The 123062-nt window shown below is 33.1% G+C and overlaps 8 protein-coding genes and 1 pseudogene across 9 annotated transcripts; 6 read left to right on the top strand and 3 right to left on the bottom strand.

Moving 5' to 3' along the window:
- Positions 1-10780: 10780 nt before the first annotated feature.
- On the top strand, positions 10781-13408 carry LOC129315497 (uncharacterized). The gene is made up of 3 exons (XM_054959232.1): positions 10781-10919; positions 11645-11708; positions 12632-13408. Exons 1-3 carry the CDS (start codon positions 10857-10859, stop codon positions 12853-12855), a joined length of 351 nt encoding a protein of 116 aa, XP_054815207.1. The 5' UTR covers positions 10781-10856; the 3' UTR covers positions 12856-13408.
- Positions 13409-21391: 7983 nt separating this feature from the next.
- LOC129290646 (nuclear transcription factor Y subunit B-like) lies at positions 21392-33240 on the bottom strand. The gene is made up of 5 exons (XM_054927484.1): positions 32916-33240; positions 31983-32058; positions 24066-24189; positions 22626-23134; positions 21392-21842 (listed from the first exon to the last, which is right to left on the bottom strand). The coding sequence occupies exons 1-4, from the start codon at positions 32972-32974 to the stop codon at positions 22662-22664; spliced, it is 732 nt and encodes a 243-aa protein (XP_054783459.1). The 5' UTR covers positions 32975-33240; the 3' UTR covers positions 21392-21842; positions 22626-22661.
- An 8660-nt stretch (positions 33241-41900) lies between these two features.
- LOC129295657 (zinc finger protein GAI-ASSOCIATED FACTOR 1-like) lies at positions 41901-45339 on the top strand (annotated as a pseudogene).
- Positions 45340-56457: 11118 nt separating this feature from the next.
- LOC129318946 (acyl-CoA-binding domain-containing protein 4-like) lies at positions 56458-65715 on the top strand. Its single transcript, XM_054963959.1, has 18 exons — positions 56458-56748; positions 57622-57692; positions 57993-58056; positions 58195-58266; positions 58787-58981; positions 59089-59166; positions 59462-59572; positions 59674-59740; positions 60265-60326; positions 60624-60763; positions 61116-61242; positions 61318-61432; positions 62326-62414; positions 62506-62589; positions 62701-62889; positions 63570-63710; positions 64079-64138; positions 65189-65715. Exons 1-18 carry the CDS (start codon positions 56590-56592, stop codon positions 65393-65395), a joined length of 2031 nt encoding a protein of 676 aa, XP_054819934.1. The 5' UTR covers positions 56458-56589; the 3' UTR covers positions 65396-65715.
- A 4639-nt stretch (positions 65716-70354) lies between these two features.
- On the top strand, positions 70355-74538 carry LOC129296361 (autophagy-related protein 18a-like). The gene is made up of 4 exons (XM_054934966.1): positions 70355-71296; positions 72500-72707; positions 72907-73033; positions 74146-74538. Exons 1-4 carry the CDS (start codon positions 70514-70516, stop codon positions 74237-74239), a joined length of 1212 nt encoding a protein of 403 aa, XP_054790941.1. The 5' UTR covers positions 70355-70513; the 3' UTR covers positions 74240-74538.
- A 520-nt stretch (positions 74539-75058) lies between these two features.
- Positions 75059-76098, bottom strand: LOC129296368 (histone H2A.1-like). Of its 2 annotated transcripts, XM_054934981.1 has the most exons (3): positions 75786-76098; positions 75320-75590; positions 75059-75178 (listed from the first exon to the last, which is right to left on the bottom strand). In XM_054934981.1, exons 1-2 carry the CDS (start codon positions 75987-75989, stop codon positions 75366-75368), a joined length of 429 nt encoding a protein of 142 aa, XP_054790956.1. In that variant the 5' UTR covers positions 75990-76098; the 3' UTR covers positions 75059-75178; positions 75320-75365. The 2 variants fall into 2 exon arrangements, with proteins under 2 accessions (XP_054790956.1, XP_054790950.1); XM_054934975.1 differs by lacking the exon at positions 75059-75178 and having other exon boundaries at positions 75249-75590.
- A 1158-nt stretch (positions 76099-77256) lies between these two features.
- LOC129284630 (luminal-binding protein 5-like) lies at positions 77257-80257 on the bottom strand. The gene is made up of 7 exons (XM_054920158.1): positions 80143-80257; positions 79673-79940; positions 79366-79577; positions 78519-79241; positions 78246-78400; positions 78077-78159; positions 77257-77945 (listed from the first exon to the last, which is right to left on the bottom strand). Exons 1-7 carry the CDS (start codon positions 80192-80194, stop codon positions 77450-77452), a joined length of 1989 nt encoding a protein of 662 aa, XP_054776133.1. The 5' UTR covers positions 80195-80257; the 3' UTR covers positions 77257-77449.
- A 23730-nt stretch (positions 80258-103987) lies between these two features.
- On the top strand, positions 103988-109323 carry LOC129292816 (respiratory burst oxidase homolog protein B-like). Its single transcript, XM_054930471.1, has 12 exons — positions 103988-104633; positions 104738-104897; positions 105952-106000; positions 106117-106230; positions 106640-107068; positions 107171-107557; positions 107640-107735; positions 107837-107952; positions 108044-108146; positions 108251-108324; positions 108425-108942; positions 109040-109323. Exons 1-12 carry the CDS (start codon positions 104126-104128, stop codon positions 109147-109149), a joined length of 2664 nt encoding a protein of 887 aa, XP_054786446.1. The 5' UTR covers positions 103988-104125; the 3' UTR covers positions 109150-109323.
- Positions 109324-110364: 1041 nt separating this feature from the next.
- On the top strand, positions 110365-112463 carry LOC129321938 (heavy metal-associated isoprenylated plant protein 35-like). The gene is made up of 3 exons (XM_054967945.1): positions 110365-110578; positions 110682-110757; positions 111234-112463. Exons 1-3 carry the CDS (start codon positions 110510-110512, stop codon positions 112133-112135), a joined length of 1047 nt encoding a protein of 348 aa, XP_054823920.1. The 5' UTR covers positions 110365-110509; the 3' UTR covers positions 112136-112463.
- The last annotated feature ends 10599 nt before the right edge of the window (positions 112464-123062 follow it).

The following is a 123062-nucleotide window of genomic DNA, read 5'->3' as shown; positions in this document are numbered from 1 at the left end:
GAGTATCTTATTGAGTTATAAATAAGAAAGATGTTGAATATCTACATATATTACAAGTTTTAGATCTAAAAGAAATGTGTCGTAAAGAAATTATCCACATTTTTTTCTAGTTTGTATTATACAAATATTAGTATGGTTGAAATAAATGCAATAGTAAATAAGAAGTTTACTAATTAAAATACATTTATCATTTAGCATGACTTGTTAGGCCATCCTAGATCAATTATGATGTAAAGAATTATTAAAAATTCATATAGACATTCATTGAAAAAGTAAAAGATTAATCAATATGGGGGTTTTTTTTCTCATGTGGTGCTTGCTCCGAAGGAAAATTAAATAAATGATCTTCAATTGCAAAAGTTAAAATTGAATCCCCTTACTTTTCTAGAATATATCCAAGGGGATATATGTGAATCTATTCATCCTCCATGTGCCATTTAGATATTTTATTGTTTTAATATATGCATCTACAAGATGATCACATGTGTGTTTGTTATCAACATTAAATTTAACATTTGCTAGATTACTTTCTCAAATAATTTCATTAAGAACATAGTTTCTAAAATGTGTGTAACATTCAAAAAAATTTAACCCTAAATTAGCTAAATTAAATTAGGGGTAATTAAGTAAACTAATGTGGTGTGTGGTTATAGAAAGCTAATGAACTAATGTTTATTAGTTTGTGATTTCAACATTATAATTAAGTCCGAAGCAAAGTTGGGATACTCTGACATTAAAAAGTGAGAAAAATAAAGGGAAATGACTCTGTACCATATGCCACAATGCGTGTATGGCATGCTACAGCACACGAATCATCAGAAAGTGAAATGTGCTTCTTTATACGGCATGGTTGCGTGTAGTAAAGACTTTGTGATGTGTGGTCAAATTTTTAAGCTTATCAGACATGATTTAATGCAAAAAAACAAAGGAAAAAGAAAGATAGTTAAGCAAGAAGGAAAGAGTAAATGAAGGAAATGTGAGGAGCTCTCTAGGGCTTGGGATTTGGAAGTATTAGGAGTGTTTTGAAACTTCTAAACATTAAAGGTAAGTTCTTTGAGTTTCAATCTCTCTTCTCTTCCATTTTCTTGAATATAAAAGTTAGGGTTTGTTAGAAAATATAATTTTTGATCTACAAAGACTATTGGTTTGAACGCACTGACTTAAATAAAGTCAATGAAAGTTGTTTATGTTAGTTAAATTTAAAATTTATGGCATTGTGAGTTTTGATATTTGTGGGGTAACAAATACCTAAAAATTTACTATAAATGAGATGGTTAAAGCAATATGAAGCCATTAATGGCTAGTTGGGAGTTTAACAATGTTAATGTGGCCTAATGAGAATTAATAAACCTAATTGGTATGGTTAGAAAAGAGGGAGTAGTGATTTTAAAAATTTAAAAGTGTTAAGTGGGTGTTGGAAATTATCTTAAAAAGGATACTAATAATGGTTAATGTGATTAATTGTAGATTAATTATAATTTAGTACCATTTAAGCTCAGCGAAGCTTTAAAAGTGTACATTTGAGGGGTAAACCTTTAACCGTTTAAAAGTTTGAGATAATTGGAGAAAATTTTTCTTATACTTTTATGTGTTAATTGATTTATTAAGTTATATGTTATAATTGAAGTGTGTGAAATTATTTGAAATGCAAGTGTGGCATAAAATATTTAAAAATCAAATATTATGATTCATGTGAGGTTCAATGAATTAGTATTTGTAAAGTTCAATGACATGATTTGTGTGAAGTTCTATGAAATAACATTTGTGGAGTTTAATGAATGTTTGTAAGTAGGGTTCAACGAGATGTTATGTGTTTATGTGATAATCGTGTGTGATGTGAGTGCTACAATAATAATGAACATGCTCATAAATTGAGTATTTTGCAAGCTAAAAAAATGTTGCATTTTATGTATTATGTGATCATGAGAGGCAAGAGTTCGCTTAAGAAGAGAACTAATGGGTTAAAATTCACATGATAAGGCTATTATTGGAGCTTGATGGTTTACCTAGATTTATTTTTTTTTCTCACTTAGACGACAAGGGACTAACCCATTATGTAATAAATGACTTGAACCTAATTTAGTTTTCACTTGTTGGAGGAAGCTAGTTTACAAAAAATGACACTTCATAGTATGAGATTTAGGGGACCGTGACCTATAAGTAAGTGAGGCAACTTTAGCCGGCTAGCTCCTCGTGCATGAATAACTAGGGTAATCTCATCTCATAGATGATCATAGTGTGTAATAGCCTATAGTTTTGTGTTGGAGGTATAACGAGGATATGAGGGAGGTGAGATCATGCATATTGTGATAAAAGAAACGTGGTTGTCTATATTGTGTCCTTTGTTTTGAGAACATCCGATAATATGAGTTTAAAATCATTATTGTGAAATTTATATTGCCATTAGTAGAAATGAATATTGCGAATTTTAAAAGAATAATATTATATCTCATGAAAATGTAATTTGATTAAAGATGACATGTATGAAATGATAGATTGCCTCTTGCATTTAACTTGATTGACATGTATTACTATAAGTTAAGCATACCTTACTTATTAAGTGGTTGTACTCACTTTTCTCTTTTCAATATTATAGGAGCTAGTTCATCAAGACAAGATCAAGAAAAACAATCTAAGGGATAGGATTACTATCTTATCTGTGGGCCTCATTTTTATTTTGATTATTATGTATATAATTTGTATGATATTGTCAACTAGGAAAGTACCTGTTTTTGATTTACTTGCATTATGAGAATGTTAAATTTAATTATATATTTTGGGACCTAGGATTTATATGTATTGCTTGTGAAATCTAGATTAATGCTAAAATACTAGTGCAAGTAAGGAGTAAGTAAGAAAATATGATTATTGTTGAATGGTACGATGATTTATTAATTTTATGGCTCCCCCTTCTGTTTTTGCAATTAAAGAGTTGAGCATTATAAATGTGTTAGATATGTTATTTGTAAGATATGGTATATTGTACATATTCGTTATAGTCTATAGAGTATGGTTTAAGGTGTAATTTGGGCTTTTGACACTTGAAATGAAATTAGAACACCCAAGTTATATTTGAATTGTGAAAATGAGTGAATTGAGAAATGGGTGTTCAATTTTAATTGAGAAATAAATTAATTGTGAAACTAGTGTCATTAACTAGAGTTAGAAGAAAGCTCTCAGTATACACCTAAATTGCCTCAATGGACATTAGACGGAGAAATCGAATGCATCAAAAGTCTACTCTAGTTGTTGTAAAGAAAGTGCAATGCGCTGCAATGCATAGCATAGAGGCAAACATGTTGTGATGCACGTACAACAAGCTACGACCCGCCTCTGTTTTTCCTGTTATATTGTTTTTTGTTATTCAACTTATTCTAAATGCTTTGACTTATTTAAGATCCCATACTTTCAGCACACACTTTCTACTTTCATTAATGAATTAATGAAGGTATATTGAAGTATTTTAAAATGTTAATAACTAGGGATCTTGTTTGTAAAATTACAAACTTAGTAATTATTTTAAGGTTAGTCCCTTAATTACCTTATTTTTTTAACTAAGTGAAGATTAGTAAGGGAGACCTTGCAGTGTTAATAAATTTTCATCTCAAACTTTTAATGATTATTGCATATCAATTGAAATAATAGTTGAAAAATTTATTATTGATGTCCACACTCAAAATGGTATTCCATAATCATTCATTAAATGCCTTAAATTAATAGCTAGACTAATGCTTTTAACTTCCTATTTTAGCATGGGGACATATGATTAGTAGCACTTGTGTGTATTAGGCCAATGAGTTACAATAAGTTCTCCTTGTTACAGTTGACTTTTAGTTAAGACTAATATATTTTCCATCTTAAAATTTTTGGATGTGTGGTAGTTGTTTCTATTGCTTCACATAACATACAAAGATGAGACCTCAAATAAGGTTGTGAATATATTTTAGTTTTAAATCTTCTTTATAATCAAGTATCTAGAGCCATTAAGTGAAGATTTATTTATGACACATTTTGATGATTGTCATTTTGATAAGACAGTTTTTTCAATATTAGGGAAAGAAAATAAGCAGTTAGATAAAGAAATTATATGAAATGTGTTATCAGTATCTCATTTAGATTCTTGTACAAAGCAAAGTAAACTTGAAGTTCAAAAAGATAATTCATTTGTAAAATATTGCAAATCAATTACCATATACATTTACCGACCTAAAGAGAATTACTAAATCTCACATTCCAGTTGAAAATGCTCCAATTAGAATTGATGTTTTAGTAAGCTAGTTGGTTTTGAAGATAAAATTCTTAAAAAGAAGAAAAGAGTCAAAAATAATAAAGATGGCATAGTTAAGGTTAGTACTCTAGAAGAGTACAAAGGCATAACTAATTAAAAGACCCTAGAAGAGGTTTAGGTACCTAAAGATAAGAAAGAGATCTTGATAAGTTGTGTCATTATGGGAAAAAGATGGATCAAAAAAATATAGTTGTCGATAACATATTTTCATATAATGTTGTTGTGGAAATAGTGAGTCAAAATGAATATCTTGAACTAAAATTGGTTAAAGGCTATAAATATAGAAATGATTGATTAAAATGAAAAGATGCAATTCAAGCAGAATTAAATTTACTTTCAAAACGTGAAGTTAGACTTATAGTCTGAATACGTAATGGTGTAGAGTTAGTTAGATAAAAATGAGTGTTTGTACAAAAAAAAAATGAGAAAAATGAAGTCGTTAGATATAAGGCATGACTAAAAGCACAAGATTTTCACAAAGACATGGTATTGATTATGAAGAGACATATTCTCTTATAGTGGATGCAATTATTTTAATATATATAATTAATCTAGCAGTTAATAGAAAACTTAATATGTATGTAATGAATGTTGTTACGGCTTATTTATATAGCTTTTTAAATATAAAAATTTATATGAAAATTCTTGAAAGATTCAAATTGCTAAAAGTGTAACCAAGGACAGATGTAGAAACAATGGTGTAGGGGGCCACAATGAAAATTACATAATAGCAAGGGGCCAAAATTAATTTTAGTATTTTTTTTACAAGTAAAAACCAAATAAATTTTGCAAAAATTTTGTCATATGAGGCCAGGACCCTCCTAAATAGTGTAACATCCCACAAATTTAAATTACAACGTCAAAATAAATTAATTGAGATTAAAATGGGATTAAATTTTGAGAACTTTCTTCTAAGTTATAGTTTTTAGAAAAGGAAGAAAATAAATGAGGTTAGGTGGAATTAAATTAAATTATTTAATATATTATTTCAATTTAACTTATTATAAATATTGTAATGTTATGAAAATTTATTTGAAAGTTGGTTGAACCTTTTGAATTTTAGGAGGAAATAATAAAAATAAGCAAACAAACAAACATAAAAATGAAATAACAAAGATAATATATAATATTTTTTTTTAAAAAAGATAGGGCCACAGATTTTTGCAACCATTGTTTTTTTAATAAGGAAGGGGTAAGGGGAAAAGTTAATTTATTATGCATATTTGAATGTTTTATTATGATTTAATATTATAATTTACCTGTTTTACATGCCTTAAATTCTTGTGTCTGTGTATGTTAAAAGTTAGGATTTCTTAGTTACTAAAATATTTATCTCACCTTATGATTAATACTTACAGAAGACTGCTTAAGTTGCACCTTTTATAGCCTCCTTCTATTTTGTGCAATAGAATATAGCTTATTGCTAATTTAGTGACATATATTACAGTTACGTTTGTAACATATGTTCATGACTATGGATTGTTGTCCGCCTAACTTTTTTGAGAACCAAGTTCATGAGAGCTTGTATTTAGGATTAGTTATACTATTGTGAATAAGCTTTGAAATATTGTTAAATGTGAGATATTTAGCCATTTTTGTTAATCCGAGTTTAAGGAACTTGTGATATAGCTAGCAATATTACAATTGACATTATGTGAATTTGAATATTGTTATCCTTGGGTGAATTATAAATTAAATGTCTTTGACTCCCAGAAATTTATATATTGAATTGTTGAGGTCAATTGTAGTTATTTTAATAGGTTATAGAAATGATCGTTTTGTCTCTATGATATTGGATAATCATATTTTATGATTATCCATTGCTTTTGTTTGTGTAATTGCTTTGATTTTATGTTGGTTGAGCTCAATGAATTTGAAAATTATTGCTTTATCTTAAGGATCCTAGTTTTAAAGAATTATCTTTTGATATTGTTTCTTTTATAACCATGGTTAAGCCTATTCTATTATGATAATAGTTAACTAAGGACATTAGCTTTAATTACTTTGATAGTGTGGTTTAATTAGTGAATTAGTTATTGTGGGTATTACAAAAAACATGTAAAGGTTCTCTAGAAAAATATGCAATTTATTTGCATAAATCTTCTTATGGACTAAAATAATATAAAAGAATGTAGTACAACCATCTTAGTAAATATTTGTTAAAAGAATGATCCAATCTCTCCATGTGTTTTTATAAAAAGAAATGGGTCAAATTTCATTATAGTTGCTATCTATTTGGATGATTTGAATATAATTAGAACTCTTGAAGAATTTCAAAAGGTAGTTGATTATTTAAAGAAAGATTTTAAAATGAAAAATCTTGGAAGAATAAAGCTTTGCCTTAGTTTACAAATCGAGTACTTAGTAAATGAAAATTTTCTTCATCAATTAACTTACATTGAAAGAATATTGAAGCTATTTTACATAACAAAGCACATTCATTAACTATTTTGATGGTTGTAAGATCTCTTGATAAGAGAAAATATTGCCCTTTAGAAAAAGATAAAGAACTTCTTGATTCTGAAGTACTATATATCAATGCTATAGGTGCACTAATATGTCTCATTAATTCAACAAGATATGATATTGTATTTGTTGTAAGTTTATTAGCAAGAGTTAGTTCTTTTCTAAAAAAAAGCATTGGAATGGAGTTATACACATATTTCAATATCTCCCAAGGATAATTGACATGCGATTATTTTATTCTAATGAATTTGAATCACAACTCATTGATTACGCAAATGCAAGATTTTGATCAAATTCACATAAAGGTATATCACAAATTGGATATTTGTTTACTTGTAAGTGTACATCACTATCTTAGCATTCAATAAAACAAACTTTATTTGTTACCTCATCAAATCATATAAAAATAATTGCAATTCATGAGACAAGCAGAGAATGTGTTTAGCTAAAGTCAATGATTCATCATATCTAAAAAATGTGTGGTTTGTTGTTGTAAAAGAGGATTTCAACAATATTATATGAAGATAATACAGCATGTATAGTTTAATTGAAAGGAGAATGCATCAAGTAAGATAGAACAAAATATATTTTTCCAAAATTCTTTTTCACTTATGATCTTTTAAAGAGGTATGATATAAATGTTCAACAAATTCGCTCATGCAACAATCTTGTAGATTTGTTTACTAAGAGGCTGTCAACTTTAATATTTGAGAAATTAATGTATGGTATTAGAATACACATATTCAAAGATATAAAGTGATAGTGTCATTATGAGGAATAAATATCATGTTGTACTTTTTTTTACCTTTCAAGTTTCCAAGGTTTTGTCTTAGTAAGTTTTTTGGTAAAAGTTTTTAATGAGGCAACTTTAACAAGTGTTTAAAGTTACTGTGTACTCTTTTTCCTTCACTAGGCTTTTATCTCACTAGTTTTTTTCTAGTAGGATTTTAATGAGGCAAAAAAATGGGAGTATTATCAATATTATGATATGGATGTCCGTAACCTATACCTCTTAGGATTCATCTATCTTTAATGTCTTAATGAATGACTTAAAAGGAGTTTTTTTTATAGTTGATACCATATAACCTTCAAAGGCTACATAATACACCATTATATGCGTTGGAAATTGTGTCATCGGGCCAATCATTGTATTATGAACATTATTATTTAATGAATTTCTCTTTTATTATTATATGTTCACTATGATGATTATATCTTTGGACAAACTATAGTGATTATTCTAGATGTCCCTAATCGATCATCTATGAGGATCATAGATGAAACAAGATTATTATGAATTTAATTAATAATAGAGATATAAATAAAAGTCGTAAGCAGTTGAAAGGGTTTTAGGTGCTGGACCGACATGCTATGAGAGAGTTGCATGATACGAATCATAAGCTTATCTCATATGTAACTATGTCACTAAATTCTTTGACTTGAGATTATCATGGATTCCTACATGATAACTATTAAACTTTGACCTAGTCAAAAGTCACCTTTAACTGGGTGATCATAAAGACTATGATTGAGTTTAGTAATATTTATGCAGAAGAATGTGAGTAGTCAAGATGAAATTTGTCTTTCACATTAATTGAAAGATATTATCAGGCCGTTCGATAAGTAAGACTAAAAAATATATAGCCATATTACAATGAAAATAAATTTTTCATTACTATAATCAGTCCACTCATAAATCGAAAAAGTAATAGTTTGGTGAAGGAGAATGATAATTTCATGTCTTACATTTAACTAAAATATCGTGTGACAAATGAGATGTGATGTGGTTATATGATATGTTACATTGAATCATTGATCCCTATATAAATTGGATAGTCACAATGTCTTGTTAGAGGTCACTTATAACTTGTGGGCTAATAACGTTATTAACCTACTGTTAATTTTATATGGGCCTACAGGGTCGTATGTAAAAACAGCCAAACTTGAGCCGTAATATCTAAATTCATTGAATAAAAAATGTGTCTAGATTTAATGAATATAATGTTTATCTAGGGTAAATGAATTATATATATATATATATATGTGTCTGTGTGTGTATGTGTATTTGAATATTTATCTGATATATATATTTATATGTATAAAATATAAAATTCAAAATATAATATTATATATATATTTGAAATATATATATATATATATATATGCATGTATGTATTTATGAATCTATATATATATATGATATATTATATATTATATATTATATTATATTATGCTATTTTAAATTTAATTTTATATGATAGATTAATTTTAATAACTAACATGATATGAGAGGATATCATATGAGTTCTATAATTTAAATTTATAAGATAAATTTAAATAAGATATGATATCATAAATTTAATTTATGAAAAAAATTAAATTTTATTTTTGCTGGCTCAAGATATAATTTTTAAAATAATTATGATTATTTTTTAAAAAGTCATAAAGGAAGAGCAAAACCCTAATTTATATAAGAGAAAGAAGGGTCGAGCTTCTAAATTAAAAGTCTCTTAACGGCAAAAATTTTTAAACTACAAAAATACCCTAAAAAGAGAAGGAGTGTCTAACTAAGGTCAAAAGATTGGGTCTTCTAAAGCTTTTGCACATATGAATGTTAGATATTAGGAGCGCTATTATGCTGTTTATATTGGTAAGTTGTCCATGTGGATGTCGGTAGAGAAAGCAGATTTGCGTTGTCAGCTCTTAAGGTTCAAAAGAATCTAGAAAGTTTGACATTTAAAATGTAACTCTTCTATTTACCTTGATTTAAATGAATTAGATCAGTCTGTAATTGTGATTGGGATTTTGTTTTTTAATTTTTTGATGTGCCTCCCAATCCAACAATATGTCTCTTTATGTCTTTGTAACACTAGGATGGAACTTTAATGATTAAAAGTCTATTGTCCAAAACATATGTACCTGAATGAATAAGAAATTCTTCTCCATTTTTCATGAATCATTTCCTATCTTATCTTATTCTTCTCTACTATTTATAGGTGTTATATTTTATCACATGAAAAATGTTTTGGTTTTTTTTTTTAGTTTTTTGGAACAACTTTTTACTTTTTTATTTTTTGTGTAAGACAACAAAAAATACATTTTCGAGCATATTTTTCTTCCTGTTTTTCTAAACTATTGTTCTAAAAGCATGTAATCAAATAATCCCATTAAACAATGCAAAAATTTAACTTTGCACCCTTGGAGATAACTATATGAGAGAATTCTAATTAAGGACTAGGTAAGAAAGGTAATTATTGATGGGTCTTAAAAAATTTTAAAACTTCAATTTAGTCTAAAGGAGAAAAGTCAAAATAATTTTAATAATAAAAAAATTAAAATACCATTAACTTATTATGTAGAATTACTAATTGTTAATTTTCTTACTTCACTTGTTAATTTACCGACATCACTTATAACTTACATTCGTTTGTCAGGCAATCAGTAACATTAGTTGTTAATTTGCTAACTTTACTTGTTAAATTATTAACATTAGTTATAAATTATAAAACCTGTTAGTAATTTTGCAACTAATATTATTAAATTACCAAGTAAAGTTAACAATGTAACAATTAATATTGTTGCTTATGACTGAACAACTGATATCAAGTTTTATATAATTATTAACATATTAACCCATATAACTTGCAATTCATATTAGTAAATTAATAAGTAAAATAAAAAAATTAATAATTAATAATTATGTATAAGGATATTTTGATATTTTTACCATTAAAATTTTAACTTTTTTTTCCTGAATTGAATTAAAGTTTTAAAATTTCTTGAGACCCACCCGTAATTAAGTCTCTTCTTTAATCCTTAACTGAAATTTTTTCTAATTATATTTTAGAATTTAATATTTATTTATCTTACTTTTCACACTATATGCTAATTATTATTTTTTATTTCATCAAATTTTTTTCAATTTTTCTTTTTCTGTTGTTTTTTGTTTTGTTTTTTGTTTTTTTGTTTTTTTTTGTTTTTGTTTTTTTGGCTAAGTAGTCACGCTGCGTTGTATTGTGCCATTATCAGGGGAAAGAGAGAACCAGGGTAGAATGTCAGTTGCCCTTCCCGCTTTCGAAGCGGCAAAAGCGGAGGCCGCAAAATGGCGAGCCTAGTTCCCATCTGCTTCGTTGGTCCTCTGCGCTCTTCACATACTCTAACCAAGGTACTTGTTTTTTGTATTACCTTTGTTTCTGATCCTAAACTAGTCATGGATGTTTGGGGCTTCATTTTTAATTTTTCACATCTATTAGCTTGTATTGTACGCGGGTGACTGTTTTCCAAGGAATTACTCGCAGTGAATGTTCGTTTTGTGGATGAGTTCTCTTTGTATGAGAAAACTTTGTTACGAGGGCGAAATATGGTAATAGCCTATTTTATATCGGAATACATAAAAGTTTAGCCGCGAATTTCACGTTTTCTTGAAAACACTAAAGGAGTTCATTTTCAATGAAGTAAAATAAAGTATCCTATGGAATCCAAATGCAGAAAAGCTGTTGATGCTTTATAGCGGAAATTTGCCCTGTCTGGGATTTCCCTTTCTCTCTGGTTGCGTACTGATTAATACGAAAGGGCTAACTTAGGAAGTCAAGTTTGGTCTGGTAGCATTACTGCATAAGTTAAAAACGTCCACTACCTCACCCCCCCTCCCAGCCCAACAGCAACGAAAAAGAAAATCAAAGAAGTGCGCCGCCTTATCCCTGTGACTTGTACAGTTTATGGAATCATGATCCACTTCTTTCATAAAAATGCTGGAATCTTCTAAGTGATGACATTTTGTGCTCATTGCTGCAACCTTGCTTCGCTTATGCAATGCTCACCTTATTACGAGAACTTTGTTCATGTTTACGTTGCAATAATGCAAGCTTGTTTTTTGTGACTAACTTGCAGAGAAGGCATCAATTAGATTTTGCTTTGGGTAGACTTGCGAGTATGGTAACAAGTTGTCAATCAGGTATTTTTCCTTAACATCTATTGCTCGATTACCATAGGTTCAGAACTAGAAACACCTCTTTTCTTCTTTTTTCAATTGCATAAAAATTTAGATTTGTTGAACATCATGGGCTCACAATGCAAAAAGTGCTTGTGATTTATTTATACATTACTCACTAGTCACTAACAATATGGTTACATTGGTAGCAGAACGTTTTTACAGAATATAGGCCAAGCACATACCAACTCAACCAAACTTTATTGATCAAAAGTAAAAACACCGTCGATAGATCTGAGTGATTTTCTTTTTCCTTAATTTAAGATAATAAGTACTTACCTACAGCTAGCTGTTCACACCTATTTTCCTGGTTGCTTATTCTATTAACAATAGATCGTAGCTAGGATATTACCCCAAAAAATAAAAAATAGCACATAGCCATGATCTTGGAAATTTTGTAGTAGTATTCTGCGGCCTGCGCCAATTAACACCAGATTTTAGAACCTAGTTGATGTAATTGTTTTCGGAATCTTCAAACGCTTTTGAATGTGAATAATCTGCTTTTGAATGGAGATTATTAACCATTTTTCTACATTTATTTTATTATTTAATTAGAGATTATCTAAATTTTAATTTGGCAAATGCCATATAATGCATGATGGATATAATTATTTATGTGTATAAGATTTCCATTAAACGAAGAAATTTTCCAATATTCAAGAAGGCTAAATGAAATAAAATGATCTAAAGAAAAAAAGTTCAATCTTGTGAATAATACAGCTCAAATCGCCAATGCCTCCTAAAGATCAATGGCAGAAACATGTGTAGTGAGATGTTTTGATGAATATGGGAAACTATGAAGCAAAAACAAGGAATAGTCTTGCCTTTTAGTAATTGACGCCTTATTTGTACTTTTGGATTTGAAGCAATATTTGTGTGCTTTGCAGTTCAAAAGGTTATCGTCTCCTTCGGTTCAAAAAAAGGCTTATCTTCTGTGAATCAATGCTGCCATCATCACTTAGCAGCACGACCAAGTTTTATATCAGATACTCGGTACCTTGATTTGATTGTTGATTATTGCACTGATATAGTAATATCAGGATATTGGGTAGGACCTGATATTGATGATGGGTGGGGATTTGTGGAAGCTATTATTAATCAAGTGACCTGATTTTGTTTGGTCCCAACAAAGAGATCATTTTTGCTTGCTTCAAATAAAAGATGCAAGTTCCACTTACCATTTGGTTAGTTGACCACAGTTTCTGTTTCAAAGGCTCTAGTAAGTGAACGATATTAACTATTGAAGGGTATGTTGTGAAAACTAACAGGGCAAGAGCATTCATAACATTGGAAGAGAGAGAGAGAAAAAAGGGTGGGGGTTGTTGAACGCTTGCTATCTGAAAAATGATCAATCGTCTCCTATTCCGCTTCTGAATTCTGAAGATGCATGTCTGGTGGCTCGCATCATACAGCAAAAAGCAAAGGCAAAGAAGAAAAGAAAAGAACTTACCTCCGAAAATCAATGTGCTTATGAGTTCTGAGATTGGACTCGTGAAATACAGGTCGCTGTCATCTGCTCGACCCGAGCTTCGTTTCTGCTTTAATGTTACAAGCTTTCAATCAGCATTATAATGAACAGGCGTTATTTCCAGCTTTTTTGGCCCTCCCCAAAGAAGCTAGGACCTTGTGACCAAATATGTATTTAAGTATTTTCTCCATTATCAGTCTGAAAGAAGCATCCCTCCCTGTGTTTTCCTCCTCCTTGATCTGCTAATATCATATTGTTTATTCGGATGTTGCTGGTAGCCGAATAGTCAAAGCAGATTTTTTTCATTTCAAGGGAAATAAATTTTCCTTGCCGTTATAAGGCTACGGTGAATCCCTAAGTTTTCACGGAGACTAGTTATTTGGCGTCAGTAAACAGCATTAAATCATTCAACTGGAGGAAAATTAAACCCTAAAACGGGAGGGTCTTTCCCAACTCCATTGCAAAGTTGCAGCGAAAGGACGCAAAATTTTATGTTGGAAGCTGATCAAAGGAAACGACTGTTCGTTGTCCGCTTTTACTGCCATCTCTTTGTACCTTCTCTCCATCTTTCCATTCGATGAAAATAGATGCTTCTACGCTTCCCCAGTCATGCCTTTTTGTAAGCCCCTTTTGAGTAATGATATCATTTTTACTCAAAAGAAAAAATAACGATGCTTCTACATATCCTTGTTATGTGAAAAATGGCCACTCCTGAGTCCCGTCATGTAAAGAGGGTTTAAAAAAAGGGTAATCTCACGATTCTTTCGCCATTAATTCGTTGTAAGCGAAGGAGCCTTGCCCGGCTTAAACTTCCAAATTGTTTAACTGAGAAATGGTGATGGATATGAAATTCTCTCTTTTTCGCGTTGCAATTGAATGTTGAACCTCATCATTATGTGCACGTCAGTAGCAGAAGAAGCTGAATTCATGTAGATTGATATATATATATATATATATGTATATATATATATTATGATGATCTTGATTCTTCAAAACTTTCTGCATTGAGAAAGCCACCACTGTCATTCATAAAATTGAGTGTAACAAGGCATTTGAAGGAGCATCGAAATCAAAACAAGAAGATTGTATCTTGGGAACGAGATCCAGGGCAAATTGCAATTTTCATCGAATAAAAATGTAATTTACAGCAATTAAGAGGCCAACTTAATTATTTATGGACCACATTTTTTCACCAATGGATATCTGGATATAATGTTGGAGATGAGAACACAAATTTAAAAAGCATCTGAGGATAAGCTAAAATAAGAGTACTTAATTAGATGGATTCCAGAGAGGATACATATGTAAGAATGATATTAAACGAGGTCACGTCCTCTTTTAACAGTTAGTTTGGCCTTGATATGCCACCATATTCACAATGAGTTACGTCCATTCTAATACCATGCCTACGTGGAACTATGTTAATAATGCCACGAGTTATCATCATTGGCTTAAAAAGAACTAACCAGATGGAGCTCTACGTACGGTTAGTAGTACTATTAAGCTTTCAGCTTGACAAATATATCTTTATTTTGCGTTAAAGTGCACTTTTATCTTTAATTTTTTTTTAATGAGCAATGGGCATTTTATACTAATAAATGAAGCAATTTTTCTCTTGAACTAATTTACTAAAGAGCAAATGTAAGATTGCCCTTACTAATCCATCATTAACTCTAAAATTAAGGTAATTACAAGATTAATTCAAAAGGATTACCAAGTTTGTAAAATGAAATAAATGGGATCCTAAATTTTTTAATTAAATATCATTTCATCAACTTAAATTAGAGTAAAATATAATTATGAAAATATGAGATACCAAATTGTATCAAAGCATTTGCATTAAGGGTCAAAAAAATTATTAGTGCAGGAAACACAAGGTGCACCGCGACATGCACTATGAAAAAAAATAATTTTCAACAGCAACTCTAAAATGCCGTCATTGAAAATGAACGTTCTAAGATAACAACAAAAGTCATTGTTGAACATTTGACTTCTACAATAATAATATATAGTCATCACTGATTATCAAATTTTTAATGGTAACAAGTGTATGGCACCACCAAAGGTCTAAATTTTAGTGGCATCATAGAAGTCGCTACTAAAAATTCACAATCGATTAGCAGCAATTTTAAATGTTGTCATTAAAATTTTGACTTTCATAATAACTAATAGTAACTAGATATCATCATCATAATTTTTCATATTTTGTTTAATCCAATATTTAACATTTTAAGACATTAAATTTGTTGTATTATTGTAATTTTATAATGAATATATAAAATAACATAATAATTTTTTATTTAATATATTTTATGGCTACATTGTAACTTTAAAATAATAAAATTATTTTAAGATAAAGTTAAGATATTATTTAATGTTAATAAGCCAGACTAAAGAATTAAGCCAAACCATATTATTTTATGTCAATTTTTGTTATCAAGTAATGTTTGATTTGATTCGGTCCAACTATTTAGGCCAATTTGATTCATTAGTTTTAGTCAATTAACATCTAATCTAACTGAATTGATCAATGCATACTCCTATGTGAAGTGATAAATTTATTGAAAAACCTAATGTCTAATATTTTAATTTGGAGTATTAAATTGATATTTTAAACAATAACATTACTCATTTATAATAATTAGACATAGGATAGTTAAATTTATTCATTCATATAAAGATATTTCATCTAATTTAATTTTTCAATTCAAATTCTATATTTAATGCCGGTAAACTTAAAGTTTGATGTTGGTTTAGATGTTCCTAATTCGATGGTTGATGATAGGAAAGAAGATGAAAATAAGAGAAATGAAATATTCTAAAAGTTTATTTTTAACTTTTACAATATGTGAAATATATCTATATATGTGATGACATATGATTTTTATTTGTTTGATGCTATCTTGTGACATAAATATAAAAAAATAGATAATATAGTGTATATTTTTCTTATAAAATTATGATTTAAAAATAAAAATTAATTAAAAAAGTAAAATGTAGTATAAAAATAAGCCAGTTACATTACTTAATAGTTATTATTAATTAAAATTAAAAATAAAATTTTAAATAAAACTAGCAAGAAAAATAAATAATTATGATTTAATGTATAATCATCTATATTTTTATCATTTATTCTTAGATATTTTTATATTATAATTATAAATATGAATATTAAAATAAATAATACATTAATCTCAATAATTATATTTATAGTTTACTTTAGAAAAAATAAATAATATAATTTTCAATTTTAATATATTAAAATAATTAAAATTAAAGTATTTAATTATAGTAATGGTATTTTATAATATTTAATATTTAATCATTGGTTCATTCCCAACTTAGTGGTAAAATGGTGAGACATAAAAGAGGGAGGTTATGAGTTCAAATCTTGGAGGAGGAGGCAATTTGTGATATGAAAATATAAATTAGTAATATGATGACACATAAAGGATAACCCGAGTGACATGTGGCAGGTGATGTGGCATCATATGAGAGTGGAAGGGTGATATGGCACCATGTGGCTAGAAAAACTAGCATTATTTTTCAGCGGTGATAAAAAATTTGCTGCTGATTGGTAATTTCTACAACGACTAAATAGTTACCATTGATGTGTGGTTTTTGCGGTGACATTTATTACGCCAATTATAAACTTTCAACAATGACTATCTTTTTTAGATGAGAAATTTTTCTAATTGAATATTTTCAATGGTGACTTTTTTATCATCACAAATAGAATCAGTGACGAGCTCTTGTAGTAACATTGTGGCTTCAGCCACAACATTTTAACTTTTAAAAGTCAATTTTTTTGTAGTGATGTCACCACCATGCCATACATGTCCCTTGCTGTACCATATGCTGTAGCACATTACACAGCTTTTGATAACATGTTGTCACAGGGCCATTCTCTCTTCCAAAAAACTAGCTCATTGAAGTGTGCTGCACGCCCACTTATATAGCCAAGACCCTCCTCAAGTCCCTCCAACGTGAGACCTAACAACTCTCCTGACCAATCTGTGACTCCCCCACCACGGGTGGCCCACCGACTGGGCAAACTCGGGTCTGGCTCTAATATCACTTTGTCACGGGACCATTACTCTCTCCTCAAAAAGCTAACTCATTGAGGTATGCAGTGCACCTATTTATATAGTCAGGACCCTCCCCAAGTCCCTCCGATGTGGGACCTGACAGTGTGCTGTCAAATAGCAGCTTTCAAAGCTGCTTTTTAATGCATCCCATTTCTTTGTTCGATGTCCAATTGAAGTGATCTATGTGTCTATAGAAAGCTTATTCAGAACCCTAGCTAATGACACTAGTTTCACTATCATATCATTTTTTATTTAAAAGTTGAACGCTCATTCACAAAGTCATTCCTTTTAACATTTAAATTTTCACTAGAGTGTCCAAACTCCCTACCAAGTGCCAATAGCCCACAATCACCCCTAAATCATAGTCAATAGACTAAAAATAACTTGTACAATACTACCATGACTTTCCAACAGCACAAATCACAATTTTAGTACAAAATTCCTTAATCATACAAACAGAAAGGGGAGCCAAATTTATGATAAATTAGCTTATAATTCATCACATACATGCATATACAATTTTCCTTATTTGCATCATTATTTTAATCTCATTTAAAGTTTATAGACATGTATAACTCAGGGCTCAAAATATACATTTAAATCAAACAACTATAGTGCAAGTAAGTCAAAACAACATGATTTCCTAGTTGGCAAATTATCAAACCAAAATGCACATAATTAAATTTATAAAAGGCCTACAATTAGGATTTAGTAAATGCTAAACCTCTAGCACTTTTTCTCTATCATAACTTGAGCTAACACCTGTACATAATGAAGAGAGAGTGTGAGTATAATCATTCAATAACTAAAATTAATCTAATCTATGCAAATGACATTCATATAACTTTCAAAAGTTTATGCTTTTCATTTAAATTACTAGTCATAACTATAATACTAACAATCATGAGGTATCGTACACCTAAACTAGTTTCCTTAAAAACCAGCAGAGACTAATTAAGTTCTTAATAAATAAGTGGGCCAGTCTTTTAAAGAATAAGTAGAACAATAAATAAATAGAGGCAAGCCATCTATTAAGGTTTGAATGGCAACTTTACCATGTTGATTTCAAATCTGTACTTCTCTTTCTAGGAAGACTCCTAACATGAGTGATCATGCAATGCATAATTGTTTAACTTATAGCATGCATCTAATCCTCATGAATAGCATGTAATATATATCTTCATCAACCATCATATCACAACTCATTTCACACAAATACCTTCTCACTCGACATCTAATAACTACCGTATTAGAACCAACATTCATAGCTTATTCTTTATCACATAACTAAACCAAACAATGCATTTGTTCACGTTCTCAACCCATCGAGGTCATTGTACCAAATACCATTCAAAACATCAATTTTAAGCTATACTTGTATTCTTTATGAACATTTTAAATCATACCCATAATTTCAACACATCATAACATGCTTGCATCTCACACATTTCAAGCATTTCAATTCGGTTTATAAAACTATATAATCAATTAACATACAAATATACAAATAAAATTTTTCCTGGTTACCATAAACTCTTAAGAAGTCAAAAGTTTACCTGTTAATAATAAAAATTTCCAAAGATTCAATTTGCTCAAGTAGTGCCAAGCAGGTTAAATCTACAATTTAATCATACTAAAGATCATTAATATCTTATTAACCAAAATTTCAACTCCCTACTCAACACTTAATAATTCTCAAAGCTCTAATTTCTCAAATATAGGTATATCCATTAATTGTATTAGCTCTCTTTAGCTCACATTAGTTTTATTAAGCTTTTACGCTACAATTGATGGCATTTATCACTATCAACTACCACATTAAGTGCTTATTTTTGGACATTTATGGCACCCATACACAAAAAATGAGTAAAGTCATAAATGTTAGGTCTAAATAACTAAAACAGCTTCTATTAACTCCATTTAAGTTAATGGATTTGGATCCATAACCTTTATGGATCAGAAAACATCCCCCAAAGCAAACCTTAAATTGAAAACCTATGTAGAGTGGAAGAGAAGAGGTGGATGAAGATGTACCAAGATGCAATCAAGCTCAAATCATCTAAAACCCTTTAGAAATAGCTTGCCTTAGCAGCCCCAACATGAGCTTCACATTCCCTCTCTCTCAAGCTCTATTTCTCCTTCTATTTTTAAATGTAAATTTGTGGCTACTATGCATACTGTTTACCATGTGTTATAGCGCTTGCAACATGTATTGCGGCACATGGCATAAAGAGTCCCTCCTTCAAGAATTACCATTGATGCGCCGCAACGGATCTTGTGCACATCGTGACAAGTGGCACAAAATCAAATTCCTTTGATTTTCTCCCTTTTATGGTTCGAATGACCCGACTTCACTCTGAACCTAAATTTAGGGCTGAAACTACACCTTAAGACATTTGTTAGAATCCTTTTAGCACACACCACATTAATTTTTTTGAGATGTTATAGCAAAAATTCCTTCTATTAGTCAATCATTATATTTGCTATTTTTTGTTGACGTGACATTTGCGTATTGCCCACACGCAGTGATTAGTAAAACTCTGACTATATTCTTTTGTGCTAATTTGACTTTGAACTCTATTTTTACTAGCCCTGTGCACCTTAAAATTTTTTTTAGGAGCACTAAGTACTTTGAAGTTTTGTTAAGATAAAATTGAATAAATGTTAATAAAATATTAGATATTTTTCATATTCAATAAATTAAATATTATTATTTATAAATATTCATCCAAAATTTATAAATTTTTTAAATATTAATAGCTCAAACTATTTTTTATAAATTTATAGATGACTTATTATCTTTAACCATGTTAAAAAAATTAATAAATTTAATATGAATATTTATTAAAAACACTATAAGGTGTTCAACGCTTATAGAAAAAGAGTTATTTTAATATTAACACCAAAAAACATTGTCGAAGTCTTACTTGTCATTATGTGGGGGCCCCACGCGCATGCTATGTCAGTAAAAAATGATAAAGTTAACAGCAGCCTAATAGAAAGAGTTTTTTACTCCTCAAAAAAAAAATTAGGAGTAAAATTATTTTGCTTATTATAGGGTGCCCAATGTTCTTTGAAAAAAAATTCAAGGCTAAAAATATATCTTAACCTTTTTTCTCTTAGAGATGCAAATTTGAATGTTATATATGTATGTATGTATTTGAAGATAGTTTCTTTTACTTCAGATTAAACATGTATGCGAAGACAGTTTCTTTAACTTCAGATTAAACGTGTAAATAATTGTCAAATATTATCCAACTAGGAGCTTAAAGTGCATCAAGATCTGCAATAATATTAGCTATAAGAAACTGTCAAGGATCCATATTTAACAGCTAGTTAAACGATATTATTCCAATGAAATATATTTAACGTGCATATGGGGCGGTTGAATGCCGGTTTGCCACAAGTAAAGAGATTAAAAGAAATGGTAAAGATGGAGGCAATTTATGAATCTCGATGCCGCAATTTCATGCATGGTCGGACCCAATGGGAACACTGTTCATTTGTGGAAACCATCCCCTCATTGCATGCTTCATGGTCACCAACAAACTTTTAGAAATCCAGAAATTTAACCACATGTACAGGATTAACTTAGTGCTACTAACATGTATTTTCAGCTTTTCAATGTGACGCTCTCCATGATTGCACTGGTACATGCCAGTTCGATCGCTGCTTATAAAGTATTGAACTCTCGTAACCTTATAACTAATGTCAATGCTTTCTTTTTTAGGATTTAAATCTCGCATAAGCTTAGTTTTAGTTTTAAATTTTAAATATCACTGTCACGATGAGGTTATAGGTAACATCAAATCTGATCAGAGCAACGAGCACATATATATATATATATATGTATGTATGAGTTTTTTTTTTTTTTTAGTATTTGCGTGTGTCAGAGAGAGAGAGAGAGAGAGATGTACAGTTGAAAAGTGGTCCCAAAGAGGCAAGGGTTTATGGGTTTATTCCTAGCTGTGAATGCTGAAACCCTAAATTCTAACGCAAGTTCAAATTAAATGGATAGGGCGTTGCAATTGCTAAGAACCCTAGCTAAAGGTACGGTGGAAGATTGCGATGTATTAACCTAATTAATGGGTTCGAATACAGTAAAAGCGAAGCATGCCTGAGATATGATTCGATTTTCACGATTTATCAAGCACATGTAAAGCATCGAAACGAAGTGGTCCCTGGTTCTAGGGTTAGGAAACCAAAACGACAAAACCTATTACATTGATATGCCAGTTTTCCATACCCTGACATTCACTTCTTGGGTGGATTTGGAATTCACCATTATTTTGTTCCCCAGGACAACCTGATACCTTATCTGTGGCTAAATCCCCGCACTGGAAACCATTTCATCGTATTCATATAGAATTTCCATCGAAGCTGCATTTTGTTCAGTAAGTTTCGGTCGGGAGGGATTTGAGGGAGAAAGACACTTCAGGAACTACTCAGCTTCCTAATTAACCACACGCTCTAGAAACAGTCTCACACTATTACAGTACCAAGCATAATTGCTTCAAGAAAGATGGCCTTGCTCTGCAACTTCTGTGGAAAACTTGTTGAGTATGTTTTAGTTCTCACACCCATGCATACATTCATATATGTATGCTCCACATTTAAATACTGGGAACCGCGCACTATATAAGATCATCTTGATAATATACAGGAATTCGGATTGGTCAAACGTAGATCGAACACTTAATACAGTCATACAATTTATTTTGAAACTTCAAAATACGAGGCTTGTATTTCTGCAGCAAAAGATACGAGAAGCTACTTTTTAAGGATCAAGTTGAGAGTGATTTTCTTCCCCGTTGATTCAGAACAAAGAGAAAAGTAGGAAGAAAAAAAAACAAGAAGCTAATAATCAAAAGATAGCAAGACTTATATCATTCGCTTAAAGAATTGCAAGACTCGGATTATCTTAACTAGCTGAATATAGAGGATCGGTCATCAATCTCTATAAAGAATTCTCCTGCTGCTTCAAATCATCTGTAATTGGGCTAATTAATAGCAATTCAAGAAATCAAATTCTCCGATGAAAATTAAGATACCTCCTGCAAAAATCATCCTTCTGCTGACCTTACCTGGCTTTGATCTTCTAGACGATACTCGAGGTCAGATCTAAATTTATAGCAAGTATTAAGCTACTGGATAGCAGCTCGCTTTTAATTAATAACGCCCAAACTACAAGAATATCTCTTGAACAAAATGGATGTAAAAGTAACAGTGATACAGTAGAAATTAAGGGTAAAGAAAAGGAACAAGAGATGAAGAAAATTCAAGAACCTGATTGAACAGATTATCAGCAAACAGTTTCAAAATTACCTTTCAAATATCGGAGCAGAAATTAATTAGACGATATCAAGTAAGTTCATCGAGATTGATTTGTCCAGGAGGCTTGTCTTCGGGAACCCTATTCTCTGATGCAGCAGAAATTTCAGGCCGTTGCTTCTCGGCTTGGGAGCTTGATTTTCTTGCCGAAGAGTCTTCAAGCACGTGTTGTGTTAGTGGGGCATGAGCTTTACTTTTGTGATTATTGATTATTTTGTCCCTCTCAGCTTGCCTGTATTTATGTAAATACCTGGCAATAGCCTCGGCGTAGTTATCAAACCCTAAGGCACTGAGAGCCCAACAGATGTCATCCCCATTGACGGTCTTGCGATTCTCTCTGTGACACTTGTCAGAAGCTTCCTCTGTCACAAAGCTTATGAACTCAGTCGCACATTCTTGCATTGTCTGCTTCCCTTCTTTTGAGATCTTGGCGCTCGCAGGAAGTATTTGCCTCATGATCCTACCCACATTTGCAATCGGTAACAGTCTCTCGTCCTCCATTCCTGAAAGCACCAAACAAACTCTTTTAACATCACTTTCAATCAATGCTAGTACCGCTTATATATAAAATGTGTTTCTTCGTCGTGAAAGCAACTGATTGTTCTTGGTACTGCGCTTACTTAATTATATAAAGTTTGTATGTTTATGAAAGCAACAGTTCGTGAAATACGATATGAATGTTGCATGTTAAGACATCAATATTTTCATCGTCTGAAGATATTAATTGATTTATAATTACTAAATTCAAATTAGTCATGATTGAATAGCAACAAATTGTTCCTTTTTATTTGAAAATTTTATTTCTGTTTTGTGAATGCAATGCATTCTCATAAATAAAATAACACTACTACTAGGCGCCCCTTCAGGATATTTAATTAACTTCCGTTCTTTCTTCTTTACTGCTAGCTAAAATATGATATGTTTCAATGACAAAACAATCACTGCATTACTAAAACTACAATTACAACCTGTGGGAAAGCGTTAAAACAAACTAATTGGGTTCCGGAAGTTAGAGAATACAAGAATGATTTGTTAGCTTTAATGACAGTATATGAACAGTGTTAGCCTACTGTACATATATAGTGTGCGCGCGTGTTTGCATATATAATTTGAAGATGGAATCAAATTTTATGGAAGTCTGCTGGTTTTCTATTTTGGGTTGTCATGAAGCTGAAAAGGCACATGAATCAAAAACAACATCAAGGACAAGAGATAACCTTGAAAATTTTCAGTTCTGGAATCAAATACGCTTACTATAGTTACCACTTACCAGCTTTAGTCCATCCACGGTCCCCACCGCCATTCCACTGATATCCATATAATTTATATTTAAGTTGAGACAATAATTAATCTGTTATTCGTACTAACTAGTCTCATTAGTGGAGCTAGCACATTTATGCGTTGTCAGGTTCTGATGGGACGTACATATCCTACCTAATGTTCCTAAGCACATACTCCATAGTGGTTCACATTCATCTCGCCTTGACAGTCTATGGTGGGAATAGCATTTCCTTCCTTTATAAATGAATCTGAGTTTCTTCAGGTTTTTGGTCCAGATCTGCAATTGGTAAAATGCAAATAGTGTCTACATTCTCAGCAATAATCTATATATTTTGATATAAGTATATATATATATATATATAGTATACTTCAAAGTTTATACAAGTACCAGGTCAAAAAAAAAATTATAAAAGCACAGATGTAAGCTATAAGAGCAAGAAGAAGAGAAGAATACATATAATTAGGAGGGAGAGGGGGGGAGGGAATATGCAAGTGCCTGTACTTTGTGATTAATGAATATATGGAGAGTCCAATTAATTAAAGATTTAACGTGTGAATTTCTGGGAAAGCATCAGCTTCAGAGGGAAGCTTTTGGACGTTGGAACAAAGAATGGGTGGGTTACGTTATTCCATTATTCAGTCCCTTCCTATGTGCTTTCCCGTCAGTTCAGAAGTGCTTAGGTCAGAGGCTCAAATCAATTCCATTAGCTAGAGTCTATAGCTAGTTCAATTCATCATATGGATCCAAAGACCCAGAGTTTATTTTTTTTTCAGAATTACATCTCGATTTCATTCAATGTAATTAATTGCCTTTTAAGTTTATTAACAATTGAGTTTATAAAAAATAATAAAAAATAAATTTGAGAGTAATTAATTATATTAAGTGAGACCTTAAAATATTTTTTTTTATGTTTTTGATGAAGTTTTAGGATGGCATTCTGAGCTTTACTGTTTAGCATTAGCATACATTCAAAAATAAACTTGAAAGCTCTATTTATTTAGAGTTCAAAAACTTCAAACTTTGATTCATCTTGTACGTAGTTGCTTGTGACAAAGTCAAAATTTTTACGAGGTTAAAATACTCTAAAAGCTTCCGAAACGATCTGGAAAAGATTAGAGAGATCTAGAATAATCAATCAAGAAGGGACTGGAGACTTCTGGAATACATTGGTATGACCTCAAAAGATCTAAATATCTTTAGAATAGTGTAAAGAGCACTTGAAGTATGTAGATTATTTTAGAGATATCCTCATCTTGTACATTCTAGAATTCTCCTTATAAATATTAAAATATTTCTTGTAGATATTTCTATAGAATATTCTAGAGATAAAATATACACCGTTGAATCGAATCAATCCCAACCGTCCATTAAGGAAGTGGGAACTTTTTGAAAGAAGGGGGGAGCAAATAGATACCCATCAACCCTCATTTATAACCATTCAAGCAAATTAATAAAACTCTCAATTTTATTTACTCAAGTTCTCTACTCTCTACTTGTGTGACTAGTCCTCTTAAGTCTCTTTGCCTACTTTGTAGATTCAGCTAACTTAGTCAAGATCAAGAGGTTGATCAAGCTAAGGCTGACACAATTTAAGGAAAGAGAAGTTCTAAGGCCATGACAATGTGATATCAGAGCTAAGGTTTTGAGGGAGCCATGGTTCGAGTTAATATTTATAGGCAAGGATGTCGGAGTAATTGAGAAGACTCTTGCCTACACAGAGAAGAGAAGAATGGAATCCCAGCCTCCATGTTAAAATGGCAAGAAGGCACGAGGCATAGTAAGGTATACTGAGAAGACCTTACTTTACTCTCTATAAAAATTGATGCTTTAAAGAAAGGCATAAAAGAAATAATGAGTAGAGTAGAGAAGGTTGAGGGTGATATGAGTATATTGGAGGACCACACTCTCAAAGAACTTGAAGAGTTAAAGAGTAGTATGGATATCTTACAAAACTCTGAGGATCAACAGGAGGATGCCATGAGATCCTTAAAGACAAAGGTGATAAATGCCATCACCACGATGCAATAACAGCTTAACACTCTCAAGACTTTCTTAAAAGAAAGAGGAAGGAATCCACTAATACTTGGAAGGATTTCAAGAAAGAATTGAAGAGGCAATTCTACCCAAAGAACGTAGTTTATGAGGCCTGAAAGAAACTGAGGGATCTCAAAATAAGACCAGACTTCACCTTTTTAATGCTTCAGATTCCTAATCTAAGTAGTGAAGAAGCCCTCTTATATTTCATTGATGATCTTCAAAATTAGGCCAAGCATGAATTACAACGGCATGATGTAATGACTATTGATGAGGCAATCACGGTAGTTGAAAGTCTCATAAAGTATCATAAAAAGGTGAGTCCTCTAAATCTAAGTCTTTCAAACCTAACCTTGGAAAAAGTAGGAGAGACAAAGGCAAGGGGACATCCAAGGGAGTGATAGCAAGTTTTAACAAAAGAAACAACCTAAAAAACAGAAGAAGACCTTCGAGGACTAGACGGGATGCTTTATGTGCAAAGGTCCTCATCAAATGAAAGAATGTTCAAAGTTAGGTACGTTGGCAGACATTATGGAGAAAGCTGAAGAAGAAGAGCCTAATATGGAGATGGGGTCTTTACGACTCCTCAATGCTTTAAAGGCCAAACCTTTGCCAAAGAATCTTCAAGGTAAAGGTTTATTGTATGGAGATGGGAAGCTGAATGGATTACCTGTCACCATAATGTGTGACACTAGAGCTACACATAATTTTATCACTCTAGAAGAGGCTAAAAGAATAAGTCTCAAGGTGGTGCAAGAGGGAGGAACTTTAAAGGTAGTTAACTCACTTCCTAAGCAACTATATGGCATAGCACAAGGGGTTGAGTTGTGTTTAGAAAGCTGGAGTAGTAAAATAGACTTCTCCATAGCTCCTATGGATGACTTCAAGGTCGTGCTAAGATTAAAGTTCTTTAGGCAGGTAAACGCTTATCTTATGCCTTACTATAATTTACTTTGCATACTGGATAAGGAAAACCCTTGCTTTGTACCTACAAGAAGGGTGGTGGTGGACACCAACTCTCGACCTTACAAGTCAAGAAGGGATCTGGGGACAAGGTTAAGGAAGAAGTCCTTCTCATAATTGCTTGCATCCTAGTAGAGAACCAAGACATTATATCTACTGAGTTGCCCAAAAAGCTTCTATCATGTAGAAAGGTGGATCATGAAATTGAGTTAGAACCTAAAACTCGACCACCGGTTATGGCGCCACATCGTATGGCACTACCTGAGTTAGAGGAATTAAGGAAGCAACTAAAGGAGTTAATTAATGCAAGTTTCATCCGGCCATCAAAAGCACCTTTTGTAGCACCAGTCTTATTTCAAAAGAAGCAGGATAGGTCTTTGTGCCTATGCATTGATTATTGGGCTCTTAACAAGGTAAATTTAAAAACAAATATCCTATTCCTTTGACAGTTGACTTGTTTGATCGGTACTTCTTCAAACTAGATCTAAGGTTTGGGTATCATCAAGTTCGAATTACAAAAGGAGATGAACCTAAGACCACTTATGTGACATGATATAGGTTCTTTGAATGATTAGTCATGCCTTTTAGACTAACTAATGCACCTACCACATTCTTCACCCTAATAAATAAGATTTATCACCCCTATCTTGATCAATTCATGATAATATACTTAGACAACATTGTTGTCTATAGCAACACACTGGAGGAACATGCTGAAACATCTCCAAACTGTGTGATCCTACGTGAAAATGAGCTTTATGTGAAGAAGGAAAAGTGCTCCTTTGCTATGGAGGAAGTCTCTTTCTTGGGACATGTTATCTCACATGGTTGCCTTAAGATAGATGAGAAAAAGGTACAAGCTATAAAGGAATGGGAGCCTCCAACTTGTGTGGCGGAGCTACGGTCCTTCTTGGAATTGGTAAACTATTATCGATGATTTATCAAAGAATATTTAACAAGAGCTACCCCTCTCACAGAGTTGTTAAAAAAGAATAAGTATTAGGCTTGGATAGAGGAGTGCCAATAAGCCTTTAAGGACTTAAAGGCGGCTGTTATGGAAGAACTAGTATTGACATGTCCTAACTTCTCCAAACCTTTTGAGGTATATATTGATGCCTCTGACTTTACTATAGGAGGTGTCCTAATGCAAGAGAGGCATCTTATTGCCTTTGAAAGTTGTAAGCTAAATGATACTGAAAAGTGGTACATGGTCCAGGAAAAAGAGATGATAGCCGTAGTCCATTACTTGCCTACTTGGAGATAATACTTGTTGGGGGCAAAGTTTATCATTAAGACAAACAATGTAGCCACTGGTTACTTACAGACTCAAAAGAAATTAACGCCAAAACAAGCAAGATGGTAAGACTTCTTAGCTAAGTTTGACTATATAATGAAGTATAAACCAAGAACAGCTAACGTCATTATAGATGTTCTAAGTAGAAAGGCAGAATTAGCAACCTTGACCTAAGTTAGTAGGGACTTAGTTGAGAAGAAAAAGGGATGGCCCAAGATCCCATAGCCCTACAGTTAGTGGAACTAGCAAAAGAGGTAAAGATTAAGAGGTTTTAGGTTGAAGATGAAATCCTCTACACTCTAGGAAGGAAAATGTATATTCCTAAATGGGCAAACCTAAAGAAAGAGCTGATCAAAGAGTGTCATGACTCTAAATGGACAGGTCACCTAAGTTAAAAGTAGAGTTTAGCTTTGCTAAAAACAGCCTATTATTATCCTCACATGAGGGAGGATGTGGAACTATATGTGAAGGCTTGTCTTGTATGCTAATAAAATAAGGTGGATAACCAATTAACTGGAAGACTGCTTGAGCCCTTACCTACGTCGAGCCAACCATGGGAAAGCATTTCCTTGGACTTTATCTCAACATTACTTTAGCCAGAAGGATTCAAATCTATCATGGTGGTAATAGATAAATTCTCTAAATATATAACTTTCATAGCTACCTCAATGAACTGCACAGCTAAAGAAGCAGCTTGAATGTTTTTCAAAAATGTGGTGAAGTATTAGGGCCTTCTTAGAACTATCATCAGTGATAGAGACCTATAGTTTACAGGAAAGCTATGGATGAAACTATTCAAATTATTGGGGATAGAGCTACACTTCTCAACTAGCTTTCATCCTCAAATAGACAGGCAAATTGAGAGGGTAAATGCTTTACTTAAGTGTTATCTGTGGCATTTTGTTAGCGCCAATCAAAAAGACTGGGCTAAGTTACTTGATGTGGCTCAATTCTCCTACAACTTACAAAGGAGTAAGGTGAGAGGAAAGAGCCCATTTAAGATTGTGATAGGACAACAACCGATCACCCCACATGCCCTCACAACCTCCTAAAAAGGTAAGAGCCCTAAAGCTTTTCACATGGTTAAGTCCCGGCAGGAATGGGCAGATGAAACAAGATCCTTCCTTATTAAAGCTGCTAAGAAGATAAAGAATTTTGCAGATAAATAAAGGCGTGCAATAGAATTCCAAGTAGGAGACATGGTAATGGTGAAACTTCTTTCACAACAATTCAAAGCCTTTAGAAAGGTATACAAGGGCCTCATTCATAAATATAAAGGTCCCTATAAGATAATCAAGAAGGTAAGGAAAGTCTCATATAAATTAGATCTTCCTACTAACTTAAAAATTCATCATGTCTTTCACATTAGCATGTTAAAATCTTATCATGAAGATCATGATGACTTAACTCAAGGAAAGTCATCATGTGCCCCACCAATCATCACCAAGGTATATGATCAAAGAGTTGAAGAAATATTTAGTCATCGAGTTATGCAGAAAAGAGATGTGCTACCAGACATACAATACTTGATCAAATAGAAGGGACTACCAAAGAGCGAAGAAGCATAGGAATCTCAAAGAGATCTTTAGCAATTTAAAGATCAACTTCATTCCTACAAAGATGATACAGTGAAGAGGACGTCACTCAAATAGGTGGGGGAGAATGTGATAAAATTAGAATTTTCACGAGGTTAAAATATTCTAGAAGCTTCCACAGTAATCCAAAAAAGACTAGAGAGATTCAGAACAATCAAGAAAGCACCAGAGACTTCTGGAATACACTAGTATGACCTCTAAAGACCTAGATATCTCTAGAATAGTATAGAGAGCACTTGAAGTATCTAGATTATTTTAGAGATATCTTCCTCTTGTACATTCTAGAATTCTCCTTGTAAATATCAAGATATTCCTTATAGATATTTCTATAGAATATTCTAGAGATAGAATGTACACCATTGGATCAAATCAATCCCAACCGTCCATTAAAGAGGTGGGAACTTTTTGGAAGAAGGGGGAGCCTATAAATACCCCTTCACCCCTAAGTTGTAATTACTCAAGCAAATCAATAAAGCTCTCAAGTTCATTTACTCAAGCTCTCTACTCTCTACTTGTGTGACTAATTCTCTTAAGTCTCTTTGCCTACTTTATGAATTCAGCTGACCTAGTTAAGATCAAGAGGTTGATCAAACTAAGGCCAACACGGTTTAAGAAAAGGGAAGTTTCAATGCCGTGATATGCTACTACTTTTTTTTGTCCTGCTCTTTTTCTTGATGATGGTCAACCTAGCTCAATCAAGTCCCGTTACTTAAATTGGGCTTGTAATCCCCTTTAGTTTACGAGCATGCGTCAAGAGTGTCTTTCAAAAATTAAAACAAGGGAAAACTATATAAAGGTCTTAATGCATCAAATTTATTTACAAGTAAATTCTATAAAATTTAGAAACCAAGTAAAACTTCCCTCTAAATCAATCATGCGTTACCATTAAACTTGTAATGTATGATCACTTTAACTATTGTAAATTTATGTACAACTAGTATTAAACTTATAATGCATGATCAGTTTAACTATTAAATATGTGAAATTATAATTAATATCAAATTAGATGCGGGTTTCTTATACTTACGCTCCTCAATCTTAATCAAAGAATAGAGTTAAATAATTTCATGAATTTTAAAAAAATTGTTACATTTTTTAACTTCAAAAAAGGTTTGATTTTCTAATTTTATTGTTTACTAAAATTAATGATTGCAATAAAATGTGTTTAAGAGTTAAAAATTTACCGACCATTTGGTGCAATATATTGAAAAGTAAAATTAATTATTACATTTTTGTTCTGCATTTAAATGGAATAAAATTTTAAAATTTTTGAGACCTATTTAGATTTTTTTTAATTGGGTGATTTAAGTTTGAATTTTGTTTTTGAGATAATTTTCACAATCAACACACACACTCTTAAACTATTATGCTATCATTGAAACATGTGATCATAAAATTTAAAAAATTATTATAAATAATTTTGGGCAACTTTTAATAATTGTAACATGAAACAAAAAAAAAATGAAACGAACCAGCTGGTCTTGTCAAATAAAAAACGAAATCAAAATTTATTTATAATCAATTTTGATTGTTTCATGTTAGTTTGTCAGTTTGGTTTCGTTTCAACGCAATCGATTTGGATTGGTTCTAAATACCATTAACTTGAATATAGTGCGCATAAGCTAATAGACGTGTATTGCAGGCGTGATATTATCGGTAAGCATTTTACTTCCCAGTAATATAATAACATATACTGTTGCAAAGCTCCTTCCAGAGACCAAAAAAAATATATTAGTTAAATTAGAATACTAATGGTTATAAAACCTGAACATATATATATATATATATATATATCCTATATACGATGCTTTTACATGTGTTGCTCAGTAAAATAGCTAGTGAGTAACTAGTGCGGAACCCTGCGTTGTATATTTAGATGGAAATTTTGTCTAAATTATGTCCTTGATTACATTATCTTCATATTCTTCATAATCTTGTAGCTATTCGAATTTGACACGAATTAATTAAGTCCCAGCCCAATTAAAGGGAGTTCTCTAAGAATGTTTCTCACAAACAACAACAATCTATAAGTATTTTATCAAAAAAGGAAAAACAATCTATAAGTAAACTCAAATCTCGCTTGAGATGTGTTAACTTGTATACTACTCAACCAAAGCAATGTATTTATTAAAAGTAATGAATCAGGGATGTTTTCACAGATGTGAGAAGTAGCTCAGCTTTACCGGAGATCCGAGACATATTGAGAGTGCACGCAGAAAGATTTCCAAACAAGTTTCATTCCAAGATATGGCAATTGTGCTGCTGACATGACAAAGAATGGATTCAATGAATCCTGAGTTTTTACAATGGCCCCTGCCTTCACAAGGGCTCTGATGCAGAATGTGCATTTAGATTTAATTTCCACCCTTTTTAAATTTTGTTGTAATTTTTGGCTAGCTCCCTCTTTTTATTTTTGTTAAAAAAAGTAATGAATTTTATTAAATAAAGTTATACTCCTTCCGTTAAAAAATATAAAACATTTTTAATTAAACCTCACTCTCCAATAAATTAATTAATTATCTTTAAACCAACATCATTTTTTCACATGTACTTTTATTTAATAGGACATTTTACTTAAAAATAAATATAAAATGATTCATTTGTTAAGGGCATTTAAAAAACATCTTAATTACACATTAAAATATTAAAAATATCTTACATTTTTTAGTTCTCAACTCTTTAAAAAATATCTTATATTTTTTAGCAAGAGAAGTATTAAATAAAAAAATCAATACAATTAAAGTTAATGTAAGTAATAAGAGTTCTCATTGCTTAAATAAGTAATTGAATTGAAGATTTAAATCTCATCTTTTATATAACAATTTCCTTAAATACAGGGTCATTGATAACCATGCAAAATTAGTTCAAATCAAGACATATAAGAGTACAACACTCAAATAAAGAATTGTTAAAAATTAAGATATTAATATTGTCATTCAAAGCTTGATAAACAAAATACATAGTTGAAGTTGATAACTCGATCCTTTATAATAAAATCTCTAACTTTCTTTATAATTTTATTGGAGAGATGGTTTGAGTTGTGATGATGCTGAATGATTGACAAAATTTCAAAGGGATCAAGGTAAAATGAAAAAAAAAAAAAAAAAGAGATTTACCTTTTGCCTTCGGTTTGTTGGGCGTGCTCATAAAAGAGAGAAATGAAAGGAACTGACATAAAAGTAAATGGGTCAATCTAAAAGCTTCGCTAGAATGGGCTGCCTCGTTATTGGTTGTTGGGTTAGATTCTCCCAAGCCAGTTTCCCAATTCATTTTCCAAATCAGCACGACGCCGACAAATTATTGGACACCATATGGGCCTTCCTGCATAGCTTGGTATTTACTCATTTTTAGTACCCTTTTTTTACTTAATAATTACAAACTGGACTTGAATCAGCATGACTGAACGTTGGTGTGACTGTGACGAGGATAACATAACAGGAGAAAGTGAAACGGAGTCAGAGAAGGGAAAAACGGGGAAATAGTTTTAAAATCGTCATCATAAGAAATTTGAATTTGATGCTCTTGCAACATGAAGGACTTGCTTATAAGGGGCAGCGGAAATCAAAACCATGTACCTGATAATTATATTTCATAAAGCGTATGAATTTTGTATTCACTCAATTTTTTTGGTCGAATAATTCCGGGCACTTGACCAAATATCGCTCCAGACAAGAAATTCAAACACTAAGGAGTGAGGAAAATTTGAGATGAAGCAAAGAGAGAAATCATCTTCCCGCTCTTCTGCTCTTTTGCATGGTGGGCTCCACTAGGCAATTTCGTCCAGGGCCCATGTCCTGCACTCACTGACCATCACGGGTCCAGTTTCTATGTCCCTTTCGGCTCTCTCCTGTCTCGCTCTCTCTCTCTCTCTCTCTCTCTCACCCATTTCTTGAGAAGATTCAAATTTTCATTTCAAGTCTTAACATGTCAATTTTTCAAATTTGTTCAAATGTCGCTACATTATAAATTCAGATTTAGAATGAGGATGGAGGAAGGTATTATTCAGAACTCTTATCCCGCTTTTCATATGGTTTCTTTTAAACAGTCATCTAGCCCTTGTAATTTTAACTTGATCACAACTTAGCTCGTAAAATTTAATTCATCCTGCTAACAGTCTCTCGGGTTTCATTCGTTCAATTTGTCAGTACCCTTGTTTTCAGAAATCATCTTGTTCTTTAGGAATTGCATTGTAACAGAGTGATAAAGTGTGAAGACCAAAAAAATAAAATATTTAAAATATTGAGGGATTTGATTGCACTAAATTAAATTTTAAAAATTAAGTTGTAATCGAATCAAAATCGTATAAACTAAATCAACTGATTTTCCCTTTTCTTTTTATTGTTCGCAGTCATGGAGGATTAAGCTCGCGCAAGAGATGGCCCTACGTAATAATAACATGACTCTCTAAATCCATGGTTCCTATTTGGCAGCACCTTACGTTAACTGGACCCACCATTTTCAAACGCTTTTAAGAAACAACATTTACGAATAAACAAGGAAAAAAACCACGGATAAACATATTTAAACAATAAAAAAGGGAAAAAAAACTTGCCAAGTTGAGGAGTCTATCGATTTTATAGCTTAAGATGTCACCGATTAATTGCGAGCCTTTTTGATCGACCCGTTTCACGGACAGTGATATAATAAAATAGGATAGTGAGATTTAAATGGCCTGGAAACCAAGTGATGGATGGTGCAAAGTGAGCAATAATTGTAAGTATAAATGATGAATGACATGAAGAGGATATAACTTTTGAAGTCAGTGATGCATGGTCCCGAATTATTCATTCTATGGGGAGGAGACAGGAGAATCTAGGGGACGTGTCTCAAGACTAAAAGTATATCTCCTTTACTTATTTATTCCTTCTTTTTCAGTTAATAATTAGAGCATCAAGGAAGGACGGCACAGCAATTAAAACTTTATTTTTCCACGAAAAGGAGAGATATCAGAGCAAGAGGCTTGAGCTTTAACCGTAATGATGATTATGTATCGGGAGATTCTTTTTATCATTATTTACCAAACCCAACAGAAAAAGAACCCAAAATCCCCAAGAGGATCTAACCCTGTCATTTTAGTTCGAAAAGACCAGAACATGATAAACGCCGAAAAAAGGTATAATAACAAAATTATGTAAAAATTAAAGGGGGGAAAAAAGCGAGGGGAAAAGCTTGGACGTAAAGCGATGGGCATTTTCAAGTGATGATGAGGGAGAAAGAAAGCGTCACGAGGCAGCTGGTTCTTGTCACTCGCAACCACGTTACGTCGGCTCTTTATCAATCCGTCGAAATCAAACTTAATTAAAACGGCTTTAATGTTCGCACGCAACGGCTAGCACCGCCAACGCCAACGCCGGTACTCCCTTGAGCACGTAGTGTATCAATTTAACAAGACTTTATCTAGTACATATATATATATATATATATATTTTATTTTAAATATTTAAGAAATTATAGAAATTAGTTGGTTAAACATGAAAAACTATGGCACATTTGACACTGGCAACACGCGTTTAAAAGTGTTTGATCGATGATATGTATATAGGCTGTATGGAAAGGGAAGGGGGAAAAAATGAAGAAAAAGCTGTCAGCCATATTCTCTGGCGAATGATGCGATATGCCTTTTCCTTTCTTAAGGTGCATGTTACGAGTTCTTCTTTTTCATGGCATTTTCTTTTTCTCCTGTATTGGTAAAATAGATTTCTCTCCCGGCCTTACAGCTGGCCCTGATGGCAAGGGTTGAATATTGTTTAATTGTTTTCGTTAGTCCTCATTCAAAAGAAAATAATTAATGGGATATAGCTATAATTGACTAGTTACCCAATAATCCCTCTCTAAATCAAGTTTAAATTTGTTCACCCAAATTTCCTTTAAAAAGATAAAATAAACCTTCGGATACAAGACAAGTGTTAGATGGAGAACACGTCGAAAGGGAGAGAGAGAGAGAGAGAGAGAGATAGAGAATAGTAGCTAGTACAGTGCGGTGGCTTTCCATATGAATAAAGTTGCCGTGCATGCTTAAAAGGGAAATGGCCAGTTTGCCACTATGTCTACCACGCACAATGGTATAGCCCCGGAAGGTCCCACTCATGCAACTTCCTAGTTCCTCAATATGTTAAAATCTCCATCATCACTCGACCTTTTCTTTAAATCATTGAGCTAGCAGTATCCCTCGCCCTTAACACTCTGTCCGCCATGAATTTTCTTAATTTTTATAATTAATAACATAGTTCATAGAAAACTTTAAAAACGGTAATAAAAAAGAAACTCATTTATTTATGCACTAATGCATACAAGACTTGTACAATTTACCAACAATAAGAGGATGTTATCTCTTTAATTTACATACACCTTGATGGCTTGATGTGGAAGGCCCTACGCCGTAGCTCTTAATTGCCAAAAGAGAGGATAGAAATGAGTTTAATTTAATAGGAGGAGAGGACAATAATGATGTCAAAATTAGCCAACTTTTTGCCGGTGAAGATTTGATTGCCCAACAGCAGAGAGAAAACAAGGCTATGTACTGGGCCTTAGGAAAGACGCAAGCTCCTGCAAGGGCAAAGGAGAGGGAGATAAAGAGAGGGAGGGGGGGATAGGGGGGGAGAGAGTAGAACAAACAAGTAAAGGTTGTGGATTATGTTATGTATGAGTACAAACTGGGTGCCCTTTTTTGTATCATTCCCTGAACTCAGTGAATAAGAAGTTTCCTTTTGGTCGTTTTTCAAATGCGTATCATTGTTTAAAGTTGGACTCTCCATGTCTGCTTCTTCACCATACGTCAATAATCATCGATGATAACAAAGTAATCATTCCAACATAATGACAAAACATGCTTGCAACGACGCTACAAACATGCCGTTGCGTTGGTCGTTTTGCTCTCTCTATCCGTGTGTGTGGATATATATATATATATAGAAAGAGAGGGAGGGAGGGAGGGCGGGAACCTTTATAGGGCCTGGCTTAGCCATTTCTCATCGTTTTGCTCTCTGTGCGGGCATGTGCTGTGTGTGGGAAAATAGTTTACTTTGAAAATCAAGTATATACTGTATGGAAACGACACAAACGTCGGCTACAGCCTGATGAGAAGCATGTTGAGTGGACGACGTTGCATTTTTAACATATTGGGGGTATCGAAGCCCAGGAAGTGTGGGGACCAAACTCTAAAACAAATTGTCGATACTATCAACGGAAGAGGAAGGAAGAAATTTAATTTAAGTGAAACGAATAGGGACCGATTAGCTTATATTTTGTCAACTCATCTCGATTAATCAATGACTTGGTGAAAAACCGATATCCCTCGCCTTTCCATTGACTGGTAGGAATATTATTTGACATGATCCACCGTCTATTTCCATGTTAAATCATATTTAAAAAAAAATCGGCATGATATTAAGTTTTATAAAATTGTTAAATGGCAAAAGGCGAAGGCATCATTGAATTGGAGCCATCGGATCTTCCAAATGGAGGAAGAGACACCGTCGAAATGCAAGCCTAACAATCAGCCATGGGAGCGCGCACGCGTATATTATGTATGCATGACTATTCAGCACTACATTCATCATATCATTTGATAATTGTACGGGAACCAAAAAGGTGTAATCATGGTTGTTAAGACCATACTTTAAAGTTAAGAAACCAATGTTAATTAATTAGTGTCTCACTCATTCAATTTTTCCCATCAGTGTCTCACTCTTGCATTTATTCATCTATACATTTTTTTTGGGGGGGGGGTGGGGGAACCACATCTGCGAATGTACGAGTCCTCGTGCATTTGCAGTCAAAATTTTAAATTTAAGATTACTAGCTGCTTTAAAGTATTCACTTTCTTAATCATTACTGCTCTGTGACTAGCGGTGGCAGGCATATATAAAAAATATTTTTCATCATAAAAGAGAGATAAAAAATTAATGTGTGCGTGTGACTAGTTGTAATTAAATTCATAAGTAAAAAGAAGTGTAGATAAAGATAAAGTAGAATATGCTCGGAAGTCGCATATGCACAAGTCAATCGATATCAAGTACAGTTTGTATATTCATTTATTTAGAGACAATCACGATTAGATTTTAAAATATTAAATTAATAATAGTTAAATTTTTAATAATTTTTTTAAAAATTAGTTAAAAATATCAATCCAAATAATTATGAATTCAAAAATTTTAATTATAAATAAGCATTTAAATATTAAATATAACTCTTAAATCATAATAGAAATTTTCGTTAGTAATTATTTAAATTAATATTTATTTATTTTATAAAAATTTTTGTGAAAAACTTAACTGTCATTAATGACCTAACTCTCATTCTCCTTTTTTTCAATCTAATACTGGACCCATGCATTATAGAAGAGTATCTTTCAGTTTACATCATTGTTAAAACACTGGTCTACTCTGACGTGCTGGGGCACGATGAAGACGTTAAAGCGTTTAATTTTAACATGCAAGAATAAAATAAGTTATGCACTTATATGATTTCTCATGTGATAATTATAGTCATTTAATACTTATTTTAGTTTATTTTTTATTTTTACTTTATTTTATCCCATTAGATATGTGTATTCAAAAATTCGTTAGTCGTCCATACGGGCACGCAAAATACCCAAAAAAAAAAACACGTGTACTATATTTTAGCTTATTTTTTATTTTTACTTTATTTTATCCCATTAGATATGTGTATTCAACAATTCGTTAGTTGTCCATACGGGCACGCAAAATACCAAAAAAAAAAAAAAGGAGGAGCGTAACGAACACGAGGGTAAGTTGAATACAACAGTTTTTTTTTTTATATTTTACAAAAAAATGATAATAAAATCTCTCTAAATTATATAAATAATAATTTAATCTCTCAAAATACTGTAATATCAATAAAATCTTTAAGAATCTCTTTGTCAATAATTTTAAAAAAAAAATTATTTTACTCTTATTGATAAATCGTAATTTCTTGTTCAATTTTTATAATTCTTTAAAAAAAATTTATAATTATTTAAATAAAAATTTTGAGTGGAGTTTATTATTTTGATAACTTATTTTTTAATAATAAAAATTATACTTAATAAATTGTGATTTCTTATTCAACTCTTGCTATTTTTAAAATAAAAGTTGTTATTCTTTAAATAAAATTGTAATTAGGTTTTGTTATTTTCAATAAGAGTAAAATAATCTTTTTTTAAAAAAAAATTATTGGCAAAGAGGTCCCTAAAAAATTCATTAGTATCATGACATTTTGAGGGGCCAAAGTATCATTTATTTAATATGAAGGGATTTTATTGTTATTTTTCATATTTTGAACATTCGCATTAACTTATTTCTCCAGAAAGAGCAGCGCCGGGCGAACAATCCCAACAAATAAAAGTTACCTGTTTAACCGTCATTACGGGTGATATATTCTTTCAATTTAATTAATAAATAATTACTGCATGTTGTGTGAGAATATTTAAGTTTAATTAAGAGTGACAATTAATAATTAGCAATACTAATATCAATTATAAGCACAACATAAATCATAAGTTTGTATTTAAATAATAAAAGAGATTAGGTGGGAATGGGGGATACATGAACCTGTTGTATTTTTTTTTTTAACAGGCACGACCTGTTATATTTATAAATAAACTTAGCTTTACCGAACAAAAAGCCCATTAATTTAGTTCAAAAAGCTAATTAGTTTGCCTTCTTTTACTGTTTTTCTCTTAAAAGATACCTCGCATTGCCTGCTTTCATGCAGGGTTTGAATTTTAAACACCCTGGAAATAATTAATTTGTCGACACTAAAAGTGTGAGTTAGTAAAGTTAAGTATATATCATGTATAAGTCAGTATTAATACTTAAATGAATTGTTTTTGTTTTGATTTATGAATGACGAGTTTTTTAAAAAATTAAGAATGGAATATTAATACTAGTGGGATTAGATCTAGTAGAAGGGCTAGTTGATTACTCATAATATGGCGAATCAATATTTAAATTTTTGCCTGAAAATGTACTTACATTTATGCAGTACTTAATAAATTTGAATAAAAATATTTTCTATGAAGAAAAAGAGAAGTTTTCTATGTACCGACAAAACATGCAATTACTGTTGAAACATGTCTTGAACATGATTATCTCAAAGGATACACATGTACAATAAAAAGAGCAAAACAATATAATTTATGGAAATACTTATTGTCCCTTTAGGTTACGTGCAATCTAAAAAGTTCATCGGAGTACAATTTATCTATCGCACAATAACTACATTTAGGATTTAGAAATTAGAAAATGGTGTTATCTGTAATATTTTAATGTCATTTGCTCAGTCGAGCAAGTCCCTGTGGAGCAGAACCAATTATCAGTTAAAAATGTTATCAATATAAGTTCTCAATGACTTTCAGAAAGTTTTTTTTTTTTTTGGGAAAAAGTAACGCGTTAAACCATAACATGAGAAAAATTGTTAGTACTCCGAATTTATAATTGAACAATACAAAAAGTTAATTAAGAAAAAAGAAAAAACTCTTTTGATATATGATAGGTTCTCTTGACATAGAGCAGAGGTCAGTAGATTGCTATCTGTCTCTCTTTTTTTCTTTCTTTTTTTTTTTTTCACTACTTAATGTATTAGTATATCGCTCGTGAGCAATACTTTAGTTGCCGGATGCGTAGTTTCCAACTTTCAATCTCATAACTAAACTGATATGAAATATATTATAAAACTATGTTTAATTACCGTCATGATTGAAATACTTATTATTCTATTATTATTTGATGTTGAATAATGAATGAATGAATTGACATGCATGACCCCACATTTAATCATCATAAAATCAATATCAATATATAAAATATAAAAATATGAAACCTCCTACTGTTTACAAATTATAAGTAACATATTTTATTTTAAATATTCCATGTCTAATTATATGATATTGCCCAAGTTCTGTGAGAAACCAGATCGAAACCCTTGGCCAAAGGAAAGAAAGAGAAAATAAACACATTAGAGGAGACCGCTTACGACACGCCATTGCTATTCGCTCATTTTATTCGCGGTTGCGCAAAAATGACGAAGAGCCCGGCTTGGAATATGTTATATCAGAATTGCCCCTCAGTTCCGTCGCCGCACGTGAATTGAAGAATTTTTGTATTATCTAAGGTGGAATCCATCCGATATTATTGAACCATTCTCGAGAAGGATTTTTTGGATCAGAGATCACTCACCTATCAATCTATCATGGTAGTGGCTAAGGCTAATTTAGTAATTACACGCTCAAGGCGGCTGACCTTAGTGGCAATACTGTGATTTTTATAGAAAGCAGTGGCAGCTACGGAAAAAGATTCTCCCCTTTAAAATATCATCAGAAACAGCCAAAATCTCCAATTTGAAGCCCTCGTCTGCCAGCAATGTCTCAGATAAATTAAACTCTCAAAAACTGGCCCACCGAAATACCCCCAATGCCCTTCTCAAAGCATCATCACAAATTCTCCTTTCTTAGTCTAAAATTAAACGTATTTTCTGAATTCAGTTTTTAGATGTTTGATATCAACATCCTTATTCACGAGAATTCTAAAAGCGAAGATACTTAACACAATTTTGAAAGTGGGATACTAAATTGTAAAATACTTCAAATTACACTCGACATAAAAACATAGGTAATTATTTTCTTATTTCTATAAAAAATGATATGTCTTTCTTTATTTTTAACCTTTTTATTGTGAAGAGTGAGAAGAAATATTTAGTTATATCATAATTTTTCATGCTTGGATTAATTAATACAAAGATAAATTTTAAAAAAATTAATAGATAGTAATTAAGTGTTTTATATTTTGAATCGAATTTAACTAAAAAAAATATCTTAGACAAGAGGGATCAGGGAGTAAGTGATAAGAGACCACTGATCTCCGTTCTTTTGACCTTGGTTCCGAACATTTTCCAGAAATATTTAAGAATAATAAATTGGCGTTTGATTAATTAGTACTCAATGCAACAATACTGAAGCGAGGTACGAATGGCCAATAGAGAGGACTAGAGGAGAATAATTAATGGACAAGTCTTTAATATCCTAAGAATGCCAGGGGCATAAATGTAGCCGCAGCCCACAAGCAACAGTATCTTCAAGAAATAATATAAATTAAATCCAGAGCCGGGTTTCTTGTATTCTTCTGCCAGTAACGACTCTGGTCTCCCACACCATAAACGGAGGAGAGTTTCCTGGGTTTTGTCTTCCTCTAGTTACTCAAATCCCATCCTTTCTGTGTCGCCCCGGAGTCTTTCTGATGAAATTCTTCCTTCACAGAGAAGCAAGAAGCTAGAAAAAGGGAAAACAATTCTTTCAATTCATAGAACAATAGATTCGCCGACCCTTATCTTCGCCTGCCTTCAATTCAATGTCGAACAACACAAGCGGCGACAGTGGAAGCTTCTCTACGGAGAACGCCGGAGAAGGAGCCGCCAAACGGCCATCGGAGGTACTCGGTCAGTTTCACAGCCCGAATTCTCTCACTTCAACGACAACGAATAGCAACGGTTCCAACACGCCTCCACCTCCTAAGAAGAAGAGAAACCTACCAGGAAATCCAGGTATTTTTCACACCCATCATCTCATGAGTTCAACTTTAATTTTCTCCCCTTAAAGAACTGATTATTTGTTTGTTTGTCCTCCACCCCCAATCTCAAAGCGTTATTCTTGCTAGTTCGAACTTTTTCTTATTAATTAATGAACTAGCGAGTTTAAAAAGGTTTTGTTTGTTGAATGTTCCAGGCCTGGGAATGCAAGATTAAAGTAACTGAGTAAAATATCATACATTAATATCAATTCCAAGAGGGATTCTGGGTGTATATATAGCAGAAGTCGTTGAATTTGTATAATGGCGAGTGGTCGGTACGTAATTTGAAGTTGTAGAAGAAGCTCAATTATTGTCTGGGGTTATTTACTATCGTCTATCTTTCCTGTTGACCTGGCTTGACTCCTCTCCTCTTTGTTATTTCCTTTTTGTTTTCACGTGCCACTGTACCTTCTATGAATATTGCCTCTTCTCCTCCACTCCCCACCCCCCCGGGGCGGCCTCCCGCCCTTTTTTCCTTTTTCCTCTCTCTGACACAGACGCTCACACTAACAGGCACACCGCAGGCCCACGCACGGCCACACGAGAGAGAGAATTTTCTGGGTTTCGTTATGTTCAGTATCTTTGGTTTATTCACGCGTGAAGTGAACAAAAGAATCATATGTTACATGCACATCCATATCTTCACAAAGGACAGGGATCTGGACATCTGATTTCTCAACTTTTCAAAATTCGATCACTTTCGGTTTTACAATGACGACAAGTCATATTTGTAAAGTAACGTGATGTTTTTTTCTTGTCAGTTTGCTCGGCTTATGATATCTCGTTGTAATAACCTCCCTTTTCAAAATGTTTGCCTTCGGTGCAATGCAAATGTATAAATATTAATTTAACTAATAAATCCTTCATTTATACATATATATGATTGTGGCAGATCCAAGCGCTGAGGTGATAGCTCTATCACCAAACACCCTAATGGCCACAAACCGATTCATCTGTGAGATTTGCAACAAAGGGTTTTCAGAGGGATCAAAACCTCCAATTGCACCGCCGAGGCCATAACCTGCCATGGAAGCTCAAACAAAGAACCACCACAGAAGTGCGAAAGAGGGTTTATGTTTGTCCTGAACCATCGTGTGTACACCACAACCCAGCTCGAGCACTCGGTGATCTCACTGGCATTAAGAAGCACTTCTCCAGAAAGCATGGAGAGAAGAAATGGAAGTGTGACAAATGCTCCAAGAAATACGCTGTTCAATCTGACTGGAAAGCCCATTCTAAGATCTGTGGAACGAGGGAATACAAATGTGACTGTGGCACTATCTTTTCCAGGTTCATATACTAAGACAATTCATACACAAGTTGCTTTTGCTTTATATATATATATATAGCAGAGACTTTGGCTCTTTCGTTTTCGGCTGCTAGATAGCTAGAGTCGATCTTTTTCCCTTGACTATTAACGCCCTTAATAAATTGAAAAACTAATCTAATCCTTTTCTAGCAAGTTTTCCTGATAAACTATATGTTAATATATACTGATAATTAAATGTGACGTTCAATCTATTATCTAATACTATTATTAAACAAATTATGGGCCCTTGAATAGAAATCACGAATATAATAGAAAATTTGGATTATACATACTATATATTGTACTTATATATATATATATATATATATATCTTTTCCCGTTTTTTTATTATTTCCACCTCATGTATAATTATCTGACGCCACACTTTATTCATGATCGAGCAGGAGAGATAGCTTCATCACCCATAGAGCTTTCTGCGACGCACTGGCTGAGGAGAATAACAAAGCCAGCGAAAGACAAATTCAAGGAATGAGCCCGAGCTTTCGGCCGGGGCATCAAATTCAGAACCTGGTTTCTTCATTGCCAGTCAACAATGCCAATATTCCGAACCCACAAGTTGTGAATATGGATAATAATAACAATAATAAGCATCCAATGTCACTGCTTCAGGAGCTCATGCCGATGCCCGCAAATAAACCCTTTAGCCATAACATGAATGCAGGAAATCTATTCACGAGTAGGCTTTCTTCTAGTTCCTCAGCACCTCCTCTTCAACTGAACTCAAATTCACCCAACGTCTTCGAAGAAAATGGGCAACAACAACTACCACTACCACCTGCTGCAGCTTCTGCACAGTTCATGTCCGCGACGGCGCTGCTGCAGAAAGCCGCCCAAATGGGTGCAACTGTGAGTAACTCGTCCATGATGGAAAAGGGGTTCGTAACCAGCATGGCGCCTCCATCATATGGTCCAAACGGGCTTTACTTCATGAACCACTACATGCAGAACAGGCCGGAGGATCAGATCTCCGCCGGTCAGTATTTAAATGCGAACGGGAGCGTGGGAATGAACGGCGTGGATATGTTTAACGCTATCTTGGACCAGAGCAAAGCTTTCTCGAAGATGATAGAGGAGAACAATAATCGAAGTAATAATGGAGTTTTGCATGGTGGGGCAAGTGGGGCTATTAATATTAGTGCAGCCAAGGGAAGTGGAGATGTGCTGACTCTGGACTTCATGGGCATTGGAGGAGAAGGAGCAGGCAGTTTCTTCGGAAACCAACACCAACAGGGAGAAAAGGGTGCAATTAGAGCAGACGAGCTTTGGAGAAATTGGTCGATCAAGAATGTAGGATTTGAATCATTCTCAGCAACAAGCAGCATCAACTGAAAAGGCCATTAGCTAGGGTTAATGCTGAGCAATAACTCCTTTCTGGGGCGTAACATGTATCAGCTTAGTTTAATTGCTTATTTGATTTTCCTAATTTTAGCCCTTTTTTTTAATTTCCTTTCTCACCTATAGTCAGTGTGTATAAATCATGGAACAAACCTAGCTCGAGTGGCTTGAGAAAGAGCAAGTCATATTGCATTTTTCCATGAGATCACGCCCTAGTGTAGAATGATCTTCGATAAATTAGCGTTCAGTATTGTGCTAAATTCATGGCTGGTCAAGTTCTTGTTCAATGCGGACACTATATATTCGACTTCATCAACGTTTCAATAATGCTTCCCTTTTTGGATATTATGTGCATCTAGCCCTCCTGCGTATCATTTTCCCCAGCACATGGCATGTAACACGACTCACCATTAATGTCCCCACGTCTAAAAGGCTCACCGGCTAGCTAGGGGCAAACAGAGGATATCGTACGACCTTGCCAGTTTGCCCCCAACATGAAACACGGGATCAGTTTCCCTCCCCATCCCATGCTCATCTTGGGATGAAATCCACACCATCCAAATTTTAATATAGACAATTCAGATTTAAAATATCATTATAATTTTTATATTATATTTATTAAAATAAAAATTTATAAAAATTATAAAATAATTTTAATAAATTTTTTATTTTTAATTTGGTCTAGATTTAATTTAAAAGGTCTAATTTAACATTAAAATTTTATAACCGATATATATTGATTATCCAGATGTATTCATGCATAGTTCAAATTAATTTTTTTATAAATTTAATAATTTAAATTGTGCAAAATATGTCTAAATAATCAATATATATCAATCATAAAAATTTTAATATTAAATTAAACTCTCTAAATTAAATATAAACCATATTAAAAATAAAAAATTTATTAAAATTATTTTATAATTTTTATATATTTTTATTTTAATAAATATAATATAAAATAATTCTTTAAATCTGGACCATTCAAATTAAAATCTGAATGGTTCAAATCTTATTTCAAGAACTAGCATCATGTGGTCATTCTTGGGCTGAGCAGGAAGCTCGTTCCCATGATACACGACATATTATCATATCAAGCCGGCTTCATGCCTTAAACTTTACTTCGTTTTCTTTTCCTCTATTTTTTTTTCTTTTTCCTTCCAAATAATGTTCATTCGGAGAGATAATAACGAGTCCATGAGGTTGGTTTCCAATGAGGGGCAACTTGGTTGATGACTTAACGGAGGAAAATGAATGGCTGACGTCATTAGGAGCTAATGCATGCGCTTTGTTTTTATATTTTTTTTTTTCATTTTAATTACTGTCTTCGCTTTGATGACTTTTTTAGCGGTCAAAACGGAGCTAGTCTTTGGTTATCAGAGCAAAGTGTATTACCAAAGACTATGGGTTGTTCTTTGGTCTCAGACCAATTCTGCAGTTCATCTCCAACTCAATGGACAGCGAAACAGTGGCGGGAATCTGATCCTGGAGGAGAGTCTGAGTAAGCTGAAGCATAATAGAGTTATTAATGTGGAGAATATGCATAATATTCTTGCTAAGTTTTTTATGCCCTGGAATTTTATGGTCTGAATTGTACAATTATGACATGAATCAGGATTTGTTGGTCAATTTGTCGCTAGCCCTTCACTGTTGGACGTTAGCCTGAGACTATTTGGACATCAGAGGCCCACGAAAATGGGTGGATCTGAGGGCCGGACCAATTCTCAGCTGTGCAAGGTACATATTTGCCGTCAAATAAAATAAGCTCCATCATAAAGACGCTTGAATTAGCCTTCATTTCAAATAGCACCACAGATCAAAGCACAATACAATAGCGAGATAAAAGGGACAAAAACCAAGCCAAAGCATAAGGGAGGAATTTGAGATTGAGATACAGATTTACACGCACACTCCTATCAAGGCGGCAACAATAGCAATAAGTTTTATCATATTAAGTAGGGTCAGCTGCATGAATTATATAATGTTATTGTACTCTATCATTTATCAAACTTTTAAGAATATTATTAATTAATAGGTCTTGATCAACAATTTTAAAAGTATTTTCCTTGATATTTCTCTTCTTCTCTTAATAAAACTCAAAGTTATATGTTTTACTTTCTTTACAGGTGTCTCCCATGTTCTTCTTTATATATGTTCAAACCATCTCAAATAATTTTTTATCATTTTTTCTTCAATAGATACGATGCCAACATTTTTCCGTGTGTGCTCATTTTGAATTTTGTCTTTACGTATATACCTACACATCTATCTCAACATTATTGTAATAACACGGCCCCTAGCCCCTTTATGTTAACTCAATGGTACTAGGGTTGGCCACAACTTTCTTAAGGTAGGAGAGGTTAGGGGTTCGATCCTTGAAAAGATTCCAAAATACCTCTTTGGTGAGGTGAGAAATAACCTATGTATTATTATAGGGAAAGTTGCACGTGGGCCCGTAAAGGGATATGTGCTAGCACCGCATCACCAACGTAAGGGGTTGGTGCTATGCTGTTACATAAAAGGTGCCTTTTATGTAATAACACAGCCCTAAAAGACTTCTCTCGTTTAATTTCATCCAACAAAGTGGAGAACGACATTTCTTTCCATACAAAGCTTCGTAAAGTGCCATTTGAATGTTAGAATAATAATTGTTGTTGTAGGCAAACTTAGTTAGCGACAAATGACTCTCCCAGTTACTTCCCAACTCAATCGCACATGCTCTTAACATATCTTCTAAAGTTTGGATTGTCCTCTCCATCTGACCATTCATCGATGGATGATAACTGTGTTACTTCAATTGAGTACCCATTGCTTGGTGTAAGGCCCTCCAAAAGTTTGAAGTGAACCTCCGATCCTTATCTAAAATAATGCTCTCGGGTACCCCATGAAGTCAAACTATTTCCTTAATGTAGATCTCTGCCAACTTCTCCAATGGATGTGAAATCTTAATAGCTAAAAAGTGAGCTGACTTTGTAAGTCGATCCATAATCACTCAAATTGAGTCATTTCTCAATGATGTCCTCGGCAAGCCAAAAATGAAGTCCATGGAGATATTCTATTTATGCTTCAGACGATCTGGCTAATTATATATACTTCTATCTAATTTATCCCATTTCACTTAGGGATTTCTAAACTCTATAATAGCCTTGCTAGCTTCTGATGTTCAATCTTTACCTTCTGACATGTCAAGCATTGCGTGACGAACTCAGTCACTTCCTTCTTCATACCTTGCCAACACCATATCTTCTTCATGATACATTTTGGTGGTACCAGGATGAATGGTATACTTACTCCTGTGTGCTTCCTCAAGAATTAACTTTCTCATCTTTAGGTCGTTAGGTACACATATCCGATCTTGATATGTCACAAACCCATATCATTAAACCCAAAATTGATATCTTACCCGCTTCAATTTCTTCTCTTAACTTAAGTAGAAAGTTATCTTTTATTTAAGATTTTCTCAAATTCATCCAGGATTCATTAGTAACCTCCATCATTTGTATTGGTGTTGCGAAGATGTTAGGATCACTTTGAGTCTCATTAATCATGTCTTCAAGCAAGCAATGCTTATGTACCATCATCAAACTAGCCATATGCACTGTCTTGTGACTCAAAGCATTAACAACTGCATTTGCCTTTCCCAGATGACACTTCAACTCAAAATGATAATCTTTCAAGCATTCCATCTAGCGTCTCTGTCTCATATTGAGTTCTTTTTGGTCTACTAAATACTTTAAACTCTTATGATCGCTGAAGACTTTAAAGATAGCTCCATAAAGATAATGGCACCATATCTTAAGCATAAAAACCACCACTGCTAACTCGAAGACATGGGTAGGGTAGTTCTTCTCATGAGGCCATAATTGCCTCAAAGCCTAAGCTACCACTCTATCATTCTGCATAAGCATGCACCCTAAACCCTTTAGGGTTTGTTTGGTTTAAGCATGCACCCTAAATTTAGGGGTTTGGTTTAAGGGGAGGGGAGGGAAGGGGAAGAAGGGGCCCCTCCCCTCCCCCCCAACCAAACACACCCTTAAAGATGTATCGATGTAAACTGTGTATAGTTCATTAAGATCAGGAACCACAAGCATTGGGGCACTAGTCAACCTCCTCTTCAATTCTTAAAATGCCGCTTTACACTTATCATCCTAAATAAATAGCTGGTCCTTCTTAGTTAATTTAGTCAATGAGGACACGATCTGCGAAAAACCCTATACAAATCTTCAGTAATAGGCTGCCAACCTTAGAAAACTCCATGCCTCATGCACTAATTTAGGTGGTTCCCATTTCAAGACTGCATCAATCTTGTGAGGATCTACTAATATCCCCGCTTCTGACACTACGTGTCCAAGAAATTGCACCCCTGCCAGCCAAAAGTCACATTTCGGGAACTTGGCATACAACTTATGTTCTCATAGGGTTTGTAAAATGGTCCTTATATGCTCTTTATGCTCTTCCTTATTCTTTAAGTAAATCAATTTATCATCAATAAAAACTACCACATATTTGTCCAAGTATGGTTGGAAGATCCGATTCATATAGTCAATAAACACCGCTGGGGCGTTAGTCAACCTAAACTGCATAATAAGGATCTCATAATGATCATACCTGTCTTGAATGTCGTCTTAGAAATGTCTTCAACCTTAACCCTCAATTGGTGATAACTTGACCTCAAATTGATATTAGAGAAAACTGTTGCACCTATTAATTGATCAAGCAAGTCATCAATTCTAAGAAGGGGATACTTGTTTTTAATAGTAACTTATTTAGCTACCGTTAATCCATACATAAACGCATACTCTCATCCTTTTTCTTCACGAAGAGAACCAATGAACCCCATGGTGATGCACTCGGTCGTATGAACCCTTTCTTAGGAAGATCTTTTATTTGCTTCTTAAGTTCTACAAGTTCTTTTGGTGTCATTCTGCATGGAGCCTTAGAGATAGGCTCAGTCCTCAGTATGACATTAATGGAGAATTCTACTTCTCTCTCTGGTGGTAGTCTAGTTACCTCTTTTGGAAACACATCTGGGTATTCTTTAATAATCTCAATCTCTTTTAATTTCTCCTCTAATATAGACTCCATGGTGTATAGAACCACATAGAGCTTGCAACCTTGTCTCATACACTTTTCAACCTACACTACTGAAAGAAATTTAAACTCAATGGCAGAAGTCAAAGCACTAGCCATGAACTCTGGTAAAGAAACCATCTTCCCAGTACAATCTAGAATAGCATTGTGTTTCGATAACCAATCCATTCTAATAATAATATCAATGCTCTTCATGGGCAATTGGATAAATTAATGACAGTGACTCAATTACCAAACCTTAACTTAATACCCATATAAGCATAAGTGGTCCTAATATTAGTTTAGGCGTAGACACATTCAAATTATTGGGTAGTATGCTCATAGATAAAGACAATCTCTTTGCACAATTATCATATATAAAAGAATGGGTTGCACCCGAATCAAATAAGGCATCAATATTAAAGTCATGCAGTGTAACTATACCTCAAATTAACCTAGGAGACGCACTTACCTCTTCCTGGGTTACATTAAAGACTCTCCCTGGGATGGATACTTGCTACTCACTCGCTCCTGTGCCTACCTTCTTCGGGCAACTCCTTGCTATATGACCCATCTTACTATAATGATAGCACATCCAGCATCTCCCTTTATGATTCCTTCCACACTGATTGCAAGTTAGGGCTTTAGACTCATAACTGATGTTGGGGCAATAGATCTTGGTGGTGCCGTCTGGCGACTCTTAGCTAGCCTAAGGGCATCACTCCTCTGACTTAGTCCCTTTGACTAGGACCCTTTTTGAAACCCACTTTTCTTGTTTTGGAAGCTCTTGAGCTCCTTGCAACACAGCCTAACTCCTTACTCACCCTTCTTGTGGGACCCATATAACCAGAGAATTTGCCCTGTTAGTCTTTCTTCTTAGCCTGCTCGGCATCCCTCATCCTCCTAGCAATAATGCGCAGCTTATCACACATCTCACCATGTGTATCAATGCATAGTGGGGCTAAATGGCACTTATACTCAGGTTTGGCCTTCTCCAAAAGCCTCTCTGCCTTCTATCAACTATTGTCATAGTCTTACAGATTAGAGGAATACTTGGATAGCTCATTGAATTTTCTTACAAACTCCTCCTTATTAAGGTTACCTTGGAAAAACTGATAAAACTCTGCTTCCTTCTTTGATCTCGATAAAACAAGGAAGTAAAGCCCAAAGAATAAGCTCTTGAACTATCCCAGCTTAGTTGCCTTCCATTCGTGGGCTTAGTAGTCTCCCATAATGTTTGGCATCATCCTCTAATAATATTGTGGCTAAAACTACTTTCTATTCTGAAGAGCATATAATAACCTCAAATATAGTCTCAAGTCTATCAATCCATGTCTTTGCTATGCCTTCAGCCTTATCACCCTTGAATAATGGAGGGTAGAATCTCGAGAAAGTCTTCTACGCCTTATCTAAAGTCACTCTGGTATAGTGAAGCAATGATCTAAGCCCTCTTTTCTTGATACACCTAAAGGCAAGGGGTGTCTATTCTGTTCCAACTCCTTTCGTTATTAAAATTGTCATAGTGATCTATATGGTTACCTTTCCTACCATTCCCTTAATCACCACTTTTTCTACTCTTACTGCCATTACCACCATCATTGTGGCCTCCACTCCCACATCCTATATCTATATTCTTTCCTTTCTCTTGATCCCTCATGTCTTTCCTTGCTCAATCGGTTTTATCGAGGCTTTTATCCCTATTGCCATCGTCAACATTTTGAATTGTATTAGAGTTGACATGGTTAACTATAATAGGAGATACATTGTTTTCTCTCGTTCCTTTTATTCCTAACAGTTCTTAATGTCACGCAACTATGGCTCTCACATCTAATAGAATGGTTCTTAGCTTCTTCAATAACACCATTCCCTGAGGAGTCTCGGTATAGGGTACTAAAGTAGGTTGAGGCTGCACCCCTACTTATCCTACTACTTGGATTTCTAGCTGAATCTCTTGTTAAGTATCCTTATTTCCCGTAACCGTAGATGATCTTAACCTTTTTGTGGCATCTCTCCCCTCCTAAGGATGAAAGATACCATTTAAAATATTAGAAATTAGTTAGATTAGTTATAAGGACAAGAAAGGGAAAAATGTGTAAAGAATATACTTTGCCAACTTCTATATGTTTAATGCACAAATAGGTAATAAGAAATGCACCCACAAGCTCCAAGTCTTGAAACTCAAGAACCTAATACCAACTTGTAATACCTTTATTAATTAAACACATAACTAGCATAGAAATTAACCTTAAGGTGAAGATTTCATGATAGTTCCAACTAATTAAATCAACAATAAGAGATATCATGGAAAAAACAAAGATTAACCTTGACAATATAAAAATTCAAAAGGTTAAGGAATAAAAATCTTGTAGAGATGGAATCTCATTGATTATTTAATCTCAAAGCCAAGTTTAAAAGGTTATTTAAACATTATAAATTAAAATAAAAAGTATTTGGGAAGCATGAATATCAATTAAAGTTGAAAATGACCCAATGGTACCAGGGTTAGCTACAACTTTACTAAGGTAGGAGAGGTTTGGGGCTTGATCTTTAAAAAGGTTCCAAAAGACCTCTTTAGTGGGATGAGAAATAATCCATGTACTACTATAGGAAAAGTTATATGTGGGCCCGTGAGGGGACACATGTCGGCACCGTATTCGCCAGTATAAGGGGCTGGGGGCCGTGCTGTTACAATTATCATCTAATTACTCTAACTTTATGTCGTTATTGTCTTTCTAAAACCCAACATTCACTCCCATATAATATTGTTGGTTTTATTGTAGTTTGATAAAAACTTCCCTTTAAGTTTATTAAGTACCTTGCAATTGCAAATAACTCTTTTAACTTTTTTCAATTAAACAACTTTACTTGTATCATATGGTAATATGTCTATCAATTTTTCCATTATGCTGAATAATAACTCCTAAATATTTAAACTTCTTCACTTGAGGTATAATTTGATCACTCAATTTCACTTTCAAATTACTCCTCATCGACATCTTATCAAAATTACAATGTAAATATTTCATCTTACTCTTATCCAAGTAAAAACCTTTTGACTCAATGTTCTTTTTTATAACTTAGGTTTATATTAATCTATCTTCTAGTCTTTATAATATGAACTACACCATCCATGAAAGTATGCATTTAGGGATTCCCTTTCGAATATGCTTGGTCAAAACATTTAAGACTAAGTTAAATAAACAAGGACTCAAAGAAGATTCCTTGATACATCCAATCTTTATAGAAAAATCTTCTGTTTTGTAGCCAGACATTTTTATATTAGTTGTTGGCCCCTCATACATATCTTGTATAGCTCAAATATAAGCAACCCAGACACTCTTCTTTTCTAATGCTTCCCAAAGTACTTCTCTTGGTACACTAAGCTTTTTTCAAATCAGTAAAAACTATATAAATATTGACCTTTACATCGATACTTTTCCATCAATCTTCTTAATAGATAATCACTTTTGTAGTCACTCCACCTAGCAAAAAGCCAAACTAATTATCGGAGATACTAGTTTTCAATCTCAACGTATGCTTAATCACTATTTTTCATAATTTTATTGTATGACTTATAAGTTAATTCCTTTAGCATAATTCTGAATATCTCTTTTATTTTTGTAAATAGGAACTAAGGTACTTCTCCAATTGTTAGCATTTTCCTATATTGTAATATCACATTAAATGACTTAGTTAACCATCACTCCCCTTCTTCACCTAAACATTTTCACACTTCAATAGGAATACAATCAGGTCTATTGGCTTTATCATTTGCCATTTTTAAGAGCTTCTTTTACCCCCAATTGCGTATCCTTTGATAGAATGACAATTTTTTTCTTCTTCAAGAGTTACTAAATCTTCTAAGTTATTAAACGAACCCCTACCATTATTGAAAAATTTAGAAAAGTATATCTCCCATTTGTCTTTAATATTATCATTTGTGACCAAAACATTTCCCTCTTCGTCCTTTATACATCTTACTTATTTTAAATCTCTTAATTTTCTTTTCTTACTTTTAGCAATCTTATAGACTTTTTGTTTTCCATCCTTCATCCCAAAGACCATTATAAAACTCTTCAAATGCTTAGAACAAACTTTACTCGTTAACTTCTTAATTTTCCTTTTAGCCAACCAATACCTTTCCCAATTTTTATTATCATTGCACAAATGAATGGCTTTAAAATATTCCTTATGCTATATTTCCCTTTACATTGTCATTATACCACCAAGACTCTTTATCTCTCAGATTAAAATCTTTTAATTCCCTAAAACTTCTTCCTTACCTTCCCAGTCATATCCTCCCACAAGATGTTAATAGTTTTCTGAACTCCCAAATTCCTTCGGCCAAGAGATTTTGCTTGAAAATTACTCACTTTTCACCTTTTAATTACCACAACTTAATCCTTAAAGTTACTACTTATCAATCTTTTGGTTTTTACTTATGATACACACATTAAGGACAATAACCCTTGTTTTGTCATTACAGCATCCTCAGGAATCACCTTACAATTTTTACAAAGTTTTCTATCCGTACACCTTACTAAAAAGAAATCAATCTGTGACTTTGAGACTCTAATTTTATAAATGATGAGATGCTCACCCCTCTTCTTAAAATAAGCTAAGTGTTGACAATCTTGAAATCATACGTCAAAGAGAAATCAAGAATAGATTATCCTTCATTCTTTAGCTCTCCAAAACCAAAACTACCATGCACGCTCATATAATGACCTACCTACTTCCCTCCTGACATTACAATTAAGGTCTCCTCCAATAAAGATCTTTTCATAATGTAGTATGCTTTGAATAAACTTCTCCAAGTCTTCCTAAAATAATTTCTCAAGACTAGCTTTTATACCAGCTTGAGGTGCAAAAGCGCTAATAATATTGACAATTTCATGTCTAACAATCACTCTTAAGAAAATAATCTTGTCTTCAATTTTGTTAACTTCTACCATATTCTTCTTTCATTCCTTATCAATAATGATACTCATCCTATTGCATGTGCTTACTTTCCTAGTATACCAAGGTTTGCAACATTAAATATTCTTAACTTATTCACCAAGCCATTTAGTTTTTTATAGGCACAAGATATTATTTTTCCTATAAATCATAACTCCTACCACCTTTATAGAAATATACTTGTAACTCAATCTAATCTAAGTAGTCTATCGCCCTAATCATCTTGTCTTCATCTCCTCATTTATTGTCTCTTCAAATCCCTTTCTGTATGACTATGGATCCCAGTTTGAAATGGATATTGACATTGATGGGCTCACCATTTTTAACATGCTTTGCAAAACTAGCAATCCTATTAGTTTTTGGTTCTTCAAATAGAATGACAATTACATATAATATTTTCAAACTTCAAGATCATTCAGCTTGGTTTCAGGTGGATTTTAAGTAAAATACATATACACTATTCAAAGTCTCACAAATGTACGGAATCAATGACTAGATCCAACCAAAAAAATAAAAAGAAGAAAAAAATCCAAAGACAAAAAATGTGCACTATGATAAAAGAGAAAAGAGGATGACAAAAAAAGAAACATGTTCACAGTGGGTCAATAGACCAAAAGGTCAACCCATAACTATAAGGGTAATAATAATTGAATTAATGAATAAATAGAACCCTGAACTATTACTCAAAAATTATTCTAGATCTTGAACTCTTAAAATAGATAAAATAAATTTTAAATTTTTAAATTCATATTAAAATAAATCTTGACCGTTAACCTTTTAAAATTTTTACTGTCCATGTAGGTACTGTTCAGGTTTATTTTTCTATGAATTTAACCTTGGTTATTACAATATTCACATGGACAGTAATAGTGTTAAAAAAGTTAACAATCAAGATTATTTTGCTATGAATTTAAAAGCTTAGAGTTTAGTTTGTATATTTTAAAAGTTTAGGATCCTAGGCGATTTTCGAACCAGAGTTCAAGATCCTATTTACTCATTAATCTATAATAATTTAGTATGAGATTCTTGCCCTTGCATAAAAATTAATTATATTAATAGAGAAAAATAAAAAAATTAAAGAGAAACTCTATTTTAAAATTAAAGTAATTAAAAATAAAATTATGTAACATTTTTTTTTATTGAACTGTATAACATGACATATTTTTATTGATCAGGGCATAGTTGTAAAATTAGGAAAAACTAAATAGAAGAGCAACTATCTCATCATTATTCCTGTGAGGTTTTAACCCTAAGGGTGACAACAAATTAAGGACGACTCGCGAGCCGGAATACCGTAATTAAGAAAAGCTCAGGGAATGTTTCTTAATATTCGCAAATACCTGGGAAGAAGTGTGCAAACTCACAATATTATAGCGCTGCTTGTCAACAGACTTGCCTCTTGGTTTTATCTTCTTATGCAAATCTGATTCTCATTATTTCTGAAAATCCTCTTAGGACACACTTAGTTTGAACCCTTCCTATGTTCTTAACTGTTTCCAAACGTTAATCGTCGATCTGAAGAGCTACAGAGAGATGGCGATGACGAGGGCGAGCTCTGGTCTGCAATACCCAGAGCGCTTCTACGCGGCGGCCTCCTACGTTGGATTCGACGGATCCACATCTCCCACCAAATCTCTCACTTCCAAGTTCTCCAACTCCACTGCCCTCCTTCTCTACAGTTTGTATCAGCAGGTGCCCCAATCCTCTTCATCTCGCATTCATTCTTATATTTATGTTTTCATTCTATGCATTTCTGCCTTGCGCCTTCCTTATGGTGATCCGATCCATTGGATTCGGATTTGATTTTCGGATCTCCTCTCTTGTTCGGCGACATGATCTCTTGCCTTTGCGGTTTTAGGTGAAATTCTGTGGTAACGGCATGTTTCTTTTTCTGGTTTTGCCTGCATTATCTGGTCAGCTCTCCCAAGCATTCCCTCGGCTGGTCAATGCAAATCCAATCGTATATAAGCACAGGAATTGGGAATTCTGTAGTTTAAGTGTGATAAGCTTGTTTTATTATTTTTGTCGGTGATGACATTCTAGTCAATTTGTGTCTATATCGTCTCTGTATACGTCTGGATAGATCTGGATTTTCCATTGGCAGATCAAGAATATTGATCTCTTTATTCATTTTATTTATGAAATCGGTGAGAAAAAAGCTTCAAGACTTGCATGGTCATTCACACAGTAGTGGACATGGTCATTTACCAAACTCATGGGCAATTAAGCAATTTATCTTATTGGTAATGAATTTATCACTTGTTAAACCACTTGCAATTAGGTAATCCTAGGTTTAGATGGAATGCGTAGCATCAAAATCGTGTGTGGAGGGGGTGAAGGGGTGCTAAAAGCTCGAGATTTTAGATTTGAATTGTGAAGGATTGATTTACTAGTGATCCCTACAGTTCTAGTATCCAGTTCCAGTCATCTTCATATCCTTTAGTCCTCAATTTCTCAATTTTATGGACATTTCTGTGGAATTTAGTTAGGGGAGCCATCATTAATCTATTCAAGAGGTTTGAATGTAATTTTGTTGCTTTAAGTTGCGTTTAATTTTCATGGCAGGCCAGCGTAGGACCTTGTAATATCCCAGAACCCAGTTCATGGAAGATTGTCGATCATAGTAAATGGGCAAGGTTTGTACACTTTAAACACCCACGTTGCTTTTTACCATTTGATACATTTCTTTACACACTTTTTTTGATTCCTTCTATAGATCTATGTTTGCTTCTGTGTTCTAAGTATAAACCATGAATGTCCATGTATATATTATTTAATGTTTATTTTAGTTGTTTGTCATAAACTCAAATACTTCAATAGTTCTCTTTAAATATCATACCCGCAATATGCATTATTATATTGCTACCTCTATTTTCTTTTGGGTCAAAGCTACTTTCATTTTGTTGAGAATAATTCTGAAAGTATTACTAATGCAGTTGGAACCAGCTTGGAAACATGTCTTCTGCAGAAGCCATGCGTCTTTTTGTGAAAATATTGGAGGTAATGCATGCAATTTTCCTCCCTGTTTTTATTTCTGTAATGCAGACTGTTGACTGATTATTTTCCTCCCTGTTTTTATTTCTGTAATGCAGACTGTTGACTGATTATTTTCCTTCAATGTTTTCTTCTTTCATTCAGGAAGAAGATCCTGGTTGGTATTCAAGGGTATCTAACTCTTTTGAAGAGCCTATAATAGATGTGCCAATGACTGTGAGTATTTTGAACGTTATATATACTGTTGAGTCTTGTCTTGCTCATGCTATCCAGATAGTTGTGTTTCTATACACCTCAATTGATTGCAACGGGCTTTACTTTTTGTATTCATATGTTATTCAGAATAGAAGTACTGATTGAATTTGGTCTTTGCTCATAATCAAATGAGAAAGAATTATATTATTTTGCAAATCACCATCTGTGGTTCTGTACATAAAATGTCACATTGAGTTTCAACAGCCTTTATTCCAGTATGTGTGAATGCTTTTTTTCTCCCACTCAGAGACTTGACTAGTATGTTGCAAGTCATGTACAGTTTTCAATGAATGAATTTAGGATTTGATCTTTTGAACTATATTTCATTCTAAGAGGCAAGTTGTCTTGCGGTCAGATCAAATTGCCACAAAAACATCGTCAGCATGTTATTCAACTTTCTCTGCTATGTTATTGTTTGCATTGAAATCTCTTTTTTATTTGGGGGTTATTCTTCAATTCCATGATGATGTTGGTCATACAGCATAATTCTAAAGCAGAGCCCATAATGGAGAATGGGAATTCTTATCCAGAAACAAAGACTATATCCACTGAAAATGGAAGTCAAGTTGGAACTGAGGACAAAGACATTGTTGTCGAGGGCTTTGGTTCAGTAGGAGTCTATGATCAATGGATTGCCCCTCCTATTTCCGGTCAACGTCCAAAACCCCGATATGAGGTATTGGCCTGTGCAAAATATAAACATATTAAATCTATTCTTCGCTTTCCCCCCTCTATGAATTCATTCTTTTCCCCCCCCTAAGCTAAGTGTTTTTTCATGTTCAGCATGGAGCTGCAATCATTCAAGACAAATTCTACATATATGGTGGAAACCACAATGGTCGTTACCTTAATGATCTTCATGTAAGCATATGTGTTCGATATATTTGTTGTATGAGGTTGTAAATTTTGGCTAAGTGATGTTGCATCCATGAAGGTTGATGGGAACCATTGATTTCATATTATTCCTTTATTTCTTTGCTATCGTTCTGATATATCTCATGGTGTTATTGGTTATTATATGTGGTATTCTGCTTCACCTCTATGTTCTTATAATTATCTACAAGTTGTGGTTTAATTGCCACTGTATTCTTAACTGCCCACACTTGTAGGGTAAGCTATTTGGCATTTACTTTGTATCACATGGATACTGATGCAGGTTTTAGATTTGAGAAGTTGGACTTGGTCGAAGATTGAGGCTAAGGCCGGAGCTGATTTTACTGAGTCAACACCCCCTGTGAAATTAACTCCCTGTGCTGGCCATTCTTTGGTTTGTGTTGAGAATAGTTTGTTTTTCATAAAATCCACTGATAACGTTATCTACTGCTTCCAGCTTATTTCCTGCGCTAATTCTGGAATGTTTTTTGGTAGATTCCATGGGAGAATAAGCTTTTATCACTTGCTGGGCACACCAAAGATCCTTCTGAAAGTATCCAAGGTACAAATAACAATGTTATTATCTCTTATTGTCCAAAAATTATCATTTTTGGCATTCTTTTTGTGAAAAACTTCTAAATATGTAGAAATAGAAAACATGTTTGGAGAGCATTTTAAAAAGAATGAGGATATGACTTTTACTAAATTGATTGTTTACTCTTATCTACTAATAAGAATAAAAAGCATGATAGTGATGGTTTTTTCATCTTAAAGGGGGAAAAAAAAAGGCATGTACACTGTTGGGAATGATAAAATTCTCAGCAATTTTTTTATCTATATATATATAAACTGCAGAGAGCTGCACTATCTACAATTTGTAGGGGTCCTCTTCTAGCTGAAGCAACTGCATGTGTATTTTTCTGAGTTTTTTTTTTGTTGGTACACAAAAACTTGTAACATTTTCTTTGTTGCATTGATTCAGCCAGTGTTCATTAGTATGGAGTGTTCCTAGTTTATGAATTATTTTCTATTTTTATTACTACTAAATAGCATTGCTATTAGTAACGAACTATTACTTTATGACAGTGAAAGTGTTTGATCTGCAAGTGGCAACATGGTCAACCTTGAAGACTTATGGGAAAGCCCCAGTAAGCATATGTTATTCTATCTTTATGATTATCAATCATAGAATCCCTAGAAGCTTTTTTTTTTTTTTTTTAAATTAGAGGAGCAAACATTTATGCCCTGAGGTTACACAACATGATCAAACCTGTAATCTCCCACTTACAGAGAAGCATGCATGCCACCAAGTTACAAAGCCATTGGCATCTCTAGAAGCTTTTAAAATGCCAAATTATGAGAATGCTGCCTGCTTTTTTTCTCATTTTTGCAAAGAGAGATGTTAATTTTATGGTTTGTGAATGCGTAACAGTAATATTTTGTAGGTATCAAGAGGAGGTCAATCAGTGACCCTTGTTGGGACAAGCTTAGTGATTTTTGGTGGACAAGATGCAAAGAGAACTCTGTTGAATGATCTACATATTCTTGACTTGGAAACTTTGACATGGGATGAAATTGAAGCTGCGTAAGAAACTTTCTGAAGCAATCATCTCTATCTCCCTGCTCTCTTATTTTTATTTTCTGCTCCATGGCAGGCTTGGGGTGAAAATGATTTCTTTGTATTGTATGAAATGTTTTGGATTTCTGATTTGAAAAATGCTTTTGATAAACTGAATTAAAATTGGAGCAACTTCTCATGCCTTCTTGTTCTGTTGTTCCAAAATCTGGTTGTAGAATTATCTCTTTGATTTCTCCAGCTGCAACTGCAATTTAGCCCCCCATTTTGTTTCAAGTTTTTTATTCTACACTTTTTGAGATTCTTTCTTTTTAAAAAATTATGTCTGTGTTCACTGCTGACAAGGTCTTACAAATGGCAGTGGTGCGCCTCCTTCACCAAGGTCTGATCATGCTGCTGCAGTACATGCAGAGCGATACTTACTTATCTTTGGTGGGGGTTCACATGCAACTTGCTACAATGATTTACATGTTCTTGATTTGGAAGCTGTAAGGCTATTGCCTCTTCTATTAGCTGCAGGCTAAAAAATCAACTGCTTTTAAATCATCTTGTGATTTCTGTAGCTGGAATGGTCTCGACCTGCACAACTAGGTGAGATACCAACACCACGTTCTGGACATGCTGGTGTGACGGTAGGGGAGAACTGGTTCATTGTTGGTGGTGGCGACAATAAGAGTGGTATTTCTTTTGGCCGCTTTGTCCCTTAAGTTTAAGATAATTTTTAATTTGAGCTTTTATATTTGGAATATTGCTTAACCTTGTAAAAAATAAAACTTGTGGGGCATACGAGTTTGTGCTATAGGTCACATTAGACAAAAACAACCAGTTTCCTGGTATTAAAAATCAGTTTTCCTTGCTTTCAGTTTAAATATTAATGGTAGAACAACAAGCTGAACAAAAATGAATTATAAACTCATCCACGGGCCCAGTTTCTGTGATACTAAAACAATAAACTTCATCATTAACACTATGATCCCAAGTAGATTTGAGAAGGTTGTTGGCATTCCACTGACTGGCTAAGGTACCTTCCTTCAGGCAATGAGCTTCTTTGATACCTAATATTCTTCAAAACCTTTTGAATTTTGAATGCGTATAATGTGACCTGACTTGTAAGTGGATGAAACTGGAACATCTATCTTTTCTAAACTCCATTGGGTGGACTGTGAAAAGGTCATAAAACCTGTGAGGCCCTGGTGTTGAGTTGAATGAAATAAATAAAACAAACGACTGCAGGGGTGGACATATTGTTACTGGAGCCAAGAACAAGGAGCAGTTGTATGAGATGACTTCTTTCTGGTTGTCTTCTCCATTCCATGGGTTTCTCATCAGTCTTGAGTTGGCACATCTTTTTTAATTGCAAGAGCTATGTGATTAATAAATAAAAGGTCTTAATATGTTTGCTTCTGACCATTTTGAAGCATAACTCTCGGTTTAGATATCATATATCCATAGTGCTTATCATGACTGCTTTAAGTTTAAAATTGTGAGTTTCAGGAAATTTTGGTGATGATCTTACTTGCTGTTTGCAGCATATCCCTGATAACAAGTTATATTCCATGTTATCCTCGCAGGAGTCTCTGAGACTGTTGTGCTGAATATGTCTACGTTGACATGGTCAGTTGTAACTTCTGTTCAAGAGCGTGTTCCTGTTGCTAGTGAGGTATTATCAGATTTGTAAGGACGTCTTTTTGTATCGTGAAATTGTTTGGGGTATTGATCCTTCTTACTCAATTCCCTGATTCTTATTGCAGGGCTTGAGTTTAGTTGCAAGCTCCTACAATGGTGAAGATGTACTTGTATCTTTTGGTGGATACAACGGACATTACAACAATGATGTAAAAGACTACTTCATATGTTTGGCCTCTTCTGTTATTTGTTTTGTTTCTTTTTCTTGATTTATTTATTTGATTTTATCATCCTTCCTCTGATATAATTTCTATCCTTAGGTTTATGTACTTAAACCTAGCCATAAATCAGCCCTGCAATCAAAAACAGTTGAAAGTCCTGTTCCAGACAGTGTTGCTGCTGTGCATAATGCCATCAACGCTACCCATGATGTGGAGTCTGAAGTTGAAGCTGGTTATGATGGGAAAATTCGGGAAATTGTCATGGACAATGCTGATCCAAGGACAACGGTGTGTTTTATTACTAAGCATGCTCATCTTCTCTGCCCAGTTTTAAGAAGTTCACTCTTGCATATATGGCATAAAACATTTAAAAGCATTAGCACATATTTGTACCTTCAAAGCAAACATATTTAAGTGATATATGCTTCAGGGGAATTTTGGTTGAAAATGGTCAGAAGTATTATTTTTTTTTCGTTATTATTTAATCATATTTTGATGCCTGAGTTGTGAGTTATAAGTTCAGTAGTGGTTAAAAATCTTGGAAGTTGGGCGCGCCCCTCTGGGAACAGGCCAGCAGATGCATTAGCTCACTTTGGAGCCACTACGAATTAGCCATCGCCTTTTTGTTTGAAGCCCCAGATGACAATTAGGATATTATCCCGTAGTCAGTGAATTATTAGTGTAAACCAACACACCCCCTCCCCAAAAAAAAAAAGAAAAGAAAAAATCTTGGAAGTTGGCACCAAATACAAATTGTGGGCTGGATGACTGTGAAAAAGTTAATGAGAGAGTTCTATTTGGAAGAAGATATTGAACTCCTAAGACAAAGATGCACTGTTGCATGCTTGTATCTGGGTCACTTCTCAAAAAAAAAAAAGAAAAAAACACATTAGATTCAGACCAATTAAATCATAGACAACAACACATTCTGCTTTTGACAGCTTTTTCGTATTTTGGCTGCCTTATAGAGTTCCAAAGGGGATCTTATATCCACCCTGAAGACTGAGAAAGAAGAATTGGAATCATCACTCAACAAGGAGAAAATACAAACTATTCAGCTAAAGCAAGAATTAGCAGAAGCTGAGGCTCGTAACTCTGAACTTTACAAGGTAAATGACTTGCAGAGTTGAAATCCCTTTCCATGTTGGAATCTGTTGAAGTAGAATACCATGGTTTGAGTATATATTGAGCAGATTGCGTAGGTAATGCTGGTAAAGTTAAAGAAATTTGCCATACTGATCCAGCTTGCTTGTTTGATTTATTACTGAGAAATATAACAAGTGATATACTTCTATGTAAAGTTGTAGACTGATTTTTCTAAGGGTTTTGGAGGGGATATACTGCATAGATACTGCACATATGTATTAGTAGTACTTGTTATAAACCAAAAGAGCTCCGTGTACTGGTTGAGATTTGGATTATGTTGTTTGTTCTGTAACTCAGTCAAAAGTCCTCATACTTTGCACTGATAATTTAGGAGCTCCAATCAGTACGTAGTCAGCTTGCTGTTGAGCAGTCAAGGTGTTTCAAACTTGAGGTATACACAATTGCTTCCGTCTATCTTTTCTTGTGGTTTTTATGCTTAGGTTTTGACACTGCATATAATTTTTAAAAATGAAAAACGGAATAAGAAGAAATAGAACTTGGAATTGCTTCAGCATATGTTTGGTTATGTCAGAAAAAAATGATTATGGAGAAAATTGATTTTTTTTGGCCAAAATGAAAAAAATTGATTAATATGATTGATTTTGAATATAATTGATTATGTTATGTGATATGATTGATTTATAAAATTGATTAATAAAATTAATTTAAACATTAAAAATAAGGTATTGTGAAAATACATCCAAACATCCTTATTGCATGTTAAAATTAATTATAAACTCAAAATTGTAGTTTTTTTAAAAATGTCCACACACCCAATATATATATCAAAATTAATTATAAACTAAAAATTATGGTTTTCTTAAAAATATCCAAGCATCACATAGGAGTGTTTAAAATTCATTTTGACATGGATAATAGGTATTTGGATATTTTAAAGAGAACCATGGTTTTGAGTTCATGATTAATTTTGGCATATAATAGGAGTGTTTGGATATATTCACACAAATTCATGGTTTTGGCCTTTAAAATTGATCATCTTTGTTATCCAAACATGCACTTAGTAGTTTTTTAAAATCATTTTTAATTTCTTGTCCGAGTCCAGCTTTTCACCCTTTACATCGTCTGCTCCTTTTCTCGTATAAACATTTTTTAATATTAACATTGATTGAATAGTTGGATATTGATATGATGCATGTAGAGCCAGGGTTATGATGGAACCCTTTCTCCCTTTTGTTGTGTGATCAAGAATTTGAATTTCAATATTTTCTGTTCTTTGCAAAAATGGGTCTCGAGTGCTTATTGTACATGGACACTGTTTAACTTGGTGATTGGCTTAGGCATATACATGATGCCCCTAAGATCTCGCCTTTTATTGAAATCCTGGGAAGATAATTTTGTTTTCAATATAGTTTGATCTCAGCATGTTATCAGTAGCTCAGATCTAGATGAAGGAATTTTTACTAAAAGTTTGAGATTGCAGGTAGAGGTTGCTGAATTAGGACAGAAGCTCCAAACAATTGGAACATTACAGAAGGAACTTGAACTCCTCCAGCGACAAAAGGCAGCGTCTGAACAGGCCGCCCTAAGTGCAAAACAGAGGCAGAGTTCAGGTGGAGTATGGGGTTGGCTTGCCGGTGCGCCCCCAAGCCAGAAAGCAGATGGATCAAATTTTGACCATTCGCCCTAACTGAACAGCGACTCTACATTCGGTTTCATGGAGTTAATCGTCTTTCCAATGCCATCTTTTTTTTTTTTTTCCTTTTTTCTTTTTTCTATTTTGGAATTGAGTTCTTTTTTAGTGATGGAAATAAGTTTCAGCTTCCGTTTCGGCCAATGGAAACCCCATAGGGGCGATTCGCAGTTATACATGTACTGTAATTTAGTCGTGTAGCTTCATATTGCTGCTAGTATAGTGCACATTTTATTTTTCCACCATTTTTGCTGATGATTGTATTCAAAGTCAATCCATTATTGAATGAAAGTAAAGGTATTCTTTTGTTTTTACAATTTTTCTCACCCGATGTTGGACAATTACCCATGGGGTGGTGATTTCTTGTTACTCCACCTTTCGAAAGATTGTCATTCCAAAGATTTTTATATTTTTTTTAAAATGTATGTTACTTTAGAATTTTAATAAAATATTTATTATTTATACAGTTCTAGATTTATGAATAAAAATAATGAGAAATAATGATATTTGATATGAGGATTTTTTTTTCCTTATAAAAATATCGCTAGGTTTTGTTAAAATATTCAAAGTGACAATAATTTTTCTATTTTCAAAAAAGTATGTTTTGATCAAATGCAATTTATCGCGGGTGTCATAATAATTTATGGCCTTCTGAGTTTTCATATCTTGCCCTGAATGGATGAGGAAGCCTAACCGAGAGCGTGTTGTTCAGCTTCCAGAAGAGGGGGGGAAAAAACAGGTGGCAAGCGGCAAAAGTGACAAATACAAAACAGGGCAATCGGATTTAGGGTTCCTAGAAGCAAATAATTTACAAATAAAACATAATAGAATTTGAAATTATTCATTTACAATTATATTTTTTGATGAAATGATGAATTTGCCCCTTTTATAATTAGCTGCCGAATGATGACTTTTTTCTTCTTCCTCCCTCTTCCTTCTCTCTCTTCCTCTTCTGACATCGATGTACTAACCACATTCATCGTTCTCCCATCATGTTTCTTTATTCCCTCCCTTCTTCTTCCCCCCTCTTCCTTCTTTCTCTTCCTTCTCAAGCCCAAATTTGAAGCATTTTTGCTAATATATATGAGTGGACGATTTACTTTTATTTAAATAGCTATGGAGAAGACGATTAGGTATTCGGTCTACTACATCCCTTTCATGCCAACCAACTTCATGGAACAATCTGCCATAGTGTGAAAAGAATGGATCAAGTGATGTGTTGATTTTGGCATAAAAAATAATGCAATTATTGCATATTGCAAATCCATCACTGCTTTTCAATAGCTTTATTTTGTCAAAAGAAGACACAGAAGGAGCTTGAGCCGTATCAATTTTATTCTAGATATAGGTGAATTTCACTACTGGAAATTGACTTGCGAATATCCGAACGTCTACTTGTGAATACATGTACTTTGACTTGATGTTGTTTGGGAAACTTAGTTAAAATGTATCAGTACCTAAAATTTGTTAGGGATGGCAATTGTTTTATGTATGTATATAGACAAGCAAGCCTTAGATGTTTTGGTTATAATTGTTGTATTTTTGTGTATCTTAGACATGAAATTTGATGCAAGATTTCATGTTAATACTTGTTTTAGTAGAAGGAATAGTACTGGCATAAAAATATCCAGTCATAATGTGCACGTTCATTTCATTTAATGAAAATAATTTGTTATTTATGAATCTTTTGTTGTTTTTGATGTAGATTTTTCATAGTAAATATACATGTTCTAATGTAGATGTTATTTATAAAATTTATATTGTTATTTATGGAGTTTACGTTATACAAATTTTGCAATTAACTTGTACAGATATTTATACGTATAGACAAACCTTGTGTTATTAATATATGGACCTTTTGATATTATTTATGGATGTTTTGTTGTGAATTAGTTAATTACAACTCTTAATGAATTAGATTATAGGAAGGATAACTTCTACAAATAACTATACAATAGTATTTCCTGAAACTTTAACTTTTTTAAAAAATTAGATTATGTGTTGTGAAAACATGAATATTATCTTGTTAATATTGGATATTCAATTGATAATTCAATTGTAAATTATTCAAATATGATGTATTTGTTCATGAAAATTCAATGAAAACATATTGTTAATATATAAGAACTTTGTGTAGATATTCATGTATGGCATATAAAAGGACCTTATGTTATTAATATATGAAACTTGTTATGTTATTTAAAAAATTTTAACTTAACTAGACGGATCATGTGAAATATATGTATATTATATTGTTAATAAATGAACTTTCTCATGTTATTTACTTTCTATTGTCATAAATATGTTTAACTTAACAACATGAATCATGTGAAATAAATGGATATTGTGTTAATAAATTAATACTTTTATGTTATTTACAGACTTTTTGTTGCTTATAAACTTAAAATTTTTTTACAAATATTTAGCTTAATCACACAAATGAAAAGAAAAATCATATAATTGTGGAATTATATTTTTCTAATTGGATGATGTATGTATTTTAAGATGCTTTTTTGTAATTTGAAATTGGTTTTTTTGTAATTATGCATGTATTTCAGTAAACATGAAATGAAATGTACAGGTTAGGTAAAAATATACAATACAATATTTACTATGCATAACACAATGTTCATATATTTTTAACTGAAAGTCCATGCTATTTTAGTTTATTAGTAAATTAGGCTTAACAAAATGTACAAGTCAAGCAAACAATGTACAACACAATATCCGCTATATATAACACAATGTTTATATATTTTAATTGAAAGTCTATGCATGTTCAGTTTATTAGTAGGCTAGACTTAACTACTGACTTTAAAGGACAATTATATCAAATATGAATAATTTCATGTCAATACTAGCCTAGCTACTAAAACAAGTACCCACATAAAATTTGATATAATATTTCAAGTCTGATATATAAAAAGTTGGCAACTATATCCAAAACATTTAAGAGTTGCTTGTCTATATATAAATAAAAAATATTTTATTATTTTCAATTACCTAAGAAATATTGCTCGAGAATACTTCCATATACATAATTATAGTTGCATATGTACAAAAAAAAAAGTAGAATGTGAGTACTTTTCATGCTGAGTTAGGATTCTTACGACTGTCTTTGGCCTCCCCACATCTTGAATAATAATAAATCTTCTTATTTTGAAATTGAGACTTTATCCTCCTTGTTTGTGGCCTTATGGGAGGACTCTATCAACACTCTTCACAAATTTACCACCATAATGGAAGAAACAAAATAATTTTTTTTTAGAACTACTTGCTATCTCTTATATTAACTTGTAATGAACAAATTAGTTTAAGTAAATGTCCACATACAAAAATCTAATTTTTATTTTACACAACTTAAAGTTCAACACCAACAACTTAAAATCCAATTTTGCATAATAAATACTCTAACCATTATGTCAAAATCCTATATGAACAAGTCAACTACCATTATTGTATAATAATTAATCAATTCTAAAACTTTTACAACTAACTTAATGGTTTAGCAACATTTAGCTTATATCAACAGTAAAATCACAAATAAAATTTTAATTTTAACAAGATCACAGTACAGGTTGTACAATAAAAAGTTCATCTCATATGCATTCTACTAACTCATGTGAAACCCTCATTAAATGAAACTACTACATATTTAATGAGTTGGGACCACCTTTGTTGCCACTTCACTAGCAACTAACATGCGGCATGACGCCATTTAAATCATTCAGCTAAATTATCAGCTCACCAAAAGAAAATAACTTCATTTACCTTGTGCACACCAAAAGGTTACGTTGCTTCCTAAGTCCTATCATCCAACTATCAATTAATTCCTGTTTCAACGTAAAAATGGTGGATAACACACTTAATCAAAGCTTAACAAATTTTTTTTTAACCAAAGCACTACTTAGTATGGAAGGCTTTTAAAATCTACACACCTTAAAAATTACTCTTCACCATTAGAATCGAGAAACTTTCAACTCCTTCAGCTAAGAAGCTTTCTCGTGTTTGTCACCAGTCCCACTACTTTCCATTCGTTTATTTCTATTTCTTTTTATTAAGGGCAAAATTGTACATTTAGTCTCTATAAAAACTGCAACAAGTACCTTTAAACCTACAGCGTAATATTAAATTTTTTTAAATTTAAAGTATAATAATTTTTCTTTTTAGGACCTTTAGTGTAATTTCCTTAAAAAAATATAAAATTGGTTGGGTTAGAGTCGATGATCTATTAGATGGAGCATGGACTTGCCCGACTTCACTGCTTTTGGTGGCTCACTTAGGGTATTCATTCACTTATTTTTGGGAAAGAATTTTTATAAAATTTTCATGATTTATGATTACTTTGAGAAGCTCAACTCTCAAAATATAAACATCCAAATATATAATAAAATTTAAAAATAATAAAATAACAATTACTCATACATCCCTTTTACAAGTAATTTCTATCAACCTCATTAATATCAATATAAAAAAATATAAAGAATAAAAATATGTAAAATTTCAAATATACCCTTATATAACTAATCTAAAAAGTAATATCATGTTATTTTTTTTCCTTTCTTGTAAAGGATAATTTTAAAAATACCTTTTAAATATTACTTAAAAAGTTATATCATAATTTATAAATAGAACCAAATGAAACTTTTAGAATGTGACTTATAAATAAAATTAAAAGAAGTATTTCTTTATCATTATAATTTTTGCCAACTTCTATTATTATAACTAAACATAAGAAATTTTAACTTGTTATAAAAATTTTATAAAATAAATCCCCTCATGTAAATTATAAATTTCTAAATTATCAAATAATATCTAATTTTAAACAAAGGAAACTTAAAAGTTAAGGTGTCAAATCAAAACCGCTTCGCTTTAGGCGGATTCGATTTCGGGGACTAAAAGCCGACCTCAACATCCCATAAAGGGGTGGGTATATATATTTGTGGGCTGACTTCTCCTTTACGCTGTAGTGCCAATCAAGTCGGTGCTAGTTACTTGCTCCTGCGACTACCACTCCACACTATCTTCCTCTTTCTCTTGTTGGATCATATACCTCGCTTACGCAGCTTCCTGTTCAGCTTGAAGGCATCGTTTTCTTGCCAGTTATTCTCACCCATGTCAGTGCCACATCCTCCACAAACCCTCATGCACCCCCATTCCCAAAGAGAAGATTCCTATTCCGCCGTCTTTCGAGCTCAAGAAAGTCATTCTATTTTAAACCCTACTCTTCCTATTCGGACCTCAAATTCGGATGCAGCCGAAATTCTGACACTCCTTCATCTTTCATTCAATCAAGATTCGGGTTGCTTCGCCGCCAGCACCAATTGTGGTTTCCGTGTATTCAATTGTGACCCGTTTCGCGAGATCTTCCGGCGGGATTTTGGCCCTGCTGGTGGAATCGGATTGGTTGAGATGTTATTTCGGTGCAATATCCATGCCTTCGTCGGCGGTGGGGTTGACCCTGCATACGCAATCAACAAAGTTATGATTTGGGACGACCATCAGTCCCGCTGCATTGGCGAGCTATCATTTCGCTCTGAGGTAAAGGGGGTTCGTCTTAGAAGGGACCGAATCGTGGCGGTTCTGATGCATAAGATATTAGTGTACAATTTTGATGACCTCAGAGTGTTGCATCAAATTGAGACAATCGCGAATCCAAAGGGACTTTGTGAAATCTCCCATGTCTCAGGGGCAATGGTTCTGGTTTGTCCTGGATTACAGAAGGGTCAGGTAAGAGTCGAACTTTACGCTTCAAGGCGGACCAAGTTTATAATGGCGCACGACTCCCGAATTGCTTGTTTCGCACTTACGCAAGACGGACGCTTGCTTGCCACCGCAAGCACTAAGGGCACTCTGGTTAGAATTTTCAATACTATGGATGGTTCATTGCTCCAAGAGGTAGTTATTTTATTTGTACTAGGCTTTTTTTTTTTTTAAAAAAAAAGTAACTACGCTTTGTTCTTGTAATCAATTTACGAAGGACTGCCTTTTTTGTGAAAAACTAATATTTTAATCCATATGTAAGTGGTTTTTTTTGTCTCACTACGAAAACTGTTAGCCTTTAGAAATGCCAATCTACAGTGTCTCTAAGTTCCATAAAATTCTGTCAGGAAAATATTGATTTTCTGTGCCTAGATACCCTTGAAGTAAATGCAATCGATCGGAAGATAAATATTTTGATTGGTGTGTCTCATCTTCCAGAGTTCTAAGTAGGTGGCTAAACTTATTTACTAATTGAACCTAACATTAACCTGTACTCTTTGACAACAATTTGCATGAGACTTCTTTCGTGTATATTTGGCCCACTGAACCAGCATATGCAAGCACTTCCATAGTGGAAAAATGCTAACTAAACTAAAGTTGCTTTGATGTCTAGCTAGATATATGAATTAGTTAATTATCTTTAAAATTGTACATTCTTTCCATGTTTACCCTTTAAGTAAGAGTAGAAAATTTTATTACCCATTAATTAAGAGTATTTTTGGAAAAACATCATTAATTGCACCTTGAAAGACTCAATGCCTTGTGTTTTTGAGCACCCAACCTAAAAAAAAATGTCTCATATTTTTTAACCAAGAGAATATGTCACATTATTAGTAACTTATGAAGTGTAGTTTGCTGCTGATGATTGATTTACTATTCATTAGGAAAGTAGATTGTGGACCCCATGCCTTGCATGTAGTATGAGGTAAAAATAATGAAGCAGCCAATAAATTTTATATTATATATTGAAAAATTGATGAGAAGTGTTCACAGGAAAGTCCTGCAGAGATGCTTAATTTCTCTACGGGGAATTACCTGGTGTGTTTACCTAATACAATTGAATGACATCTGTCTGGAATTTTACTCTGCATTTGTCGGCAGCTACATGAATTTGTCCCGTCATGTGAAAATCAGCTTTTCAATTTACTTTCTTCAGAGGATCAAGTTGTTTCTCAAATGTGATATGCATTTCCTGCTAGAGACTAGAGGTCATACTGTAATTACTTTTGTTTAGGCCCCAAAACGTTGTATATAAGGTTGTCTTGGAGAGGCTAATGCTAATTTCATGCAACTCCTGGAAGTTTGATGTGCTGTAAATTATTTGGATGACACTTGCAGGTACGAAGAGGGGCTGATCGAGCAGAGATATACAGCCTTGCTTTCTCTGCCACCGCACAGTGGCTAGCCGTATCAAGTGACAAGGGAACTGTTCATGTCTTCGGTCTAAAGGTTGATTCAGGACTGTTGGGGCATCGTGTATCACAAAGTACATCTGAACCTAATCCCGCTAGCCCCTCCTCAGTTTCATCTCTTTCCTTTATTAGAGGTTTGCGGATTTTTTGTCCATTGGCTTCATTCTGTTTGATTATGCTTATCTCAGGTGACGCAATTCTGTGTGATGTTCAATAGCAACAAAATGCAGAAGAGCATTTGGTGCTGTAACATTATGTTCTCTGATATAGACTACAAGTTGGAACTTTTTCAAAATATTGCTCATGGTCATCTCAAATCTGGTTTTTTTACAGGTGTACTGCCAAAGTATTTTAACTCAGAGTGGTCAGTGGCGCAGTTTCATTTGAATGAAGGTTTGCAATATAATGTTGCCTTTGGTCACCAAAAGAACACGATTGTGATACTTGGCATGGATGGAAGGTATCTCTTGTGGATCATATCTTTGTGCTGCTTTTTGTGTATTGCACTTTTCCACTTCCTCCATGTATTGCTGGTAGATGTTAGCACACTCAGGAAGAGCATGTTGGGAATATGACAACTAGGTTTTATAACCTCGTATTTTTGCTTCCTGGAGATTTCTTTTCCCCCCTTTTCCTTGTTTGGTGGGAGTGGCGTGGAGGAGTTGTCTTTGAGCTTATGTATTGCTTATAGGAATTCGTTGACAATAGAATACCATGTTTGAGTAATGATTAGATAGTAGGTCATGTGCATCAGTACAAGCATGGGAAAGGCCTGGGAAAAAAAAGAAGGAAGAATGACATTTGGATCCCTTTGTAAGGGAATTATTGACACTTTGGTTCCTTAAAAACATGACCTTTTGAGATTAACAACTTTTTTTAAAAAAGTGAAGGCCAAGGTGCTAGTGATTCTCCTGTAAGGGGCCCGAGTGTCTTTCTCCCGAGAAAGGAAGCATGGAATCTTATGTAAACTGTTGTTTGTTAATAACAGGGTCATTGGACTTTTGAACTGGTGAATCAATCTGTTAGACTATCCGGTGAACAGTTATGGATGGGGTCAACCGAGTTGGTTTTATTTTTCTCTCTCATTGCTAAACATGAAATGACATCGTTTGACCTAAAGAAATAGTAGCATGTCAAATTTATGCTTTATTATTTTTTTTTATTGAAATATGTCTGGTTTGTGTATGAATGTTTTATTTACTTGTGGATTAATGTACTTTTTATTTAAATATTTCTGTTTTTTTATCTAAAGTAAGACAGTCACAATGAGCAATTCTTGTTATAAGAACTGTGGAAGATTTTGATAGTTTTATATCTATAATTCACTTTTATCCAATCAAATCAAGACAAATAAATTTTAATATATTAATAATATTAATAGCATAATTTGTTATAGAATAAATAATGTATAAAATTCAAATTTTTTAATTTGATTAAAAATTAATAACCTCAAATATATGAAGTTAATTACACAAGTTTGTAACTCAAGAATTTTATTCTCATTGTATTTTCTAGTGCTGTGTGCATTATTTCCGTCTTTTGTGAATTAAATTTTGATGGTATATGATGCAGCTTCCATCGATGCCAGTTCGACCCCATAGCCGGTGGAGAGATGACCCAACTTGAATATTATAATTTTCTGAAGCCAGAAGAAGAAATTTTCTAGATTTGAACGTATTCAACTATTTACTGTGGCTGGCGTTTCCTGTAAATAGATTTTATCTTTTCCCGTGCAGCGGTTGTTGTTAAAATGAGTGCTGTCTCCCCGGCGCCCTGCTGTTGATTCTTATTTCATATTTTGGGCATTTTCTGGGCCTTATGGGTTTTCAGCCGATGATTTTCATGGGCTGGACATTCTTTTTTTTTTTTTTCTTTTTGGAACTAGCACCAACTCCCCCTACATTGCATGGGAAGTATTCGCTAACACAACTTAATATAAAAGATTATGTTTATTATTGTCATAAACATCATTTACTCTCTCGTGTAATGCACAAGAAGCATATAGTTCCATTGTAATCAATTTAAGAGTTTTACAAATAAATATCATTGACAAAATTGCAATAATCATCACCAACCAACGTCTAATTTATATTATTGTATGTACTAACAATGCTGTTAAAGATGAAGAAACTAAATTTTAGAAAGAGATTGTTTAGTTTTAGAGTTCATTAAAGTTCTGAGATGTATCTTTTATCATTATTTTCACGGACGTGAAGGATAACATGTCTCATTAAATAGTCATTAACTAATTTTGAGGGAAAAACCTATGCGAGTAAACAGAAGCGTGTTTGGGTGTTAGAGTTCTCTAGGATTAGAGCTTCCTTTTTTTTTTTTGGGGGGGGGGGGGTGGGTGGGGAAGATAGTTACTAACCGGACTAAATGGTAAAATAGTAGTTATTGGCAATGAGGCAAATTTTTATTGGCCAAAAAAGTGGCAAGTAATAATTAATTTTTTTAAAAAAAAAGAAAAAAATAAAAGGGAGTTGTAAGAAGTTAAAATGCTAATTACGCCAAAAGACGTGGGAGACCCATACGCCCAGAATCGAGAAGATCTTGGCACAGGAAAGTACGTGAGCAGAGACCCCAAATCCCAAAGAGTTCGATCCTGCAATTTATGATGCAGACACCAGACAAAATGAGCAGAGTGCCAAGAACTTAGAAGCACAAAACGGCAGAGAATCGACCATGGACGACAAGTAGAATACGTCAAAGCAAACAAAATTGAATTCACAAGTTTGGCGCCTACATTCATGCACTGCGTAACATGTATCACATTGAACAGATGGGAGAATCTAGTGTTGTTTGGCCTTCTCAACGTCCTCAGCGGCAGAAGAAGAAGAAGGCTTCTTTGGAAGCAAGACGGGGTTGATATTCGGCAACACTCCCCCGCTAGCTATGGTTACTTCTTGCAGAAGCTTTCCCAGCTCATCATCGTTCCTCACTGCAAGCAGCACGTGTCTTGGATTGATCCTCTGCTTATTGTTATCACGCGCCGCGTTCCCTGCCAGTTCGAGCACCTACGCTCCACCGTTCCAGAAAAATCACAGAATAACCCCAGAACAAAAAAAAAAAAAAAAACCAGCGTAAAAACAGAGAAAATTATTATTATTATTATTATTATTTTTTTTTTTTTTTAAAAAGCGCTAAGCCTCAAGTGCATTGCAAAACCAGAGGGCATTGGGAGCGACTGAGCAATGAAATAAAAAAGATACCTCGGCGGCGAGATATTCGAGGACAGCCGCCAGGTAGATCGGTGCTCCGGTGCCCAAACGCTTAGAATAGCGACCTCTCCTCATGAACCTGGCTATGCGAGCCACCGGAAACTGAAGGCCGGCTTTCACGGACTTAGATACGACCTTCTTCCTGTTCCCTCCTATTCTTCCGCCCGTACCCTTAACGTCGTTCGCGGCCTCCATTGCCGACGCTGTCAAAGATCAAGCACCGAGCCTCTCCTGCACCGCCGCGTCTCAGTGTAAAGCCTGAAATGAGGACGCCGCTGGTATTAATACTGCTTAACGCTCGTTGTTTCTTCGATTCATTGCATCCGACGGTCTTCGCGTGAGCCTGTTAGCGATCCATGGGTTTGATCTCCAGCGGGAAATGCGCGAAATGTTCGGAGATGATGAATGACCGAAATCACCATTTTCTTTTTTATTAATTAAAATTAATTTGATGGATGATCGTAGGGCCGAAAAGTTCCACACGCTGGCGATCCATCATTAAATTTTTAACTCCGGATCGTAAGGACCTATGAATTCTTAACTAAACTTGTTCGACTGTTAAACTAAATATATAGGATCAATCAAGTTAATGGGGAAAAAGAAAAGAAACTGGAGAATGCATCTCATGATGTAGTTTTTATAAAGAATCATGTTAATAAAAAGATAAGAGAACAGTGAAAATCCGTACGAAGAAGAGGCTATTTTTGTGCGCATACATACATAGACTAACATTGATGACCTGCCAAAAGAGAACAAATAGAAGTGGGAGGTGGCGTTAACGAATTTGAATTCTCGGGGAGGCGTTTTGATTGAAGCCGTCGGAAAGGTGAAGGTCCAGAGCTTCAGGGAAAGAGCAAATGATCTTCAACTGAATCCTCCTCAAGCACGCCGCAAACTCCAGAGCCTGATTCATGCTCGCTCTCGCTCCTTCCAATGCCTCTATTAGCTCCGTATTTGTCAGGTAATAGCCGCTTATCTGACTCAATATTCTGTCGTGTCTCTCTTGATATCTCGCCACTCTTTCTTCCGCCACCTCCAGCGCCTCGCTTACTATTCTCAGCTTTTCCGCCACCATCTTCTTCTTCTGCCATCTCCGCAGACTTGTCACGCCCACCAGCAACGAGCTCGACAACCCTGTAATGGCCAAAATGATGTTCCCAAACCTCATGGGCGTGCGTATCCTGTCCTCCCAAGTTTTGAATCAACTCACATTTCAAGAGGAAGGATACTTTGCTTTCATTTGGGGGACACCCCGTGGCTTCATCACTCCCTTCTTTTTTCCCGCTCATTCTGGAATATATATGCATTTAAAAATTGAAAGAAAAAGATAGCATGGAGAATATCAAATCCACTATTATAAAAAGCAAGGGGAGGACTCTGAATTCAAGTTCATGTACTTGATAGCTTGCCTCATCCCACCACACCACAAGCTCTCGTATCGCTTTTTAATTGCAAGGTCATATTCTCAATGATTTACTATCATTCCAATAATATGGCTTCGAACATGATTAAATAAAGAACAGAGTTTCATGAAACAGAAATAACTCAAAATTCTCGCTTCATGAACAAGAATAAAACTCTCGCCTATCCACAAAGGAGGAGAACAACCCTCCCAAAAAAGTCAAGAAGAAGAGAAAAGAAATAAGAGCCCAAGTCTACAGTTCATCGTTCGGTCCTGCGTCGTCGTCGTCATCAGAAGAAGAGCTTTCACCACTCCTCTCATAAACCTGCTTGATAACCGGATTACACACAGCCTCAATCTCCTTCAATTTCTCATCGAACTCATCTTTCTCAGCGTTTTGGTTGTCATCCAGCCACTCGAGAGCCTCCCTCAGTACATTCTCTATCTTCTCCTTATCGTCTGACTCGATCTTGTCTGCAAGCTTGTCCTTGTCATTGATAGTGCTCCTCATGTTATATATGTATGTCTCCAATGTATTCCTGGCATCAATCCGTTCCCTAACCTTTCTATCCTCTTCTGCCAATTCCTCAGCCTCCTTCACCATCCTTTCAATCTCTTCTTGGCTCAGACGCCCTTTGTCATTCGTAATTGTGATCGATTCCGATTTCTTTGCCGCCTTGTCCTCTGCTTTCACATGTAGGATTCCATTGGCATCAACCTCGAAAGTGACCTCGATTTGAGGCACTCCCCTGCAAGTATTATTAATCAACCAATCACTAGAAACTACATTCTCCTGTATTCTTCCCAATATCTTCCATTTCATTCAAGAATACAAATTTTACAATATGAAGGCCGTGTCTTGGTTAATTTCTCAACTTACCTGGGTGCTGGTGGGATGCCCGACAGGTCAAATCTCCCAAGCTCGCGACAATCCTTAGTCAGGGTTCTTTCGCCTTCATAAACCTAAAAATTTTCAACACAAGGATTAGAATACAAATACAGTGGCAGTTATATAAGCAATTAGGGAAAAATCATGCTAATGATCTCACCTTGATGGATACTGTTGTTTGTTGATCTTGGTAAGTGGTGAAGACTTGAGACTTTTTGGTTGGAATAACAGTGTTCCTTGGTATCAATTTTGTCATGACACCGCCAACCGTCTCAATCCCCAGACTTAAAGGAGTAACATCGAGGAGAAGAATATCTGCCCAAAATAAAGCAAGTTCAACTTCAAGTTCTGACTCCAAATAACCAAAGAAGCATCAAGCAGAAAGTCCTTTGAAAATCAAGAAATAAATAGATATGCAGGTTGATTACGTTACCTTTGGTTTCTTCGCCGCCTTCACCGCTGAGTATTCCGCCTTGGATAGCAGCGCCATAAGCAACAGCCTCGTCAGGATTAATCCCTTTGTTCAGTTCTTTCCCATCGAAAAAGTCCACCAAGAGCTGTTGCACCTTGGGAATTCGAGTACTTCCTCCAACTAACACGATCTCGTTGATATCAGTCTTCTTCAGGCCTGCATCTTCCAAAGTTCTTTTCACCGGACCCATCGTCTTCTTGAACAAATCCATGTTCAGCTCCTCAAATCTGGCTCTTGTCAGTGATTCAGACAAGTCGATTCCATCAAAGAGTGACTCAACTTCAACCCTCACTTGGTGCTGGCTGCTCAGAGCTCTCTTGGCTCTCTCACATTCCCTCCTGAGCTTCCCCAAAGCCCTATTGTCCTTGCTAATGTCTTTGTTGTACTTCTTTTTAATCAACTTGATGAAATAGTCCATGAGTCTGTGGTCGAAATCCTCTCCTCCCAAGTGGGTGTCTCCGCTGGTAGAAAGGACCTCAAACACGCCATTATCGATGGTCAAGATGCTGACATCGAATGTACCGCCACCAAGATCATAAACCAATATGTTCTTCTCTCCTCCCTTCTTGTCCAGTCCGTAGGCTATGGCTGCCGCTGTGGGTTCGTTGATTATCCGAGCCACGTTGAGTCCGGCAATGATGCCAGCATCCTTGGTAGCCTGCCTTTGCGCGTCATTGAAATACGCTGTAATCACCAGGAACAAGAAGCAAATCAGACCACATGTGTATGCAGAGCTAAACTGATAAGTATAATTAATAAGCGGGAACACATATCAAATTAGGGAGTAAAAAGAACGAAAGAATGGTACCTGGAACAGTGACAACGGCATCTTTGATCTTCTTCCCCAAATAGGCTTCGGCCGTTTCCTTCATTTTAGTCAAAACCATAGCACTGATCTCCTCAGGGCTAAACACCTTGTTTTCTCCTTTGACTTTCACTTGCATGTAAGGTTTTCCATCCTTATTTATGACCTTATAGGGCAAGAACTTTATATCCCTTTGGACCTCTGGATCATCATACCTAACATTCAGAAGCAAATCAAACCCAGTTCAGCAGGCCATTCGATAACGAGAAGCCAAGAATTATTGACCTTAAAGAGACAGAAGATCACTCACTTCCTGCCAATGAGACGCTTAACATCGAAAAGTGTGCGTTCAGCGTTGAGAGGCGCTTGATTCTTCGCTGCCTCTCCGATCAAACGCTCTGTGTCAGTGAATGCGACCCATGAAGGAGTGATTCTGTTCCCTTGATCGTTCGCTATGATCTCCACGTGACCATTCTTGTAAACACCCACGCAAGAGTAGGTAGTACCCAGATCAATACCGATCACAGTTCCGAGTTTTGGAGATTCTTCAGCAGCTATAGCCAATCCAAACAGAAATTCTGAAAAGGACAGAAAGAATACATTAGAATAACTCGAGAACAAAATAAATAAGCAATAAAAAAGCTTCTCTTTCAATTCCAATGTCGCTGCATTATATTATAGTATCTTGTAGGGCGTAATATTCCATTTCTTTTCTTTTTTCTTTTAATACAATGGTGTAGCATTCCAAAAGGAAGAAAAAACACATGAGCGGAACCTTACCTAAAGAAAATAGAAGCAGAATTGCCAATGCTTTATTCTTCGACATGATCATGCTGATTGGTTTAATACTTCTCACCTTCGTCCTGGCAGACGCTTGCTCTGTTTTGTAACTTGGTTGCCAAAGGTCGGCTCTTCAAAATGGGGGGCGATAGATATATATATATATATATCGGTGTTTGTGAGTCCCCCATGCTAGAGTGTTCTCTCCAATACAGAGATACCACGTCAGTATTATGGGTGCAATGCGGTGCGGACCCTTCCTGGCATAACACGTGAAATGACCAATAGAATGTCGACACGTCACTGCAATGAATATACCGGTAAAACCTCGAAAGTTCATGATTTGTTGAGCCATGGAGGGCGCACGATGATGAGGCCTGGGTTTCTCTTTCGTGGGCTTCAGATTGCACCAAGCTATGGGCTCAGCCTCACATGTATGGGCCTGGTCTGGCTCTCGCCTTCCGTGACACTGTGACAGTGGAATCGGGGGATTTCTTTTCTTATTCTTCAAAAAAAAAAAATTGACATTTAAGAACCACTCAAAAAAATTATTTCAGACAGTGACTAATATAAAATAAATTATTATTAAAATAAAAACATAATTTATTTTTAAAATAAAACTCATTAATTATTGTATGTGAGTAATTTGTACGATTGATTTTTAAATGTGATTCTTCCTCCTTTTTTTATTGTCATGAGGATTGGGCGATGCCTTAGAATTCTCCGCGGGAGAGAAATTTTTTGCATTTTATAGCAAAACTCTTCCAAAAATTGATAAAAACATTCATTTCAAGGAGTGGTTTATTTAGTGAGTAGGCACTACTATAAAATTATTAATATATAATATTATTAAAAATAATGATTTAAAAAAAAACGTCATGTAAAAGAGAGATAGGTGATGATTGTATAATAAATGATGGGTGTTATTAACACCCATCATTTATTTCATTAACATATATGATAGGTGTTGTAATGCTTCAAATTCTACCTTTAAAGAAAATTAAAAATTAATAACAATATAAATAATGGATATTTTAAATACTCATCATTTAAATTGATGATATTATATGACGGGTTTTTTTAACACCCATCATATAATGTTTAAGTTTTTAAAATTTTAAAAAAATGTAACTTTATATAACAGGTATTTCAAGCACTCGTCATACAAAATGATCATAATATATGACAGGCATTTAAAATATTCGTAATAAAAAGTGAAATAAATGACGAGCATTTAAAAGCCCGTCATTTATTTTTATTTAAAGTCTTTTCAATTCCTTTTCATTTTAAATTTTCTCTCGTGTGCCCTATGAACTCTCCTCTCCTCTCTTCTCTTCTTTACCTTCACACGAAATCACAAATAAACTTACAAAGTGACTTCATTTTCATAGTTGAGCATCATCCCCCACATCCGTCATGATTCCCTGTCGTCCTTGCTATCGTTCATTGTAGCTTGAGTTTGCCATTGTGTTACAACCCATTTTTTTTCAAGGTGCTTTTTTTCGTGTTCTCTACCATATCTTTCAATGTCCTCTAGCTTTTTTATTGTGGGAATGATTTATTCATTATTTTATAGAGTTTTATTGATTGAATTTACATAGTTAACTTTCTGTGCATATTGTTGCTTAATTTTGGTAATGTGGGTTGAAGAAAATTAATAATATATGATGTGTTCTTGGCTTGAGGATGCTAATGAAGGTTATTAAAATAATTATGAAGATGAAAATGAATGATCAAAATGGATATTCATGATGATTGTATTTTTTATGAATTTTAAACAATTTTTGAATAATTTTTTTAAATTATATGCCTTATTTAATTCAGATAGTTTTATGTTAGAAACTACATACTAAAATGTATTAGTATATCAAATTTTATTACAATTGGAGTTGATTTGAGTAACCAAAATTGATGCGTAGTTTTTCTAAAAATTATAACTATTTTGTTGAGATTTTGACATTTGCTATAATGAATGATAATATCTTGACATGAGATTACTACTGTAAGGTAGGAGTAACATTAAGATGATAAATGAGAAAAAAAAACAATGATTGCAATTGATATTTATGGTATTTTTCTTTTTTTCTATAATTTTTAATGAATTTTGTTTAAATTGTGTGTAGTTAAAAATGTTATTTTGTTAGATTTTATTGCTATTGAAATTGTGTATGATTAAATTTAGTTTATTAATATAAGATGTTAGGTTTAAAAAGAGGGTTTGAGCTCGGGGAATACTTATTTTTATGGCGTTATATTGCCAAAATTTTTTTGCACGTAAAGTAGTTAATTACTTTTTTAATCATTTTATCATTCATTTCTTCTCCATATTTGTTTTTTCTATTTTTGTAGGCAAATGGCTTCTCAAAAAAGTATTGATCTTAATGGATCTAGCAATACTTATTCTAACATTGACATGAATGACCAATAAATTTAACAAAAATCATATTAAATAATAAGGGGATTGGCATTGATTATCAAGGTGAATAGGATAAGGGCTATTGGATAAAAATATGAGCTTAAGTGAAATTACAAAAGTTAACTTATTAATATCAATAGAAATAAATTTATCAACTATATAGGGGTTGTGATAAAGGCAAATGTGCCCATTACAATTAGGAGTTGGAATGATGTTAGTCCAGTAACAAAGAATTATATTTGGAAGCAGGTATAGGTAAAATACTTTACTCATAATCATTATAATTATTTGATCACAAATCTAATTAATTTCCTTATTTTACAGTTAGCATTCACCATTGATGCTAGTCGAATGAAATTTGTCATTCAATAAACTAAAAAAGAAATGTGGATATTTCAATATTTTTTTAGAATGAAATACATTAAAAAATCAGTCAAAAACATTAGTGTTGAAGTTCCCAAATTAATAAGGCTATTAGTCTCACAAAAACAATGGGGTGAATTTATTATCTAACAATTCGAGGACAATTTCAAGTAAGAACTATAATTTATTGCCCATCATTTTTATTAGTCCCTATGAGGTTGGTGCACAATACTTTAATTAAAAAGGACAAGATTTTATATCAAGCCAAGCAATTAAATAAAAATTTTAAAACAAGGGTTCAAATGGGGACATTATTCTTATTACCATATTGCCAAGGGTAACCTACTTCTTACTTTATTAATGAATTTGTTAAGATTAATTTAGTAAATTAGTTATAATTTTATAACACTTGTTAATGCTTTTAGAGATCATTGGATGCTGATTGCCACTAAACCATATAGTAGCACTTCAAAAGTATATTATCTCAATTCTCTTGATGAAAAACTAAAGGATAGATAAATTTTATTAAAATTGATTAATACATATGTGTAGAAAATAAGAATTTCATATATTTAACCGTCATTTATATAAAGAAATAAATGATAGGTAAATAATCATAATTTATTTGGAGAGACTTTAAATGACAAAGTCATAAATGACAGTTTACAAGTGTGATTTATGAACAAAAATAATCATCATTTATATCATTTTTTATAGTAGTAACGGATGCAAAGACGTGCATGGAGGCCATCTTCATTTCCCCCTAGGCAGTTTATATTATGAATAATAAACCAGGGTCTGCGTCTCTGCGATTTCACACTACTTTTCAAATAGTATTTTTAATTTATATCATTTAAATATCAACGCGATATTGATTTGTCTCGAAAAAAATATTATTTTTTATACATCTATCTAATACCCATTAATATTAGATCAAATTCAAGCAGCTGTTTATGTTGAAATCAACTCACCTGTTCTTGCTAGCTTTTCCATTTTTTACGGGGAAAGAGATATCATGAATATCAATTAATGGGAGGGCGAGCTGTGCGGGAAAAGAGAAGGGAAAGTTAAAATTGAGTTTAATGAATGAACATAATAAGTAAAAAACACGATAGCGACAAAGTTTTTTTATAGGATGAGAAAAGGCACGAAATCAAGATTGAGGAATTAGAATGACGCGTGGTTAAAGCGATTAGATTACATGAATGATTAATGAAAGGAGATCGATCGGGGAAGGCAACAGTGAAACTGCAGAAAGCATTTCTAGAAGGAGCGTGGTCAGTGGAAACCACATTTGGCGGCCACGCGAGTGGATCACAACTCGGCCTTGTTTCTTTGACTTCAAATCTGGTCGGTATCTAAGCTCCTACGGTGCTCTCTCCTGTTGCGTTGGAACATATCAACATCCTCATTGTTCAAACAGGCGCCATAGACTGGTTTTAAATTTACATCCTTAAACCAAAAATCAAACGTCATTAATTACAACAGACTGAACACAGTTGCATGCCAGCATATCTATCGAACGATTACATAATTAAAGCTTGAGAGGTGCTCCGTATGTGATACACGGCAAGCAAAAAGAAAAAGCTGGCCATCGTAGCCTTTAACGATTCAGTGGATGCAGTTGGATACATTTAAATTTAATTAACCCATGAGCATTGTTTATTAAGACCGGCGAAGAATCCAGGAGTCGATGAATTGAAGCCAAATTGTAAACACAGACCATGGAGTGTTGGCCAAAATCCATTTTAAATTTGTTTGCAATTAAAAAAATTACATTTTTTTTCTCCAAAGAGCCGTTAAACATATATTCGCCTTTGTCGGCATGGAAGTGAAGTCTAGTAATTCACTGATAGTGTGCTGCGGTACATTCACTTTTCGTTGATTTGTGACATAGAATGAGTCAAGGTACAACCGCGGCCACGTGGTGAACAAAGCAACTCGAAGATTAATGCCCGGACCATTATTACGAAGATTATTTTTTTATGCATATAATAATAACTAGAGATTTGGGTTTCGAGTTGCCGCGGAATTTATAAGGATCTCAGTCTGGCATAACAACAATTTAACATATTTTTAAATAAAATTACTTATGTTAATAAAATTTATTAAATATATTAATAAATTTATTTTTAAAATAAAAATATAAACTTTTAAAAATTTCATTCATTTAATGTTCATTTTATAAAAAAATATTAAAGAGAGAGAATATAATAAAAAAATAATATTAAAAATGTATATAATAAAATATTATTTCTATCAAAATATTTTATATTTTCAGATGTTAAATTTTTCCTAAACGTGACTTATTATTTCGAACGAAGGAAATATTGTTCATACTTCATATTACTCCCACGACGAGACTTTTGCGTACGGGTGAGCATCGGTCGGTTCGGTTCAGTTTGGTTCCAAAATATGCAGAACCGATCGATCGAATAACACTGAAAATGAAAACCAAATCGAACCGAATAAGCCAATCGAACCGAACAAGGACCGAATTGAAATTTGATAATTCGGTTCGGTCGGTTAATTCGATTTTTCAGTTTCATATTTGGCTATTAAAATTGGACCTATTTTTTAAATATTAAAACAAATAATACTATAAAATTGAGCCTTTTTTTCTATTCATTTTTTTCAAGATGAGCCCATTCTATTACACCCATATGATATAAAGCTCAAATATTATAAAGGCATGGATAATCAAATAAACAACCATAAATAAACATCTATGATCAAATAATGACCCCATAATTCAGTCACAACACCTACTGATGAGAGTGACTGACTGAAATGGGTTTTCAAGTGATATTATTATTTTTTATTTTTTATTAAAATAAAAAATAAAAATAATTTATATAATTTATAAATTAATAAATTATATGTAATTCGGTCAGATCGATCTATTCGATTTTAAATTTCACTAACCAAATCGAACCAATCAACCGAAATATTTAAAATAAAAAAATCAAACCAAACTCAAAAATTAAATAAATCGAATTAAATAGATAACATTCAATTCAATCCTATTTAATTTTCAGTTTCGATGTAGTTTTGCTCGTCCTTACTTCCGCGGGTGGGTCGTAGAATAGTATTAATTTTCACTGCGTGATTGCTTCAGCGCAAATTAATCGTGTTATTTTATTTTCGCGCGAGATGGACAGCGTGGTAAGATTTGTTGGTAACCGAGATTGAGAAAAGTCAGAGATCGTTTTGACTTTAAAATGCTTGGGCGTGTGGGGACTGGGGGAAGCACACTTGGGAGGCGGGAAGAGAAAGTCTTGTAATATAATTAAAAAAGAGAATCGAGGGGCTGAAAACTTCCAGGTTACAGAAAATATTCTGGTTTGATGACCAAAACTCGAAAGAATACGTCAAAGTGGGCGAAACATTCGCTCTTGTCTATCTAACAAGGTGCCTTGTCTAGATGCGAATGGATGACGAGTGGGACAAGCCTGGGATGGTAGAGGGACAGAAAATTGGATGAACCGATTATTAATCACGATGCACCTTAATTACACCCCGCAGATACAAAACGCAAGTTTCCACTTTTCACTGACTCACTTACGCGATTTCTTTCTTTCTTTCTTTTTTTCTTGGCCAACCACCCACGCGATTTTAGAATATACGACGGAAGTGTGAAAAAACAACCATGGCTGGGCTGGTATATAAGTGAAAATAGAGATAATTCAAAATTCCTTGGAATATTCCATTGTTGCATTGCCATTATCTCCCATTCCGCCATTCTCAATCCGCGTTAAATAGGCCAATGTGTGAGTTGGAGTGACGATTGTTTCCGTCCATCACAAATCTTAAGCTAAATGTCCTGCCTATAATTTAAGGCTTTTTTTTTTTTTGAGAAATTTTTTTTTGAACAATTTTTTTTTAGAAATTTTGTTTGATCTAAAATGAAAGGTATTCAGTACTTTTTATATTTCTTAACTATATGCTTATTTCATTTATTATTTTTTTTAAAATATAGTTCATTGAAATTTTGTCTGTCATTATTAAAGTATTTATATAAAGCATTTAATTAATGATAATATAATTGAAAAGACATACTGTTTTTGAAAAAATTAAAGTTTTAACCAGATTACTGTAGCTGATTAAAAAACTAGCTTTAGTGTAGAGCAAAGTGACTGTTACCAATATTTTATAAAATAATCCAAAACAAATACTAACTTCGTTTCTATATATAAAAGAAAAAAATAAAAGAAAACCAACATTTTTTTTATTTGGCTATGGAAAAAAATGAGAAAAGAATAATATATGAGATTCACATGTTTTTACTTTCAACTTTTTTTTTAAATAAGGAGAAATTTTGGAAGAAAAATTTTATTTTTAAGTTTACCCACCAAATTTTTCATTACCACCTCTCGCTTCCTTTCATTTTTATCATAATATTTGTAATGTAATTATATTTTGATAGTGAATTTTTGTTAAACAAGAAGTATATTTAATTTTTAAATTAATTACACTAATATTAATTCTAAATTTTTAGGTAAATATCTTATATTTGGTTATATTTTCAAATTTTAATACCATCATATATTTAATAATTTAATAAATAAAATTTTAAACTGGATAAAATAATCTTTAATTATATTTTTGTTTGGTCTATGATAAAAATTATTATATATTTATATGATATGTTAAAATATTAAATTTTATTATATAAATATTTTTATAAATAATAAAATTATTATTGTCTATATAAAATTAATAATTTTTTTTGTTTTTTCTCACTCAATTAGGTATAATGGGAGAAAATTATTTTCTTTCATTTTTCTTCTCTTTTTATTTTTTCTCCTTTTTGTTCTTCTTTTCGAGCCAAGTACAGCATAAATGTTTCATCACACCTTTTCGTGAAGGTAATTCTACCATCATCATATGTTTTGTAGTTTGCAAGCTTTAAGCAACAAGATGTCCAATATCATTTTTTTTAATTTATACAATTACCTGCTATCTAATAATAAATGACGTTACATGTAAGTATTGACAAGTCTATTGACTCGGCCCATCTATTGTCAGTTCTCCAATAATACTATGACGGCGGGGAATGGCGCTCTGGAATCAATGCTCTAACGTAACCTCACCCTGAGGCAGAAAAAAATAAAATAAAATAAAAAATTTCAGGGAAGGACCTTCAGTTGTAATGATAATATAAAGTTACACAATTAACCTCTTCACTTGAATGTTTGATATTAAATTTCAAAATATTAGTCGCAAAATAATATTTTACCTATCAATGTCAAATTTCAAAAAATTGGCGTGAAATTTCAGAAGTGACGGTCGCAATTGATCTTTCAAAATATGACATAAAGCATTGTTTAAAAAAAAGTGGCACTTATAAGTGACTTAAAATGGCTATTGTGGTTGACGTGGGCGTCAATTGTAGTCGCTGTGAGTGGGACGTCGCCGAACGGGGAGAGGAATCTGAGCGGAACAAAACAAATATTATGGCAGTGGTGATGCGTTTGGATTTGGAATCATGTGTGAATATGAAAGCCTCATATATGGCAGAGGCAGTGATGTGAATAAGATTAATTTTCATCTTTCTAAACTTTTTAATCGTTGTATGCATGGTTGGGCACTGGATCATCCCAGCCAGAGTTGCGATCAATCCAGACCATCAACGACATTCCTGATGGGGGAGAGCGTAAATTAACCATAAATCCTAATGGCTATTAATCTTCCATTATAGTTTGAATTTGAGTTCTGTACGATTTGATCAGCTGCTGCGTCGATCGTGAAACAGATCAAGATAATGTCAAATTTGTATGTATCTAGAAAACACGACCGATATGACTGATCACATCCTGGGAGTCTGCACATGGAGAATAGGACATTCATATCTTTGAAAATATGTTGTCATGATATGAAATATGGGCAGCAATAGAACACGTTACCTAATATAACGCCTTCGGCACACGGAGCAGCAGTGGTGGTTTCAAAGTCCAAATTGGCCATTGCGTGATCAAAGGAATTACCCATTAATTATGTATTTAATCCGTTTAATTATTGGTTCCCACTGTTTGTTCAGCATCTCAGTCAAACTAATTCGTTGGATATTCGGTTGGAGCGACGTACTTTAATTGTAAATTCTCTTGTTGTGCGGCAATGCACATGAGTCGTGGTCCGAGAGTTTGTTAAAATTCGTTTTTAATATAATTAACGCTGCATATCCCTCGCTTATCATTCAATACATGTAATTTAACGAGGTTTACATCTGTTCGTAGTTATTTATAGGGGGAAAAAACAATTCATATAATATGTAATTTAACGCTGCTATATAATATGTTTGACAGTTACGTTTATTCAAAACAATAGAGTACCATTTCGTTCCCTTACCAAACAAGGCCATGTCGCCACTTGAATTTATTAAATGGAAATTATAGATTGGCTTCATTATTGCATGATCTATAATTTTTCGTTTAGTCGTTGTCCCGCTACTTCCCCGGCCGCTCCTCTCCTTCCCTCTCCAATTCACATAAATAAAGATAATTTATTGAAATTATTCGTTCGCAATTCCGAACATTTAATCAATGAGAGATGAAGATGGCATGTCTCTGAATTGCAGAGATGGGCATGCAATGTCGTATTACAATTTTTTCAGGTATGGTTGTTGGCATGTTATCTTTTATCATTAGAGCAGCATCCGAAATTTGCAGAGATCAATAGTTTGACTTACGCCAGAAAAAATTATAAAAAACGACTCTTGCTCTTAAAAAGCCACGACTAAAGTTTTCGTTGGATTCCATCTCTCTCTGGGTGGAATTAAAACAATAATAATTTAAACTTTAGAAAGCGGTTCGTCATTTTTACTTTATTTTATTTTACTCATACGAGAACTTTTAAATGTCGTTTTTAGATATGAATTATGATATTATTTCTATTTCTATTTTATTTTAATTAAGGAATTGTATTGTACTGGTATATAAAAAAGAATTGTATTCTTCAAATTAAATTTGAACGAGATAAATTTATTGTCGAAGAACGTTTTGTTAAAAAAAAAAAACTTTTTAAACCACAAATAAATATTAATGTCAAAGTTGCGGCCTCCGATCCGTTCTAAAATAATCATATGCTTGCAACTGAAAAATATACATCATATAGTCTAATTGTAAGTTTGTAACAAATTAATTTGAATGAAACGTTTCAAACTGTAGTAAAATCTAACGATCTTTGATTACAGTATTCCTACATCAAAGAATTTAAAATCTAGTGGCACGTGCATGGGTTACATGCTGACACATTTCATTATATATTAATTAAAAGGGCTTGAAACAGTGGTCGAGCCATAAATTTTTATTAGGGAGTTGGAAATGACAAAATGTATATGATAATGGAAGGAAAATTATATAAATAAATAAATAAATATATATATATATATATTAGGGCTGTGTAAAAGTTTTTTGATTCCGTTCAGTTCGATCTAACCCAAGACAATTCGGTCTAGTCTAATCTAGATAAAAACTTATCTTTCAAGACCAAAAAGATCAAACTCTTTCTTTGGATTAGACTGGATAGGAGACCGAGCATTTAGACCACTCAATTCGATCCAATTCTATAAATTTATTTAATATGATTATAATTAATTTATTAATTATTATAATAATAAGTTAATTTATAATAATAATTAGTAATTTTTTATATTTTACAGTCATGATTTATGGATATCAAATTAAATTTTAACATTGACCAATCTCAATTTTCTTCTTTTATTGATGAAATTTGTTATTAATTTAGCGTGATAGACTTTAGACATGTTAAAAGTTGTTTAATTTAAGTCATATGTGTTGTAACTAAAATATTTTTTTGTTATTAGAGATTGTTATAGATTTATAATTATTGTTATTGTTGTGATAAATTTTATATGATTATAAGTAATCAATTGTTAGGTTGAAATAAATTGCTACCTCTCATAGATGAAAAGGGGAAAAATAAAGTGAGATATTGGACAAAATAGGGACCAGTCTCCTAATTCTACTAGACCAATTTAGTTCTATTCAGTTCAGGTTATATTAAGATCAAATTAGATGATGGGTTGCTTAACTCAATCTTTTTTATGAAAAGAATCAAATTTCAAGTCAAGCCTAAGTCTTATCTAATCTATTCTTTGTGCAGTTCTAATATATATACACTAACATAACATAAATATTTCAACATATATTTATATTCAATTTTATCAATATACAGCAAAAATAAATAAATATTTTAATTTTTTTTAAGTTTAACTCGTCGATTTTTCATGATATAAAATCAACAATTATCATGTCTACAATAAATTTTTTAACAACTTTCTTTTTAATACAAATTATCATTAAATTGGTAAAAATTTCACCTTCTTTACAAATATTGAATTAAGAAACTCTACTATTTACTTATTAAATTTACTATTTAATTCTTTCAATTGATAATCATAATAAATAAATATATCAATACAAAAATTAGATCAAACATAACCTCTTAGCTTTTTGATAAGCGGATTTATCATGGACGTAAAGCATGCAGCATTCAATATATTTTGAAATTTTTGTTGCAATACTTGATGAAGTTTATTAATAATAATTCTCATAATTCCTTTCATCAAATATAAAATGAAAGCAAACTCAAATGACATCTATAATATTATCTTTATTATCTTGACACATAATCCAAACTTTCATGATAAATAAGGAATAGTCCAAACTAATTACCATAACATAGTTGTAAATACTTTAACTACAATTATCAAAGAATAACCATAACAGAAAGAAAAAGGTCAAGTAAAAGATCTACTATGGTTGAAAGGTTTAAAACTAGCAAATTGTAACACAATGTATGCTACTTTGTGGTAGACTAAAATTCTACCTTTGCATAATAGTTCAAAATTAATCAATTCAAACTTAACGAAAACCCAATTACTCAAACCCATGATTAAACATAATAGTAACAAATACGGAATCTTGAGTTTTGAATATTATAAATACATTAAAATAAGTAAACAAGTGTAAGTCAGAGTAAGATCCTGCATAGAAGCATATGATTCTAAAATATATTTAAAATATTTTAAGATTGGTTAAAAACATCAAAATGCCAGAAACAAAAAGATTGCCTCCACTAAAAGTGATGCACTATAGCTAATCCTTTTTTATGCCATGCGCTATAACGCATTGCGCAGTAAGTCACAGGATCAGTTGTCAATTTGATAGATCTAAAAGGTATGCTCTAAATCTTCGTTCGACATTCGATCAAGGCAATATAGGTGTTCATAAAATGATCTTTTAGTAAATTAGCTAATGACACTAATTTTACTTTCAAATTATTTTATATTAAAAAGTTAGACATCTAAACACATTTAAATTGCATTTTTTCACTTAACAACAACAAGGATGTCCCAAAACTCAACCAATATGGCAAAAGCTCAACCCACTACTTAGACCACACTTAATTGACCCAAGACAATCTTAATGCACCACAACATACATATCCCATATACATCTCATTCTAAACCCTCAATCCATTAATTTCAAAAATAACATGGAGAGGTTCTTAGCATCAAAAATCTCAAGATAATCATTCATATGCATCATTACAATTATAACTATACTTGTGCTAATATTTTGGTTATAATAAAATGACTCAATCATAAAATAATGACTCTAGTGCCTAAGATACAACTAGCTATATAAATATAACCATAGTGCAAATATAACCTAAATAAACCCCTAGTTAGAAATATTATTGGGAATTACACATATATAAAGCAAAATTAAAGAGACCTATAGTAAGAAGCAAGGTTTCTATGCTTATGGTACTTCCATTTTTTCTTGCTCTAAGCTAGTGCATATAAAATGTAAAGAAAAGGGGTAAGTACAACCATTCAGTAACCAAGATATATCTAATATATGCACATGCAAGTCAATTAACCATAGAAATACAAAGTGAGTATTTGTAACATCTTAATTTAAATTTTAATAGTTAATTTGGGTTAATAAAAATTTTGAAAAATATTTAGAGGTAAGCAAATTAGTAAGAGATAATTATTAAATCTAACTTAGGATATAAATATAAATTAAAATTAAAAAATTTAAAAAAAAAATAAAAATGATAAAAAAATATTATTAAATTATTATTATTATAATAAAAAAAAGAAAAAAAGAAAAGGTATTAAAAAAAAGGGGACGAAGAAGAAGAAGAAACTTTGGCTTCCTCTTTCGACGTCCGTGCAATCATTGTATAAAATAATAATAAAAAAGAAGAAGAGAGAGGAAAGAAGAAATAATAAAAAAATATGGGACCCAATAAATTTTTTTATAAAAACTCACCTGTTTTCTTCATTTCTTCATTCTTTCCTTCATGCGTGAGCTGAGGCAGAGAGAGCATCTGTGAGTCAAGTTCACCGGTGCTGGGTTTTAAGGTAAGAGTTTTTAATAGGATATTTATGATGTGATTTTAAGCTTTTCAAGACTAAGTAAGTGTTCTAAAAAAATTTCTTAGTCATCCTTCTTCTTTGGTTTCTGATTTTGTGGTGGTAGAAAATTTAGGATCTGGAAGAGGGATAAATTTATATTAAATAAATATGGTTTATGAGGTTGTTAGTAGTATAATAAATGTTTTAGAGTATAAATTTGTTAATGATCTTTGAATTTGTGGCTTATGGATCAAATTCTAAACTAGATCTGAAAATATATATTAATTTATTGAGGTTTAGATGATTATTTGGGATGAGAAATGAATTATTATGGCTATAGGATTATGATTCTAAGCTAGAGATTCAATTTTTAATTTTTGAATATTTTAGATGCGAATTTATGAAATAAAAAGAAAATTTTGATAATAGAAATTAGTTTAGAAGTTGATTTTTAGATTATTAATGTTTATTGATGAGTAAAAGAGGAGTTAAAAATTTTACTTAATAGTATTAACTCTAGATTTGTATTAAGATTGAGATTATGAATTATGTTATATTTTTAATTCTATTATTAGAATTATTTTATTAGTTTCAAAAATTGAAACTAATATTTATAAATAATATATTATTTGTAGATTGTATTATTGGTGAAGATTGTGGTGGGAGAGAAATTGTAAGGAATAATTTATTGAAAAAGCCATAAGGTAACCATGCTTTTAATTTGTGATTAGTGTTACTTCATGTTAATTGGGTGATTATTGAAAAAATTATGAATTTTGTAATATTGTATAATTGTGCAATATTATTATGAATTTGTTTGATTATTGTGGGAGGTGTTGGGAGACTTACTATTGTTGTTGTATTTATGTGCCACGTGGTACGCCCCTATTAGAGCTCAATAGGTGGCTTGTAAGGGCTCGAGCTAATCTACCTTTGGCCGGGTAATTTAGCACTGAGTGAGGGCTATAGCTCAAGGTTAATGGAGGGATATAAGAATGGTTGTTTATGTATATTGTAATATTTCTTATATTTTGTTAGAATTATATTATTTTTAATTCTCACTTAGTAAGCACACACTTAACTGTTTATATACATTATCATAAATTGGCTTTGGTTATTGGGGCTTTTGAGTCTCATTATGTGGTTAACAATTTTCAGGAGAAAAGCCACGAGTGACACGTGGAGGAGTCTCAGAGGCTTAGTGGCATAGATCCACTGTCTCTTTTGGGCATTTAATTTATGATTTATAATGTGTTATATTGCCAATATTAGGGCTTTTATTTATTGACAATTATATAAATATATAAGTGTAATCATGTCTTTCAAACTATTTCTATTTTTAGTATACTTTGGATGACTGTAATTTTAATATTTGATTTACTTTGAATTGATTAAAATGGCATGATTATGAGGCCAAATAACTGGCTTGGGTTGAAAATTTACTAAATTGCTTATTTTACTTGTTGGGAGTATAAGGATGGACAAATGTGATTTAGTTTACTTGTTGGGAGTATAAGGATGGACAAATGTGATTTAGCCTAGTGGCATGTGGGAGGTAAAAATTTATCTGAAATGTTATATTGTGTGAGTTGAAGCCAATTATAAAATATTTTATATTGAAATTATTGATATAAAAATATGTTGGGTGGCTGTAACCCAACTATGGTTAAGTTAAATTATTTAAAAAATTTTTTGGTGTGTTACAGTATTCACATATACAACATAACCAGGATCACATCCATCCACAGCACAACATATCGCAATCACAAAATTTAACAACCATGTGATAACAATGATATGAAAAATCATTACTTCCCTTACAACTTTCTAATACCTCCGACTAAAATCATGGGCTATTAATTTAAATAAGGTTGCGTCTATGTGATTGGACTTACTCAAACTCATCAATCATGCAACTTGGTCAAAATTTTCTACACTTATTCTCGGACCATAATTTTCCCATTCTCGAATCGCTTGGATGTCTTTAATCTTAAGCTAGTCTCCTTGGGGAACGAGTAGAAAAAAGTTAGGTTTGAGTCTTTTGACAAATAATGGAACAAAGGTTAGTATATGATTGCTGAAAGCAGACTATACCATGTGGATTTACATTACTCCTCTCCTTGAGGCGATTACCTACCATCATGATCATGCAAAGTGTACATGCTCAACACATATAGCATGCAAATAATCATCACATTAGGCTCAAGACATTATCCATACTATATATCATGTCATTATCATCATTTCATCACATAATTGGGTTCATACCCCTTTCATATGCACAACTCAATGAAAACCATTACTCATACCACATGTTGTCATCTCATCTAACTCATCATTAATTTATTATATTAATACCACATTTTTCATTATAAAACTTATTTTACCCAAAGGCAACTCAACTACCACTTTCAAGCCAAACTTGCATTTTGTCATTTTCAACATAAACATATATCATGTTTGATACAAAACAATCACATGATAAAATACTACAATTAATTGAATAAGCAAAACACATAAACTAAATGTTTTTCAACTATCTCAAATTTTTAAGAGATCAGACTTTACCTCTCAACTCTAGCTCACTTTTAAAGTTAGTTCCAAGCTTAAATGACGTACAATATGACTAATCTATAACTAATTATGCCAAACACTGTTAATGTAATCATTAATATACTTTCCACTCTTAATTCCAATACTTTAACTATCCAAAATTTACAACCACTAGTATTTGCTCATGCTCATTAGGTGCATTAGCTTTCATTAACTCTAACAAACTTCATTACACTTTATAAATACCATTGATGGCTACTAATAACTTCAACCATCACGTTTATGGTGCTTCAATAACCTAAATTCATCCATTAATGAGGACCCATTTAAAAGAGAGCATTAAATCATGAAACTTAGGAGTATATAAATTAAATAACTCCTATTAACTTTATTTGAGTCAATGTGTTCAGATTGTAATCTCATTGGTTTGAAAATCAACTCTCAAATACAAACCTTAACTTTAAAATGGAGTAGAGAGAAAGAGAAAGGTAGAATAAATATACTCTAGATGTTTGCGAACTCTAAAATGCTCTTAAAGGTTAGAAAACTCAAGCCCTAGCAGCCCCTAATTCATTCTCTGTCGCCCTTCTGTTCCTCTCCTCTTTCTTCTTCCATTTTTAAACTTGGACTTGCAACTATAAGTTTTGAAAATTGGCCGTTTACAACAGCAAATGGTATAGAGAAGGCTTAGTTAGGTTCTGCTCTCCAATTGAACTTAGGTGGCCCAATCCAACTTGGGATCCCATACAATGGTTGCAATCAAAGCCTAATAAATCTATTAGCCCTCTATAACATAATTCCATTCAAATTTACTCTTTTATCGCGTATTGGTTTAATTAATTAATGAGTTAATTTTATCTTAAATGTTACAACATCAATGTTTTGAGAGCATAAGTAGCATCATCTTGTTAAAAATAAGTAGATTTTACAATAACTATATATCTCCAAGCTAATGAAACAATTGCACTCCACATGCATAAAAATCTACATATAGAATTGAAAAAAAAAATTATCTAGTTCTCAAGACTAATGTAATGTGCCAGTTTAGGAAGTTAAAAATATATAATCTCTATATTTTACTAATAAAAAGTTAAAAATTTAGATGGTCTTAGCCTCCACCCCTGGCTTGAAATGTGAAAATAAATTATATTTTAAAACAAAACTAATATTTTAATATAATTAATAATTATTATTATCTTAAAACTGGATGTAAAAATAATTAATTACCTTAAAATAAATGAAGAAATTAATTATTATAAAGTCTACATCAATGAATTTAGTTTAGTTATCATTAGATTTTATAATAATTAATTTTTTTATATAGAATTTTATATAATTTTTCCAAATTTTTTCTCAACATTCAGATGTGTAGCTCTTTCTTAATTAAGAAAGGGACTTAATGATCATTTATGGAACAGACATTCTCTGTGGGCAGAATGAGAATTGTTGATTTGAAATGAAAAATCCCAAAAAGTGCCTATTGGTTATTGGGTGAGAAGATCGCGTGTGAGGTTAATCAGCATCGCAGGCATTAATTCTTGATCCTTCATTTTCTTGCGTGACAGTTATAAACTCAGATTGACAGCTTTCGTTTCTGATTCCTTCACACGGCACGTCGCACTCACCCACCGGCGCGGCAACAATCTCTTTTTGATTTTTAAATCATCACTCAAGTGTTCTCTTTTTAATACTTTTGGCGAGACCCGGCTCACAATCAAGGAATTCGATGACGTCATCAAAATTCAGTGCCACCATAAAACCGTTAGTTTAATGGCGACGAAATGGCATACAAAGACCACTTTAGAGAGAGAATAACAGAGAACGACCATGGATTTGAAAATTGATAGTTAAGGATCAAGTTCATTTTTTTATCAATAAAGGGGGCAGAGCCGAAATTAAGCCAATGAAATAGAAACAACACAAAAGTGCGTGCGACCTTTAACATCTTGATGAATACGTTGTAGAATGCTCATAAATAACTCTTGTGAGACAAAGTATCTTAGATCATTGATGAACTCTTAACTTAGCCAGCGCAACTGCACACGAGTTTTCTTAACGAAAAACATGCTTCACTTTTATTTGCCAATCCAATGTGATTAGACCAAGGGTTTGTCTATGCTGCTAGGATGTGGAAGTTTGTTGATCTAGCTCATCTCTCCACAAATCTACCATTGTCAATGAATCAATCTCCACCATGAATTTTAATTTGTGAACTTTAGTTTCTTGGCCACTTGAATTCCATGAAAAAACACCCTAAAGTTTAGCTTCCTAAGCATCACATCTTCCTAAATTGGAGATAAAACAGCTAAGCCACGTGCCCCTATAATCTCTAAATAACCTTCCATATCCTGTGATGCCTCGGTTGCCACAAACAGCACCGTCAAGGTTCATTTTTACCCATCCTGCAATTGGTGGTTCCCACTTAAAATGGGTAGTAATTTTTTATTCAATGATAGCCTTGTCATCATCAATGCAGTCTTGGGGTTTTAGCCATAAAGGCAAGAACCATGGTAGACCCCTTATTGAAAATACCTTCACTTCGATTCTTCCAAAGACTCCAAGTCACAATCACAAAAACAATGTCCCAAGTAACATATTTAGTTCACATACGTTGAGATAAGTTCTGCTCGAACCAATCTCTTTTATTCAATAGAAAAAGCTCATCTCACCCACATCACAGGCAACCTTCCATCAAATTACCTTAGTGAACTCACAGTCTGAAAGAATACATTACTATAAAAAAAAAATTTATATATATCTTTTTTAGGGTATTTTACGTCCCTATCGTGGGGGACATAAATTCAGGCGATATAAAAAATTGACTTATCCACGTCATTTTTATGAGAGATGTAGATTCTTAAGAAACTACGACCCTTTTTTACAAAAAGGGATGTAAAAAATATTCAAAAATTAATAATTTAAAATATTTTATTTTCTACAATCCACATTCTTTTTTTAAAAAAAGGAACGTGAATAGTCTTATATATTCAACACTTGTTTACAAAATTATCATTGTATCTATTTTTTATGTCACTTTTACAAAAAGTGACATAAATTGAGAGACATAAAATGTATATTTTGTAGTAGTGATATGCATGACATTCTCACCTGACATGCCACACTTGTCACACATACAAGAAGCTCAAAAAATTTTGTCTCTTTTGAGTTGTCGTAAGCCTCTCCTATAATAGCACGGAGCTATCCCTTGGACCTCGACTTGGTGCTGGGCGCACCTCCCCTCAAGGGACGGTCGCCAGTTTTCCCACTGGTGATACAGTAATAATTCCTCATCTTATCAAAGAGGTTTTTTAGAGCCTTTCCAGACTCGAATTTTCAACTTTTACTACTTTAAGAAAGTTGAGACTAAATCTGATATCATTGAGTCAAGTTAGCCTCAACTTTTTTAAGGTGATAGAGAGTGGAGGTTTGAGTCTAAAAAAACTTCAAAATACCTCTTTGGTGGGGTGAGAAATAATCACTATACCACTAGTGGAAAAGCTGGCAACCATCCGTGAAGGGAGATGTGCCCAGCACCGAGTCAAGGCCCAAAGGATTGCACCGTGTTGTTACATCTCCTGCAATGCAAGCCACATGAATGTCTGAATACAACAACGGCCATGCCATTTTCAAATTTTGGTCCAAACATTATCAAAACGTATATTTGAAACAGACCTCAAAGTCGTATACATGGATGCCATAGAGTATCGCCCATTAGCTTGGAGACCCCATACCAATTCATCAGGTCCATCATCATGCACTGGCAAATGATGGCCAATGATCAGATCAAGCGTGTCTTCTCTTAAAAAGTTCTTCGAGAGCTCAATATTCCATTGCCCTCGATTGTCCACCACTTCGCTTACCCTCATATTAGCTAGCTCCCAATTAAGAGGCTGAGTACTCTCTTGAGATAGGATCTTACTGTTGGGCAGCCACTTATCTTTCTAGAAAAGAACAGAATGACCATCCCTTATATCCTATCTCGAATTTGCCACTACCTTTTGCCAAAGAACCACCAGATTTTTCTAGAGAGGAAAATCATTAGATTTAGCAATAGCTTGCTTGCTGAGATCCATCTTCCTCTGATATTTATCCCGTAAGATAGTCCTCCTTACTCTGTCACCCTTGGAGGCATATATATCTTTAAAAGTGAAAATTAATTGCAAAAAACAAGATGTTAGTTATAAATAATAATGGCCGGTGATCGGCAAATAATGAAAGCTCGGTTGCAACTTATACAAGATCTTATACGTGTACCCTTGCATTTACTTATTTAATCCGAAACAAAACTACAAAAGGCATCTGATTGCTATACCAAAATTGAAACGGTAGTTAAATAACTAACATATTTTATTTTTTATATTAGAGTTGGAAACATGCACTTATTCCAGTGTTACGTAGAAATTCGGTTCTCTCCGTCTGTATTATCTTTACAAATGATAAATAAAAGGAAAAATGATAATTGAGTCTCTTACTTTGTTCAATATTTAAAAAAATTATTCATATAATATATCGTAGTCGTTAGTCTTAAACACTGGTCATATGTTTAGAGTAATAAATAAATAATAATTCTTTCAAGTTGCAAAAAAAAAAAAAAGTAGTTCTTTTACAATGAAATCAAATACTATTAATTTCCTAAATAAATAAAATAGTGAAAAGAAGCATTTGCTCCACAATTCTCAGTCCAAAGTCCAAACGCAGCAATCGTATCGATTTCATCGACAGGCCTCCCCAGGCTCTTTTGAAGTTGAAGTGGGCGCATGAAAGTGGAGATATTTTAATTTTAATTTTAATTTGTTTATAGTTTCCGTTTGCAAAAAGAACATAGGGTAAAGTAATAAATTTAATCATATATTATTTTTTAAAGAACATTTGATAGCTTGGACTATTAGATGGCACAAAATAAATCACAAACTTTTAAAAATGAAGTATCAATAGCCCGCCATTAACTTCAACAAATGAATATTATTTGAGGCCCATAATGACACGTGACATGACATGGACACAAAATGTCAACATGATAAATGTACAAATTTAGTTATAAATTATTTTTCAAGGAGCACTGGATAGCCTCTATTATAAAAAAAAAGGATCATCCAATACCTTCTCCTCAATTTTGATCAAATACCATTTATTTTCATACTTATGAGGCTCACAAAGCACTAATCTTTTCAATCTTCTTGTCTTCATTCTCAATATCAACTCTAGAATAAGAGGTTCAATGAGTTCTTATCTAAAGACATTCACGAGGTCGATGTCAATGAAGTAGAAGCTTAATTTTACTATACATGAGAGAAGCTTAATTCTAGTTTAATTTAGTCATGAATTATTTCTTCTACTTTGTTAGCGTTTGTCTTGGTGAATGTCTTCATATAATAACTCTTTGAACCTCTTCTTTTCAAGTCGAGATTGAAAATGACGGCAAACAGATTGAAAAGATTAATGCTTTGTAGGCCTCATGAGTATGAAAATAAACGATGCTTAGTCAAAATTAAAGGAAAGATGTTGGATGGTCTGCTTTTTATAATAGAAGATATTCAGTGCTCCTTAAAAAATAATTCATAGCTAAATTTACACATTTACTACACTGATGTGTCGTGCCATGTGCCATTATGGGATTCAAATAACGTTCATCAGTTGAAGTTAATGACAGGCTACTAGATGTTTCATTTTTAAAAACTCATAATTTATTTTGTACCATCTAATAGTTTAGGCTATCAAATATTTTTTAAAAAATAATATATGACTAAATTTATACCTATATTCAAGAAGATAACTAGAGCTATATATTAATAGCTGTACACGCGCTAGAGTCGCTGCCTTTCGGCTTCGCTAGTACTTAATTATTCTGAAAGCCAGGTCGCCCCAGTCGATTTGATCAGATAAATCGATAATCAATTTAAGGCCCATTTGGGTAAATGACTGAAATGTACTTCCTATCTTTTCAAATTTTAAATATTGTTTAAAAAAATTTTAATTGGATAAAATGATTTTTGAAATGTGAATTCAAAAAAAGAAAGCTTCGAATATGAATTTTAAAAGATAATTTTGGAATGGATTTGAAATGCCAAATGAGAGTTACAGCATTTAATGAGATAAATTAATATGTACATGATTTTGTAAATAATCACGCTACTCCATATTTTTGAAGAAAATTTACAATTAATTCTGACTTTAAGCATTCTACAGATGAAGATATGATTAATATTAATGATGATATTAACAAACATACATTTTCATCATTAATTCTAAATATAGTTTCAAGTGTGACTTTCGATAAAAAGATGAATAAAATTTATGATTCATATTGTAGTTTAACTTACAATTCTAAATATATTATAGATTGAACCATTAATTATATTAAAATTTAACATTAATGAATATTGAATATTTTTTACATAATTTCTTGCCTGACATATTAAACTTTATATTTTTATTCTTACCATTTAGCATATTAAATTTTATGTTATTTTAAATTTTTTGCATTTTTTAAAAATTTATAATATATTATATTTATATACCAATTATCATAAATTAATGTTCTTTTTTGGTCATTTTATATTTAAAAATACATTTTAAAAGCACAAAATTATCATTAATTTAAAAAACTTTTAATTTACTAAACTAACTTTAAAAAAATATATCTAAATATAAATTTTATTACAACAACTGACTTTCACTAAACTGACTTTTATTAAATGAATTTTTAACAAATAAATTTTTGATAAACTAAAAATTAAACACACGCTCAATATCCAATCCAAATGTGAAAAAAAGTAGTTGGCTAAAAATCAGTTAATAACAAGTAAAAATTAGTATGATAGACTAATAAGATTGGGTTTAGTAGAAAGAATTGATTTTTTATAATATGATGAATTAAAATTTAAATTTCCACTAGTAGAAACGTCCGTACTGGGTTCACAACTCGTATAGAATGTTATCAATGAGTAATAAAAAAAATCACCATAACTGCTAGCTGTATAGGTTAGACATTTGTTTATTTTTCAAAAAAAATTAATTTATATATTGTTAAAATACAAATTATACTTTTTTTTTCGTTTGTAATGAATATGGAAAAGAAAGAAAAAACAAAAAAAAATATATAAAAACACGCATGTTTGTGTACTCTGAGCTTTAAATATTATTTGGGATGACCGTACAGGAGATAAATTGATATTATCATATTTTTAATATATATATATATATATATATTAATATCTATTTGATTAAAAAATTACATAAAATGATCTAAAAATTTAAAAAATTTAATCAATATTATTTTTTTAAAAGGTAATTTTTTGTAATTTATTTGTAAATATTATTATTATTATTTATAAATTTTCATACACAATTTACAGTTCAGCTATAAATTTCTGAAAAATTAAATTAAATTTTTAATATTTAAAAAATAATTTATAAATTTTGAATGAATATTTATAAATAATATATTTAAATAATTTAATATTAAAATATTTAATAATTTAAAAATTATTTATTAAATTTTATTTTAATAAGATTTTAAAATATTTAGCTTTTTTAAAAAGATTTTAGAACAAATTAATGCATTAAGATTTGATTAAAGTTTTACCTACCAGTGCACCTCAGTCTCACACACGTCACTTCAGCAATAAATAAAAAATTAATGGGTGACTAATAAAAAAAATTTTTTTGCTCCTAAAAAATGATTAAGAAAAAAAAAAGAACTTTAATCCATGGTTTGGATAACTGTAATGCGGCATTGATTGTATTATCATATATATACATATATTAATTTTTTGTTTTTATTATTATGAATGAATATTTCTTTTTATTTAAACTATACTATTTTATTCGTTCGATCCGATGACTGTACCCGAAGCAGGTTGAGTATGATTCTCCTGACACTGTCCAGGAGGGACGATTGTGGCATTTCCTTTGGGTGCTCCTATTATTTTGAACAAAAGAAGGTGAAGGCCCAAAAAAAAAAGAAAAGAAAAGAAAACTCCAATAGAACTCCAACAACCCTCCTTCGTCAACTAACGCGCTCTGGAGAGCCGAACGAGTTCACATGCGACTCTTGAATCTTCACCATCGACCTCTCCTCCATTTTTGACCCTTCCCACATTCAACGTACCCATATAAGACCACCCCACTACTCCCCCCCTCCCCTTTATATCTCAACTCTTCTCTCCTTCTCTTACTAATCAATCAAAACTCTCTAACTCTACATACTTCTCCCATTCTTTCTCCATTTTTCTGGCTAGCTTCCCACACAAATTCAAATGGAGATTCAAGAGAACCAAATAGAGTCCTGGTCGGACGCTGGGAGTACGGGAAGCAGGAGCTCGCGAGTCGGATTCAGTGGGCCGTTAGTGACCAACAAGAGGAACAGCAGCAAGAAGAGCGCCAGGTTCAAGGACGAGGACGATGAGTACGTTGAAATAACGTTGGACGTCAGGGATGACTCCGTGTCTGTACAGAACATCCGGGGGGGTGACTCCGAGACGGCGTTGCTGGCTGGCCGTCTGGAGAAGAGGCCGTCGTCGACGTCGCTAGGGTCTCACTTGTCGTCCCGGTTTAGACAGGTGTCGCAGGAGCTGAAGCGCATGACTTCTCTGAAGAAGTTCGACAGGGTGGACAGGACTAAGTCAGGAGCTGCTCGTGCTCTCCGAGGTCTCAAGTTCATGACCAAGAATGTCGGGACTGCTGGTTGGTCTCAGGTTGAGAAGCGCTTTGATGACTTGGCCGTCGACGGAAAGCTACCCAAAACTCGCTTTGCCCAGTGCATAGGTATTAATTCCTTGCAGAATCAAAAGTTTGCAGGCACACGCGCACTAATATGGATTACGCATGAGACTAACTTTAATTTGATACTCGATGATGATGTTGATTAGGGATGAACGAGTCGAGTGAGTTTGCTGGTGAGCTATTCGAGGCATTAGCTCGTCGAAGAGGCATAGTATCGGCTTCCGTAACAAAGGACGAGCTTCGTGAATTTTGGGAACAAATTACGGATCAGAGCTTTGATTCACGATTGCAAACGTTTTTTGATATGTGAGTTTTCCACTGATTTATTTTATTTATCCTTTTATCTGCCTTTATTATTTTTGGGCCTGATCTTTAATTTCATTGCCTTGAATTACCATTTAAATCAAAAAAGAAAAAGAGGGACTATACTGGGACTCCCTTCCCCCAACTCTGTACAAAACAACAGGCTCAATCAGCCTTCCCTTTGTTATGAGAAAAACAAAGGCACGTTTTATTCATTTATGGGCTTCAACACAGAGGGGCGAGAGTTGGCCTTGGGTGTAAAAATAATATATATAATACTCAAATTTCTCTCACATTGGAAAGATCATGGGAAATTGTGGACTTTGTCTGGAGATCACTATCATGCGCTATTGCGCTCTCACGCGTCAAAGGCAACACCGAGCGCATTTGGCGCATCTTGCATGTGGTCATGACAATATAGGCGCATCCACATTATATTTTCAGTAAATTTAAATACACTTCATCTCCTCACCCGAAAAAAAAAAAAACGGGACACATATCTGAATTAATATTTAATTGAGTGTATTATAAAATTCTAGGAGTTTTTGTAGTACAACATTTTTTAGACCAATTTTTGCAGTACAACTTGTCTACGTCTGGGAGCTAAAAATTAGTAAATTAGTAAACTTGTCAACCTCTTTATATACAAGCACAAAATAATAAACAAAAAATATAAGTCTTTTTATAGGACAACGACTGTAAAAACAAAAGAGAAAAGAGAAAAGAGGAAAAAAATGTATTGCGAAAATGGCGCAATAATTAGACTGCGAGGTTAGGCAAGGAACAATGGTACATGGACAGACATATATGAGATATCTTTTGGTTTTCTTGGACAACAGGACACTAAATATATTAATTCACGGAATAACGATCTTTTCTTCTTCCTTTTTTGGTCTGTGGATCGAGATTAATGATATAGTTGGTATTCAACAAAAGTCAAAAGCGAAAGGAATAAAAAATTATAAACGATACGTAAATGTCAAAGTTGTAAAATGCTGATTAGGTCTACATGCACTTGCTATATCCATCCTCACTTGATATATTTGACCAATGGCAGGGTCGACAAGGACGCGGACGGGCGAATTACCGAAGAGGAAGTGAAAGAGGTGAGAATTCAACACCTAAAAAAATCCACGGCATTAATTAATTAGATTGCTCAGTTTAAATTTGGTGTTCTAGAAGCAGTTCCAAATCATATTCACTTTTCTTTATTTTATTACAGATTATTGCCTTAAGTGCCTCCGCTAATAAATTGTCGAAAATAAAAGAACGTGCGGAAGAATATGCGGCCCTTATTATGGAGGAGCTGGATCCCGACAACTTGGGATACATTGAGGTTTGTATTCTTACATTAATTCAAAGTCACGTCCAAGAAAGTTCCATTATAAATTATAAATTGGCTCCCATATAGTGTACGTTTATATACTAAATACATAAATGAGCATGCATTGATTAAAACAACAATAGGGCTTGATTTTTAACATCATCAATAATAAGAGCTGAGATCGGGTTTGCATTAAAAGTTCTGGACTGCCCCAGGCAGAGCCCATGATCAGTAATCAAATAAAGTAGGTCCACTGCAAAAAGGGTCAAAATAGCCGGTTTTGGCAAATGATGGCCCAGTCAATTATTGTCATTTAATAATTTCCAAAACGTGTTACGAAGCCCAATAATTACAGCCGCAGTGAAAGTGGAATGAATGGACAGAGACGTAGTAAATGCTGACGTTTTGTGGGTGGATGCAGTTGTACAACTTGGAGACCCTGCTTCTGCAAGCTCCAGCACAGTCAACGCACATAACGACGGACAGCAGAGTGCTGAGTCAAATGTTGAGCCAGAAGCTGGTCCCCACCAAAGAGTACAACCCGATCAAGCGGTGCATGAGTGGGATAGCCTACTTCGTGGAGGACAATTGGAAGAGGATTTGGGTCATAGCTCTGTGGATTTGCATCTGTGCGGCCCTCTTCGCTTGGAAGTTCGTTCAGTACAAGAACAGGGCCGTCTTCCACATAATGGGCTATTGTGTCACCTCCGCTAAAGGCGCCGCCGAGACTCTTAAATTCAACATGGCCCTCATTTTGTTGCCTGTCTGCAGAAACACCATCACCTGGCTTCGAAGCAGGACCAAACTAGGAGCCATCGTACCATTCGATGACAACATCAACTTTCACAAGGTATGCACATGCACATGCACACACTCGGCCCTCACTCATCGATCATGCATTATTTCAGCACAATTATCTGACGACTGACTAGAGTGTTTTGTGTGGATTCAGGTGATAGCTTTTGGCATTGCGCTTGGGGTTGGGACGCATGCGATATCGCATTTGGCGTGCGACTTCCCGAGGTTGTTGCACGCGACGGACGCGGAGTACGAGCCGATGAAGAAGTACTTTGGGGAAGAGAGGCCCAACAATTATTGGTGGTTCGTGAAGGGGACGGAGGGTTGGACCGGGATCGTCATGGTGGTGCTTATGGCCATAGCCTTCACATTGGCCCAGCCTTGGTTCCGCCGCAACAGGCTAAACCTCCCCAAGCCCCTCAAGAAGCTCACCGGGTTCAACGCTTTTTGGTACTCTCACCACCTTTTCGTCATCGTCTATGCCCTTTTCATCGTTCACGGTTACTACCTGTACCTCTCCAAGGAATGGTACAAGAAAACGGTATCCTTCGTCTTCCCTGTACTCCATAACTCACCCCTCCTTTTTCCTTCCACTTGTTGCTGAACTTGCTGTTGTGGCTCAGACGTGGATGTATCTCGCCGTTCCAATGATCTTATACGCATGCGAACGCCTCATTCGCGCTCTCAGATCCGGCTACAAATCTGTCAAAATCTTGAAGGTACATTTTTCTTTAATTTGATTTCCCGACTAAATCCATCCTCTGTTTTATATTTACCGCTGTTTGTTTGTTAAATTAATAACCGTGTGTCAAAACTGCAGGTTGCAGTATACCCGGGAAACGTATTGGCTTTGTACATGTCTAAACCTCAAGGATTCAAGTACATGAGTGGCCAGTATTTATACGTTAATTGTTCAGATGTCTCCCCATTCCAATGGTATGTGCCTCGTTCGTGAGTTGATAATTTCTATTCATTTTGCTGGTGTGAAGAGATGATAGCTGACTTAGATTTGTGTGGCACTTTCCAGGCATCCCTTCTCTATCACATCGGCTCCAGGAGACGACTATGTGAGCGTTCACATTCGAACTCTGGGAGACTGGACATCACAGCTCAAAGCCGTTTTCGCCAAGGTCAATAATTAGAAGTTCATATGGTGAATTCATTCATGTTATGTGAAATGAAAATCCTTCCTAGTTGAAATGCTTACTCATCCTCGTGACATTAATTGATTCAGGCATGCCAACCAGCAAATGAGGGCCAGAGCGGTCTTCTACGAGCAGACGTCTCAGCAGGCAACAATATACCAAGGTCAGGCTGACAAGAAAGACCAGTACTCAAATGATCAGAAAATAATTATAATAAAAGCATTTATATGCTTACTCTACAATGAAACTGAACATACTTGCAGGATGCCCAAGTTGTTGATTGATGGGCCATACGGAGCACCAGCACAAGACTACAAAAGCTACGAAGTCCTTCTTCTGGTAGGACTTGGAATTGGAGCCACCCCATTGATTAGCATACTCAAAGACGTGCTCAACAACATGAAGCAACAGCAAGACATAGAAGTGGGAGAGATAGAGAGTGGGGTCAAGAACAACAAGAGGAATAAGCCTTTCGCTACCAAGCGAGCCTATTTCTACTGGGTGACTCGTGAGCAAGGTTCCTTTGAATGGTTCAAGGGTGTGATGAACGAGGTGGCAGAGAACGACAAGGATGGACTCATCGAGCTTCATAACTACTGCACCAGTGTGTACGAAGAAGGAGATGCTCGATCAGCTTTGATCACTATGCTTCAATCTCTTCACCATGCTAAGAGTGGTGTGGATATCGTTTCAGACACAAGGGTCAAGACCCATTTTGCTAGACCCAATTGGCGCAGTGTCTTTAAACGCGTCGCTCTTAAACACACTGACAAGAGAGTTGGTGCGTGTATATTAATTTCCCTCCTTGCTTGCTCTTACATTATATATTCCTTCTTGCTTCTGTGGCTCATTTTCATCTTCTTCGCCTACTTTTTCAGGTGTTTTCTACTGTGGAGCTCCGGCATTGGTTGGTGAACTGAGAAGGCTTTCTCTGGACTTTTCCAGGAAAACCAGCACTAAGTTTGATTTTCATAAAGAGAATTTTTAGACTATTTTTTTACAGTTCAATAATTCTTTTAAACTGTAAAATATATATAATCGTATGTAGCTGGTGCTTTTCTTTTCTATTTTTCTTGTAGGTAGGTATGAGAAGTTGCAATTGATGCGTTTATCCTATATGTACATGTATGGTGAAATAGCATAATGTCTTGATGTTGTATGATTCCACTGAATCAAGTCAATCAATTGAAAAACTTCAGCGAAGACTAGTTTTTTTTTTAAAAAAAAAATTTGGTCCTCAAGGTACTCCGTGCTCTTAATTATCAAAACAGGCAGAAGGTGTTAACCCTCAAGGCTGACATGTGTCATATGGAAGCTGTGAGCTGGGCCTCTCCTTTGCCAAACGAACAACGGAGGACTTTACGTCAATAATTTCTAAAGAAAATGAGGCTTCTTTCTTTTAATCAAGATCAATGCTCTTAATATAGTATTATCAATCAAACGTACAAATGGAAGGACAAATTAATTAGTCAGTCCCTTAACTAAAAGCCAAATTGTAATTTGGTACTGTGAACTTTACAGAATGTGCAAAAAATATTAATTTTTATAATTGACAAGTAAAGCCGATGCGACTAAGTAAACTTATTGAGTTCCTAAGCAACTTAAGAGAGAAGAGTGTGACGTGTGGAGTTTTCTTTCCAACACCAAAGCCAATGTTCGTCCAATCTGCATGGAAAGGAAGCTACAATGCAGCCTCTCACATATAAAAGCAGTGACAAAGGAGAAAGAAAATCCAGCATCTTTTTTTTCTCCTTTTATTGATTATTGAATTGCTTTTACGGTGTTGCATTTAATTTGGTTCATTTAGTTATGAGACCGACCTAGCACAGAACTCACCTCCCTTCTCGCATTCAGCAAACGGTTAGACTATAGAGGAAGTATCACTGTATCAGTAGAGACTAGACGGTGAATAAATGAGCTGTCAAGCTGTGGGTTGTTTTTTTTTTTTTTGGGCAATAAAAATAAGTTGCATTGAAGTTGCTCTAGGAATTAGAACAAGCATGAAAGAAAGAAAATTCTTGAGCCAGAAAGCATCGGACACCGGGTGGAAAACGGAAAAAAGGCGAAGGGGTATCAAATGCCAAATTGATAGGTCTCCACTATACAAATTGAAGTCTATTAAATAAACAGTGACATTTTCAGGAACGTCTGTCCCTTACACTCCTCTGGCCCCACCATGTATTTCCTCTCCAATTTACAGCGTCCCTCCACTTCATAAAAGCCCCACTTTATTTATTCTTACGGACCAAAGTTTTGAGGCCCTCTTTGAATTTGCTTTATAGACTATAGTCTTTCCCTGCAACTTCTCTCTCTGGAAAGCAAGTCCAGAATCAATCTTCCAAGTCGGAATGGCTGGAACGGAAACAAAAGCGGAGGTTAGAGAAGTTGAAGAACAAGCAGAAACCCTCGTGTGTAAGGTAAATCAATCACTGTGCAACCGTTTGTTAAATCCTTTTCTTCTGGTTAAATCCAAATTCCTGAGTCTAAAGGTTTTTAATATCTGGTGGCTCTGTTCCTCAGACTTGTGTGTTGAAAGTTTCCATTCACTGCGAAGGATGCAAAAGGAAAGTCAAGAAAGTTCTCCAGAGTATTGATGGTGAGTTGTTAGCCCCCCAAATCATCTCCAAAATATTTTTCTCTTTGATTTCACATGTACTCTTCTCGATTTCTGGCAACAAAGCGGTGCTCTTTGTTTGTTTGCTCAAATCCTGCACTGTACTCACTGCCTCTTCATGCAGTTCACTTTTTAGTTGTTCTTGCAATATTCCTTGGCTAGTTTTTTAATATCTGTTCAATTTCAGTGGAAATCAGGGTTTTGAGTTATATGTATGTATGTGTGTGTGTATGTATGTGGGTATGCTTTTTGGCCCATGTTTCTCTAACAATATTATTAGTTCTGAGCTCCTGATCAGTTTTCCGCTCCCTGCTTGCATGATACATCTCATTTTTCGAAACGTTCTCTGTTTCTCATGTGCTCTTTTTACTATTTTGGGTGATCTGATGAGTGAGTATCGTCTTCTTTCAAATTTGAAGCTAGCCCTTAATATGATCTTCGTTCTACCTGTAACCCAGGTGTTTGTAGTATAGACATTGATTTGAGGCAGCATAAAGTCGTGGTAACGGGGAACGTGGACAGCGAAACTTTGATTAAGAAATTGATAAAAACAGGGAAGCATGCAGAGTTATGGCCCGAAAAAGCAGAGTCGAAAAAGAAAAAGCAGCCAAAACCAGAGAACAAAGAGAAACAGACCGACCCAAAAAGCAGGGAAGAAAGCAACCAAGGCGGTGATACCGAAAAAGAGACTGTCAAAGTAGTCGAAGATGCCGAAGGCGGAAACCCCGGCAAAGATAGCAATGAAGGACCACCAACCGGTGAATCCGGTGTCCAGTTCCAAGAACCGAAGCCGGAGGTGAAGCAACCAGTGATATCACCGGGCGGTGACCGGTCGCTGGTGGCCGGGAAAAAAGTTAGCATCGCCGTGCAAGTTGGCAATGAAAATGAAGCAACTCCGGGGAATGAAAAAAGCGGCTCTGGCAGTGGAGGTAAAAAGAAGAAAAAGAAGGGGCATGAAGGGAATAACGCTGGCGAACACTCGGGAGGTGATGCACCGGCAGGCGCTGGATCGGCGAACCCATCACGGGGCCCAGGTCAAGGCCATGATCAAGTTCCGGTTCCATTTCCAAGTCCAGCAAATCAGAGCCCTCCACGTAATCCCATGTACGCTCAATATCCTCCACATTACAATTCACCCCCGGTGTACACTGTGAGCCATCACACAGCGTATCCCAGCAGCAGCTACAGCACGGCGTATTATACGGCCCGACAGCCGCATTCATACGCGCAGGTGCATTATCCGGGGATGACACGAATGGAGCCTCCACTGTACGATTCGGAAGCGGGCACATCACAGCAGTCTGATTCATCATTCGAGTTCTTTAGCGACGAAAATCCAAACGCATGCTCAGTCATGTGAGAGGCACTGCGCGTGATGATTCCATGGAAGGGCCAATCTGGAGTTTTCACGAAAGATCTAGCACATGCCACATACACCTCGTATGGCCGTGGGAATATATTCTTATAATGCATGTAGATATCATAGAGGGGTTTTAATTTTAAAGTCACAGCGTGCTTTAAGATAGAGAAAAGTTTTATTCCATGATTGTTTCCAGCATGAAGGGGAAAAGAGGGAAGACGGGTAAAATAAATGGCCGCGGATCTCTGGGTGTCCAGTTTTTGTCCACTGCTGCTCTAATTAATTACCGTATTAATTCTGATGTAGAAATATGATTATCCTTCACGTACTGCTTCGCGGTGTTCACTGTTCCACCTTGCTTTGTGTTTGTTGCTTTTCTATTGTCATAGGCTAATTAGGGCGAGAAGAAGGCTGTTGGGAATATATGCTTAATGTCGGTTAAAGGCAAAATGGGTCCATGGACAAGACTTTAAGGTAGCTTGTGTTAGCATAGGCGAATCGAAAGCAAGAAACAAATAAATTTTGGCCATTTAAATTGTGTATCTTGAAACGTGTCATGCTGGAAGCTTTTGTTTTGCACCCGCCATTTGCTGGATCTTGCTCGCCAATGGTTGTGTGGACTACGGGGCCGCTTGAATCAACCTCAGAACATATACATATACAGATGTTGACTGTGAAGTGGGTTTTCCGTGTCTAAAGACTGATGCAAATTATTGCCGGGGGGGCTTCTTTCAAAGAACAATGTGTCGATTTGTTGTCTCTAGTCTCTACTTTGATTTTTCATTAGGAAAAATACAGATTATTACTTAATTAGTATTCGCCTCAACGGAAAGGGTTTCTTTTTCTAAAAGAATTAGCAGGTGTACGCTCAGCTTTTCTTTTTTCTTTCCTCTTTATTTGAATCTCCAGTTTGTTATTTTCAGCTAGCGAGCTTATCGAATGCAACAGAGTAGGTTTAAGTAAGCTTTCTTTTAAAAAGCAATAACCAGTTGGCTTGTGAAGAAAACCCCTTTGGGGCAAAAAAAAAAAAAAAAAGAGCTTCCTTTTGCTATATTTATTTCACCACCTTGCCTATGCTGATTTTGTTTCAAGACTCGAGAGATAGCTAGACTCCGCTTTGATTCCTCCATTTCTATCGTTAGTTTGGTTGATCGCACTCGGCGTAAATAAAGGGTAAGTAACAGAAGGAATGGCGATGAGATTCGGTTTCAAGAGCACGTCATTTTCTTTTGGGGCAATTTTCAATCCCAGAAGGATACAGAGGCAGACAAAGCACCCATGCCCCTGCCCAGCGTGTTATGGTGGATCCAGCCTTTTTCAATTTTATTTACGTGTTCACAGCTTTCTTTAAATCTCTGGAAAGCTCTTTATGGCTTTGGTCCTCCTATCAACCCCAGGCATGTCTGACATTCCCTGGACACTTTTAAGCCATACGTAACTTTCATAAATATATTCTTATACTTCCCTGAGGAGACCGGATTCGCTGGACTTCGGTTGTCCAAGGCAATCATCCAAGAGGATAATAATATAAGCAGACTGTTCGTAGTTCCTTATAAGGATCCACAATTCACCTCTGGAACAGGTATCCTCCAAACTACACATCCCCAGATTTCATTTTCTGATAACGAATCTAGTTCCTTCAATCCAGTCCACATTCTTATCCACTTAATTCATTTTGACTTTGACTGCAAATTATCAGCCCTTAATTCGCCATCGTTGAAAGTGAAATGGGTTTCGATTTGTTGAGAAGAGAGACATAGACGAAGATGCAATACATGTTTGGTAGATGTGGTTTAAGAACTTCAAAATCGGGAATAATCCATGTACTGTGCACTCAATTTGTTTTCTATGATTGGGGTGTAGAAAAACCTCGATGACACTTCTTGTGAGAGGGGAAAATTGAGAGAGAGGAGATGCACAAGGATATACTATGAATTAATTAAATGATGTGGTTGGTTACAAACAATAATGATAAAATAAAAACCCATAATTACGCTTGAGAAAACTACTTTATTTTCTCCTTATTGAAAATTTTGAATATTTATTTATTAATACGTTTAATTTATAAATATTAAAGTATTAATATTTCTTAAAAATATTTTTACTGGTTGGCAAGTGACCGATCAAATAATAATTCCTTTTAAAGTACCGTAAAATATTATAAAATATAATATTTAACACATATTTTAAAAAGAATTTTTTTAAAAATATTTTATATAAAAAAATTTGTAACTCTACAGAATAGTTTTTAAAATCCTTAAAAAATCCCGAGCACCACATCTAACTCTAACTCACTTGCCGCAAAAAATGAGCAGATCGGATTATAACTACCTTTGTGAAAATTCACTTCTCCTCTAAATCTATTTATTTATTAAAGTTCACATCTTAGTATATACTCCCTCTAAACCATAATATAAGTCATAATTAATTTATAATTTATGAATAATATTAGTTAAAATTTTAAATTCTTAAAAATGTCAACATCTTTCTATTTATATCCTCCTTAAATATTTGATATAAGAGCCTTGATAATAGTAATTAAAATTTAAATACATAATTTTTTTAAAAAAAAGGTAATAATTGAAGTAGAAGTACAGTTGTAAAAATAAATATAAAAGTTATTCAATTAACCAATACCCTATATTTTAGATTAGGTAAGATTTCTAGAAGATGTCTTATATTGTGGTTCGAAGGAAGTATGCACTGTCATCTGTCTTATTTATAAGTCACTCTTAATATGTTTCATTTAAATTAAAGAAAACATTAAAACTCATTAACTTTATTTTAAAATTTAATAAAATTTTAATTATTTTTATTAAATATATATACTTTAATAATATATTTTCTTTCTCCACCGTTCAATGGAGGGTAAGAGGGGAAACTCATGTTAAAAATTTAATGAGGTGATTTATAAATAGAATAAAAAAATATTCTCTTTGTCCTATGCATAAGACTAAAGAGAGGAAATCCTCAACCTGGTCAACATGCTAGTCAATGAAGTGTTTGTCTAAACTCATTTATTTCTTTTTATACAGCAAATTAATTACAACCAGATTTCACGAAATTTAACTATATTTTTACAAATTCATGAAATTTATGTATAAATTAATTTTTATCCGAGGCCTATTTATAATCTTACCTTGTTATTATCTTATTAAGAAATAGCGCCTTAAGATGAAAGTAAATATCTTTATTTTTTCTGCAATAAAGGAAAATATCTAATGCATTCAATGTCACTTTCCCGGAACGGGGCGAAAATGAACGCGCGATTCATGACTCTTCTTCTCAAGTACCATGCGTTTTAACTTTCTAATTCATTTTTTTTTCGGTCAAATTTTCTTCAACAATCTTCGTTTCAGTTCTCTTCGTGTTTGTTGATTGCATAGGCTCATCAAAATACTCGTCATCTCATCTTAAAATGCCGTTCGTCTTGATGGCCTCAATGAGCCCCCTTCCATCATATTTTTTTCGTGAAATTGTTGGGCTAATAACACAGATTTAACGTTGTGGCGACCTCTCTATTGGAAATAATATCTACGTTTTATTTTTTCGCACTTTATAGGACCCGTAATATATATATATATATATATAGCATGCGATTGACGTGTGAGATGACCTCTCCCATTTCACTTTATAGGTTATCAACCGTTTGGAATGAAAATTAGTATCGTATATTGAACTATTTGTTTTGTTCTGAGGACAACTATAACAATTATCCATCTATTGGCTCTTGGCTTGTTTGATCCGCGCATTATATATACAGGATCTATGGTTCGACTTCATGGTTGAGCGACAATAATAAGCCCGCCATCAACTACAACTTCAAGAGGATTGAATTCAATCTAAGTCGGTAGACAACTCATTTACTCATATTTCGTTGCAAGCTTATTTGACTGTACTGTGGCGTAGGTAATGAAATTGAAACAGCATAGTGCATAGTGCATAGTTGGCTAATTATTACAATTATGTTAATTAATGATTTCATATAAATTTTTTATGGTCAGCTCATTATCAAGACTAATGACCAAATACAGCTCCAATTAATCGGGCAATTTTCAATTTTGAAATCCTCATAAACACGATATCCATTATATTCAATAATGTAATGTAGCTAATGCAGCCAAACATTAAACTGTGTCTGACTAGTTTAGACCCGTGTGTTTGATCTTGGATTTTCACTCATTAATTGTTGTGCCATATAGACCAAGGCATCCCACCTATGCTTCCTTTGGTCCTCACGGAACATTCTGATGAATTTCACACACACACACACACACACTTTTGACTCTGCCGAGTATTAACAAATTGCCCGAAATTTCTATCTCCAGGCATGCGGAAAGCCTGTTGGATTACTTGCTAAATTGAAGCTGACATGCAACACTTCTCCCTTTAGAGGAAACAATTTCTTTGAAACTTTTTCCTAGGCCTCAAGATCACTATAGGTTACTCGCTAATTTTTAGTTATTTCATCAAGAGAGCTCTGTCATCACAACAGAACTCGCTCTGAAGTTGCATGTGAAATTGGCAAAAAGATTATTGAACTTGGTGTTTGGAGAGGAGAAATAACCCCAAGCAATTGGTGATATTGCTCAGGTAAGTACATGTATTTTGTGGTCTCGGTGTTTTTGGAAAACGCATGCTTGTTGTCAAAAAACTACTGGAGGACATTTTTGTATTTTTATGGAATTAAGGTATAATTTTGAGAGTCCATAGAAGTCAAGTTGGTGTTTTCATTTAATTCACGAGTGGAGTGGAATTTGTCTCTTCCCACATTTTTGTTAGTTCTTAGTTAAAAGTCCAATGGTATGTATCATGTGTCAACTATTCTTACTTCCTTACGGCACTGTCTAGATTTCATTAGAACACATCAGATTAGCTTTTTCTTCTTCTTCCTCTTCTTTTTTTTGGTCAAATTCTATTTTATCCGAACCATGTTTCATCGCTTACTTGCAACTTAATCAAGCAAATTAAGGACGCCTGAGGCAAACTTTATTTTGAGATCATATGCAAAGTCTCTTGTCTGAATCTGTTCACTGAAAGCAATTGGAAATTGCGCCCTTCTCACCCTCTCACGATTTTGAAACTTTTAATGTAGTTATTGTTGGGACTAGTTGTCAGAAGTTGGTCCAAGCATTATTCCTTGCATCTCTTCCCACATTGTCTACAAACGTATGTGTAGCAAATCAGCTGATATAATTAACCGGGCTAGTGGATGAGCTTATTTAACTGTCTACGTGCTTTTTTCTCCACACATGCTGCGAGAGCATGGCCAAGGGTCTTCAAATCAAAACATATATCACACCGGTCAGGTACGGAGCAGATGTTGATGATAGGGTTAATGGTGAATAGTACATTCAATCCACACACACTGCGTCTAAAGAACAGTAACGTTGAGCGCATCTGATCTGACTTAATGGCTGTCTTTTTTCCCGGTTAAGTGGCAAGTACTTTTCTCAATTCTTGTGACATGCTCTGTCGTCTCTCGAGGCCTTTCGATACGAGACAGTGACCTAGTAGTTGCTATTCAAAGATGAGTATATCCCCAGCACCTCCACCAGCACTAGAAGTAGTATTACTATCACTATTATTGGCTATTATTTAATCTGCCTTCTTGCCTTCTGGGTGCGTGAGGATTTAGGAATCCACATCCCACGTTATCATGCTGAAACATCCATCTTCCGTCTGATAGCTTCTTCAGTCAGATCTTGGACGATACAATGGACATGCTGATTGCGTGCTTAGGTACATGAGTAATGACTGTCATGGGAATTTTGCTGCTGTTACCTCCTGATATGTGTTTCCAATAATAATACAACTCTGTTTTGCCGAAATCCCAACAAAATTAACGATGAAACTTCAGCCTCTCGAGGTGTCAAGCTTTCCAACATTGGCCCTGTCAAAATTCTAGATAGGACGGGAAGGCCATTTCACTCTCATAATGAGGACTTGCTGCTTAAATCCTGATCACTACTGGCAATTTCAATGGTTTGTTTCATATCGTAGAAACTCGTGGATTTGACTCCTCCCCAGTTGGCGTGCCCAAATCAACTTTTTCTTTTAGTTATCTATTTCACTTTTTTCCTTTTAAATAATTAGTTGTTTGCTAGCCCAAGCGAGGGAGCGTTGTGCTTGTATTGTATCCTCGTTGGACATTGGATCAGATTTCACATTCACTATTGTGCTTGAATGGATTAGAGAATAGAGAATGTGCCGTTGCGGCAGAGCCTCACAGGGGCGATGGCTGCGTCATGTGGCGCCCGGGGGTTGGCCAAAAAAAATAAAATTAGTTTTTTGACAACAGTCTTTATTTTATTTCATGAGATGTTGTCTCTCTAGAATTTTAATCTCATATTGATTTTTTTATCATTTTATTTTTTTTCAATTACAATAAATTAATTAAATTATCATTTTTCATAAAAATTAACAAATCACATTATTTATAAATAAAATGAAATTCATAAGTCATAAGAATTTTTTAATTACTATCGTGCATTCTCTTATTTGAGGCAATACCCTTTAAAATACGATTGGGCATTAAATGTGATCATATTTTCAATCGAGATTCAAACTTTGGTTTTTTATATTGTAAAAAACTAGTCATTTTTGCTATACCCAATCAAATTGATAGTAAGTCATAAGGATTTACATTTGTAGACAAGTTAGCTTTGAATAAAAAAATAATTTTAATTTAAATACTTCTATGATCCTATTTATATAGTAGAGAGAGAATATTAATTTTGGTCATATTTATAATCCATTTCACTATTTTTTTTATTTATCTTTACATTCCTGCTATTATTAAATACTATAAAAAATTGTTAAAAATAATTATTTTTATCTTTATTAAGGGTAGATGTTCATGCTTATTAAATTTTAAAAGGCTAAAATATATAAAACTCTCTTAACTTTAAAGTAATTGCATATGACCCCCTCACCTTTCAACATTTAAAATTAACTTTCATAACCTTTGATTTTATTTTAAAATATTTAAAAATTATTAATGTAATACACATAACACATGATATGAAAGAATATTTTTTATTATTTTTAACACATTTTAAGGAAGGGTAAAATTGTAATTTCTACTTTTAACACACATAATGATATTTTCATTTTTTTTAGTTCAGTGATAGTGTTTTCATTATTAACAGTAAGATAATTTAAGAAAAAATTATAATTTTATTATTCTTTATCAGTTAAAACAACTTTTTATATTAAACAACTGAAAAGAAAAATATTTAAAAGTTTCCATTAATAAAAGTCATATAAATTTTTTTATCCACTTTATTTATCTTTTTCATACTCTTATTTGTTTGTAGCTGTCATTTTTTTTTTTCTTTGAACGAAATTTTCAATGTTTATTCAAACAAAAAAAATATGTTACCAATTTGTTACAAATAGAATGTACAGCTTCAGAACAAGATGATTTTGATGTTTTGTATCAATTTTTAATTTTGTTAAAAACAACTTGTAAAATATCATAATTTTCCTGTATTAAAAGATAAATTTTATTTATATGATCCTTATTAATGACAATTTTTAAATATTTTTTTCACTTGTTAAATATAAAAGACTGTTTTAATTGATTAAATTGTGTTATTCATGAAAAATAAGAATAAAGTTGCTTAACTAAAAAAAATAAGAGTATTATCATATGTGTTAAAAATATAAATTATAATTTTGTCTCTCCTTAAGTTATGTTAGAAAATAATAAAAATATTTTTTCATATCATGTGTCATATCACATATGCATTGCGTTAATCTAACATGAGAATAATTATATTAATAAAATAACAGTTAATTAATCATAGGTGTTCTAAAAAATAAAATTAAAAGTTAGATAATTAATTTTAAATTTTTAAAAGTGAGTAGGATTATATATAACTGTTTTAAAATTTAAAAAGATTTTATACATTTTAATCATTTTAAAAAAGAGTTAATAAAATTTAAATTTTTTTAATTTTAATAAAATATATTAAAAATAACTTATAATTATAAATAAAACTAAACGTAGTATAATAAACTTATTTTTAGTAAGAATACCTTCTTTTTTTTTTTTTGCCAAATTTAGTAAGAATAGTTGACTAGTTTTATATTAGACATCTAAGACAGGTGCCAGCTGGAGCCTGGAGGTAGGTTTCGATTTCGAAACGCGCAAACTCCACCAAGCAGGTATGTTGGGCCCCACTCCTATCCTCCCTCTTCGATCATAACGGCTTTCGTCCACGTTTAGCTTTATGAGTGGTCGAAAATGCGTCTCTCCTCACGCCACCGTAAGAAAAACTTAGGATTGGTTTTCCTCCGTTTCACGTTCAGAAAGTAAAATTTCACTTTCAAAAAGTTAAAAGTTGTTTGGGTAGAATATTTGACAGAAAAGTACATCCTGAAAGTACATTCAAACAGTAGCTGAAAGTGGATTTCTGAAACGTAACTATTTGAAGCTTTTGAAAAGTGAATTTGAAAAGTAGGATGTTATTTGACCATACTACCCTAAGTTTTTTTTATTTAAAAAATAGTTAATTCATAAAAAATATAATTATCATTTTAATAATAATAATTAGGTATCAATTTTTTAATATTATAAATTGAGTAATTAATCATGTTAATTTTTAGCATTAATGTATAATAAAAATTACAAATTTTTATTACATCTTTTAAAATTACAAATTAAAAAATATAAATAATTAGAGATCAAATTTTTAGCATTATAGATCAAAATTTATGTTATTTATAATCTTTATTACATTTTTTAAATATTTTGAATATATTACATTTGTATAATAAAAATTATAAATCATTATAAATCAATGTCCTTTTTGGTAATTGCACATTCAAAAGCACATCTCACTATCACAAACCAAACAACTTTCAATGTATTAAACTGACTTTTAAAAAATATATCCAAACACAAATTTCGTTACAACAACTGACTTTTATTAAACTGACTTTCATCAAATGAGCTTTATCAAATGAACTTTTGGCAAACTGAAAACCAAACGCACACTTAATACCGATAAAAATATTATTTTAATCCTAAATTATATTTTTCTATTTAAAAATATAAAATATTTTTAATTAATTTTTATTTTTAATAAAGTAATTACGTGAAATTAAATTAATTTTATCTTTTTATATTTATTTTTATTAAATAATTTATAATAAATATAAAGTTATTATCAATAAATTTAAAAAAAAGGTAATGATTACACTTTAAAAAAATTAAAAATATTTTAATTTTTTAAATATCCAACTCCTTAAAAAATATTTATATTTTTTAATGGAGAAAGTAAAATATTTTTAAAAAGATTTAACATTTTAAAATATAAAATATTTTAATAAAATAAAATTTTATTAATTATGATTTTTAAATATCAGTCTTTTTATTAAGTCTCTCTCTTTAATATTGTTTTTCAAAAGTAATATTATATTAAAGGTATTTTTAAAATTTAATATCCTTTTTTTAAAAAATAATATTATAAAGTATATTTAATAATCTTTATTAATATGTATAATTTTATCTAAAAGCCTCTTCTAAATTAGGATGAATGAATTTTTAAAAAAAATTAATCATTTAGTTCCTATAATTTTAACTAATTTATAATTTAATCTCTAAACTTTGATTCAATATAATTTAATCTTTATACTTTTAATTTGATTATAATTGAATTCTTAAATATATTTTTTTGTAATTTAGTCCTTATAGTTTTAACCACTTGAATATTGATCTCTATATTTTAAAAAATAAAATTATAAAAATAAAAGTATATAAATATTAAAAGGGTTTAATAATTTTAAAATATTAGTAATAAATTTTAAAAATATTATAAAATTTTTATTACTAGTAATTTTATTGTCAATATTATAAATATTAAAAGTTTAAAATATTATAAGTATTAAAATTTTAAAATATGATAATTTTAATCTTTTAATCTTTAAATATTATAATATTAAAGGTTGAAGATATTTTTAATTTTTATAATTTTATTTTTAAAAATATAGAAACTAATATTTAAATGGCTAAAACTTTAGAGACTAAATTTTAATAGGCAAAGTTGAAGAATTGAGTTATAATTAAGTTAAAATTATAAGAAATGAATTATAAAAAATTAAATTCATAAATTAAATTACAGGTGGGTCAAAAATAATAGGGATCAAGTGATTAATTTTTTTTTTTCAGATTCAAAACTTGAAGTTCTTTTTTCGCTGACAGAAAAAGCAAATCTGAAGTTTCAATGTTTTAAAGATTAATAGACAAAATTCAGAAGGCTTCTACAGAGACCGGACATCTTTCCCCTCTTAGCTTGTAAAGAATTTAAGATAAACAGGGCATTAAAAAATAATTCATCCCAAGTTTTTGTTTTGTTGAAAAAATTTTGCATTTTCAATTTTTCTGGTCACTACAAAATTTTTATAGGAAAACTTATATACTTAAAATGCTTATATTTAATTAAATCGAGATGTATATAGATCTTTTATAAATTATTTATTTTATGATAAATTTTTATTATTAATTAAATTAATTCATTAAGAGTGTATTTAAAAGTTTATGATTAAATAGAAAGGAATGATCATTAATGAAATATAACGAGATTGAATAGAGTGGAATAGTCATGATTTAATTTAATATAAGTATATCAAGTATATAAGTCTTACTCTTTATTTATGTGTGATTTCTATGCTTTCTAATGCTCTAGTATTATGGTTTTATTATTAAAAATAAAAAATACATTTTAAACTTAAAACATAATTGATGTATCTTTTTACAGATATGATTAGAATACTAGTTTCAGTTATTAAATAAATATTTTTATAATCATGACGTGATTTTTTTTAATTAACTATGGTGCATGCCCTCTCTTGTTCTAATTACAAAGTGAAATTTTAAAATCTTTTTTCACCTTAAATATAAGGTAAAAATGTCTTTTTT

The sequence above is a fragment of the Prosopis cineraria genome, unplaced genomic scaffold, assembly GCF_029017545.1.
Source record: "Prosopis cineraria cultivar Desert tree isolate PC_DT_omini unplaced genomic scaffold, ASM2901754v1 PC1, whole genome shotgun sequence".
Taxonomy (NCBI): domain Eukaryota; kingdom Viridiplantae; phylum Streptophyta; class Magnoliopsida; order Fabales; family Fabaceae; genus Prosopis; species Prosopis cineraria.
This window is presented reverse-complemented; position numbering and strand designations above follow the sequence as displayed.

What these genes read in the sequence shown, in the direction of transcription:
- LOC129315497 (XM_054959232.1), top strand. Translation starts at nt 10,857, where the DNA reads ATGGCGAGCCTAGTTCCCATCTGCTTCGTTGGTCCTCTGCGCTCTTCA. An exon ending in CTTCACATACTCTAACCAAG is followed by an intron (nt 10,920 to 11,644) that starts GTACTTGTTTTT and finishes ACTAACTTGCAG; the next exon opens with AGAAGGCATCAATTAGATTT. An exon ending in GGTAACAAGTTGTCAATCAG is followed by an intron (nt 11,709 to 12,631) that starts GTATTTTTCCTT and finishes TGTGCTTTGCAG; the next exon opens with TTCAAAAGGTTATCGTCTCC.
- LOC129290646 (XM_054927484.1), bottom strand. Translation starts at nt 32,974, where the DNA reads ATGTCAGTTCCTTTCATTTCTCTCTTTTATGAGCACGCCCAACAAACC. An exon ending in CAATATGTCTCGGATCTCCG is followed by an intron (nt 24,190 to 31,982) that starts GTAAAGCTGAGC and finishes TACCAATTGCAG; the next exon opens with ATCTGGACCAAAAACCTGAA. An exon ending in TATGTGCTTAGGAACATTAG is followed by an intron (nt 23,135 to 24,065) that starts GTAGGATATGTA and finishes TGGTGCTTTCAG; the next exon opens with GAATGGAGGACGAGAGACTG.
- LOC129318946 (XM_054963959.1), top strand. Translation starts at nt 56,590, where the DNA reads ATGGCGATGACGAGGGCGAGCTCTGGTCTGCAATACCCAGAGCGCTTC. An exon ending in AGACTTATGGGAAAGCCCCA is followed by an intron (nt 60,327 to 60,623) that starts GTAAGCATATGT and finishes AATATTTTGTAG; the next exon opens with GTATCAAGAGGAGGTCAATC. An exon ending in GTGTTCCTGTTGCTAGTGAG is followed by an intron (nt 62,415 to 62,505) that starts GTATTATCAGAT and finishes TTCTTATTGCAG; the next exon opens with GGCTTGAGTTTAGTTGCAAG.
- LOC129296361 (XM_054934966.1), top strand. Translation starts at nt 70,514, where the DNA reads ATGTCAGTGCCACATCCTCCACAAACCCTCATGCACCCCCATTCCCAA. An exon ending in ATGGTTCATTGCTCCAAGAG is followed by an intron (nt 71,297 to 72,499) that starts GTAGTTATTTTA and finishes TGACACTTGCAG; the next exon opens with GTACGAAGAGGGGCTGATCG. An exon ending in ATCTCTTTCCTTTATTAGAG is followed by an intron (nt 72,708 to 72,906) that starts GTTTGCGGATTT and finishes GTTTTTTTACAG; the next exon opens with GTGTACTGCCAAAGTATTTT.
- LOC129296368 (XM_054934981.1), bottom strand. Translation starts at nt 75,989, where the DNA reads ATGGAGGCCGCGAACGACGTTAAGGGTACGGGCGGAAGAATAGGAGGG. An exon ending in TCGAATATCTCGCCGCCGAG is followed by an intron (nt 75,591 to 75,785) that starts GTATCTTTTTTA and finishes GGTGGAGCGTAG; the next exon opens with GTGCTCGAACTGGCAGGGAA.
- LOC129284630 (XM_054920158.1), bottom strand. Translation starts at nt 80,194, where the DNA reads ATGATCATGTCGAAGAATAAAGCATTGGCAATTCTGCTTCTATTTTCT. An exon ending in TGCCGTTGTCACTGTTCCAG is followed by an intron (nt 79,242 to 79,365) that starts GTACCATTCTTT and finishes TGGTGATTACAG; the next exon opens with CGTATTTCAATGACGCGCAA. An exon ending in AGGCGGCGAAGAAACCAAAG is followed by an intron (nt 78,401 to 78,518) that starts GTAACGTAATCA and finishes TATTTTGGGCAG; the next exon opens with ATATTCTTCTCCTCGATGTT.
- LOC129292816 (XM_054930471.1), top strand. Translation starts at nt 104,126, where the DNA reads ATGGAGATTCAAGAGAACCAAATAGAGTCCTGGTCGGACGCTGGGAGT. An exon ending in ACAACATCAACTTTCACAAG is followed by an intron (nt 107,069 to 107,170) that starts GTATGCACATGC and finishes GTGTGGATTCAG; the next exon opens with GTGATAGCTTTTGGCATTGC. An exon ending in GATGTCTCCCCATTCCAATG is followed by an intron (nt 107,953 to 108,043) that starts GTATGTGCCTCG and finishes GGCACTTTCCAG; the next exon opens with GCATCCCTTCTCTATCACAT.
- LOC129321938 (XM_054967945.1), top strand. Translation starts at nt 110,510, where the DNA reads ATGGCTGGAACGGAAACAAAAGCGGAGGTTAGAGAAGTTGAAGAACAA. An exon ending in CAGAAACCCTCGTGTGTAAG is followed by an intron (nt 110,579 to 110,681) that starts GTAAATCAATCA and finishes TCTGTTCCTCAG; the next exon opens with ACTTGTGTGTTGAAAGTTTC. An exon ending in AGTTCTCCAGAGTATTGATG is followed by an intron (nt 110,758 to 111,233) that starts GTGAGTTGTTAG and finishes CCTGTAACCCAG; the next exon opens with GTGTTTGTAGTATAGACATT.